Source organism: Primulina tabacum, chromosome 5 (assembly GCF_025594145.1).
Source record: "Primulina tabacum isolate GXHZ01 chromosome 5, ASM2559414v2, whole genome shotgun sequence".
Lineage (NCBI taxonomy): Eukaryota > Viridiplantae > Streptophyta > Magnoliopsida > Lamiales > Gesneriaceae > Primulina > Primulina tabacum.
The window spans coordinates 25,164,606-25,308,784 of NC_134554.1; the positions used below are offsets into that span (position 1 = coordinate 25,164,606).

At 37.1% G+C, this 144,179-nt stretch overlaps 2 protein-coding genes across 2 annotated transcripts; one reads left to right on the forward strand and one right to left on the reverse strand.

Moving 5' to 3' along the window:
• The first annotated feature begins 24,005 nt into the window (after positions 1-24,005).
• On the forward strand, positions 24,006-117,443 carry LOC142547367 (uncharacterized). Its single transcript, XM_075655625.1, is given in 29 exon segments — positions 24,006-24,471; positions 24,795-24,876; positions 25,035-25,110; positions 26,528-26,598; positions 26,666-26,710; positions 26,790-26,890; positions 26,970-27,111; positions 27,429-27,490; positions 27,563-27,636; positions 27,717-27,787; positions 29,280-29,367; positions 29,486-29,558; positions 29,641-29,736; positions 30,253-30,349; positions 31,563-31,656; positions 36,744-36,827; positions 36,901-37,057; positions 37,195-37,385; positions 111,126-111,170; positions 111,369-111,397; positions 111,480-111,601; positions 114,038-114,085; positions 114,554-114,606; positions 114,608-114,679; positions 114,763-115,025; positions 115,027-115,071; positions 115,389-116,283; positions 116,784-116,904; positions 116,980-117,443. Coding segments are annotated over 28 exon segments (3,636 nt in total). The 5' UTR covers positions 24,006-24,071; the 3' UTR covers positions 116,844-116,904; positions 116,980-117,443.
• A 9,466-nt stretch (positions 117,444-126,909) lies between these two features.
• Positions 126,910-127,637, reverse strand: LOC142544291 (uncharacterized). The gene is made up of 2 exons (XM_075651353.1): positions 127,502-127,637; positions 126,910-127,439 (listed from the first exon to the last, which is right to left on the reverse strand). The coding sequence occupies exons 1-2, from the start codon at positions 127,635-127,637 to the stop codon at positions 126,910-126,912; spliced, it is 666 nt and encodes a 221-aa protein (XP_075507468.1).
• Between the last annotated feature and the right edge of the window lie 16,542 nt (positions 127,638-144,179).

The window sequence follows — 144,179 nt, forward strand, 5'->3', positions numbered from 1 at the left end:
AAGTATCTTGTTCTTCAGTTTTCAGTTCTGTTTATTTCTTCATTCGTTTCAATATCTGTTTTGGTTTATCGTTCTTCAATAACAACAGGGTATCTGGTATAGTGCAGCCCATGATCACGAGTGTACCTTAATGCTGCGTTTGGTTTGTCAGATTAAGTATGATAGATTATTTTATCACACATTATCTAATGTTTGGTACGATTTTTATTTAACCAACACAATCCCTCCTATGAATGATTAGGTTGTATTAGGTGCGATTAAATAATACCTCCTTCCCTCCTAGGATTATTTATCCTTCCTCTTATCCCTACCCTCTTTTCAATTTTATCCTTTCTCTTTCACCAACGCCGGACCACCTCCGCCGCGGGACCGCCCTTGAGCCACTGCCGGACGACCACCGGACCACCGTCGGATTACCTCCGTTGCTAGGCCGCCGCCGACCTCCGCCGGCCGTCAGACCACCTCCGGCCGCCGAACGCCGCGGGAATGCTTCCCGACGTCGGCCGCCGCCGATCGTCAGACCCCCGCCGTTGCCGGGCCGCCGCCGGCCGTCGGACCACCTTTGTTGTCGGGCCGTCGCCGGAGTAAAGAAGAAAAAATAAATAAATAGGGCAATTTTGTCATTTCAGCATAAAATTCAAAATTATCTCGTACTTAAAAATCGTACCAAACATAATACTATTTTACATCTTATATTACATTTCTATCACAATCATTTTTTTTATCATTTACATACTAATCATTAGTTTATTTTATCCTCCTACCAACGCAGCCTAAGTATCTTAACAATATGATAATTGCTTTCTAGTGTTCAACTCCTGGATTACTCGTGAATCTACTCAATTTGCTTACTGCATAAGTTATGCCTGGTCTTGTAGAACTCATTAAGTACATCAGACTTCCAATGACTCGAGAGTATTCTAATTGAGACATACTCTCATCTCGATTCTTTGATAGATGCTGACTGGTATCTATCGGGGTTCTAGTCAATGCAGAGTCATCATTATTGAATTTCTCAAGTATTTTGTCAACATAATGTGACTGACTTAGAACTAGCCCTTCTGATGTTCTATGAATTTTAATTCCAAGGATTACATCGGCTAAGCCCAAATTTTTCATGTCAAATCTTGAGTTCAATAACTTCTTGGTGGATTTGATCATCTTATCATTACTACCAATGATAAGTATGTCATCTACGTAAAGACATAAAATGACATATCAATTTTCAGTGTTTTTTATGTATACACATTTGCACATTCACTGAATTTAAATCCACTTTCTATCATGGCTTTAACAAATTTTCCGTGTCATTGCTTTGGTGCTTGTTTTAAGCCATATAGAGATTTCATCAGTTCACAAACCTTTTTTTCTTGCCAAGTCGCAGAAAATCCTTCAGGTTGTTCCATGTAAATTTCCTCTTCTAAACCTTCATTTAGAAAATCTGTCTTTACGTCCATTTGAGATACTTCAAGATTTCGCATGGAGGCAATTGCGAGTATCACACTAATAGAGGTTATTCTCGATACAGGAGAATATGTGTCAAAGTAATCAAGCTCTTCATGTAACATACCGTACTTTTAAACTATTTTAAAATTTGCGGAAAAATAAAAATTTTCTTAAATAAATCGTAATCATCAAATTGCGTTAACAAATATTTGATCATCTAAAATATTTGGAATAAAACAACTACTATCAAAATTTGCAAAAACGGAATGTTTAAACATCGTCAACACTGATGCGACTTTGATTGTTGCACTCCCTAGAGCAGGTTGTCCACAAGTAGTATAATTCGATGAGTCCGAATATCGTATCCACAGGGAAGCTAAGGTAATTACAAGTCCACTACAATCTCTTTTTGTTTTGGTTTTTTCTATTAATTGTTTGAATCTTTAATTGGTGATTTTTTATTGTTCCAAATTTTAATTTAAGTAGTTGAGATTAAAGAATACACTTTTGGTATTTTAATAAAGTTAACATTAATGAACATTATTGAAATACACTTAATAAAATGGTTTCAATATATTAAATAATCATATTTATATTATGTTATATATTATTATCTTATAAGTATATATACCAAAACTTTTAAATGTTGTCAAGTATTTATTGTGCTATATATATATATATTTGTAAACACTAAATCAAGGTTCCCACTTTAAATGGTTGGTAAAACCAAACAAACATTTAAATGGTACCAAGAAATTAATATTATGATATATTCATATGTAATAAATCAAGGCATCCACTTTAAATGATTGGTAATACCAAACTAATATTTAAATGGTTCCAAGAATTTAGTGTAACATATAGCAACAATAAATCAAAACTCCCACTTATAAGTAGGGTATAATAATGCTTAAAAAAATAAATATAACATAAACAATAAATAATGAATAAATAATATAAAACATAGATTCTTACCTTTTAATAACCTTATTATCATGCCAAGAGTTTCACTTTTTCATCTCAACTTTGGGAAGTGAGCTACTCATTATTCAAAGTGTAAAAATTTGAATATGAAATTAACATGCTAATTATATTTAAATGAAGAAATAAAGAAAAAACAAAGAGAGAAATATTATGAACTCAAAGGTTTGTTCATAAAATAAGGGATATCTCAATTCATTACAATGCACCCATATTTATAGCTAAATTTGGGGAGACAACCACAAATAAAATATTATTTTTTTACACATAAGTCTTCATTGATTTTCCAAGAAATTATATTTTAATACATATCACTTTTGAAAATCTTCACATCCGAATTTTCTTTTCCACATAAAACAAAACATGTAGATAATTGAGTTGTTTGAATTGTGGTATTTTTTTTCTACCATTTGACCAAGTAATTTGAGAGATATGATCAAAATGCAAGAGCATGACAAAACTGCCACTTCTTTGGTAACTTTATTTGTTGCTTAATTTGATCCCACTTGTGAGAAGATTTTTATCTCATGCTTGCCACGATGACACGTTTTTGAAGGAAGTGATTTAGTTGTGACTGACACGATAACATGTAAGGCCGGGACTCAGTGGGCGGGTAATGATGTTGCTGATGATCCTCGTCGTCGGGTACCGCAGTTACACATAAATGGATCCATCGACTGACATGATGATACGAAAGTCACTGCTAATGAACGGAATTCAAATTAAGAACATGAACACGTATATGCTGATACGATGATACATGCTATGATTATTATCATGTTTTGACAGGTCACGATAATGTGCTATGATCCTTATCATGATCATGAAAGTATATGTTGGTTATGCTATTTTTCACTGTTGTGTGCTATGTATATGTATTTATTATCACGATACAAGTATGTTGAGTCTTTAGACTCACTAGGCGTGTGTGATGCAGGTGAGTTTGTTGCTGAGGAGACTGGAGGTGCTGAACTCTGAGTAGGCAGCTCTGGTGCGGTGACACGACCCGATGACCATTATTTTTCCGCATATTGATTCATGTGTTTTGAGAGGTGTTACACATTTTTATATGTTGATGATATTATGATTTTTACATGTTTATGCTTACGTTGATTTTGGATGACGTTAGTTATTTTTAAACCGCACTACTTATATTGGAAAATAAATACGATTATTTGAAATGTTAATTTGTAATTGTGAGCTTTAAAAAAAATATTTCCGCACTTTTAAAATGAGTAGATGTTACAGAGATGCCCTGGATTTTTGCAACGATAACAAACATTGGTACCTTGCATACGTTCACCACCATGGAGTTTGCCACATTTAGGACAAGGTAGTCTGTCTTGTTCCTTACGTGGAGGGTGACCCTTGCCACGAGGTTTCTCTGGTCGAGTACCTCTGCTATCGGTCTTTTTGCCTTATCCTGTTCCTTGGCTCTTTTGAAAGTACTGCTGCCTTCGCTGTTGCCTGCCTCTGTCAATGTGTACGAATAGTGGTTTGAGACGATGTTTCTCTTTCCTATACTGTCAAATACTGTAGAGCTCGAATTCAGTACACATATAACCCACGCATTTATTAAATTGTTAAATAATTTAGTTAAGTTGAAAATGATTTTTTCAGAGATGCATAACTTATGAAACTGCATTATTTCAAATTATTATGTTTATGTGGTGCACGTTAAAAGTTTTCTCGATTTTCATGTTTCAGGCGATTATTCGATGCGCGATCAAGGAGAAGAGACAAGTGACGATTTTGGCAATTTTAAAATGTGGTAAATTATTTTTAAGTTTAGATTGGGAGCATTTTAAGTGATTTATAAGTTTTAGTATTTTAAAAGCCTAAATTATTTATTTAAGTGATTTTAGAATTTTAAAACTTTTAAAGTTTTGACACTTGTGTAAGTTATTTTAAATTTAAAGATTTTATTATAATTAAGGTAGGGTTTGTATTTTTAGTTAGCTATTAATTATTAATTAAGCAAAACTTTTCCCCTAATTACTATCAAACTCACGCGCACACACACTTTTACACACACTCACTCACGATATCACACACACGCATTTTATTCCACAATTCAGATTTTTATTTTTAGAACAAAACCTAGGGTTCTTAGAAGGAAGAGCAGTCGCCCCTATTCCCCACGATTTCCAGCAAGTTTTCGTCACTTTCGTTGCAAGAAAATCGTTACACGATCGTCCCGGATCAACCCTCGCTTCCTTCCCGCTTCGGTGTCGTCGTTTCGGTAACGTTAAAGATTTAAAGGCATGTATATTCTATTTTTCCTGCATCGATCTCGTCATATTTTGCATTGTGTTGTTTATTATGCGTAAAAATCCATGTGTGATGTGCAAAGTTTGAGCAGAAAATTGTTGGATCGATTTTTGAAACGTTTTTAGATCTAAAACTCGTAATTTGCTATCATTTGAATTACTGCGATTTTTTGGTCTAGTTTCTGGAAACACTTTTCGCATATGAAACGTATAACTTTTCGATACCTTTGATTTGACAGTAAATTCGAAATATTTGGATAAGAAAGGAGTGAGTTATGATAGTTTTCGTGGGACTGCTCAAACTGCGACTTTTATGAAAATGTATTCTTGACATGTTCTTGAAGTTATTTGTTGCAGGCTTCATTGGGCATCGCCGGGCTTGTGCTACTACATTTAAATATGTTATGGGATGTTTTTAGGTGTTATTTGGTGGTTCGTTTGAGTCAAAATTGGCTTGAGATGTAAAAGAAGTTGTAGAAAACGAAAAGATGTCGAATTACAGGTTATTTTTATATTGAAGTTGCTTGTCGATGCTTGGGGATGTTTGGGGTGTTTGTACGGGTTTGAATCAATGTAATAGCATCCTAAGATGAGTCTCGAGGTGTTGGTTCATGGTCCTTAGGCTTGGATTGAAAGAGTGAATGAATAAGATAGCGAATTTTTGTGAATTTCCATGTCCAGAGGCTACCCAGACCCCGACACGGAGTATGTGTCCTTTTTTCTTCAAATATACAAAATTACAATGCCTACCTGGACCTCTACACGGGGTCCGTGTACCCTCCTTTAAAAAAATTATTATTATTATTTTTAAATATGAATATAAAGTATATGATTTGTTTTGTGGGTATGAATATAAAATATATGATTTGTTTTGGGGTTCTATGTCATGGTTTAATGCGATGATTAAACGAGGTCAAGTCCCGAGTGATTTAGAATGTCATAAGCTATTTATTTACTTCGGTGGCGAGCCTGAGTACCTACGTCTAAGTTATGCAAGATAAGTGTTTGAACTCATGATAGTATGTGCAGCAGTGGCCCCAAGCGATATCCAACGAATCCTTCAACGCCAAGTAAGTATGTTCGACGTGCAAAAGAAAATATTTCAAGTTTTTGAGGTATGCTAAATGTCTTGTGATCAAATTATGTATGGAATTGAAAAGTGGTAAAGCATGACCAGGGACCAATCCACCCGTTAAAGCATGAACGGGGATCTCATGTATGTGGCAGTGGATATTCCCTGTCAGCCCAGTACTGTGGTTTAGTCTGATCAGGCGTATTTATGTATGGGTCACTTGCTTTGAAACATGCCTCTATGCAAAATGATGAAGTTCATGTATGTTCAAGTATGTACGATGCAAGCATGTTTGAGAAAAGTTTTACATTTATGGAACGTCTATGATATGTATGTATGTTCAAGCTTTTATATGCACGTTCAAGTTCAAGTATGTACGTTCTATTTCAAAGTTGCATGTGATTTTAATACGTATTACTTGTTATTTTCAGTTTATACATGCTGAGTCTTTAGACTCACTAGACTTGATCGATGCAGGTGAGGATGAGTTTGAAGAGACGAGAGGTGAGGACCAGCGAGCTGGCTTGGACTGAGCGGGAGGCTAAACCCGAGGACCGCCATATTTTAAGTTTTTATGAAGTGTTCAAAATACTCTGATTTCACGTTTTGATTACAAAGTTTAAACAAGTATTTTTCTTTAGCAACTTTAATTGTGTTTACTCTGTTGCAAATGCTTTTGGTTGGACAGTTCATTTATGATCATAGTTTGAACGTTTATTGGTATTTAAGAAAATTTTTATTTTTTCGCAAATTTTAAAGTAGTTCAGAAGTACGGTACGTTACAGTTGGTATCAGAGCCAGGTTCTCTTGTAAAGGGTTACGCCTACTGCCAGTCGCGAGAAGCTCACGAAGCCACACCTCAAGTCTGTAAGTTTTAAGGTTTTGAATTATTCCATGTATTAAGCATTAAGTTATGATTTCATCATGTCCATGTTTTAAGTCCAAGTTACGTGCATCTTATGATATTAGTATTATGTTCATGCATGTTGGGTTTACGTGTTGGGCGAATTGTTGGAACAGTATGCCTCCTAGACGCATGATTAATCGGGAAGCAAGGGATGAGGACAGAGAGGCTCTAGAGGAGGGGAGAGACGCTCTTCCTACTCTACCGCCAGATATGCAGGCACAGATACTTGCAGGTGACTCAGTTCTTCGCACAGTTTGCGGCGAACCAGGCAGTATTGGACATGGGGGCGAGGCCCAGGCCAGAGGCTATGTACGAAAGGTTTAGGAGGATGAATCCTAAGGAGTTCTCGGGGATACTACTGACCCGATGATAACTGAAGGATGGATTAAGTCCATCGAGGTGATTTTTGCTTTTATGGAGCTGCATGATGCACATAGAGTCATGTGTGCCACATTCCTTCTGGCAGGGGACACCAGACTGTGGTGGGATAGTGCGTCGGTGTCAGTAAACTTGCAAACACTGACGTGGAATGGGTTTAAAGAGGTATTCTACTCAAAGTACTTCACTGAAGAAGTATGATCCAGATTGACTAGGGAGTTCATGACGCTGCGACAGGGAGACAGCAGCGTGGCAGACTTTGTCAGAAAGTTTGAAAGGGGGTGTCACTTTGTGCCCCTAATAGCTAATGATGCCCAAGGGAAGCTGAGGCATTTTATGGACGGTTTGCGACCGATCTTGCGCCGTGATCTGAGGGTTGCTGGTCCTACTACCTATGTCGTTGTCGTATCTAGAGCCTTGGTGGCAGAGCGAGACCAGAGAGACATCGAGGCTGACAGGCAAGGCAAGAGGCCCTATCAGGCACCGCAGCAGTAGCAACAGCGACCTCAGTTCAAGAGGCCATTCCAGGGGCAGCCAGGGAAGAAGCCATTTCAGGGACCATCGAAGGGCAAGGGTTCTGTTCCTCAGCAAAAGGCGCCAGAAACCGGGTGAGCACCCGGTGTGCCCGAAGTGCCACCACCAGCATCCGGGACAGTGTTTATATGGATTGGACAAGTGCTTTAAGTGCGGAGCCAGCGATCACATGTTAAAGGAGTGCCCACAGTGGAGGCAGCCGACCCAGGGAAGAGTGTTCGCCATGCATGCTTAGGAGGCGAACCCAGACACGACATTACTGACCGGTAAAATTTTTTAATTAAGCACAGTATTGTTTTTCCATGCATGTTTCAAATTTTATTTGGGATTCAAATTTTATTTGGGATTATTTGTGTGCTAGTAGTATTTTGGTGACTTGGGTAGATGATTTTCTAGTGTGCTTGAGGATAAGATTAGAATTTTTGGGATATATATTTTTGTGTTGTACCAACGTCTCTCAGGGGATATTTCCATAAAAAGAGTCGCCACGAAGGCCTTGATAGATTCAGGGGCCACCCACTCTTTTATCTCAGAGACGTTCGCCAATCATCTAGACGTCAAGTTTATTGGACTCGACGTGAGCTATTCAGTGACAGTCCCATCAAGGGAAGAATTATCAGCTACTAGTGTGGTCAGAGACATCGATCTGGAACTGCAAGACCACCTGGTGTATGCCGATTTGATTGTGCTACCAATGCCAGAGTTTGATATCATTTTTGGAATGGACTGGCTGACGAAGAATAGAGTTCTTATTGATTTCCAGAAAAGGTCAGTGTTAGTAAGACCTTTGGGTATGGAGCAGTACCTCTTTGAGCCAGCTAGATGGAGGAGTTTCCCTCGCATGATCTCTTGCATGCAGGCGCGGAGACTCATTCACAAAGGGTGTCAGGCTTTCTTGGTCAGTGTTATTTCTGCACGTGACGTACCAACTTCGTCATTAACTGATATGCCAGTAGTCAGAGATTTTCCTGACGTCTTTCCAGATGATGTCACAGGCCTTCCACCAGAGAGAGAGGTGGAGTTTTCAATTGATCTTTTGCCAGGCACCGTGCCAATCTCTAAGGCACCGTACCGGTTAGCTCCAGATGAGATGTTAGAGCTCAAGTAGCAGATTCAGGAGCTCCTAGACAAAGAATTCATCCGCCCTAGTTTCTCGCCATGGGGCGCACCAGTGCTCTTCGTAAAGAAGAAGGATGGGAGCATGAGGCTGTGTATCGATTACCGAGAACTGAACAAGGTAACGATCAAGAATAAATACCCACTTCCAAGGATCGAGGACTTGTTCGATCAGTTGCAGGGAGATACAGTGTTCTCTAAGATAGATCTTTGATCGGGGTATCATCAGCTGAAGGTAAAAGATGCAGATGTTCATAAGACAGTCTTCAGAACCAGGTATGGGCATTACGAGTTCTTAGTGATACCATTCGGACTAACGAATGCTCCAGCAATTTTTATAGACTTGATGAATCGAGTATTTCAGCCCTACCTAGATCAATTCGTCATAGTATTCATTGACGACATCCTTATCTACTCTAAGAGCCATGAGGAACACAGTCAGCACTTGGTTACAATTTTGAAGGTCTTGTAGAGTCGCAAGTTTTTTGCGAGATTCAGTAAGTGTAAATTCTGGTTGGAGAAGGTAGCATTTTGGGTCATATAATATCTAGCAGTGGTATTGAGGTGGATCCAGCTAAGGTAGCAGCAGTCAAGGAATGGGTTGAGCCGAAGAATACGTCAGAGATTCGTAGTTTCCTAGGCCTAGCAGGCTACTACAGGAAATTTATTCAGGGATTTTCTTTGATAGCAGTGCCACTCACTTCATTGACTAAGAAGAATGCTAAATTCGTATGGAGTAATGAATGTCAGAAGAGCTTGGATACTTTGAAGCAAGTTCTTATTTCAGCACCAGTGTTAGCCATGCCATCGGGGCAAGGAGATTTTGTGTTATACACCGATGCATCTAAGCTCGGTTTAGGCGCAGTGTTGATGCAGCATGGTCGGATTATAGCTTATGCTTCCAGGCAGTTGAAGGTGCATGAGAAGAACTACCCAACTCATGATCTTGAGTTAGCTGTCGGTGTCTTTGCGTTGAAGATATGGAGACATTACTTGTACGGCGAGAAATGCCAGATATTCTCTTATCACAAGAGTCTCAAGTATTTCTTTACGCAGAAAGAATTGAATATGAGACAAAGACGGTAGTTGGAGTTGGTAAAAGACTACGATTGTGAAATTAGCTACCATCCAGGGAAAGCTAATGTTGTGGCAGATGCCTTGAGCCGAAATGTTGCAGTCGTAGCACAGCTGTCAGTACAGATATCTCTTCAATCAGAGATTCAGAGATTTGGGTTAGAGGTTTATCATAAGGGCAGAGCTCCTAAGCTGTCTAATCTGACAGTCTAGTCTTGTTTGCTAGACAGAATCCGTGCAGGTCAGTCTTCAGATGAGCAGTTACAGAAATGGAGACTGAAGGATGAGGCCAAGGGCAGTGTACTCTACTCAGTGTCTGATGGTATTGTGAGATACAGAGGTAGAATGTGGGTGCCTAGAGTTGATTCGATCAGAGAGGATATCTTGTCAGAGGCACATGCATCTCCGTATTCCATTCATCCATGAGGTACCAAGATGTACAAAGATTTGCAGATTACGTATTGGTGGCCAGGTATGAAGCGAGATATCCGTCGATTTGTGTCTGAATGTCTCACTTGTCAGCAGGTGAAGGCAGAGCATCAGAGGCCAGCAGAGATGCTTAAGCCACTCCCTGTCCCCGAGTGGAAATGGGAGAATATCACCATGGACTTCGTTGTTGAATTTCCGAGGTCAGTCAAGGGATCCAATGCTATTTGGGTTACAGTGGACCGACTAACTAAGTTGGCACATTTCTTGCCAGTGAAGACGACTTTCTCCATGACGCAGTACGCAGAGCTCTATATCCGGGAGATAGTCCTATTGCACGGAATCCCAGTTTCTATTGTGTCCAACAGGGACTCGAGGTTTACATCGTCCTTTTGGAAGAGTTTGCATGCAACCATGGGGACGAAGCTGCTATTCAACACGGATTTCCACCCTTAGACAGATGGCCAGTCTAAGCGAGTGATTCAGATTTTGGAGGATTTATTGCGAGCCTGTATAATCGATTTCCATGGGACTTGGAAATCTAAGCTACCTCTAGTGGAGTTTACCTACAACAACAATTTCCAATCATCGATTGGTATGGCTCCCTACGAGAAATTGTATGGGAGGAAGTGCAGATCGCCGATTCATTGGGACGAAGTCGGTGAGAGATCAGAACTTGGACCAGAGATTGTTCAGCAGACTGCAGATATGGTGGTCAAGATCCGAGACAGGATGAAGACCGTCCATAGTCGTCAAAAGAGTTATGCTGATAAGAGAAGAAGGGATCTAGAGTTTATCGTAAGTGACCACGTTTTTGTAAAGATAGCACCCATGAAAGGTGTTATGAGATTTGGGAAGAGAGGCAAACTTAGTCCGAGGTTTATTGAACCGTTTGAAATTCTTGACAGAGTTGGGACACTAGCTTATCATGTTGCCCTCCCGCCAAATTTGGCCGAGGTACACATGTGTTCCATGTCTCAATGCTGATGAAGTACCTAGCTAATCCTTCGTATGTTTTGAGCTATGAGCCGTTGCAGCTTGCTCCGGATTTGTCGTATGAGGAAAGACCCGTCCAAATCCTAGACAGATAGGAGCGAAGACTTCGGAACAAGGTGACCAAGTTGGTCAAAGTCCAGTGGCTGAATCAATCCGTGGAGGAAGCCACTTGGGAGACCGAGACAGATATGAGGAACCGCTACCCAGAACTGTTTGGTAAGATTTAATTTCGAGGACGAAATTTATATAAGTGGGGGAGGAACTGTAGAGCCCGAATTTAGTACACGTATAACCCACGCATTTATTAAATTGTTAAATAATTTATTTAAGTTGAAAATGATTTTTTCAGAGATGCATAACTTATGAAACTGCATTATTTCAAATTATTATGTTTATGTGGTGCACGTTAAAAGTTTTCTCGAGTTTCATGTTTCAGGCGATTATTCGATGCGGGATCGAGGAGAAGAGACAAGTGACGATTTTGGCAATTTTAAAATGTGGTAAATTATTTTTAAGTTTAGATTGGGAGCATTTTAAGTGATTTATAAGTTTTAGTATTTTAAAAGCCTAAATTATTTATTTAAGTGATTTTAAAATTTTAAAACTTTTAAAGTTTTGACACTTGTGTAAGTTATTTTAAATTTAGAGATTTTATTATAATTAAGGTAGGGTTAGTATTTTTAGTTAGCTATTAATTATTAATTAAGCAAAACTTTTCCCCTAATTACTATCAAACTCACGCACACACACACTTTTACACACACTCACTCACGATATCACACATACACACATTTTTTCTTCAATTCAGATTTTTATTTTTAGATCAAAACATAGGGTTCTTAGAAGGAAGAGTAGCCGCCCCTATTCTCCACGATTTCCAGCAAGTTTTCGTCACTTTTGTTGCAAGAAAATCGTTACACGATCGTCCCGGATCAACCCTCGCTTCCTTCCCGCTTCGGTGTCGTCGTTTCGGTAACGTTAAAGATTTAAAGGCATCTATATTCTATTTTTACTGTGTCGATCTCGTCATATTATGCGTTGTGTTGTTTATTATGCGTAAAAATCCATGTGTGATGTGCAAAGTTTGAGCAGAAAATTGTTGGATCGATTTTTGAAACATTTTTAGATCTAAAACTCGTAATTTGCTATCATTTGAATTACTGCGATTTTTTGGTCTAGTTTCTGAAAAACCTTTCAACATATGAAACGTAGAAATTTTTGATACCTTCAATTTGACAGTAAATTTCGAAATATTTGGATAAGAAATGAGTGAGTTATGGTCGTTTTCGTGGGACTGCTCAAACTGCGACTCTTATGAAAATGTGTTCTTGACATGTTCTTGAAGTTATTTGTCACAAGCTTCGTTGGGCATTGCCGAGCTTGTGCTACTGCATTTAGATATGTCATGGGATGTTATTTGGTGGTTCGTTTGGGTCGAGATTGGCTTGGGATGTAATAGAAGTCGTAGGAAGCGAAACGATGTCGAATTACGGGTTATTTTTGTGTTGAAGTTGCTTGTCGATGCTTGGAGACGTTTGGGGTGTTTGTACGGGTTTCAATCAATGTAATAGCATCCTAGGATGAGTCTCGAGGTGTTGGTTCATGGTCCTTAGGCTTGGATTGAAAGAGTGAATGAATAAGATAGCGAATTTTCGTTAATTTCCATATCCAGAGGCTACCCGGACCCCGACACGGAGTATGTGTCCTTTTTCCTTCAAAAATACGAAATTTCAGTGCCTACCCGGACCCTTACACAGGGTCCAAGTACCCCCCTTTAAAAAAAATTTATTTTTATTTTTTTTAAATATGAATATAAAGAATATGATTTGTTTTGTGGGTATGAATATAAAATATATGATTTGTTTTGGGGTTCTATGTCATGGTTTAGTACGATGATTAAACGAGGTCAAGTCCCGAGAGATTTAGAATGTCATAAGCTATTTATTTACTTCGGTGGCGAGCCCGAGTACCTACGTCTAAGTTATGCGAGATAAGTGTTTGAACTCATGATAGTATGTGCAGCAGTGGCCCCAAGCGAGATCCAACGAATCCTTCAATGCCAAGTAAGTATGTTCGACGTGCAAAAGAAAATATTTCAAGTTTTTGAGGTATGTTAAATGTCTTGTGACCAAATTATATATGGGATTGGAAAGCGATAAAGCATGACTAGGGACCAATCCACCCCGTTAAAGCATGAAGAATGGGTCTAGATTAGGATTGGAAAGCGGTAAAGCATGACCAGGGACCAATCCGACCAATCCACCCGTTAAAGCATGAACGGGGATCTCATGTATGTGGCAGTGGATATTCCCTGTCAGCCCAGTACTGTGGTTTAGTCCGATCAGGCGTATTTATGTAAGTGTCACTTGCTTTGAAAATGCCTCTACGCAAAATGATGAAGTTCATGTATGTTCAAGTATGTACGATGCAAGCATGTTTAAGAAAAGTTTTACGTTTATGGCACGTCTATGATATGTATGTATGTTCAAGCTTTTATATGAACGTTCAAGTTCAAGTATGTACGTTCTATTTTAAAGTTGCATGTGATTTTATTACGTATTACTTGTTACTTTCAGTTTATACATGCTGAGTCTTTAGACTCACTAGACTTGATCGATGCACGTGAGGATGAGTTTGAAGAGACCAGAGGTGAGGACCAGCGAGCTGGCTTGGACTGAGCGGGAGGCTAAACCCGAGGACCGCCATATTTTAAGTTTTTATGAAGTGTTCAAGATACTCTGATTTCACATTTTGATTACAAAGTTTAAACAAGTATTTTTCTTTAGCAACTTTAATTGTGTTCACTCTGTTGCAAATGCTTTTGGTTGGACAGTTAATTTATGATCACAGTTTGAAATTTTATTGGTATTTAAGAAAATTTTTATTTTTCCGCAAATTTTAAAGTAGTTCAGAAGTACGGTATGTTACAAATACATCAATAGTTCAGTTACTATGTCTATACTAGGTGAAATTTATCATCTACATGTATAACAACCAAGAGATATGAAAACTTACACCCTTAGGAAGTTCTTGTGATGGAGAACTAAATTTTAACTTCAAAATGATAAAGAAGAGGAAGGAAAGAGCTTTTGGGAAGGAAGGGTTCTTATTTCTTTCGTGTTCTTGCTGTGGAAGAAGTGGAGAAACGGTGGGATTTGCTTAAAAAGTCGAAACTTATCTTTTCATATACAATGCGGTGCTCGGGCGGTCGTTTCTTAACGCCCGCGTGCGGAACTCTCGGCCTTCATACAAAAAATATCATATACTGGCGCTCGGGCGGTCATTTTCTACCGCCCGCATGCGAAACTCTCGGGAAAAATACTGAGCTTGCAATATATGGGAGCTCGGGCGGTCATATCTTACCGCTCAGGCGCCAAGCATTATGTCATGCACACTGTTTCATAGAAGATTGCTCAAGAAATGTTTCTTCATTTCATAATCTGAAAACGTGGTAAACATAAAAGTTGTAGCCCTATGTCTTGTCTTGCATCTCCAATTAGTTTCATGTCATTTAGTGGTCTGAGTAGAAAGATATGCTTATTCTCTCAACATGTGTCAGTGAAAGAATGACGATATACACGACACACTTCGGGGCACTTTTGGCTTATCTTCCACAATGATTTGGGCAAAACCCAATACATGAAAGTTGTAGCATTATATCTTAACTTTCTAATGGTTGTAGCCTCACACCATTTTTACAAATATTCAAATCATTATGCTAAAACCCGTACAACTGCCATATTTTCATCTCATTTCCTACCAACTTCCATTACACAACTTTTACCTACACATCTTACTATCACTATTTAGACACATATGCATTCTCAATATACTATTGACAATCTAGAAATCATATTCAATCTTACTATCGATACCTTAATCAACATGTAAAACATAATGAGCTAAATAACTACATAATAAATGACATAAACGCATTATTATCATTTCTACGAGTAACTGGGCATTACATCAACATAATATAGTTCATGTTTATCTATAATCACTTGTTCCGGTCTTCATCAAATGTCAATGAATTTACACCTATCCTATATAACGTATTTTTGTTTTACATGCTATGATTCACCATAATAATGTCAGATAGTGCTCATGTCATGGTGAGAAAGCCTACATGTGCCCTACCTCCTGGAATAATTTACATTTCTCGCTGAAAATAAGTATTCGTCATGATTAATTGAGTATAGAACGTCGTATGGTACTAGTTGGTGTGATTGATGGACCCTCAAGATCTACAAGCTGATTGGTCAAAACACTACTGTAAGGTCCAAAATTAAGACGACGTAATCCAACTGCATGCAAATATAAAATATGAAAAAATGACTAATTAATTGATTTTAATTTCTAATTGATTATGTGACATCATTCTTAAATGTTAAATGGATTTTATTATCATCATGCATAAACTGTATTTTTAAGGAATAATCAAGTTGCGATCGAGGAACGGAGACCAAGGGCTGAAAAACGTAAAATGTTTTTATTTAAATAATTATTTTTAACTGTTTAAAATATGGTTGATGGTTTTTCATATTTTTGAAAATTAGGAGTTTTGAGGTGATTTTATACGCCGGGACGTAAATTTTATCGGTGTTGGTTTTTCAAGAAAATTACAAACTTTTTGGCAACCCAGCTAATGAATTCACAAACTTACTTTAACAAAAACTATTTTAATGTTTTAATTAAATCCTAATCAAGCACTAATAGGCCTAATTGCATTTTTAATGGGCTTAAACTTGTTGAAGGGATTAATTAAGTATTTAAAATACTAAAACCCTTTCCCCCACCCACATAACACACGGCCACACACTTTCACACCATATCAAACTTCTCCCAATACACACGACATCACACACATCATATTTGGAAGAAGAATTTTCGGTTTTTGCAAGGGAAGCATCAAAACCATCGTCTCTTCGCCCCCGTTCTTCGACGTCAACGTTTATTCGTGCGATTAAAACGCAAAGGCACGACATACATCTCCTTTTCTCATCTATCATGTCATAATATCGTTTTAAAATTTTTGTGCATGAAAATCATGAAGTTGCTTTGTTTATTTTCGGATTATTGCACATACATATATCTAATCCATGAATTTTGATCCAAAATCTTGTGCTATTCACGTTAAGGGGCTGCCATGATGTTAGGTATTGGTCAAGTAAAGTTTATGCACGCTCTATAGTCCTAGGGACACACCATACTCACAGAAACCACAACCAAATCAAGTTGGATCGATAGTTGCTGTCATGGAGTTTGGGTTCGGCTTTCTTGTTTAAGGCGATGGCTTGGACTTGGCCTGGGCCAGGGCTCGGCCAGTGTCGGTTATGGGTCAGGAAGAGAGTCCTAGCCAAGCTAGGACTCGCGGTAAGGGCTAGGGAAGGAGTCCTAGCCATGCTAGGACTCCCACCCGAGAAACACGCAGCTTGAGCGTGGGTGGGTGCAGGCGTCCAGGGGCTTGGAGGCTCGGCATGTGGGTCATGGGTTGGGCTAGGGTGTCTCACTAGGGTCCTAATAAGGTGCACAACATGTTAGTTCAGGGGCTGGGGCGTCGGCTAGAACCTAGCAACAAAAAACGGAGAGTCCTTGCATGTGTGAGCTTCTCGGCTGCAGCATGCTTGGAGTGGCTAGCCTCGGTTCAGTGGTTAGGTGTCAGGTCAGTGAGTTCCAAAGGTCCAGTAGGGTGTCTAAGGGTGTTGGTCAGGGTTTGGTTCAACATGGTTCGGCGGTGGCTCGAGAAAATCGAAAGATGGCTCGGTGCTAACCAATAAGGGTCAAGTTAGGGTTTTAATAGCTAAAATAATTGAAAAATGGCTCACGGCGGTCGAGTCGTGGTTAACGAGGGCTAAAATAATATAAAAAAAGACTAAGTTTTGAATTTAGGAATTTTATATTAATGTTTGGGATTTTTCGGGATTAAAACATCGTCAAAACGATTAATCACGAATTAATTAAAAAGCCTAGGTTTTAGGCTAAATAAAATTATGGAAATTTTAATTTAAGCTTAAATGATTATTTGAGACATGTTAGAGTAAATGAATTCAAGAAAAAGTCAAAAACATGAAATTTTACGTCCAGGGGTAAAACGGTCTTTTTACACCTAAAAATTAGTAAACGTCATGGCGATGCTCTAAATGCTGTTTTCATGATATTATGACTATTTGTGAATGTTTACGAAATTTTACATGATGAAATTATGAGTTTTAAATGTCTATTTGATTTTATGATTTAAGGAAAACATTTGAAAGACATGCTGCATGCTTGGTTTCAAAAACAAAAAAGTTATGTTATGCATGATTTTTTATAAAGTAATGAGAATGTAAAACATTGAAGGAAGTGAAGTAATTGTGACTATTGAGGTATGAGGTTTGAGGTAAGAATGGAAATGTCGTGAGGGAAAAGGCCCCAGAGGGAGCTCATTTATGGGAAAAGGCCCTAGAGGGAGCCCGACGATCGTATTTCTATTCGAAAGAGGATATGCCAGGGCCCAGTTGACCTGATGCGAATCCTCGTACGAATGAGAAGCAAACACGATTATCGAAATCGCACCCTCGACTCAATAACAAACAAGGATTGATTTGTTGTCCCGATCTTTTGAAACAAGTAACAGTTTGTGATATTCACCTCTAAGTTATTAAAACTTAGCAACAAATATCAACGATAAAACAATTGAATTTCAAACGAACCTTCAAAGATCTTGTTTTGACAATCCGAGCGAAAAACAATCGACAAACGCCACAAAGATACAATCTTTGATAAGTTTGATTTGTGTTGAACAAAGCAAGATACCTTGCAAATTTGAGAGAAACTCCTCAAAATATTTTTATCAATCTTCAATAATTCGTTTATGGTCTCATACAATCATTATATAATACATAAAAATGAAAAAATAGTGTAAAAAGTCATAAAAAAGTTGTCTGGAAAGTTTGACACGGCAGTACGCGCGGTGGCACGAGAACTCGCGCAGCCACGCGCGATATTCTGCACAAAGGCAGCACGGTGCGCGCGGTGGCGCCACATCTGGCGCTGCCGCGCGCGGCTTCTGGCGCAGCCGCGCGCGGCTTCTGGCGCAGCCGCGCGCGCGGTTCTGCCTGGCGTGCGCGGCCGCGTTGCTTCTGCACATCTGTGCTAGCGCGTGCTGCTGCTTCTGCTTCTGGCAGTTCTGTACATCTGCGCTAGTGCGTGCTGCTGCTTCTGCACATCTGCGCTAGCGCGTGCTGCTGCACTGCTTCTCTCGGGCCATTTTGCACTCATATGCTTAGTTGTTCGGGATTCCTTCATTATATTATTTGTTGAACTCCACCACTTGTTTGGATATGCTTGATTAATCATTATTGAGTTTGACGGTCCGGAATAACGACTTTCTCTAAATCTCCTTCCAATCATTTGCACGCCACGCTCGGTCAGATTCATATCATACTCCCCCCTTCTTCAAAAAGATTTGTCCTCAAATCTTGTCTACCTACACAAAAACGAAGCAAGTTAGTAATAACAAGAAGTGTATTATCAACATGCTTACCTTTAAGCTCAAGATTGTAGACGCTATCATTTACTCGCTTCAGCAGCACTGGAAACCCCAACATCATCGTCGTCTTTGCTATAAACACTTCAATTTCAACATTTAACAAATAAAAATTGACACCAAATGATAAAATATCACTAAGTATCACAAATATCAGATTTCTCCCCTTCTTAGACCTAGTCAACACCAAAATAATATCCATACATGAGTACGACCATAGCTCACTAGGAATAAGATATAACTGACGCACGTCATATGAATATACTCGACATGTCATTTTCCCGTATGCAACGCATGTTTGACATTCACACTCAACACATCGCTTTATATGCAACCAACACACATAATCATGCATTATATCAATGATAAAATAACAACAGTATGCTCTACTAGCAAATAACTCATGCAATGAATTTAGAATGTCAAATTTAATCTCTTTAAACATATATTCATCATGAATAAAAAAATAATCATGTTCATCCTTGCACCTCTCAAAACCATCAAACAAGCATAAATCATGCAAATAGAACACATTAAATGTACTATCCATGTAATCTTTACAATCATCACTAATCAAGTATAAATCACGGAAATAGGACACGTCACATGTACTATCAATGCAATATATTATCTCATCACAAAAATCTAAGTCTAATGTATATAAACCCTTGTAGTAAACAAACTTCATCAACTTTGTAAATCGTGAGACGTCAAAATTCAGAGTAGGTACATGCAATACATTCATGGTCTCAAATTCATAACAATCAAGGAATAAAGGTAAATCTACATCTAACCCCTTAACCACCACATTTGCAACATATTGTCCAAGCTTTGGAAAATGATACATCGAAGAATTAAGATAAAGACGAAAGTCATACCTCATGGTTTTTGCGTTGACAACTAACTTTACATCACCTTTCTTAGTTCCAAATTCATATGGATCATCCCATTGCATTCTCTCACCAATAACACTATCTCGCCTCCTCATCATGACTTCATCGGATTCCTGCAAAGAAGAATTAACATCGCTCGGGATTGAACCGGCTATATCATCACAATGACAATAAACCACTTTGTACAAAGGTACTTTAAAGGGTTTATTCAAAAATACATAAGTCTCAACCTCACTCTTTTTACTCTTTTGGGCCTTTAATTCATTTTTCTTTTCTTTTTCTTTGGCCTCTTTTTCTTTTTCTTTTTCTTTTATTTCATCATTCTCTTCTTTTTTTCTTTCTATGGTCATCTCACTCTTTTGTTCACTCATTCTTTTGACCATATCACATTTTTTTTTCACTCATTTCAAGGAATTTCAATTGATTCTCAAGAACAACATTTGGATTCAATTGAACACATGAAATATTTTTTTCTTCAAATGTTTTGAACAACAAATTTTCTTCTTGCCTACTCTCCTCCTCTTTAATAGACAAATCACACATTTCTTTTTCCCCACCTAATGATTCAGTCCTCACTGTATATTGTTCAACAACATTCATCTCACTAACTAGGGGCATAACATCATCTTCAACTCTATTAATCACCACCTCAAATTCATGTTCTTCTACAACCGCAACTTCATGTTCAAATTCTCCAACAATCTCAACCTCCACTTGAGATTTAAATTCAACCGACGACTCTACTACTGTCAGCTCCTTACGTTGACATTGGCTAATATCATGCCTAAATTTTAAACACCAACAACATATAATATCAAAAGTACTAGAATTTGAGTTTTTACTTGTACCTTGATATTCATATTTGCTAGCTTTACATCTCGACTGCTCCCTTGGACTAGCAATGATTTTCTCTCCCTGGTTGCAATATCCACTACTCTCCTCACATCCCCTATCATCATCTCGATGCAAATACTACGATCTATTCCCTCCAAATCTTCTACGTCGCCTATCCTCATCATGTTGCCTATCATCATCCCGATCCAAATACAACGATCTATTCCCTCCAAATCTTCTACGTCGCCTATCCTCATCATGTTGCCTATCATCATCCCGATCCAAATACAATGATCTATTCCCTCCAAATCTTCTACGTCGCCTATCCTCATCATATTGTCTATCATGTATTTCCTCTTCTTCACTCCGCCTATACCTCTCACGTAGAGGCTTAAACTCCTTCTCCCATATTTTATCCAACCATTCTAACATTGTTTGAAATTGACGATCGTCAACCATTATATCTGCAAGAAAAGGTTAGTATAAAACAATAAAAGATAAGTTTCCTCACCACGAATCCTCACTGATCACTCCAATGGAAATTCACCCGTCTCTTTTTTTTTTTTCACTACAAAATACTCACCGGTCACTCCAAAGAAATAACGCTCGCACTCAAGTGTTTTCACTCAAATTTGATAGTTCTCTCTAAGATGTGCTCAAGCTTTGTACTAACAAGATTCAACTTGTGGACACTTGCAACTGTCTCATTTGGATTGCACAAAACAAAGAACGATAGAATAACACAGATTTGAAAACATAACAAAGGATAACACAGATCTGAAAACAGAAACGATGGAATAACACAGATCTGATAACAGAACGAAATTTATGTTTTTCTTTTCTTATATAGAAAGATTTGACAATAGAAACGAAAAGATAACACAGATCTGAGAACAGAACAGATTTTAAACAGATCTGAAAATAGAAACAAAAGGATAACACAGATCTGATAACAGAACAGATATATATATATATATTTTTATTTTTAGACAGATCTGAAAATAACAACAACAACAATAACTTACTTGAATTCAATGAGCCAAAGCTCTGATACCAAATGATGCGAATCCTCGTACGAATGAGAAGCAAACACGATTATCGAAATCGCACCCTCGACTCAATAACAAACAAGGATCGATTTGTTGTCCCGATTTTTTGAAACAAGTAACGGTTTGTGATATTCACCTCTAAGTTATTAAAATTTAGCAACAAATATCAACGATAAAACAATTGAATTTCAAACGAACCTTCAAAGATCTTGTTTTGACAATCCGAGCGAAAAACAATCGACAAACGCCACAAAGATACAATCTTTGATAAGTTTGATTTGTGTTGAACAAAGCAAGATGCCTTGCAAATTTGAGAGAAACTCCTCAAAATATTTTTATCAATCTTCAATAATTCGTTTATGGTCCCATACAATCATTATATAATACATAAAAATAAAAAAATAGTGTAAAAAGTCATAAAAAAAGTTGTCTAGCAAGTTCGAAACGGCCGCGCGCGATATTCTGCACAAAGGCAGCACGGTGCGCGCGGCTTCTGGCGCGGCCGCGCGCGCGGTTCTGCCTGGCGTGCGCGGGCGCGCTGCTTCTGGCGCCGGCGCGCGCGCTGTTCTGCTCTGTGCTAGCGCGCGCTGCTGCTTCTGCGCATCTGTGCTAGCGCGTGCTGCTGCTTCTGCTTCTGGCGTGCGCACAGTTCTGCACATCTGCGCTAGTGCGTGCTGCTGCTTCTGCACATCTGCGCTGCTTCTCTCGGGCCATTTTGCACTCATATGCTTAGTTGTTCGGGATTTCTTCATTATATTATTTGTTGAACTCCACCACTTGCTTGGATATGCTTGATTAATCATTATTGAGTTTGACGGTCCGGAATAACGACGCTCTCTAAATCTCCTTCCAATCATTTGCACGCCACGCTCGGTCAGATTCATATCATGACCGGTGAGTGTGTTGCTGGTGTCTCCCGCCACTCAGTACTGCGGTTTCATGTAGATGGATCCATCGACTTTTTGAGGTTTGAGGAAAGTTACAATTAATGATCTGAATTCAATAAAAGAAAAAGAAAAATGTTTATGATCATGAAAAATGTTTTATGTCATATCATGTTGAGGATAAAGAAAGGAAAAAGTTAAGGTTTATGTTTGCATGTAATGAAAAAGTTATTTTTACGTAAAAGTATTTTCACTGTTGCATGCGATTTTATACGTATTATTTGTTATAAAGATTATGGTGTGTTGAGTCTTTAGATTCACTAGGTGTGATGGATGCAGGTGAGCTTGAGAGAGGTCTTGATGGATGAATTGATTGGACTGAGGGTGCACACAACCCGAGGACCAGCGCTTCTACTTGTCTGCATTTATGATTCATGATTTACATTAAAGATTTTAAGATTATTTATTTATTCTTTTGAGAAATTTTGATATGTGCTATATTTTTCAAATTTATTGCTTTTTAAGTTTGGTAAACGTTTGACGATTTCATTTTTATGACTATTTCACTTGACTTTTAAAATGCTACTTGGTTGATGTTTTATTTTAATGTGTAAAATATTTTATAAAAAATATTTTTATGTAGTATATGTACATGACCGAAAAAAAAATTTTCTAGTATTTTTTAAGCAATAAAAAGAGTAGACATTTCAACTATATAGGATGATATTTTAAGTCTTGATAGTTATACTAAATCTCGGATTCTTTATACCCTTTTTTCTATATTTTAAACTCTTTAAAAATGAATGTTTCCACGTCTAATATACCCTCATGTTCATACTCGAACTATTGTATTTAGTGATCAAAATATTGCGAAATGTGCTACAAGTCTTAATAGTTATATTTGATCTTGAATTATTTATACCTGATTTTGCATAATTTGAACTTTTCATTTTCAAAAAATGAATGTGTGTACGTACACCCATTGTACTCCTAATTTATAATCCATTTTTTAATACACTGCTCAATTTCTCCACAATTATACTTAATTGTTGATTATTTGTATTTGTTTAATTTAAATTTATACCTTCTTTCCGCGCATTATGTACTACAATAGCATATATAGATACAAAATGAACGTAGATTCAACACATCATCATAAAACCTAAAAAAATCCAATCGTTTTCCATTAGTAAATAATGTAAACTAACATCACAGAACTCCATTACGATAAAAAAAAGAAAAGAAAAGAAAAAATTCAAATTCACATACTACAAACCATATAATTGACATCAATTTTCCCATTGCAACATTAAACTGGACGGAGAATAAACCAAAACAAAAACCGATACAAAATTTTATTGTGTTCTCAAGGACAAAAAACCATGAATTGAGGTTTTGTTCTCCTTCATTGCTTCTTCCCTATATTGTGTCGAAAAATTAAAAATCAAATTCACGACAGTTTACAGCTCCAACTACTACTCTAATTTTTTTTTTGTTTTTTATTAAAAAAAACATATAAATATATATCGAAAAGTGAAAAATCAAATAAAACTTATTCCCGCCAAAGTAAGTTGCACAACTCCCGCTAACCCATGGAGGCCCAATATTCCGGATTAACGCAATGTCCCAAGACCCAAATTTTCTCTTTTACACCACAAACACAGACGCTGGCTGGCGGAAATGGCGGACTCGGCTTCCCCCCAATCCATATCGCCAGCTTCACTAGCAGATGCTGACCCAAAATCCAAATCCATCCCCAATTCGAACACGATCCACGCCGGTGGATTACCGGTGGAGTTCCCTCACCGCCCTTATGGCTCGCAGCTTGCATTCATGAATCGAGTAATTTCGACTCTCGACCGATCACAGAGGGACGGCCACTGCCATGCGTTGCTGGAATCTCCGACCGGCACTGGAAAATCTTTATCGCTCCTTTGTTCCGCTCTTGCGTGGCAGCTGAATCAGAAATCGAAGAATCTTCGGGTTAATTTAATTCATTCGAGCTCCAGGGCTAACCCAGAGGCAGTTACCGACCCTATTAATCATGGAGGCGGCTTCATTCCCGAAACCCAGCCTTCAGGTATTGTTCCACCAAAGCAAAAGGGCTAAACACACATATTCATACCTTTTTTTTACCGTCAATTTATTTACTTTTTTGACCTGGGTTTAAGATGAAAAATAGGGCACATGGTTTTTCTTATGTTTGTTGAGAGGTTAGGATCCATCTTTTCATTTTAGATGGACTCTCTGTTAATTCTGGTGAAAGTTCCATTTGACGAAGCTTTGCCAGATTTCCCATTGCATCTTTAATTTGTTATCATTACGAATATCATTTACTTTCATTATTTTTGCATCTATGTAATAGTAGTCCTGTCTCCTAATGTCTCGGTCTTTCTTTGTTAGGAAACCCTGGAGTACCACCACCACCCGCAACTGGTGCAAAAAAGGAGAAGCCAAAGTTGGCTCCCACAATATTTTATTCCTCGTAAGTCATCACCTTGGTTAACTCTAGAATTTTTTCAATAGAAATAGATAGATTTTGTTGTTCAACAATTTCTGTACAGCATGGGCATTGCCGCATTGGTATGCCCATTTTTTCATCTCAGAAAGAACTGATTTTTAGTCGTGGCTTCATTTTATTAGGAGAACACATGCACAAATCACTCAAGTGATCTGAGAGTACAAGAAAACTTCGTATAGGGTACCAATGGCAGTTTTGGTAGGTTTACTGCAATCAAGCCTTTTTTATGTTCTTTACTATTTCACGGTCGTTTTTAGTATAACATCGCGTCATAGCAAAGGGTCTATGTTCACCTAGTTACAATTTTGATGTTCCGCCACAATAAGGCAAAATTTTCTAATCTAGTTTTATCCCATTTTACCTCGGTGCTTCTCAATAAGCAAAAATATGGCTGGAAACTGTTTTGCTCTAACTTGGGTCACGTGAGCAGTGGATGAATGTATGTTTCTCTTCAGTGTAATAGAATATTTTTTTTTATTTTTTAGGATTTAGACCTTAATCAAAGGTACTTTGGCTAGTGTTTGGCTCGTGAGATGAGACAATGAAAGATGCACAATATATATTATAAATCTATATGGATATCATAATGATTTACAACTGTAATCCTTTATAGAACTTGTGCCAAACATTGAATTACATATAGATGTGTAATCAACTAACACATTTTCTTTCGCTCCAAACCGTGTCTTAGGGAATGAAAACACACCTGTCAGAATAATAATTTGATTCCGGACAGCTAATATTGTTTTTCAATTTGTAGAATCACTGTTTAAATGCACGTGTATGTGATTATGTACTTCTCAAATATAAATCTTAGTATGTTGTCTGCCATAGCTTGGAGTTTAATTTTTTGAGAAGTGTGATTACTTTTGAATGTTGGGTTGGATAATGTCTTTCCAATAAGCATATCCTTGATAACTGAAATAGCTTTACTCAAAATTAGGCATATTTGTGTTCTTTTTCTATAATGTAATTTTAGATAAACTTGATGCCCGAGGGTAGCACACCTGGAAATCAAGCTGCAAAAAGGAAGCATAACAAAACATGTTTAGCACTTGCTCTTCTCCCTGAATGTTCGATATTCATAGGGAAAAACATAATGAACAAAAAGTAAAAAGAGAGACATAAATCATTTAAACATGGGTTGAAATGTTTTTTGTCGGATTTTTGTTGGCATGAGGTCTTTATTTTGAAATTTTTTGTACAGCATTGGATTTATGGATTTTCAAATTGTGTTCATCAAATGTCTGTTGAAATAACATTAGTACAGGGGTTGGTCTCTTTCATGGCGTCCATATCAAATTTTTCTTTGTTAAATAAAAAAATCTGTAATCATATCTAATCACAACTCAAAAATATGCATTAGCTGGCCAGGTATTTTATAACCGCAGTATGAAGCTGGGGGTCCAAAAATAATGTATGGATTCGTTTTTAACAGGTATTACTGATTGAATATTTAGGCAGGGAAGAGGGGTTTAGAGAACCCGAAAATAGTTGAAAGTTTCCTTCTCTCATCTTTCTGGTCTATGTGTTTACAGTATTAGTTCCAGAAGATGCATTACTGGTGTAAAATTGCACTTTTTTTATCTTAATATTTTCTTTTGTTTACTTTCAGGGGTCAAGGAAACACTACTGCACAAACCCGAATCTGCGTGGGGAAGAAAATGTGGAGAACAATGGTTTGCTGTTTTTTCCCTTGAAAAGGAAATTCCTTTTTTGTGTTTCTCTACTAACAACTATGATTTGAATTCAGTAAGTTGCTTCTGAAGAATATAGCAGATGCCTGCCCAGAATTCAAGTAAATTATTTTCTTTTTGCATGAACTTTTATGCCTAAGCAATTTCAGTACCCCTTGCCTAATTTTTGTTCACCATCAGAAACGTGCATAAAGTTAAAGGTCATCCCTCTCTTCAAAAAGGAGGTTGTCATGAGGTTCATGCTATTGAGGATCTTGTCAAAGTCGGACAAGTAGTCAAAGGTCCCTTTTCTAACTTCTCAGTTCTTTGCTTAATCTTGGTGTAAAAACCAACGAGTCGCTGAAGATTTTTTATTTTCAGGTTGTTCATATTTTGCAGCACGATCAATGGCACAAGACGCTGAACTGGTTTTTTGCCCATATAACTATCTTATGAATCCAATCATCCGGGAAGCAATGGAAGTTGATATTGGTGGTAGTGTTATCATTTTTGATGAAGCACACTATGTTAACTTCATCCCTTTCCTCAAAGAATTTTTGCTGATAAATAAATAACTAATTCTATGTTCGTGTTCTTTTCAAAGATTTATGCATGATCAATAGTTGACAAATCACTTCAACGTAGCGTCTGCAAAGTTTTTTAGGACATATGTACGACTTACGAGTTAACATCTTATTTAAATGTTTTGATGTTGTAATGGCTCATTCACGCGAAAAAACAATAAGAGTTTGAATAAATTTCAGCTTCAAGTTTGTAGCATTGAGTTATTATTTGAAATTAGTTATGGGGTCAGTTATCAACTCTAATTTTTTTCTTCAGCAACATAGAAGACATAGCTCGTGATGCTGGCAGTGTTGATCTTGAAGAAGAGGCTTTGCTCCGTAAGTACAAGCCTATACTCTTTTTTTATTCGTTGCCTTTTAAATAATCTCAAACAGTTCGTGTTTTGGAAGATTTGCAGACAGATCTGGGGCAACTGAGCCTCAATGATGCCATGACTTACCGGCCTTTGTTCGAGATGATGGAGGTGCTTGTTTTGATTGTTGAGCTCTCCATTTGCTTCCTTTACTTCATTCCAGTTGTTTGGAAATTCTTTATTTGGTGTAGGACATCTTGAGTTGGATTGATAGGATGAAAAGTACTTTAGTAAAGCATGAATTTCAGCATTATTTCCGTTGGTAAGTCATTTGAAAATTTATTAACCATCTCATTTTGTTGGTGCTGTTGTTGCACGAGTTCATAGCCACTCATGTTGGTACGACATAATAGAAAACTCAAATATTTTGTTATACTTACAATTATATTTTATATTGTATTCTTGGTTAAAAGCCCATGCCCATCAAAGTGTTAAATCTAGCTCACATTAAAGATCCTGAGTTTAAGAAACCATTTACTTCCTTAAATTTAAAAGAAAACTGGTGTGGACTTGGAGTGAGCAAGGATGATGTTCTGAGAACAAGAAAATTTTGAACTTCAATGCTGGTTTCATTTTTTAGCCTTTCCGCAGAGGGAACTTTTGAGGAAAAGCATATGATAGGATCGGTTAAGAGAGTTTAAATATTTAGAATAGAGAGTTGAGTAAACACTTAGGATTTTTTTTTTCATTTTCCAAATATGAAGGAACTGATTCTAAAAATCTTGTTTATCGATATAAATCAGTCAACTGATAAAAACACAGAATTAGACTGAAATATAGATTGAATACTAAGGACTGATATAGTGTAAAACTGACAGTATAACTGAAATGAACACGCAGATTTTTACAGATGTTCGGAGACTTTAAATACTCCTACGTCATCCCTTTTATCACGTGGATAGAATTTTACTAATAGACTTTGATATATTACAACAGATTGTAATAATCCACTTCAGCTGGTCTTACACATTGGCAAACTGAAACTCTTAGTTTAACAACTCTTTTTACATTGATTAACTTAAACGCTCTAATTGGTAGCCTTAAATGCTATTGATAAATACAATGAATTTAGAGCTTGAGTGTGCGATCTGTAAATTGAGAAAATACTCGTGAAAAGTATCGCAATTAATTGAAGATTGTAGCTTGATTGTTTCGTGTGTTTTCACTAGCCTTCTTTACTAGCCTTCTTCAACTGATTCGATCAGCTATATATAGTCTTTGATCTCAACGGTCGTATTGAATGCATTTAATGACCAATATCCGTTGAATCATAGTCTAGTTACTTTATCTGACAGTAGTATGAGATAATCAGACTGTCCTGTTTTGATTCATTTGTTCTGTTTTGGTATGATCTGTCAGTCTGTCTTCTGATACTTCAATTGATGACGTGGCCAACTGATTAAAAGTCAACTGATCAGCCGATCAGTTCAGCTGGACATTTTTAGTTCTAACTGATGTATTATCAGTTATGAATACTTCAGTTGATAAGATTTTTTCAGTTAAGCTCAAATGAAGTCTTCAGTTACGATGACTCAATTGTTCGATCAGTTATATTCTTCAGTTCTCTTACAGATTAATTTGTCAAACTCTGAAACTTATAATATTCCAACAGCATAGCTAGCCTCTAATGGAGCGACTATTCCAAAAATTTCCTCATTTTTTCTGGATATATTTGGTTGCATTTTAAATTGAAACTTCAAATTTATAATCCTTTTTTTTAACTTTTTTTATTTTCCGTAACCAATGTTCGTTAGTTGGACCGGACATAAGGCCTTAAAAGAGCTACATGAAGCCAATATTTCACCGCAGAGCTTCTCAATCTTGGGAGAATGTGCCAAAAAGGTAGTTACCACTTGTTGGTAATATTTGGAGTCTTCGGTTAGTCTACGCTTTACGTTTAATATGGTTGACCATTTATCAATACCTGCTCCCTTCTTAATGATGGTTAATCACTTTTAAGGCTATCAAAGCTGCTTCAGAAGCTGAACCAGACGTTCCTCATTTAAGCGGAATTGCAGTAACTACACTTGAAGGTAAACCACTCATACTTGTATTCTTATACGTGTCTAATGAAGTTAAATTTGTGTTATAATTGGATCTGTGAATATTGCACAGGATTGTTCTCATCGCTCAGTTACTTCTTTGGTGGAAATGGCATTAATGCTTATGACTATGAATTGGCATTGCAACGATATGTGAAGAAAGGTGAAAGTTGGTGATCTACACTAAATTATGATTATTCTACCTAGTAACTTTTGATCAATTTTTCTATTACTCTTACTAATGTTTAACTTAAAATTGCGATTAATCATAAGTTGTTGGGTGATTCCTATTCTTGCATAGTTGGTCAATTTAAGTATTTAACTCAATTGTGTGTAGACGTTCTGAGCTACTTTTCGAGCAGGATGGGACAACGAATGAGTGGAATAAGAATCTTGAGTCCCGGTCTCTTCATATCAAAGAGTCTTTTTGTTATCTCCATCTACATTACATTTCATTATTCATATTTTTTGCTTGTATGCAAAGTTCATTTTTGTTTTTTGAGCAACTATATGATGACCATTAATGTAAGATAGTTTACAAAAGTACCTTATAGAAGCACACCTTATCTTTGTTACACAGTTAGTTCAGGACCTCAGGTGCTTACAGCTAGTTCAGCTGCTTATTCAACTTCAAGTATTCTTCTTTGTGAAAAGCTCATTATGACAAAGTTCATGAACGCTGCAGGTGGCTGGACAGTCACTTTTAGTCTCTGGTGCTTGAATCCTGCCGTCGTTTTCAAAAGCATTGCCAATTTTTCTCAGTCAGTGATTTTGACTTCGGGGTAAATATAGTTATATTCAGTTCCCTGAGGCATTTCTTGTTAAATGTTGATCATTTTCACATATTGAAATAGCAATAAATTGATAGAGTATACCAATTGGTGATGATTGATTGTAGAATCTGTTGCTTACATTGTTGCTTGCGTTTTCTTGAGTGCTCTATAATTTTATTGTGTTCGAATCATGTTTCACAACTTGATCTGAATGAACGTGATCACTGTCAAAGAGAGTGTCTAGTAGCTGTTATCTTAGCTAGGCATTATCATTTTTACTCATTATAATGTACTTATTTGACAATGGTTTTCATATTTTAAGGACTCTGTCACCATTGAACACTTTTTCATCTGAACTTGGTGTTCTGTTTGGCACTTATTTGGTCTCTGGTGCTTGAATCCTGCCGTCGTTTTCAAAAGCATTGCCAATTTTTCTCAGTCAGTGATTTTGACTTCGGGGTAAATATAGTTATATTCAGTTCCCTGAGGCATTTCTTGTTAAATGTTGATCATTTTCACAGATTGAAATAGCAATAAATTGATAGAGTATACCAATTGGTGATGATTGATTGTAGAATCTGTTGCTTACATTGTTGCTTGCGTTTTCTTGAGTGCTCTATAATTTTATTGTGTTCGAATCATGTTTCACAACTTGATCTGAATGAACGTGATCACTGTCAAAGAGAGTGTCTAGTAGCTGTTATCTTAGCTAGGCATTATCATTTTTACTCATTATAATGTACTTATTTGACAATGGTTTTCATATTTTAAGGACTCTGTCACCACTGAACACTTTTTCATCTGAACTTGGTGTTCTGTTTGGCACTTATTTGGTCTCTGGTGCTTGAATCCTGCCGTCGTTTTCAAAAGCATTGCCAATTTTTCTCAGTCAGTGATTTTGACTTCGGGGTAAATATAGTTATATTCAGTTCCCTGAGGCATTTCTTGTTAAATGTTGATCATTTTCACAGATTGAAATAGCAATAAATTGATAGAGTATACCAATTGGTGATGATTGATTGTAGAATCTGTTGCTTACATTGTTGCTTGCGTTTTCTTGAGTGCTCTATAATTTTATTGTGTTCGAATCATGTTTCACAACTTGATCTGAATGAACGTGATCACTGTCAAAGAGAGTGTCTAGTAGCTGTTATCTTAGCTAGGCATTATCATTTTTACTCATTATAATGTACTTATTTGACAATGGTTTTCATATTTTAAGGACTCTGTCACCATTGAACACTTTTTCATCTGAACTTGGTGTTCTGTTTGGCACTTATTTAGAAGCTCCACACATCATTGATGTAGATTCACACGTAAAATAAGATTTTTGTTGTTTTTATATCTTTTGGATGAATTTGTTTCCTATTTGTCCAAACTACCTGAACCGCCTCCTATCCCTTCATTTGACTTGCGAATTTCTTGTACTGGCTGTACTTCCTGAACCTGTTTTCCTTCAACAATCCTGCTTGAGAGTTCGTCCTTCCCTGATAATGTCCTGTAAATGTTATTGTTGCCCCACCCCGCTAGAATTTTCTTTCCATTGATCACTGCTTGAGCATAAGTCTGCCTTTCATACTTCTCATACCCTTTAGTATCAAAAGTTTCAACCTTAATTCTAATCTCTGTATCTGTACCTTGCAACGGAATTATCATCTTCGTGTGAATAAAACCTCCTTCAATTCCTTTAACCTTTATCTTTGCTGCTTCGAGCACACGGAAATGTAAGGTGTCAGCGCTGATGGCCAACAGACCCCCGCATTTCTCACCAGTGATTGTGAATGTTGTCGGCGACCATAGCTCCCACGGTATTCCGAAAATGGATATCCAGCTGTTACAACACTTTTCTACCGTATCCATAGTATTAATTTTTTCTGACCACTCATCGAAAATTAACGTGATTCCAGAATCAAAGAAACCCCTTTTCAACTTAACATAGAAAGAAGCTTCATCCACATTAGAGGGCCACCATAGAGCTTTATTTGCCTGAAACGGAAATAATTCCACTTTTCTGTTTGTTGACTTACTTAGAACTCCTTCGATAGCCTCCCTTGAAGAATTTACTCTGGTTCTGGTGACGATGATTGCTTCTTTTCAATTTTTCTGAACTCGTATCTTGTCACTTGCTTCCGAAGGTGTCGTCGTCCCACTGATACAATTCTTCGCCACTAACAGCTCGTCTTGAAAGGCTTTGAATTGTTTCGAATGAGGATCAGCATAATAAGTGTTACTGTGAGTTGAACGCCTCTGATATCCTCCTGTCATCAACTTATCCAGTATTCTCGATATATTGATCCATCCTTGTGAATTGAAGCCACTCGGTACAATCGTAGTCTGCTTTTTGCCATACTTATTGACTTTGGACAACTCTAGAAATTTTCCACGTTTGTTAGCGATTATCTGGGTAAAAAGAACTGCATTTCTGCCTCTGAATCTCTGAAATACCGAGCTTGCACCAGGTGATTCAATGAGTTCCTTAAGCCTAATACTAAGCCATCGCGCCTCTTCACCTTCGAAATCCATCATGAACGTTGCTTTCCTAGTTCTTTCGGCCCACCATATAGACCGACCATCATTCCCCAACCGCAGCGTGAAGATTTTAAATTCTATCTTAATCGATTCTTCCCATTTCGCTGTCCTGGGTATGGGTATTCCATACCCGCGATTCCTTGAGAAGCTTACAACCATTACAGGAACGGAAATTTTCTGAGACAAGAATGACGATTGGAATTTTGAAATTTGAATTTTTGAAATTTTGAATTTTGAGATTTGAAACTGAGTTGACCAGGTCTGCCGACGGCCGATGGCCTAATTGGGGAATTTTCTGTGTCAATTGAAATGAGTGCAAATGATGATATAACTTGGTGGTTTTCAGCCATCTATGGACCAGTGAAACCAAGAGAGCGAGAACATTTTTGGGATGAGATAGCGGGATTAAAATCAATTTGTGGAGACAATTGGTGTCTAGGAGAAGATTTCAATGTTGTAAGGAATCCGGGAGAAAAATTAAATAGTCAGTCTGTGACTACAAGCATGACATGTTTCGATGTTTTGATAGAAGAATTGGAACTCGTTGATCCGCCGTTGCTAAATGCTAAGTTCACGTGGTCAAACTTTAGAGACATACCGATTTGTTGCCGACTAGACAGATTCCTTTTCTCCGGGGGATGGTCAAACTTGTTCCCAAATTATAGACAAACGGTGCTGCCAAGAATCACTTCGGACCATTGCCCTCTCGTTCTTGATACCTCAAAGATGCGTTGGGGGTCAAGTCCTTTCAGATTTGAAAATGCATGGTTGTCACATAAAGAATTCAAAAAGTTGGTGAGCAGTTGGTGGAACAAGAGGGGAAACCAAGGGTGGGAAGGATACAAGTTCATGCAAAAATTGAAAATGTTAAAATCCGAAATTTGCAAGTGGAACAAAGAAGTGTTTGGGGATGTGGGAGTGAGAATTCAAGAGCTAAGCAATAAGATTAAGCACTTGGACGGGATTGAGGAAGAAGGATTGTGGTCGGAGACGCTAAACAAAGAAAGGAAGGAAGTGAGGTGCGAGTTGGCTGATTTGTCGTTTCAAAATTTTCAAATACATAGCCAGAAAGCAAAAATTAGGTGGCTAAAAGAAGGGGACCAAAATACAAAGTTTTTCCATTCTCTGTTGAATAACAGAAGGAACAAAGCAGTGATTGACAAAGTGGAATCGGATAATGGAACAGTGGTCATGGAGGAAAAACAAATCGAATTTGAGATTATAAAATTTTACAGTAACTTGTTCAAGAATTCTGAAAGTGTCAGGGGGAATTTTGAAGAGGTAGGGATGGAACTCTTAGGATTGGATTGGAGTCCTATACATAGGATAGATGCGGACGAACTGGAAAAACCATTCGACGAGGAAGAGATAAAAAAGGCGGTGTTTGATTGTGACGGTAACAAAGCTCCGGGACCGGATAGGTTCACCATGGCTTTCTTTCAGAAAAATTGGGTGACAATTAGAGAGGATTTGACAAAGGTGTTTGCTGAATTTTTTGAACATGGGATTGTCAATGGAATCACAAACGAAACCTACATATGTCTTATCCCAAAGAGAAAAGATGCGTGACGGATCAACGTTTACAGACCAATTAGTTTGATTACCAGTTTATATAAGATACTTGCTAAGGTCTTGACTACTCGTATGAAGAAAATCGTGGGTGATACCGTGGCGGAAAACCAATGTGCGTTTATTAAAGGAAGACAAATACTGGATTGTTGCCTCATAGCGAATGAAATTGTGGAAGAATTTAGACGGAAAAAAAAGAAGGGATGAGTGCTGAAAATTGATTTGGAAAAGGCATACGACAATGTAGATTGTAATTTTCTAGATTTCGTGTTGCAAAAGAAGGGGTTCGGGGAAAGATGGAGGCGGTGGATAAGAGGATGTGTTTCTAATGTCTCTTTTTCAATATTTATTAATGGTAGACCGTGCGGGAAAATTAAAGGGGAGAGAGGACTGCGACAAGGGGATCCATTATCACCATTTCTTTTCAATTTAGTCGTTGATGTGTTGGGGAGGATGGTGGACAAAGCAAGGACAGCGAAGGAGGTTACAGGATTCGAAGTAGGGAAAGAAAAGATTGAAATCACGCATTTACAGTTCGCGGATGATACCTTGTTCTTTGCAAAATCAAGGAATGATATGTTGGCAATAGTGGACATAATAAAATTGTTTGGAAGAAAATCTAGCTTGAAAATTAATTTGGGCAAAAGTGTGGTCCTGGGATTGAATTGTTTGGAAGAGGAATTAGATGAAATGGCGGTCACTCTTGGGTGCAAAAAAGAGAGGTGGCCTATTAAGTATCTTGGGCTACCGTTGGGAGGTAACCCAACAAAGATGGATTTTTGGGAACCCGTCCTTTCGAAAATGTATAAGAAATTGGCAAATTGGAAGAAGTCCTACCTGTCAAGGGGAGGTCGATTTACGTTGATAAAGGCCGTGATTTGTGCAATGCCATCGTATTTCATGTCAATGTTTAAGGTGCCAATTAAGGTGGCAAATATGATGGAAAAAATGATGAGGGATTTCTTGTGGGATGGTGGCGACGGGGATAATCATTATCATGTGGTAGGATGGAAGCAGGTTTGTAAACCAAAGGATAAAGGTGGCTTGGGATTGGGAAATGTCAGCCTCAGGAATAAGGCCCTTCTTGGTAAATGGTGGTGGAGATGTTCAGTGGAAAGGGAGTCGTTGTGGAAAAAAGTTATTAAAAGCATTTATGGGATTCACGATAACGGGTGGGATTTGGGGTTGGCGGATAAGGAGACGTTTAGAAGTCCTTGGAAGTGTATATCTCGGTCTTATCAGGATTTTCATCAACTAGTGAGGGCGGTGCCAAAACAAGGTAATATAGTTCGTTTCTGGGAGGATGTTTGGGAGGGGGAGTCTTCGTTTTCAATCCGTTTTTCGTCGTTGTTTCGACTTTCTTTGATTACCAATAAACCTATCAGTCAATTTTTTGAAGTCGTTAGTAGTGGGGGTAGTTTCTCTTTTATTTGGGATATCAGATTTAGGAGGGATCTTACTGACGGAGAGTTACTCGAATTCACTGAATTGCTAAGAGTTTTAGAGAGTGTTAGATTGCAGACGGGTCTTGAGGATTTTAGAGTGTGGTTGGGGGATGCGTCAGGGTTGTTCACTGTTAGATCTTTTTATGATTCATTCTTCACTACTCCTATTTTCCACTCTTTCAGCTATTATAACAACATTTGGAAAATTAATGTCCCTCAAAAGATTAGGATTTTCTCGTGGATAGTGGCCTTGGGAAAGTTGCCTACATGCGATTCGGTGCAGCGAAGGTGGAGGGGATGTGTTTTGAGACCGAAGTGGTGCTGTTTATGTAGAAATCATGAAGAAGACCAAGATCATCTATTACTGCATTGCTCCTTTGCACGAGGACTTTGGTTCAGAGTGTTAGAAGAATTGGGAATTCAATGGGTTATTCCACAACAAGCTAAAGACTTATTTCATGTTAATTCGGGTTGCTCGTTAAGCCGACAAAATCAGCAATTTCTGGTCTATGATAGTTCACGGCATGTTTTGGTCAATTTGGTTGGAAAGGAATAGCAGAATTTTCATGGATAAGGAAGAGTCTACAAACAACTATGGGAGAAAATAAAATTTATGGTTGCATCTTGGACGATCAGCTTGGACCAATTCAACCATTTAAGTATATCGGATTTAGTCAGGGATTAGACATTTGTTTGGTCTTGATTTGATCATGTTGATGTTTTGGAAGGTCTCCTTATGTTAGTGGTCTTGTAACTATGTTGCGGAATTCTCATCCGCATAGAATATGTAATCTTTATCGATTTTAATAAAATTAGTTTCCTATCAAAAAAAAAGAAAGTTAACCAGTCGTCTGCCTTAGGTATGGGCAGCTGCAATTTCCCATGGTCCTGGTAATTATCCATTAAATGCAAGTTATAAGACAGCAAATGAATATGCTTTCCAGGTATTATCAATTTTGTATTGATACAAAAAGAGTCATTTCTCAAATTGATGAAAGTTACCATGTTCTTGCAAAGGATGAAGTAGGTGTATCTTTGGAAGAAATATGCAAGGTTGTTCCTGGTGGGTGTCTAGTATTCTTTCCTAGTTACAAGCTGCTGGATAAAGTGAGCACTCGGTGGCAGGAAACTGGTCAATGGTCTCGGTTAAATGCTCAGAAGTCCCTGTTTATTGGTAGATATTTGAATTCCTTCTTAGTGACTTCATTGCTTCGAAATTGGAGTGAATCTTTCGTTTGTACATGGTTTCCATATCTTGATGCTACTTTTATTGGCCCTCCTCACCAATACTTGATTTTGCTTTTTGTTTAGAACCAAGAGGAGGTGGTCAGGATGCTTTGGAGCCTGTTTTAAAGGGTTTCTATAATACTATTCAATGGGGTGCAAAGCAGGTCAACAATAGAAAGATAAGGAGTAAAACATCAGGTCTAAAAAATGGCACTATGATCCATGAAGAAGAAAACAAAGAAGGCGCTGCTTTTCTTGCGGTTTGTCGAGGGAAGGTAATTTATTTCAATTTTTTGTTTACGGACATCAAATGTTGAGGTTACGGTTTTCACAAAAAAAACATGATCATGGAAAAACTGTTATCTTTTATCCTGATTTGTGGTGTTGAATCTACCTTTTGTATGTGTACAATGTCATTTTAAGCAACTAAGTACTAACTGTTTAAGACATATTCAAACCTTTATTCTTTAGTTTATCATTGTTTTAACTTTCCTATGCTTTCTGATGATATTAACAAAAAATCAGAATATACAAGCAAAAGAATACAAAATCAAAAATAATAATCAGATTCTTAATAAAAAATTTAATTTTTTCATGGTTCTGAACAACAGTTCACCACCATATCAGAGCAGATTAGTGGTCATTTTATGAATTTATCTAATCGCATTAGGTTCAGAACAAATAAAAACTTGGAAATATATCATTACTATTTTGTCCCAAAACACTCAGTGCTGCCAAAATATTTCTTGCATTAAACTTTCAGAATACCAGAGTTTCGCTCTTTTCAATCACAAAATACAGAACTTTAAACATAGAATGAAATAGAAAAACCACTTACCAATTGTGAGGCCCGGGGCCGAAGAGGGCGGGGGGTGATTGCCGATGCCATGAGGTTGCACGGACAATGAGCGGCTCCTGATAGGCTTCTAGGTGGAGGGAACATGAATGAACCGATTCCACATCGGAATGAGAGAGATTCCGAGACTGTTCAATGTAATGGACTGTACAGTTGAAGAGGGCTTAAAAGATTTGATATGTACTACTCATATCAAGAAGGTGCATCTTCTTTTCGGTAGCTCATCACATAAGAACTCCGAAGTTAACCGTGCTTGACTTAGGGCAATTCTGGGATAGGTGACCCACTGGAAAGTTTTCTAGGGTGCGTGTGAGTTAGGACATAAGCACGCTGGAAAGACTCGTCTTGGTACAGTGAGGACAGTCGTCGAATCTGGGGCGTTACACTAATAGTGCTATATTGGCTAAAGTGTCTTGAGGTATCTGATTGAGAACAGGAGCAAAAATCCTTGGAAAATCATGTTTACCTTCGTTCAAGCTTCTTGAGCTGGAAGAGCGAGCGGGTAAAGCTTATTCACAAAATTTAAAGAGAGTCCTTTAGTGAATTTTTGTGAGTAGTTTATATAGATATTGAAATTTCAGGTGCATATTAGTTCCCTTTATTGCCAAAACTTGGCTCTTATGTAAGGGGTTTAATTTAATAGATAATGGCAGTTTAATACATGATGACCATTCTGCAATATACATGGATTGGGTTTGTGAAATTGGTCTATTCCACACGATTCCGTTATGATAAGTCGAATGTAATAAGTTTTCAAAGTTGTTAAAGGAATGCTTTAAAGATTAAGGTTTATATGTATTTATTTGTGGAAATCGATCGGCCCCCACTTGCTGAGTGTTTCCAAAATGCTCACTCCTTACATCTCTTCCCAGATAAGACTGAGGAACAAGCTTTGACAGAGGAACAAGCCCAGGAAGCACCAGATGATGTTGTTGCAGGTAACTGTTCTTTATGTGGTTACCCTGCTTATGTATTGATAGATACGGGTGCTTCTCATACATTTATAACTGAACGATTTGCAATGAGTCATGCATTGCTTGTTGAGTCTTTATCTGCTGTATTGTCTGTCTCTTCTCCTTTGGGGACAGGTTTGGTATCAGTGAATTCTGTGAAACATTTTATGCTACAGTATGATGGGCATGAGATTGATTTATATTGTATTGTGCTTGGGTTGTCGGATTTTGATTGTATTATCGATATCGATATGCTGACCAAGTACAGAGCTACCGTTGATTATTTCCATAAGATTGTGAGATTCAGACCTGAGATGGCTGAAGAATGGAAATTTTACAGTAAGGGTTCTAGATCTAGAATTCCTTTGATAACTGCTATGTCTATGACCCGATTATTATAGAAAGGAGCAGAGGGATTCCTTGTATATTAAGTTGACTTACTGAAATCGAGCCCATCATTGGCTAATTTGCCAGTGGTCCATGAGTTTGCTGATGTCTTCCCAGATGAGATTCCGGGTTTGCCTCCGATTCGAGAGATAGATTTCAGCATTGAGTTGGTACCAGGTACAGTTCCGATTTCTAGAGCTCCGTACAGAATGGCACCGATTGAGTTGAAAGAATTGAAAGTTCAGCTGGAAGATTTACTGGCCAAGGGTTACATCAGACCGAGTGTTTCTCCTGGGGTGCTCCAGTACTGTTTGTGAAAAAGAAGGACGGTTCAATGAGACTTTGCATTGACTACCGGCAACTGAACAAGGCTACGGTAAAGAACAAACATCCTTTGCCTCGTATCGATGATTTATTTGACCGGTTACAGGGTTCTTCTATTTATTCGAAGATCGATCTGAGATCTGGATATCATCAGCTGAGAGTAAGAGATTCTGATATTTGGAAGACAGCTTTTAGAACCAGGTATGGCCATTATGAGTTTATTTTCATGCCGTTTGGGTTGACTAATGCTCCAGCTATGTTTATGGGATTTATGAACCCTGTATTTCAGAAATATCCTGATGATTTTGTGATTATATTTATTGATGATATTCTGATTTACTCGAAGAATATGATTGATCATGCTGAGCATTTGAGAACTGTATTGAGAATTCTAAGGGCTGAGAAATTGTATGCCAAGTTTTCGAAATGTGAATTCTGGTTGAAATAGGTTGTATTTTTGGGTCATATTATATCTGGAGATGAAATTTGTGAGGCCCAGGGCCGAAGAGGGCGGGGGGCGATCGCCGGTGCCATCGATTGCACGGACAATGAGCGGCTCCTGGCAGGCTTCTAGGTGGAGAGAACATGAATGAACCGACCCACACAGGAATGAGAGGGATTCCGAGACTGTTCAATGTAATGGACTGTACAGTTGAAGAGGGCTTAAAAAGATTTGATTTGTACTACTCATATCACGAAGGTGCATCTTCTTTTCGGTAGCTCATGACATAAGAACTTCAAAGTTAAGCGTGCTTGACTTGGGGCAATTTTGGGATGGGTGACCTCCTGGGAAGTTTCCTAGGGTGCGTGTGAGTGAGTACATAAGCACGCTGAAAAGTCTCGTCTTGATACATTGAGGACATTCGTCGAATTCGGGGCGTTACAGTTGGTATCAGAGCCGACCTCTCTTAGTACGGTGTGGTTCGGGGACGAACCAAGCGGAAGCTGGTGGGGTGGGCATGTGAGGCCCGGGGCCGAAGAGGGCGGGGGGTGATCGCCGGTGCCATCAGTTGCACGGACAATGAGCGGCTCCTGGCAGGCTTCTAGGTGGAGAGAACATGAATGAACCGACCCACACGGGAATGAGAGGGATTCCGAGACTGTTCAATGTAATGGACTGTACAGTTGAAGAGGGCTAAAAAAGATTTGATTTGTACTACTCATATCAAGAAAGTGCATCTTTTTTTCGGTAGCTCATCACATAAGAACTTCAAAGTTAAGCGTGGTTGACTTGAGACAATTTTGGGATGGGTGACCTCCTAGGAAGTTTCCCAGGGTGCGTGTGAGTGAGGACATAAGCACGCTGGAAAGACTCGTCTTGATACAGTGAGGACAGTCGTCGAATACGGGCCTTTACAAGATTTCTGTTAATCCTAACAAAGTCGAATCCTTGACCAGTTAGCCGAGACCGACTTCTGTGCCAGAGATACGCAGTTTTATGGGTTTAGCAGGCTATTACCGACAATTTATTAAAGATTTTTTGAGTATTGCCAAGCCGATTACTCAGTTGACTCAGAAGAATGCACCATTTGTTTGGTCTAAAGAGTGTGAGTCCAGTTTCCTTGAGTTGAAGAAGAGATTGACCAGTGCTCCGGTGTTGACTATCCCTTCAGGTACTGGTGATTTTGTTGTTTATTGTGACGCTTCTCACAGAGGATTGGTTTGGTTTTGATGCAACGAGGACATGTTATTGCCTATGCCTCGAGACAATTGAAGCCACATGAATCTCGCTACCCAATTCATGATCTTGAATTGGCAGCCATCGTATTTGCACTGAAGATATGGCGACACTACCTATATGGTGAGAAGTTTGAGATTTATTCTGATAACAAGAGTCTGAAATATCTGCTTTCACAGTCCAAGTTGAATATGAGACAACGAAGATGGCTTGATTTGCTTAAAGATTTTGATTGTGAAATCAAGTACTATCCGGGGAAATCGAATGCAGCAGCTGATGCACTGAGTCGAAAGGTATGTTTTTTATCCTTATCGACGATTGGTGTTTCGAATTTGATTGAAGATTGCTGTCTGTCTGGATTAGTATTTAAAAAGATTGTAAACCATTGAGATTATATGCTGTTCGAGTTGAACCAGAGCTGATGTTGAGAATTAAAAAAGCTCAGAAAGTTGATCAGAATGTTCAGAATTCGATATCGATGGTCAGAGCAGGGCATTGATCAGAGTATCAGGTATGTGATGATGTACTGTATGTGAATAATCGTCTTGTTGTGCCAGATGTTTCAGATTTGAAACGACAGATATTGTCAGAAGCACACAGCAGTCGATTCAGTATTCATCCATGTGGCAGAAAGATGTATAATGATCTGAAAAGACAGTTTTGGTGGAAACAGATGAAAGCTGATATTGCTGATATTATATTCAAGTGTCTGAATTGCCAACAGGTAAAAGCGGAAATAAAAAAACCAGGAGGTCTATTACAGAGTTTTTCTATTCCTGAATGGAAATGGGATCACATTTTTATGGATTTTGTGACGAAACTAGCACGATCCTCCCGAGGTTGTGATGCGATTTGGGTTGTGATTGACAGATTGACCAAATTAGCATGCTTTATTCCGTACAAGATGACGTACAGACATGACCAGATGGCAGAGATCTATGTCAGAGAAGTGGTCAGATTGCATGGAGTGCCGAAGTCGATTGTATCAGACCGTGATCCTCGGTTTACTTCACACTTTTGGCACAGTTTGCAGCAAGATCTGGGTACGAAGTTACATCTGAGTACCGCATATCATCCACAGAACGACAGACAGTCAGAGCGGACTATCCAGACACTGGAAGATATGCTGAGAGCTGTAGTGCTAGATTTTGGCACTAGTTGGCAAGATTCCTTGCCACTTTGTGAGTTTTTGTACAACAACAGCTATCAGACGAGTATTGAGATGGCACCATTTGAAGCGTTGTATGGAAAGAAGCGCATATCCCCTCTGTATTGGGATGATATCTCTGAGGTTCCTGAGATTGGACTTGATATGATTCAAGACATGACAGAAAAAGTGAAGCTGATTCTGAAGAGAATGAGAACATCTCAAGACCGACAGGCCAAATATGCCAATGTTAGTCGTCGACTGTTGGTATTTGAGGCAGGAGACAGAGTATTTTTGAAGATTTCTCCTTTCAGAGGTGTTGTCAGATTTGGCAAGAAAGGGAAATTGTTTCCCCGATACATTGGGCCGTATGAGATTCTCGAGAAGATAGGTGATCGTGCCTATCGACTCGCCTTACCGTCTTCTCTATCTGGAATACATGATGTCTTTCATGTATCTTTATTGCAGAAGTATCTCCCAGATGGATCACATTATTCAGCCAGACGAGGCCGAACTTGATGAGACACTGAGTTACTTCGAGAAGCCGATTCAGATTCTTGATCGTAAAGAAAAGCAACTCAGAACAAAGACTATTTTCTTGTGAAAGTTCAGTGGAGTCGTCATGGCATTTAAGAAGCTACCTGGGAGACGGAATCAGATATGAGACAGAAATTCCTGGAGTTATTTCACTGATGTGAGTTTCTTATTTAGTTTCTATTCTCCATTCCTTATTGTATCTGATTTGATATCTGATTTGATTGCCTGTGATTTCGGGGACGAAATCGGATCTTAGGGGGGGAGAAATGTAATGCCCGAGAATTTTGTTATTGTAATCTGAAATGATTTATTGATAATTGATGTCATTATAGACGGAACGGATCAGACCGGGAAAGACGAAAGAAGAAGTGAATTATGTACGAGGACTGAGCCCCTCGCGCATATGCGCGAGGTAGGCAAAGAACCTCGCGCATATGCGCTACCAGGACCGCGCATATGCGCGAGTATGGCAGAGGACCTCGCGCATATGCACCGGGAGATGACGCGCATATGCGCGAGCAGTAGAACACTTGAAGGCCGAGAACAATAGGCCTCGCGCATATGCGCCGAAGGAGGTCGCGCATATGCTTGAGACGTGCAACACCTAGAGTTAGCCACTTGCCCCTAGCCATACATTATATATATATCAACAAGCAATTTTATTCCTCAGAAAGAAAGAAGAAAGAACCGAGCCCTGGAGAAGTTTAAAGTTCTTGAATCTAGAATTTGAGTTGCGGAAAATCCGTCCGTTAGAATTTCAATCCGACTTCAGTATTGTGTTCCAATCGACAAGAGCTTCAACTAGACATAATTTTTCTTATGTTTTGATATGATTCGAAAATATGATAGTGAAGAAATCAGATATGATTCATATATGGTGTTCTTGATATGTTAGACATCGTATAATTGAAATCAGATCGAAGAACGGATAACGTATGAAATTGTTATGATTTTCTGGATGAAATTGATTGAGATTGATATCAGATTTGTATTATTATCGATTATGAGTTGTGGGAATTGATATCTGTTGATTTGTATTGCTGGGTATATTGAGATTCTGCAGTTATGGCGTTGAAACAGAATTAGATTGAATTCTGATTATATCCAGTATTGATTTGAGTGGTATATTGATATTGTACTCCTCGATATTTTCATTTCCAGATTGAGTAATTGGCAGATTCGAATTCAAGACTTCGACAAAACCAGAAACCGACAAAAAAAGGTATAAATCAATGTTAACCGAGAGATCGACTCGAGTCAGATTGGACTTGAGTTTCCCAAAAACCACATACTTTATTTATTGCATTGATGTTTGCAATTTATGAGATTGATATGCTTAGTCTATTGATTTATAGTAGAGCGTGTATTGAGTCATGGGCGGAGATGCCTAGTCATTGGCGGAGATGCCAAGTCTTTGGCGGATATGCCAAGTCTTTGGCGGATATGCCAAGACACTGGATGTTTGATTTATATCGATGTTGCGTAGGAGAAGATCGGCTTCTATTGCGAAGATTCGGTATATTGTAATATCCAGGAACCGGGATCCCTATATTAGAGATGAGTCGAGTCTGAGATGACGAGTTCAGAGTTTAATTACATCTTTATATGGATTTATGTCTTTCAGATTTGATACATGCTATTGACATCTGTTTCATGCTTTTATATCTGTTTATATGATTGCATGTATACATTGTTTATACTGGGATTATATTCTCACCGGAGTTATCCGGCTGTTGTTGTGTTTGTATGTGTGCATGACAACAGGTGGGACATGATCAGGGTCACGAAAAGGATGGGAGATTCAAGATTAGCGTGGAGATCCGGACTTAGAAGTAGATCTGTTTCATCACTTGACATATAGTGACTGAACAGTAGTTTGAAATAAATGTACTTTGTACAGGACTTGTACTTTATTGTTGATATTTATATCAGACTGAGTTCATTATGTTCCGCACTTGTGTATTTAAAAAAAAAATTAGACCTAGATTAATTAACTGATCCTAATAATGATTAAGAAGAAGAATTAGGTTCGGGTCCCCACAAAATTCTTGAGATTATTATGTTTAGTCTATTGAGTTATAGCAAAGCATGTGTTATGAGTCTTTGGCAGAGGTTCCAAGTCACTGGACGTTTGGTTTTTATCGGTGTGCTTAGGAGAAGATCGACTCCTATTGTAGAGATTCGATATAGTGGGCCAAAATCTGAGAATAAGAACGTACCACCACCTAGCTGGGAAGAGTAGGTGGGAGACTTGTTACGTTCTTATTCAAACCAGGATCCCTAGATAAGATTCGAGTCAAAGAGTTAGAGTTAAAGAGTTTGATTTATAGCTTTGTATTGAGTTATGTTTTCGTAGATTACGATACATATTGTATTACAAATGTTATATGCTTTTGTATATGTTTGTATGAAATGCATGTATACATTGTTTATACTGGGAAATATGTTTCTCACCGGAGTTATCCGGCTGTTGTTGTGTTTGTATGTGTGCATGACAACAGGTGGGACGGGATTAGGGTCGAGAAGAGCTTGAAAGATCGAGATTAGAGTGGTGATTTGGGCTTAGAAGTAGAGCTGTTGTTCAACACATGACATGTAGTTGATAAACACTAGTTTGTTATGACTTTATTTTGTACAAGACTTGTACTTGTGATCATGTTGTAGATATGGAACTTGACCTTGTGAATTATATAAAGATGGAACATAACTTGTAGTATTTTGTACACTTGCTTATGAAATGTTCAACTTTAAAAAAAAAATTCGACCTAGTTTATTTAATTGATCCATTTAATCCCAATGATGATTGATAAGATGGAGTTAGCGTCCAGGTTCCCACAATTTGTACGGAAAGAAATGCCAGATATTTACTGATCACAAGAGTCTCAAGTATTTTTTCACGCAGAAAGAGCTGAATATTAGACAAAAACGGTGGTTGGAGTTAGTGAAAGACTACGATTGTTAAATTAACTACCATCTAGGGAAAGATAATGTTGTGACAGACGCTTTGAGAAATAAAATTGCAGTCGTAGCACAGTTGTCAGCGCAGAGATCTCTTCATTCAGAGATTCAGAGGTTTGTTTTAGAGGTGTATCCTAAGGGCAGAGCTCCTAAGTTGTCTAATCTGACAGTGCAGTCTTCATTACTAGACCAAATCCGTAGAGGTCAGCCTTCGGATGAGCACTTACAGAAATGGAGACTGAAGGATGAATTCAAGGACAGTGTGCTCTACACGATATCTGATGGTATTATGAGATACAAAGGCAGGATGTGGGTGCCTAGTGTTGATTCGATCAGAGTGGATATTCTATAAGAGGCACATGCATCTCCGTATTCCATCCATCCATGAGGTACCTAGAAGTACAAGGATTTGCAGATCCTGTATTGGTGGCCAGGTATTAAGCGAGACATCCGTCGATTTGTGTATGAATGCCTTATTTATCAGCAAGTGAAAGCGGAGAATCAAAGGCCAGCCGAAAATCTTAAGGCGCTCCATATCCCCGAGTGGAAATGGGAGAACATCACCATGGATTTGGTTGTGGGGTTGTCGAGGTCAGTCAGAGGATCCAACGCAATTTGGGTTATAGTGGACCGACTTACTAAATCAACGCCTTTCTTACCGGTGAAGACGACTTTCTCCATGACTCAGCATGCATAACTCTATAACAGGGAGATAGTCCAACTGCACGGGATCCCAGTTTCTATTGTGTCTGACAGGGACCCGAGGTTTACATCGTCCTTTTGGGAGAGTTTAAATGCAGCCATGGGGACGAAGTTGCTATTCAGTACTGCATTTCACCCTCAGACATATGGCCAGTCTGAGCGAGAGTTTCAGATTTTGGAGGACTTGTTGAGAGCTTTTGTGATCGATATGGGAAGAAGTGTAGATCGCCGATTCATTGGGATGAATTCGGTGAGAGATCAGAACTTGGTCAATAGATTATTCAGCAGACTGCAGATGTGGTGGTCAAGATTCGAGACAGAATGAATACCGCACAGAGTTGTCAAAAGAGTTATGCTGACAAGAGGAGAAGAGATATTAAGTTTGCCGTAGTTGACCACGTTTTTGTGAAGATAACACCTATGAAGGGTGTTATGAGGTTTGGGAAGAGAGGCAAGCTCAGTCCGAGATTTATTGTACCTTTGGAGATACTTGACAGAGTTGGGACTCTAGCCTATCGTGTAGCCCTACCGTCGAATCTAGCAGGGGTACACAACGTGTTCCACGTGTCGATGCTGAGGAAGTATCTAGTTAACCCTTCGCATGTCTTTAGTTTCAAGCCATTGTAGTTGGCTCCAGATCAATCGTATGAGGAAAGACCAGTTCAAATCCTAGACAGGCAAGAGCGGAAGCTTCGGAGCAAGGTGACCAAGTTGGTCAAGGTCCGGTGGTTGAATCAATCAGCGGATGAGGCCACTTGGGAGGCCGAGGCAGATATGAGGAATCGTTACCCGGAACTGTTTGGTAAGACTTAATTTCGGGGACGAAATTTATTTAAGTTGTGGAGGAATTGTAGAGCCTAAAATCAGTACTCGTAAAATCCATGCATTTATTTAAATTATCAAACTATTTAATTAATTTTTAAAATTTTTTTAGTGATGTATGATTTATGAAATGACATTATTTTAAATTAAGTATGTTTATGTGATGTACGTTAAAATATTTTCTTGAATTTCATGTTCCAGGCGATTATTTGATGCGGGATCGAGGAAAAGAGACCTTCGACGATTTTGCCAATTTTAAAATGTGGTATTTTATTTTAAGTCAAGAAAATGGCATTTTAAATGATTTATTTAGTTTTAGCATTTAACAAGCATAATTTAATTATTAGGTGATTTTATGATTTTAAAAATTTTAAAGTTTAACAATTGTGCATTTTATTTTAAATTAAGAGATTTTAGAAAAGTTAGTAGGCGATTAGCAGTTTTATTAGCATTTTAATTAGAAGCTTAATTGTGTAATTAAGCAAAAATTTGGTCCCCTAATTATCAAAACACACGCACACACACTTAACCACACACACTTTTCGGCCATCACACACTCACACTTCATTCCATTCCATTTCATTTTTTCTTGAGAGCAAAAGTTAGGGTTCTTGGTGTTATAGCAGCAGCCGCCCCTTCCCCTTCAATTTTCCAGCAATTCTCGTCCACTTTTCTTCAAGAAAATCGTGCCACATTCGTCCCAAATCAACCCTTGCACCTTCCTCGCTTCGGTATCGCCGTTTCAGAATTTTAAAGATCAAATGCATGTATAGTCTATTTTTTCTACACTGATCTCGTTATATTATGTGTTGTGATGTTTATTATGCTTAAAAATCCATGTATGTTGTGAAAAGTATGAGAAAAAACGTTTGAAATGATTTTTGGATAAAAAAATTTAGATCTGAAAACGTGTCTGCTGGCATTTCGATTTATGAGAAAAATCGGTTGATTTTCTAGAAATGTTTTCAACATATAAAACGTAGTAATTTTTAATACCTTCTATTTGACATTAAATTTGCAATTTTTGTATAAGCGACGTGTGAGTTATTAGCCTTTTCGTTGGACTGCTCAAACTGCAATTTTATGAAAATTGCGTTTTTGACGTGTTCGTGAAATTTATTGATTTAGGCTTCGTTGGGGACCTTGGATGATTGCTGCTACGTTTAGGTATATTAAGTATGATGTGGGTTTTATTTTCGGTGCTTCGCTTCGTGTATATAGGCAATTGGTTTCATTAGAAGTCGTAGAAAAGGCTTTGGTGTCAAAATGTCGTATTCATGAGTTGTGTTCCATTGCATGTCGTGCTTAGTTGTTTTGGGGCATTTGTGTGAGTTGAATCATTGTCATAGTGTCCTAGGAGGCGTCTTGAAGTGTTGGTTCGAGTCGATTGGGTGTGGCATAGTGTTTACATCAAATTTTGTTCTTTGAGGTCGAGTTTGCACAAAGTCAGTGCCGCAGCGCTCACCAGGAGCGCCGCCACGCCCGTCCTAAGCGCAGCGCTGTCCAGTGCCTAGGAACTCGTCCATGACTTTTTAAACCACTATTTTTAGGTTCATGTATTCCATGTTTGGGAAATGTTCACACTTCATATAGAGATTGTTTTGGGGTTCAATGTCATTATTTAGTACGATGATTAAGCGAGGACAAGTACCGAGTGATTTAAAACGTCATAAGTAAATCGTCATTTCGTGTGGTGAGCATGACTATTACGTCTAAGCAATGAAAAAATTAAGTGAATGTAATCATGTTAGTATGTGCAGCAGTGGCCCCAAGTGTAAGGCCCGACAATTTTATCCTATTAATCTGAAATGATTTGGGGATAATTGATATGAATATAGACGGAAAGAATCGGACCGGACAAGACGAGATAATGCATGAAAATGGGCGAGGAACAGTAGCCCTCGCGCATATGCGCGGCACAGATGCGCGCATGTGCGCGACATGGGCAGAGGACCTCGTGCATATGCGCGAAGTGAGTCGCGCATATGCGCGAGCCTGTACAAGCGAAAGATCCTTCGCGAGGACAGAACACCTCGCGCATATGAGCGAGGAGGGGCGCGCATATGCGCGAGGCAAGTATTTGGGGTGATTGCCGAGACAGTAAGTCTCGCGCATATGCACGAGCAGGTGTATTCAGGAATGCCGAGTCCAGAGAGTTGGGCGCATATGCGCGGAAAGGTGTCGCGCATATGCGCCAGCAGTTGGGAAGACACGCGCCGAGACTTAAGGTCTTGCGCATATGCGCCGGTTGATGTCGCGCATATGCGCGAGACGTGTTGCGTGAAGAATGTGCCATTTGCCTTGCTGCATGCACGATATATATATATATATATGTAACATTCCTCTTCAGACAAGAGAAACGAAGGGAGAAACGAAGAAAGAGAAGATTCAGAGAAGCTCCGAAAATCCTTACGCCTTTTGGGAGAAATCCGTCTATCCGATTTTGAATCCGACTTCAGTACTATGTTCCTATCGACGTAGACTACAACTGGACGTAAGTTTTGCTACGTTTTAATATGTTTTGGAATTATGGTATTGTCAGAATCTGATATGATTCATATATGATGTTCTTGGCATGTTAGACATCGTATAATCGAAACCGGACTGAAGAACAAATACCATATGAAATTGTTATGATTTTTAGAGTTAAGTTGAGTAAGAATTGATATCAAGATTGAGTGATTATCGAGTATAAGATGTTAGAATTGATATCTGACTGATATGATATGGCTGGATATATTGAGATTATGATGTTATGCCGTTGAACCATAATTTGATTGAATTCTGATTATATCCAGTATTGATTGAGTGGTGTATTGATACGTACCCTCGATATTGTTATTGTCAGATTGAGTATTGACAGGCTTTGAGTTCGAGACTTCGACAGAGTCAGAGTATCAGAAAGAAAGGTATAAATTAATGTTGAGTTGGGATTGCACAAATCGAGTGAGGTTTGACTCGAGTCTCCCTAAATCACATACTTAGTTATTACATTGATATTTGTAATTGATAAGATTGATGTTTGTAGTCTATTGATTTATAGCCACTACATGTATTGACTACTGATACGCTAGTCATCGACTGATTCGCCTAGTTACTGTATGCATGTATTGACTGCTGATTCGCCAAGTCACCGACTGATTCGTCTGGTTATTGGCTGATTCGTCTAGTTATCGACTGATTCGTCTAAACTTTGGCTGATTCGCTTAATTACTGACTGATTCGTCTAATTATTGGCCGATTCGCTTAATCCTTGACTGATTCGTCAATTCTGTGGCTGTTTCGCCCAGACACTGGATATATGAATTATATCGATGCCGTTTAGGGTTGATTCATTCCTATCGACTGAGATTCGATATAATTATCAATATCCAGACATTGGGATCCCTATGTTAGAGTTGAGTCGAGTCTGAGACGACGCGTTGTTTGAGTCAAGTCTGATGCGACTAGTTGATTTACAGTTTTGATATCATACATGTTTGTTGATTGGCTGCATGTGAATGATATTTGCTATATGCTTTTGTATATGTTTTTATATGATTGCATGTTTACATTGTTTATACTGGGATCTATTCTCACCGGAGTTATCCGGCTGTTGTCTTGTTTTGTATGTGTGCATGACAACAGGTAGGACAGGTTCAGGGTTGAGAAGATGAAGAGAGATCGTGATTAGAGTGGAGGCTCCGGACTTGGATTAGAGATAGGGTTGGACACTTGATATTAGCTGTTAAACCTTAATTGAATAAATGTATGTGGTACAGGACTTGTACTTTTATACTGAGATGTATATACGTTTTATGTCACTACGTTCCGCATTTTAAAAAAAAAATTTAGACCCTGCTTTATAATTGATTAATTAGTCCCAATGATGATTAAGAACATGATTAGCGTCCGGGGTCCCCACAACAGGTGGTATCAGAGCGATAGATCCTTTAGACTGAGATTGAAGAGAATGAGTGGGGTAGATTGAGTTTTTCTTTCCTTGCATGTGATTGCTAGCATGAGATTTATTTTAATGTTGATTGACATTGTGTATCCTAGCATGAGATTATGTTTTACTGTTTAGAAATACATGTGTACCTGATTATCTGATTTGAATTGGTATTATGTATTATTGAGTATGAATCAGATCTGATTCATGATCAGCAGTAAGATGATCCAAGAAAGAATGGAACAGGTTTGTAGTATTTGGGTTACTAATGGTTTTGGTAATCAGATGTACCTCCTCGAAGAATTCCAGAAAGGGGTAGTACTTCGACTGATCAGATAGATGTATCAGAAACTCCGATAGAAATATAGTTGAAGAGGTTTCAGGTATTTCAGCCGCCGATCCTGAGTTGTACCGAGATGTCTGAAGATTGTGAAAACTGGTTTGATGACATAGAAATACTGTTTGATTTATGTGATTATTCAGATGAGCAGAGAATTAAACTGATATTCCACCAGTTACGAGAGACTGCCAGAAGTTGGTGGATTACAAGTAAAAGAATGCTAGAACAGAGAGGTACAGTGATTTCGTGAGAAATATTCAGAACTGAATTTTATCGAATATTTTTCTCAGTTTCGTACCGGGAGGACAAAAGAGCAGAATTTGAGAATTTGAAACAAGGCCAACTGAATATTTAAGAATATGTTGCTAAATTATCTACTTTACTGCGTTTTGTTCATCAGATAGCTGGGAATGATGAAGCTGTAGCTGAGCAGTTCATCAAAGGATTGAATTCGGAGATAGTTGCATTGATAAATATGCAGCGACCTTACCATTTTGCTGATACTTTGAGTAGGGCAAAGAGAGCTGAGGTGAGTTTGATTCGACAACGAGAAGGGTTAGATGTGATTCAACTCCCGACACAGCAACTCCTTCTCAGATTTGATAAAGGCAGTACGAGTGGAAAGCAAGATTTGCTGAAAGCTCGAAAGAAACAGTTGAAGAAGTTGGGAAGTGGACCGAGTGGTTCATCCAGCTCCAGTGGTTCCAACCCAAGTTATACTGGAGTGTTGAAAAATATTTTTATTGAATGATTAATTTAAATTAATTAATATAAGGTGTTTTAAGTGTATTTTTCAAGAAATGGACTTGGTTGGGTATTTTTACCCGCCTGAACATATTTTTACCCGGTACGTGAATTTTATCGAATCGGGTGACTTTTTGAGGGCTCGAGAAATATTTTCAAAAACTGACCAAAACGAAATATTTTTCGAAAGTGTGTTTGGGCTTGATGGGCTTATTTTTTATGTTTAATGAGCTCTGAACCATTTTAATCCATTTAAACTTTTAATTTGGGCCCATTACTAACTTAATTATTATTTAAACTAAACCTTAAACCTAATTCTAATCATTTGCCGCCCACTTCACAATTCCAGCAGCCATTCCCACGTTAGTTACCGCAGCTCCTCTCATCTTTTCGTCATATAAGTCTCGGCCAAGCCTTGTCCCTTAAAAAAAAATCCTTTCCCCTCCTCCGGTGCTTGCCCGACGCGCGTCTCTTCGAGTTTTCAAGCATCTATACATCAAGGCACGCTATGTACCTCCTTTCTCATCATTTACACCATGATATATGCTGTTATTTTTCGTTGGTCTTTCATGAAGCATCATATTGTGAAAGTTTTGACATGAACTTGCATTTAATTGGTGTGCAACTCACGTTTTCCTATCCTTGTGCAAGGGGCTGCCTAAACTTGGTGTTAATGGGTTGTTTAGGACAGGAGTGAATGAGAAATACTGATGGAAGTCGAACATGGGTGGGTTTGAGGAAGAAGCATGAGGGCCAACCTAGTTTAGCGTGAATGGTAGGTGTTGGAGGCTAGATCGGGCAAGAGGGAAGGAATCGGCTGCAAGGGGTCAAACCGAGCCATGGTCCAGCCCCTAAGGGGCCTGAGGCGTGGTTCATGCTGGTCCATCCGCTGCTGGTCACGCTCGAGTAGCCAACCGTAGCACAAGGAGGGGCAACTAGGTTAGAGGTGGGCGTGGTTTCGAGTGTACCGCTCGGGGTTGGCTTCATGGGTAGTAGGGTTAGCTAGGGTCGGTCAAGGAGAGCCCCCTGGGTTCGAGCAAGGTCCTAACATAGCTGGTTAGGTGCTGGTCCGAGTGGCTAAGGGTAGGGCCGTAGTTATGCTTGGAAAAAATTCGGTTAAGTTTCGGTTTGATTCGGGTTAAAACCGGACCCCGGTCCAAGTTTTAAAACGAATCGATTAAGTTTTGAAACGGGCTCGGGTTTACGTCTAAGGAATGCTTATAATTATGTTTTGAGATGTTTTAAGGAGTTTGGTAAACCTCGGGTCGAAATTTAGAGGTCCAGGGGTAATACGGTCGTTTTGGGTTTCTGGGCAAAATGGTCATTTTGCACCCGCGGTTAGTTTTTGGTCCAGGCAGCGCTCTGAACACAAGTTTACCATGTTTTTAAATGTTTATGTATCACGTATATGATTTTTATGAAATTATGAAAATACGTTGCATGCTTGATTTTAAAGAAAAGTTACATATCTGCATGTTTTTATTAAGTGGCGAATATGATGATGTTTATGAAGGATGTGAATTGGTTGTGACTGATGATGTATATGTATACGATGACATGAGATATGATGAGCTGAGGCCAAGGCTCAGTGGACGGGTAATGCTGTCGGTGATGTCCCCACCGCTCGATACTGCGGTTATATTAGATGGATCAATCGAATAGAGCTGATACGAAAGTCACAACTAATGAACTGAATTCAATTAAAGAAAATGTATACGTATATGATGATATGATGAGACATGTTTTGACAGGTTATGCTATTATTTGACATGTTTACGTTTATGCTTTTAAGATCATGAAATGTATATTGATTACAGTATTTTTCACTGTTGCATGTTATGTATATGTAGTTGCTATTAACGTTACAGGTGTTTTGAGTCTTTAGACTCACTAGGTGTGAATGATGCAGGTAAGCATTTTGATCAGGAGACTGGAGGTGATGATGACTGAAGGGGCGGAGCTGGTGGCGCACGTTAACCCGAGGACCTTGTATTCTTCCGCAATATTATGATTTTATGGGAACACATTTAAACTGTTTTTAGTTGATTGATGAATTTATTTTGTTGAGGGTTTTTGATAGATTTTTATATGTTAGACATTTTATATTTTTAAACGGTAAATTGTTTAGGTTGGTTACTCTTTTCATAAATTTTAACTGTAGTTATTTTATTCAGCAGTGGGATGATTTTACAAAATGTATGTTTTCGAATTTTATAGTTTTATATGGGGCATGGTTTCGGCCATTGCATTTAAAAAAAATGTTCAGTAGAATTTTAAAACGAGTAAACGTTTCCCAAACAATATTCAATTTTGAAGGTGTCTAAATAATTAATCTCATATGTCTGAGTAAATCATTTCGCTACCGACCGTGCCTTGTATCTTTCTAAGGATCCATCTAACCTATATTTCACAGTAAATACCCATTTACAGTCCACGATAGTCTTCACTTTTGGTAGATATACTTGCTCTCGTGTAGCATTTTTTTCCAAGGCTTTCATCTCCTCGAGTATAGATTCTTCCCACATATGAACTTCTAGAGCTTCATGAACACTTTTAGGGATGATCACGCTGGACAGTTTTTAGATAAACGGTACGAGGGTGATAAATTTTTATGTGAGAGAAATTTGACGAAGGATGTTTCATGAAAGATCTAACATTTTTCCTGAGGGCAATAGAGAGATCAAGATCATCAGCATTACCAGGTACAGTGTTATTAGGAATAGTGAAAATCTCATTGTGAATTTTTTGATCCAACCTCTAAGTAGATGCTTGGTCATGCTTTGGGATGATGTCTCCTCGTTTTTTTGCTAGTTGCTACTTTGAGTAGACAAGACCTTTTAACCTCGTGTCGGTTGTATTTGTTTCCTTCATAATATGAGTTTCCAAAGTTTGTGTAGGAAAATCAAATTCAATTGCAAAAACAGAAGTTGTTATCCCATATTTCTAACAGTGTTCCCTCTGAAGATGGGAATCGGTGTAATAGGAGGTTCCTTCAAAGAATGTAACATCCATAGACACAAAATTTTTTTTGAAATTGGGTCGAAGCATTTATAACATTTTTTATTAAGAGGGTATCCCATTAAAATACATTTATGTGCCCGAGGATCCAGTTTCGAAAGCAACTGATCATGATCGTGATCATGAACAAAGGTGACACTATAAAAAATCTTAAAAGAAATATATGATGTTCCTTGATTTGTTAACAGGAAAATGATCACAGATGGAAATTCTTATGTTCGTATTATTTTCCTATAACATGCAGCTTAGACAATCAAACACAAACAACATACAAGACTAATAACATTATGTTTCGACTAGCTGGTCTCTAGAGTCATGCTTGATGTCAGTTGGCTCTATCGGGAACCACTGGAGATAGAAGAACTGCTGCCAGACTTCTTAAACTGTCTTCCTCTAGCTTTCAGATAATCTTTTTTCCCGCTGCTGCTGCCACTCTCAAATCTGGGAGGGGGTTGCTGGGGTCTCGGTGCTGGAGGAACATACGAAGCTCCTTTCTGTTTCATCAGATCCGCTTCTGCTCCTTTTGCTCTGTTCAGGGCATCAGCAAAGTTATTCGGTCGCCCTGTGTTCACCAATGTAAAAATCTCAGGATTCAGCCCATTAATGAACTGATCAGCAACAGCTTCGTCATTCTCGGCCACATGTGGAGCAAAACGCAACAAGGTAGAGAACTTGGCCACATACTCTTCTGTCCTTGAGTTGTTTGAGGGGTGTTCGAATCTTGGCTGTCCTAGGGACTATAGCCATGGTTAGAACCCTTCCTTATCATGTCTAGGACGTGACCAAATTGTCTTTTCAAAGCTTGTTTCATGGATCCCTCGGATTTTTACAGAAACTTGACAAGTGCTCTTCGGTTTTAAAAATCTGATTTTGGTGTGAGTAACTTTCGGTTTTGAGATGTTGGATGAATTTTGTTTGGCTCCTATCCCGTAGACATGGTTCATACAACACTCCATCATGTCTAGATCGAGCCATGGTTGATCAAATGGCCATTGGAACGACCCAAGACAGTAAAACAAGTCCATACATCACACGACACAGCAGGTTGCATTCTCGGCTAGCACGTTGCATTGTCCTAGGTGTTGGCTCGGTTTGTGGTTTGATTTTAGCCCTTAGCCACGGTCCAAACCATGCATTAGGATGCTGGTAAGAGTCTCTGGTTGGTGGTTCAAGCCCACGGACATTTCTTTCAGAGTTTCACCCCGAAATAGCAACATAGCTGCTGCTGCAATTTCATTCTTTGACAGCAACTGTGAGTCCGGTTCAGAAAGCTTGTGTGAGTCCTTGGTTGTATTTTAGCCTATGGCCTTGGACTGGGCACTACCTTAATGAGTTAGAAAAGTCGTGTTTTTGGCCGTTTGTGATTTGGTCTAGTTTAGAGGTCGTACGAGAATTTACGGTGAAAGGTGCCAAAATGATTCTCGAAAGAGTGTTTTATGTTTTTGTGTTCCATTCACCTATTTTCGTGTTTTACAGTCCTTGTGCATATTTTTCAGTATGTTTGGGGTATTTTTAATCATGGTTAAACGTTGGTTTAATGTTGGTTCGGGTTGGTACAATACCATGATTAAAAATCAAGTGGTTAGTCCTAGTAATCTCATTTTTGGTTCTATTGTTGAGTTTTGGTTCTATTGTCAAGTTGGAGTCAAGATAATATTATTTGCATGTGTCACATATTAGAGTTAAGTCACAGCAATCCTGGGAGTGATCCAACTCATCCGGTAAAAATTACGTTATAATTATATTACGTGCATAAAAATATAAAATGTTTATTTTTGAGATATATGCTATATGTCTTGTGGCCACCTTATGTTTATGGGTTTGGAAGTCGGTAGGCGCAACCGAGGACCTCTCCACCCTGTGACTTACGACCGGTTTACGATTATGTATGGGTACGGATATCCAGTCCAAGGGCTGTGGTGATCTCTACCGCCCAGTATACTGTGGTTTAGTCTGTGTCAGAGAAGTGGTCAGATTGCATGGTGTGCCAAAGTCCATCGTATCAGATCGTGATCCTCGATTTACTTCACACTTTTGGCAAAGTTTGCAACAAGCTCTAGGTACGAAATTACATTTGAGTACTACATATCATCCTCAGATGGACGGACAGTCAGAGAGGACTATCCAGACATTAGAGGATATTCTTAGAGCTGTAGTGCTAGACTTTGGCACTAGTTGGCAAGATTCTTTGCCACTTTGTGAATTTTCGTACAACAACAACTATAAGACGAGTATAGAGATGGCTCCGTTTGAAGCGTTGTACGGCAAGAAATACAAATCCCCTCTTTATTGGGATGAAATATCTGAGGTACCTGAACTTGGGCCTGATATGATTCTAGATATGACTGAGAAAGTGAAGCTGATTCAGCAGAGAATGAAGACAGCTCAAGACAGATAGGCCAAATATGCAGATATTCGATGTCGACCGTTAGAATTTAAGCAGGGAGACAGAGTATTTCTGAAGATTTCTCTTTTCAGAGGCATTGTCAGATTTGGAAAGAAAGGAAAATTATCTCCACGCTATATTGGTCCGTATGAGATTCTTGAGAAGATAGGTACTCGTGCCTATCGATTCGCTATTCCTCCTTCTCTATCGGGTATACATGATGTCTTTCATGTGTCTATGCTGCGGAAATATCTTCCTGATGCTTCTCACGTTCTTCAGCCAGACGAGGCCGAACTTGATGAAAATTTTAGTTATTTTGAGAAACCGATCCAAATTCTATATCATAACGAAAAGCAGCTCAGAACAAAGACTATTCCGCTTATGAAAGTTCAGTGGAGTCGTCATGGCATTGAAGAAGCTACCTGGGAAACTGAATCAGATATGAGACATAAATTTCCCGAGTTATTTCATTGATGTGAGTTTTCTTATTTAGCTTCTGTATATCTCCATCTTGTATGTGATTTGATTGCCTGTGATTTTGGGGACGAACTCAGATCTTAGATGGGGAGAATTGTAATGCCCGAGATTTTATTCTATTAATATGATATTATTGATTATGAATTGATGTAATTTTAGAAAGACCACTCCGAGGCACGATTTGAGATATCATGTGATATTGAATTGTGCGAGGACAGAAGGTCTCGCGCATTTGCGCGAAACGAGCCACGCATATGCGCGAGCAAGGCAGAATACCTCGCGCATATTCGGGAGAAGAGGTGCACATATGCGCGAGCATGTAAAATGAAGAAGTTCCGAGACAGTAGGCCTCGCGCATATGCGCGAGGACAGGGCGCGCATATGCACGAGCAGAAGAATTCATGAATGCCGAGACCAGTAGGTCTCGCGCATATGCGCTGGTGATGGTCACGCATATGCACAAGACGTGCTGTATAAAGAGATGAGCCACATGTCTTTGGGCATGCATTGTATATATAATAAGTCTTCCTTTCCCTCATAACCTCTAGCAGAAAGAAGAACCGAGATTCCCATGGCCACCTCTTTAAGTTTTTTTTATATAGTACAATTGTGATTTTGTACAAGATCCAACCGTCTGATTTTCGATCCGAGTTTAGTACTTTGTTTCTCTCGTCAAAGACTTCAACGGACGCAAGTTTTACTACTTTCTTTTATGATTTGAAAATATGATATTGAAGGAATCATGATATGATTGATATTGTCTGTTCCTGATATTGTTGTAATTGTATAATCGAAATCAGATTGAAAAACAAACACCGTATGAAATTGTTATCATTTTCAGATTATATTTGATTGTGTACAAATTTGGTATTGGAATTTTATTTATCGATCGATTATGAGTTGTGATTTGTATCTGTGGATATTTTATTGCTGGGTATATCGAGATTGTGCCATTATGCTGTCGAAAGTTGATTTGATTGAGAATTCTTGTGTTGGGTTGTATATTGATATTGTACTCCTCAATAATGTCATTGCCAGATTGAGTGTTGACAGCTTCGAATTCAAGACTTCGACTTTGTCATATCGATAAAATAAAGGTATAAATCAATGTTATACCGGGAAGATACGACTCGAGTTAGAGATAGCTTGAGTTTCCCAAAACCACATACTTTGTTGTATTGCTTTGATATTTGCGATTCCTGAGATAGATATGCTTAGTCTATAGATTTATAGCAAAGCATGTATTGAGTCTTTGGCAGATGTGCCATGTCTTTTGTAGAGGTGCCAAGTCACTGGACATTTGGTTTATATCGATGTTGCTTAGGAGTAGATCGACTCCTATTTGGTAAGTTCCCTATATAAGAGCCGAGTCAGAGATTAAGAGTCAAAGAGTTTGATTTACAGTTTTATATCGATTCATGTCTTTCAAATTATGATACATGTTATTGATAACTGTTCTATGCTATTATATATGTTTATATGAAATGAATGTATAGGTTGTTTATTCTGGGAATACATTTCTCACCGGAGTTATCCGGCTGTTGTTGTGTTTATATGTGTGCATGACAACAGGTGGGACATGATCAGGGTCGAGAAGAGGATGAGAGATTGAGTTTAGAGTGGAGATTCGGACCCAGAAGTAGAGTTGACTTTCATCACTTGATATGTAGTCGATGAACAGTAATTTGTTATGATTTTCTTTTGTACTAGGCTTGTACTATGGATCTTGTTGTAGATGTTTAACTTGATCTTGTGATGTGAATGAGATGGGACCTATTTTGTTATAGAAAATGGTACACTTGTTTATAAGGTGTTCAACATTGAAAAAAAAAATTTTTATGACCCAATTTAATTAATTGATCCATTTACTCCTAATGATGATTAAAAAGAATGAATTAGCGTCCGGGTCCCCACAATAGACAAAGGCATAAGGTTAATACTTTCACTAAAATAACTCAAATCTATATGAAAAACAACATTGCCAATCATGCAAGGAATAGAGAAACTCTCTGGATCTTTTAGTTTCGGTGGGATCTTTTTTTTGCACCATTGCAGAGCAATTTTCAGTTAAGTTTACCATCATATGGTCTTTCAACTTCCTCTTATTTGCTAAGATGTCCTTCAGAAATTTAGCATAACTAGGCATTTGCATAAAAGCATCAACAAAAGGAATATTAATGTGCAATTTATTAAATACTTCAAGTAACTTACCAAATTGCGCATCAATTTTAGTTTTTTCATTGCAACCGGAAAATGCGGAGGAATAACAATTCTAGATTGTGCAGTGGTGCAGGTGTAGAGTTTGAAGATTTACCCTTGGGTGTTTCTACCTGCTCCTCTTGCGAGTGGCTTTTTGTGTCCTCCTTTAACTTTAAAGTTTTCCCACTCCTTAACTCAATGACATTCCCTTGCTCTTTAGAATTAGTCTCGGTGTTGCTTGGCAAGGTGCCCGGATATCTGCTCGAATTATCTTGGCCATCTGTTCTATCCGAGTTTCCAAGCCTTTGAGTGCTGCATCTTCATTTTGTAGTCTAGTTTCTGTTGTAGACATAAATTGATTCATCATATGTTCTAAATTATATTTATCCTCTCCATGCTTGGATCTATACATCAGTTGCTTCCCATATTGTTGGCCTCCTTGTGGGTGACCCTAATTTTTTTGACCACCCCATGAGAAATTTGGGTGCTGCCTCCATCCAGCATTAAATGTGTTGGAATATGGGTCATTCCTAGGACGGTTCTGAGTCCCCACATGGTTCACGGGTGCCTCATTTATCACATAATTAGTATTCCTTGTCTGGAAATCCTCCGTTAAGTGCTCACCTCCACAAACATCGAAGAAAAACTCCTGCAGTCTCATGGTCGTACCACCAACATTCATATAATCTATTTTCCTACTCAAAGCCTCTAATTGTGCAGAAACCGCAGAAAAATCACTTACCTGGTGAACTACTGCACTCCTTTGATTGTTCCTCTCAGATTGAGAATGATAAATGCCGGTATCCATCTCCTCTAACAATTCATATCTTTCTTCGGCGGTTTTTCTAAACAAATTTCCATAGGCAGTAGCATCTATCATAGTACAATTGGAAGTGAGCAAGCCATAATAAAAAGTTTGAACTACTAACCCAAGAGGCAGTTCGTGATGTGGACATCTCCTCCGTAAATCTCTGTAGCGCTCACATGCCTCATATAAGGACTCTTGCTCGAATTGGGCGAAGGTAGTGATGTCTGCCCACAACTTCATGGGCATAGAGGGAAGGAAGTATTTGATGAGAAATGTTCTTGCCATGTCCTCCCAAGTAGTGATGGAACCTACATGCAAAAAGTTTAACCAGACTTTAGCTTTTTCACGTAAAGAGAAAGTGAAAGGATCGGTTAGAAGAATGAAAAGTGTTTAGAAGGGGAGGGGGGGTTGAATAAACACTTCACGAATTTTAAATTCTCTTCGAAGATTTGGATTCAGTTCGGTTACAAACTGACTCTAGGTATCACGTCGGTCAATGACAATCAGTTAAACTGAAGAAAACAGTTGCGGAATATGAACTGACTGAAAGATAAAATATCTAACTGAAATATAATAACTGAAGTAAAGAACACAATTGTTTCTGGATGTTCGGAGACTTGAATAACTCCTACGCCACCCCTTCTATCACGAAGATAGGATATCCACTAAAAGACTTTGATCAAATACAAGACTTGTACTGACCCACTTCAGTTTGGACTTAACACTGCCAAAACAGAAACTCTTAGTTACAAACACTTTTAGAGTCCTTGACTGAACTTAGCACAACTTAAAAGAATTAGCAGATATTACAAAGTGCTATTAAGCTCAAATGTATAGCCTGAATGCTACTGATGTAACAAGTAAGCGAGAGCTTTCGATATTTGAATGCAAGTAAAGAATTTTGCAGCGTAACAGCAAGCTTCAAAGAGATTGGAATTTCGTTGTAGGTTCATTTTTTTCTTTTTTTCAGCTGCTCTCTTCAATTATTTATAAGCTTCCATTTCAACGGTAACATTAACTGCTGTTTGAATATTATATCCGTTGATATGCCACGTCGTTATTCTTCTGAGAATCGTACTCTGTGACCTCTGAAATGCGGCGTCCCACTAATAGTTGCAGACTGTAGTGGTACTATCTGTCGGTTGTTAATGACGTGTTCAACTGAATTAATCAGCTGCTGGGCAATAAACTGGTGAGGAGTATAACTGAGTTGCGTTTCAGTTGCGTAGATCAGTTTATTATATTAAGTTGGTTCGCATAATTAGTTGGCAATTTGTCAAACGCCGTAATTTTGATTCCAACAATTTCCCCCTTTAAGGTGTTTGACAAAATTAAGCACAAAATAACTGAACAACTGAACTCATCGTAGATAATATAAAATTTTGATATAGAATTGAGTAACTGACAATGACTCAAAGACTGCTCTTCTTTTGTTGATCTAGCAGCTCTTTAATCTCTTCCCCCTTTTTGTCAAATAAACCCATCTGAAGAGATAATTTCCGAACATCGATTGATAAGAGATTGACAGAAGAGGATATGTTAGAGACGGCAGAGAGCATTGTGGTTTGCAACGAGTCTATTTTGCTTGTTACAAGAGTCTCCAGATTTTCAACGCATTTGTTGATAACGTCTTGAGTGATGGAGAGACTCTGAGCCAAACCTTTGTTCTTTTTAATCGCGTTCACTGACTGAGAAAGAGAGGTTAAGGCTTCTTGAATTGCTTTCAGTTTCTCTGAGTTGAATGCTTCAGAATGTTCTAGCTTCAGAGAATGTTCTAGTTGAGTATGCTGAATTTTGTACAAATCATTAATCACTCTCTGTATATTATGCTGAATGTCCTGAATCTCTTCAAGAGCAAACTCAAGATCCTTGGCAGAGTGAGGATTTGGCTGATCTGACGCTCCAGTTTCCTGAGAGAGTCGATCAAAAACCACCATGGTTCTTTCAGATATCATTGTTGCAGCAATAGTCGATTCTGGAACATCTGTTTCAGTTACTTCCGCTTGGACCAGAGGAGGTGAAGGCTGAAGTTGATTAGCATTTGAGCTTTCCTGCTGAATGTGACAGTTTGCAGGGTCTTCAACTAGAGGGTCATGAACTGATGCTTCTGCCTGATGATCACCTGAAATACGAGCTAACACAACAGTTGGAGGATTTTCAGAAGTAGTCAATAGATCCTCCAGATTCTCAGTAATGTGGTGATCTGGTGATTGAACAGACATCATAGCTTGATCATTTGGTCCAGAAATGACAGCTTGAACTGGCTCGTCAGTTAAGATGGGATTCTCTTCAGCTGCTTGATCAGCGGAGTGATCAACTGACAAGGGCTCATTTGTGGAAGTTTCTAGAACCACTGATTGAATAATTTCATCAATATGAGCTAGTGTCAATTCAGCTTCTGAATACATCTTGGGATCATCAATAGGAGGTGATGACAAGAGTGAAGGTTGAGCAATTGAAGATGAGGAGACATCTGCTTTCTGAGAAAGGGTAGCAGTAGTGTCCTTATCAGGCTCTCCAGCTGATTGTTCAGCTAGATCTTCAGTCACAATTTCTTGAGAAAATTCTGGGATGATTAGTTCTTGATCCATTTCCCACAGTTTAATTTCTGCTTGTAGTCCAATTAAATCTGCTTCTAGTTGAGCATAGACTGCTTTATCATTGAATGCAGTTGGACTTGTGGGATTGAAATTTTGCCGAAACTCAGTAACAATCTGCTTCAACTTTTTTTCTCTTGAAAGATCAAAGAAATACCTCTTCCTCTGCAAAGCTTGATAAATTGAAGAAGCTTTGACCATCTTCAGCACTACTCTTTCTAGAGCAATAAATATTTTCAGCTTAGACTTTTTGTTGAGCTCCTTGGCAAAAACCCAAACTCTGAAATTTACCCATTCTTCAAAAACTTGGAGCTTCTCTTCAGCAAATTTATTGACCTCTTGCCAAATTAGATCAATGTGAGTTTGAATGGCATTCGAAGGTCTGGGCTCTTCTTGTATTTTACCTTTGCACTTGGAGTCAGTCAAAATATGAGGAATGGTTAATCCAAACGTAGTTGCATCAATCTTTTCTCTGAGCACAACCCCTGTTGGTCTGACAAATGGTAAAGGGGAGTAAGGAGAAATACTAATAAGTGGAGCTTTTACTCCAGCAAGTCTGGTTTTATCACTAGATGTAGTGATTATACTCTTTGGAGGAATGGTGAACAAGGGTAACTGATCCTCAGTTGAGGACTCAGTTGGAATTGCCTTCAATGGAACAGCCTGGATTGGCTGTTGAGCTCCTGATTTCATCACCTTATCAGTTGGTATGACTTCAACTGTAGCAGTAGGTTTGGTTTTCAGTGTCCGTGGTTTCTTGGCAATTGGAGGAGACGGGGTCTTCTCTACATTAGAATCACTGATAAGCAGTTTGCGCTTTGAAGTCTTCTTCTGTGGTAGAGTCTTGGCAATCTTAACCGATTTGGGATCATCCTGCTGCGTCCCAATCTCTATTTTGATCTTAACAAATTTTTCAGGAGAGATGTCCAACTTAGTTTTTGGTGGCAAAATATTCTTGGCATTGAACACCTTGAATTTAGATAATCTCTCGGAATCATAAGTTACTAACCCTTTGACTTTAATCAAATAGCTCAGCTGTATTGCAAAACCTTTTGACTACTTGGTGGAAGAGAGCATATTCTTCAAGATGTTGAAAAGGAGGTGCTTCCAGTTGAGTCTTTGTCCAGCCATGATGACAGTAATGGCTTGAAATTTCTCCAAAGTTAAAGCAGCAAAGGATCCTGCCTTTGCCAATAGTCCCTTTGCTACAATGTCGGCCAGTAACTGAACCTCATGCTTCAGCTCCTTCTTTGGATCGGAAACTTTGATTTTCCGTCCATCAGCAGAAAGTAAGGTTTGCATATCTTCGACATCAGATGCTTTGACATCAGCAAGTTGTGCTAACCCATCAGAAGGCAGCAAAAATAATTCTCCAAGAGAATCTTCAGAGATGGTCAACAGGTGATTGTTGACAGTAGAGATGATGTTTCCATCAGAGTTGATAAATCCATTTGAGTAGAAATCGTGAAGTTCCTTTGGATAGATTTCTTGAGAGAATTGCCCTAAGAAAGTTTTCAACCCTGCTGATTCAAGCTTCAGAAAAACATTCTTCACATCGGCTTCTCCGATTGATAGGGCTGACTCAAAATTGATAGCCATAGCGTTCAATAAGTGTGCAGGAATTTGATTTGCCATTTCTGAGATTTAGAAAACCTGAAGTTTCACAAGACACAAGCTCAAAGTGTATGAGTTTTCTCTTGAAAGGTGATGTACGCGTAAGAAGAAACTGAAGTTCAGCGGGGAAAGGTACTTATGTACGTGACTATTCAAATTCTGGACACGTGTTAGTCCATTGAAAATTTTGAATGAAAACATGTGTACGTGTGATGTAAGCGTGTGTACAAATTAAACGGTTAATATGCGTCCACGTTTTAAGATAAAATTCATCATGAGATAGCAGACAGTCATGTCACTTGATTTGGAATATCATATGGTTAATTAGATAGCTTATATGAGAAGATTAATGAAATACCCAACTGAACGATTAGTTGTAAGACCGAGTCCTTTCAGTTGAGAGTTGACTTACATTTGTCTTCTCAGCTAACCTCTTAAAACCAATATTCCCCCTTAATAGATGCATATAAAAAAATTATAAGCAAGATTACTGATAAAGATTAACTGAAAAAAATTAAGATAAATCAATTAATCCAAGTATATTGCGAAAATGAGAAAATTAGTCTCAGCCAATGGTTTGGTGAAGATATCAGCTGCTTGCTGATCAGTTGAAACATATTCCAGTCTGATGTCCTTCTTCAAGGCATGATCTCTGATGAAGTGATACCTGACATCTATGTGCTTGGTCCTGGAGTGAAGAACTGGATTGTAGGTAATAGCAATCGTGCTTGTATTGTCACAAAATATGGGTGATTCTTTTGCGTCAATTCCATAATCTCTCAATTGTTGCTGAACCCAGAGCAGTTGAGCACAGCAGCTTCCAGCAGCAAGGTATTCTGCCTCAGTTGTGGAAGTTGCTATGGATGTTTTCTTCTTGTTGAACCAAGAGATCAGTTTGTCTCCTAGAAACTGACATGATCCACTTGTACTTTTACGATCAAGCTTACATCATATTAAACCTCTGTAAAGCGTCGTCTCAACTGATATTCCCCCTTGATCTGTGTCCAGTTTTACTGATGAACTCATGGGAGTATTTGCACCTGAACACGATTCCATGCCAAACTTCTTCAGTAATTCCTTTGTATATTTAGTTTGACTAATGAAAGTACCCGACTCCATTTGCTTCACTTGTAATCCAAGAAAGAATGTCAGTTCACCCATCATGCTCATTTCAAATTTCTCCTGCATCAACTTAGCAAATTTCTCGCATAATTTGGGGTTAGTTGACCCAAAAATGATATCATCAACATAAATTTGAACGAGTAGAATATGATCATTCTTAGAGAATTTGAACAAAGTCTTGTCAACTGATCCAACAGAAAAATCGTGATCAGTTAGAAATTTTGAAAGAGTGTCATACCAAGCTCTTGGAGCTTGCTTAAGACCATATAAGGCTTTGTTCAAATGGTAGACATGATCAGGAAGGTGATGATTGATAAAACCTGGAGGTTGTTCAACGTAGACTTCTTCCTGCAACTGGCCATTCAGAAATGCACTCTTTACGTCCATCTGGTAGACTTTGAAGTTTTTGAATGCAGCATAGACAAGGAATATTCTGATTGCCTCCAGTCTTTCAACTGGTGCATATGTCTCATCGTAGTGAATTCCTTCTTCTTGCCTATAACCTTGTGCTACTAGCCTTGCTTTGTTGCGCACAATTGAACCATCTTCGTTCAGTTTGTTCCTAAAAACCCATTTTGTACCTATAACAGTTTTTGAAACTGGTCTTGGAACTAGGTTCCAGACATTGTTATGGATAAACTGATTTAGTTCTTCTTACATTGCATTTATCCAGTTTGGATCAGCAAGAGCTTCTTCAGCTTTCTATGGTTCTAGTTGTGATACAAAAGCTGAGTGAATGAATAGATTGAGCATCTGATTTCTTGTTCTCACTGGATCAGATGGATTACCTATCACCAATTCTGGAGGATGTGATTTCTTTCATCTGAGTTTAGCGTTTATTGCTTTTGTGGGCAACTGAATGTTTTCAGTTTCAGTTGGAGCGGTTTCAGTTGGTAACTGAATATCATTTGTTTGCTCTATCAACTGATCGTTAGGAACAGCTTCTGGTTCAGCTGGTTGATTTAATACTTCTGGTTCAGGTGTTTGGAGGTTGTTTTGATTGATATGATTGTCTTCTTCATCATCATCCTCCAAACTAATATCTGTAAATCTATCCACTAGCTCAACTGGATCAGTTGGCTTATCAGTTAGTACAGTTTCTTCAAAAACAACATGGATAGATTCTTCAACATTCAAAGAGTTTTTATTAAAAAATCTATAGGCTTTGCTCACCGAAGAATATCCAAGAAATATTCCCTCTGCAGATTTAGCATCAAAAGTTTTTAAATTATTTTTGCCATTGTCAAGAATGAAGCATCTGCAGCCGAATATTTTGAAATATGAAATCACACTTTTTCTTCCATGCCAGATCTCATAAGGTGTTTTCATATGATTCTTATTAATCATTGATCTGTTCTGAGTATAACACGCAGTGTTTACTGCCTCTGCCCAAAATCTTTGAGAAATACCCGAATCAGCAAGCATTGTTCTAGCAGCTTCTTTAAGGGTTCAATTTCTCCTCTCAGCTACACCATTTTGCTGAGGAGTTCTAGCTTCTGAGAGCTCATGTTTAATTCCAGTATTTTCTAAACAATTTGAAAGAATTTGATTGAAGAATTTAGTTCCTCGATCGGATCTGATTCTATCAATACCAACTATTTTTTAATTTAATAATCTTTTGAAAAGCTTGATTAGTTGTGTAGCAGTTTGGTCTTTTGTCTTGAGAAAAATAACCCAAGTAAATCTTGAAAAATCATCTACAACCACCAAGGTGTATTTCATTCCCCCTAAGCTCATGACTGGTATTGGACCAAATAGATCCATGTGCAACAGCTCTAAGCATCGGGAGGAGGATTTACGGCCCTTGTTTTTAAAAGAATATTTTACTTGTTTACCAAACTGACATGCTGGACAAATTTTGTCTTTGATAAAATCCATTTTGGGCAAACCAGTGACAAGATCGTGGTTACTCAGATATGCAATAGATTTGAAATTCAGGTGATTTAATCTCTTATGCCACAACCAGTTTTGAGAAAATTTTGAAGCAACTAAACATACTGGTGCATAAGGTTGATCATTCCAACTAACTTTGTATGTATTTCCACACCGTTTGCCAGTTAGGATGATCTCATTATTCGAGCATTTGACTGAACAAGAATGTTTGTCAAACTGAACTGAGAATCCATTATCGCATAATTGACTGATGCTAATCAGATTATACTTGAGATTCTCAACTAATAAAATATCATTAATGATAAAGTTACCATGGATTAACTTACCCTTACCCACAGTTTTACCTTTGGAATTATCTCCAAAACTGATGTTTGGTCCAGTGTACTTAACCAGTGGAGATAACAAGTTTGACTCTCCTGTCATGTTTCGTGAGCATCCACTATCCAAGTACCATATTGATTCAATGCTTGTACCTGTTACCTGCAATCACACACAAGATAAGATTTTGGTACCCTTTTCTATTTGGGTCAAAAATTGATTAGTCCTTTAGGAATCCAGACTTGGATCAGTCTAACTGACCGTCCGATTGCTGTATTCCAGATGGTCTTTCCCGATCTGTGTGTGCTTTGTGTATAGTGTGCAGAAGATACAACATGTGATTTGTCCTTTTTCAACTGATTGTTCAGCCAGTATCTTTTCTGAACTGGCTTTCTTTTATAGTAATTGGAGTAGCCATTTGAATAATTTTTGCTAAAGCTTTTTGGTGGCTGACTACGTGAATCAGTTACCACTTTTGGGCTATAACCAATACCACATATTTTGCCCTTGTTCATACTTTCAGTTGGCTGTTCAACCAGTTTACTTGGCTCCGGTTGTTCTTGTACCATAACTGATTTGACAAAGTGAATGTATTTCCCTTTATTCATATTCAGTTTTGGTCGAGTATCTTTGGGAGACATTTCACCTTGGTTACTGAACCCTAAACCAGTTTTACCAGTAACTGATTTCTGTGAGTTCTGTATATCAGTCAATGCAACAGATGATTTGTTCCAAGCCTGAATAAGCTCAGTTTGCTTTGATTTCTCAAGAATTAACTTTTGAATCATTAATTGATCCTTGCTTCTTTCAGTATTGAGTTAAGAAATCTCCTTTTTCAGACTCAACATATCAACTGATTCATCAGTTTTAGTCTTATTGTCTATAGGATCAGTTTGCTTTGCTCTAGCCTTTTCAAATGATAAGGCAAGCTTATGATACTCACTAACCATATCATGCAGAGTTGAAATAAGTTCTTCTCTGGTAAAATCAGTTGAGCTAAAGTCAAATACCTGTTGACTGCTGGACTCCAGTTCTGTATCACCAGCCATCAAACATTTCACTTCCTCTTCATTGTCACTAGAACTGCATGAAGTTTCTGGTTCTGACCCCTCGCTGTCAGTTTCTGCCCATTTTGATTTGCTCTCTTCAGCCAAGAGCACTTCATGCTTCTTCTTAGAGAACTTCTTATTATCCTTGGATCTCTTTTTGTGCTCATATGGTTTCTTTCTTCTTTCAGTTGAGCCTTGACTGTCTTTCTTTGGTTTGGTACAGTTAGCAATGAAGTGACTTGGTTTGCCACAGTTGTAGCAAGCGTTTGATTCTTCCTTGGAATTGCTTCTTTGATATTTATTCGGAAAATTTCCTTGATTTTTCCTCATAAATCTTCCGAATTTTTTGATGAACAATGACATGGCATCATTGCTTAGTTGATCAGCAGCTTTTTCAACTGAACCAGTTGGTTCTGTTCTTACAGCAGCTAAGGCAGTCGTGGCTGCTGGAGTAGAAGATTCTCCTTCTCTAGTTTGCAGCTCAAACTCGTAAGCTTTCAAATCAGCAAATAGATCATGAAGCTGAACTTTGTTCAGATCCTTGGATTCCCTCATTGCTATGGTCTTCATGTCCCACTCCTTGGGAAGACCTCTGATTAGTTTCAATGCAACTTCTTTGTTTGTGTACACTTTTCCAAGTGCATTTAATTCATTGATGATGTAGCTGGTTCTTTCATCATATTCATGCATCGTTTCACCAACTCTCATTTTGATATTGTCAAACTTCTGAACAGCAACAAAAAGTTTGTTTTCTTTGGTTTGTTCGTTCCCTTCGCAAAGCTGGATCAGCTTCTCTCAAATTTTTTGGCTGTCTTGCACATTTAGATTTTGCTGAAGGTTACTTTATCCGGCGTCTTGTATAGTATGTCCTTTGCCACATTATCCAAATTGGCTTTTCTTTTATCCTCTGTCGTCCATTCTTCTCTGGGTTTTTCAATGCGATGAGGTGCCCCATCAGTAATGGCAACAGCTGTGTTGGCTTTCAAAATCTTCATGGGTCCGTCAGTTATAACGTACCACATATCATCATTTTGTGCAGCTAAGTGAGCCTGCATTCTTATTTTCCAGTCATCAAAATCCTCTCTAGAAAACATTGGAATCTTGTAAAAAGAAGACATACTGAACAGTTTGAGTAAGATATTCTGAGACGAAATACAACTGCTCTGATATCACTTGAAAGGATCGGTTAGAAGGATGAAAAGTGTTTAGAAGGGGGGGTTGAATAAACACTTCACGAATTTTAAATTCTCTTCGAAGATTTGGATTCAGTTATGTTACAAACTGACTCTAGGTATCACGTCGGTCAATGACAATCAGTTAAACTGAAGAAAACAGTTGCGGAATATGAACTGACTGAAAGATAGAATATCTAACTGAAATATAATAACTGAAGTAAAGAATACAATTGTTTCTGAATGTTCGGAGACTTGAATAACTCCTACGTCACCCCTTCTATCACGAAGATAGGATATCCACTAAAAGACTTTGATCAAATACAAGACTTGTACTGACCCACTTCAGTTTGGACTTAACACTGCCAAAACAGAAACTCTTAGTTACAAACACTTTTAGAGTCCTTAACTGAACTTAGCACAACTTAAAAGAATTAGCAGATATTACAAAGTGCTATTAAGCTCAAATGTATAGCCTGAATGCTACTGATATAACAAGTAAGCGAGAGCTTTCGATATTTGAATGCAAGTAAAGAATTTTGCAGCGTAACAGCAAGCTTCAAAGAGATTTGAATTTCGTTATAGGTTCATTTTTTTCTTTTTTTCAGCTGCACTCTTCAACTATTTATAAGCTTCCATTTCAACGGTAACATTAACTGCTGTTTGAATATTATATCCGTTGATATGCCACGTCGTTATTCTTCTTACAACCGTACTCTGTGACCTTTGAAATGCGACGTCCCACTAATAGTTGCAGAATGTAGTGGTACTATCTGTCGGTTTTTAATGACGTGTTCAGCTGAATTAATCAGCTGCTGGGCAATAAACTGGTGAGGAGAATAACTGAGTTGCATTTCAGTTGCGTAGATCAGTTTATTATATTCAGTTGGTTCGCATAATCAAATGGCAATTTGTCAAATGCCGTAATTTTGATTCCAACAGAAAGGAAAAAAACACAATCTAACAGCATCATAAAAAACTCCATTGAATTTAGAAGTATTGTAAATTTCAATAGAGTCTGCAATGTGAGTGTTTGGGTCATCTAGCGCAGTTCCTCCAAATTAGACAATATTCTGAATCATCTGAATGATAACTGGATTGATCCCAAACTGGTTTTTTCCCTGATGGTTGGTCGCACTATGCTCGGATTTGCTCCATCAAGCGAAGGTTGTGCATACTCCAACATGGGTATACGCCTTGACTCCTTGACACGTAGGCCTTCATGATGCTCTTCTTCACGCTCGTTCCTGTTCATCATGTCTTTAAGCCTCTATTGTTGTCTTTGCCTGCGGAGAGTTCTTTCAATCTTGAGATTGAATACCTCAAGTTCAGTTTTAGAGACTTTGGCATGTACCAAGGTGTCAACTCAAAAAAAAAATAATGAATGCTAAAGTAAATAACTGAAAATAAAATTGTGGATTAACAGTCATTGGCACCAGCGCCAAAAACTTGATCAAGAAAAACTTTCAAAGTAAAATCCTTGGTAGAAATTAATAACATTACAGCTCGAAATAATCGCAAGTGCATGATATCAAGTAATAATATAGTGTATAAATGCACGAGTATCGTTCCTCTAGATACTGTATTTTGCAACTGTTATTTCAAGTTATTAAACCTTTAGCAACGATAATTCAGATGATTGTTTACTACTTCTGAAACGTTTGCCTTTCTTATTTCTCAAAAAGTACTATAATTTTTTTTAAAAAAACCTAACATGAAATGCCCGAACCTTTACCAACACATGAAAATATTTTTATTAAATATTTTTCCCAATTTAAAATAAAACATCAACCAACTAGTATTTAAAAATCATGAAATCATCAAATGTTTTACCCAACCTAATAAGCAATAAACGTGAAAATATCATTCTCTCAAAAACCACTTAAAGCATAAATAAATAGTCTTAAAAATCTTTTAATTTAAATCGTAATCATAAATCGTAAGTGCGGAAAAGTAGAAGCGCTGGTCCTCGGGTTGTGTGCACCTTCAGTCCAGTCAGGTCAACCATCAAGACCTCCCTCAAACTCACATGCATCCATCACACCTAGTGAGTCTAAAGACTCCACACACTATAATCTTGATAACAATTAATACGTATAAAATCACATGCAACAGTAAATACTTGTACTTAAAATATCGTTTTAATGAAGATGCATAAACTTTAAACATAACCATTTTCATAAACATTTTCATAATGCATAACTTACCCTCAACCTTTATCCTTTTCCTCATTCATAACATGTATCCTCTTATTATGATCATAAACATTTTTCTTTTTTATTGAATTCAGATTGTTAATTGTGACTTTTCTCAATCCTCAAAAAGTCGATGGATCCATCTACATGTAACCACAGTACTGAGCGGTGGGGTCATCAGCGACGATTTCTCGTCAAGTGAGCCTTGGCCTATCCTCATCGAATGGAAATACGATCGTCGGGCTCCCTCTAGGGACTTCTCCCATGAATGGGCTCCCTCTTGGGCCTTTTCCCGCACGATATTCCCACTCTTATCCTCTTATCCTCAATAGTCACAATTACATCACTTCCTTCAACGTTTTACCTTTTCATCTCTTTATAAAAATCATGCATTTAATATATTTTTCTTTTGAAAACAAGCATGCAACATATCTTTTAACTTTATCATTTCACCATTACTTCCATGAATAAAATCAGAAAATTCAATAAACCTTTAAAATAAGTATTTTAGCATATAAAAATACTTAAACATTTAAAATAATCATAATAGAATGTAAAACAGCATTCAGAGCACTGCCATGACGTTTACTCATTTTTATGTGTAAAAGAACCCTTTTACCCCTGGACGTAAAATTTAACGTTTTTGACCTTTTCATGATTTCATTGACTCTAAAATGTCCCAATTAATTATTTAATCCTAAGTTAAAATTCTCATAATTTTATTTAGCTTATATACTAGACTTTTTAATTAATATTTAATTAATCATTTTTGCGGCGTTTTAATCCCGAAAAATCCCACACTTTATAATAAAATTCCTAACTTTAAAACTTAGACTTTAAATAATTATTTGGCCCTCGTGAACCATGACTCAACCCCCGTGAACCGTGCTTCGAATTAATTTCCCAAAGAACCAAACCCTAAACCTACGTTTGAGTCACCAACGAGCCATGTTGGTTTTTCACCGAGCCACGCCGGACCATCACGAGCCAACCTCTCCCCAACCCACTTAGGAACCGACTGGACCCTAGATAATGCATAGGATCCGACCAAGACTAAAAAAAAACGAGACTTCTTCCCATGCATGTTGCGGCCGAGAGTCCCTAACCACAAGGACTCCAAGTTGCGCGCCTAGGACCTAACAAATGACTCAGCCCCTAAACCAACCTCTAGTGCATCTCGCTAGGACCCTAAAGACTCGCCCTAGCCCAGCCTCTGAGCCCCGGACCGAGCCCACCTCCCTGCACAAGCTGCGCAACCTGCGCGCTGCACAAGACTCTCGGGTAAGAGTCCTAGTTGAGTAGGACTCCTCCCAGCCCTCACGACTCGAGCCCTATCGTGGTTAAGACTCCACGCTCGACTGAACCAGCCCATGGTTGATCCCTAGCCCCAAGCCGCGACCCAACTAGCCCTTTAAGCAAGAAAACCGAACCCCATGACCCCATGACAGCAATATCAATTCCAGCTTGATTCTTTTGTGGTTTCCGTGAGCATGGTGTGTGTCTAGGACTCTAAATCATGCAAAATGTTTACTTGATCATAACTTAACATCATGGAAGCCCCTTCACATGTGTAGAGCATGATTTTGGATCAAAATTCATAAGTTTAAGACATGTACGAGTAGTATTTCGAAATTAATAATATGAACGGCATGCTCTTCATACTAACGATGTTTAAAACGATAATACAATGTGATAGACGAGAAAAGGAGATGTATGGCATGCCTTTGGGTTTATACGCACGAGAAATAGTTGGCGATTGAAGAACTGCGACGAAGAGACGATGGCTTTGATGCTTCCCTTGAATTTCCGAAATTTCACTTCAAAATATTGAGTGTGTGCCGTGTGAATTTCTTGGGGAGGTTTAGAAGAGAATTTCATATTATTGGGTGTGAGTATGAAGTGTTAAGGGTAGGGTTTAACACATTAAATACTTTAAAAATCCTTTAAACAAGCTTAGGCACATTAAGAAAGTAATTAGGCCCATTAGTGCTTTAATTAAAGTACAAAAATAATTTTGTTTAAATAAGTTTGTGAATTTAATAGCCTTGTTGCCAAAAATTTCGTATTTATGTTGAAAAACCAACACCGATAAAATTTACGTCCCGACGTATAAAATCACCTCAAACTCCTTATTTTCAAAAATATGAAAAAGCATCAATCATATTCTAAATAATAAAAGACAATTATTTAATAAAAACATTATTCTTATTTTTCAGCCCTCGGTCTCCGTTCCTCGATCGCCACTTAAATAGAAATTTCGTCCTCGAAATTAGAACTTACCGAATAGCTCTGGATAGCGACTCTTCAAGTACCTCTCGGTTTCCCAAGTAGCTTCTTCTTCCGAGTGATTCAGCCACTTGACCTTGACCATTGGAATGATTTGGTTTCCAAATCTTCTTTCTTGCCTTGCCAAGATTTGGACAGGTCTTTCTTCATATGTCATATTTGGAGTTAATTGAAGTAGTTCATAATTTAGCACAAGTGATGGATTTGACATGTACTTTCGCAGCATCGAAATATGAAACACATTGTGAACTCCAGAAAGCATCGGTGGCAACGCCCCTCTATAAGCTAGTGTCCCAATCCCCTCCAATATCTCAAACGCACCAATAAATCTTGGAATAAGGTTGTCCTTCTTGCCAAAGTGCATAACACCTTTCATAAGTGCTATTTTCAAAAATACATGGTCGCCTACTGCAAAATCTAATTCTCTTCGTCTTTTATCAGCATAATTCTTTTGTTGGCTTTGTGGAGTCTTCAATCTATCACGAATTTTGACTACAAACTCGGCAGTCTCTTCAATCACATCCGGACCAATCTCTCTTCTTTCACCAACATCGTCCCAATGAATAGGAGACCTGTATTTCCTTCCATAAAGTGCCTCAAAAGGAGCCATCCTTATTGATGATTGATAGATATTATTGTAGGTGAACTCCACTAGAGGTAATTTTGGTTCCCAACTGCCTTGGAAATAAATAACGCATGCTCGCAGTAGATCTTCCAAAATTTGAATAACTCTTTCGGACTGACCATGGGTTTGAGGATGGAATGTTGTACTGAATAATAACTTGTTCCCCATCGCTGCATGAAGACTCTTCCAAAATGATGACGTGAATCTCGAGTCTCTGTCAGATACAATAGATACAGGAATTCCATGCATCCGAACTATCTCTCGAATGTATAACTCTGCATATTGAATCATGGTGAAGGTCGTCTTGATAGGTAGAAAATGCACTGATTTCGTAAGACGATCCACTATCACCCATATAGCATTGAATTCCTTAATAGTCTTCGACAATCCCACTACAAAATCCATCGTAATATTCTCCCACTTCCACTCGGGAATAGGGAGTGGCTTATGTTTTCCCACTGGTCTTTGATGCTCTGCTTTGACTTACTGACAAGTCAAACACTCAGATACAAACCTCAGAATATCTCTCTTCATCCTTGTACATTTTCGTGCTTCCCGGATGAATGGAATACGGCGTGTCATGAGCTTCCTTCATAATAAGATCTCTCAAAGAATCGTCACTAGGAACCCATAAACGATCTCGATAATGAACTATACCATACACCTCGGAATATAACTTTCGGCCCTTTGCTTCATCTCTAGCTCTCCATTTTTGCAATTGCTCATCAGTAGACTGCCCGTCACAAATTTTGTCTCTTAAAGTTGATTGTACTGATAATGTGGCAAGATTAGGGGCCTCGCTCCTAGCATACACTGTAAGCTCAAACCGCTGTATCTCGGACTGCAACGGTCTTTGAAGTGATAGATGAATGATAACTATGGCTTTTTGACTCAATGCGTTAGCCACAACATTAGCTTTCCCCGGATGATAGCTAATCTCACAGTCGTAGTCCTTTACTAATTCAAGCGATCTTCGCTGTCTCATATTCAATTCCTTTTGGGTGAAAAAGTATTTTAAACTTTTATGATCGGTGAATATTTTTCACTTCTCCCCATATAAGTAGTGTATCCAAATCTTCAATGTAAAAACTACCGCTGCAAACTAAAGATCATGAGTAGGGTAGTTTTTCTCGTGGCTTTTCAAATGTCTCGACGCTTAGGCTATAACTCGGTCATTTTGCATCAGAATTGCGCCCAACCAAAGTTTAGAAGCGTCGGTATACAAAACATACTCTCTGTGCCCAGATGGCATAGATAACACTGGTGCTGAAATCAAGGCTTGCTTTAACTTATTAAAACTGTCTTGACACTCGGGTCCCCATACAAACTTTGCATTCTTCTTTGTCAAGGCGGTCATGGGTACCGCTATAGATGAGAACCCCTGAATGAACTTGCGATAATAGCCAGCTAGTCCCAAGAAACTGCGAATCTCGGTAAAACTCTTTGGTACTGGCCACTCCTTTACTGCCTCAACTTTACTTGGATCAACTTCAACGCCATCACTAGAAATGATGTGGCCTAAGAATGCCACTCTATCAAACCAAATCTCACACTTGCTGAATTTTGCATAAAACTTCCTATCTTGCAGAACTTGGAGTGTTGTCCTCAAATGACGACTATGATCTTCCTTACTCTTAGAATAGATCAAAATATCATCAATGAAGACTATAATAAACTGATTCAGATACGGCTTGAAATACGCGATTCATGAGATCCATGAAGATCTCTGGCGCAATGGTCAACTCAAATGGCATGACCATAAACTCGTAGTGCCCATATCTAGTACGAAACGCCGTTGTGAACATCAGACTCCTTCACCTTCAATTGATGGTATCTCGAACGAAGATCAATTTTTGAGAATATCGATGCTCCTTGCAACTGATCAAATAAATATTCGATTCTTGGCAGTGGATACTTATTCTTGATAGTGACCCTATTAAGCTCTCGATAATCAATGCAAAGACGCAAACTACCATATTTCTTTTTCACAAATAATACCGGTGCGCCCCATGGGGAATAACTAGGGCGAATAAAACCCTTGTCTAGCAATTCTTGGATTTGATCTTTTAGTTCTTTCATTTCAGCAGGTGCTAGACGATAAGGTGCTTTGGATATAGGTAATGTGTCCGGCATTAGATCAATAGAGAATTCAACCTCACGATCGAATGGAATGCCAGAAACATCCTCGGGAAATACGCTAGGAAAATCTCTGACAACAACATCCTCCAATTTCTGACTGATAGGATCATGTGCGGTAATGACACATGCTAGAAAAGCTTGGCATCCACGTTTAATAAGCTTCCTCGCACATAGACAAGAGATGACGTGCGGCATTTGTTTGTTTCTCACTGTTGCGACTTTGATTGTTGCACTCCCAAGAGCAGGTTGTCAACAAGTAGTATAATTCGGTGAGTCCGAATATCGTATCCACAGGGAAGCTAAGGTAATTACAAGTCCACTACAATGTCTTTTTGTTTTTATTTTTGTTTTTGTTTTTTTTAATGGTTTGAATCTTTAATTGGTAATTTTTAATTGTTCAAATTTTAATTTAAGTAGTTGAGATTAAAGGATCCACTCTTGGTATTTTAATAAAGTTAACATTAATAAACATTATTGAAATCCACTTAATAAATTGGTTCCAATATATATTAAATAATCATATTTTTATTATGTTATATATTATTATCTTATAAATATATAATATATACCAAAAACTTGTAAATGTTGTGAAGTATTTATTGTGCTATATATATATTTGTAAACACTAAATCAAGGTTCCCACTTTAAATGGTTGGTAAAACCAAACAAACATTTAAATGGTACCAAGAAATTAATATTATGATATTAATATATAATAAATCAAAGCATCCAATTTAAATGGTTGGTAATAAAAACTAACATTTAAATGGTTCTAAGACATTAATATTATGATATAATCATATAATAAATCAAGGTATCCACTTTAAATGGTTGGTCAAACCAAACAAACATTTAAATGGTACCACGAAATTAATATTATGATATATTCATATATAATAAATCAAGGCATCCACTTTAAATGGTTGGTAACACCAAACTAACATTTAAATGGTTCCAAGAATTTAGTGTAACATATAGCAACAATAAATCAAAACTCCCACTTATAATAGGGTATAATAATACTTAAAGAAATAAATATAACATAAACAATAAATAATGATTAAATAATATAAAACATAGATTCTTACCTTTTAATAACCTTATTATCATGCCAAGAGTTTCACCTTTCATCTCAACTTTGGGAAGTTAGCTACTCGTTATTCAAAGTGTAAAACTTTGAATATGAATTTAACATGCTAATTATATTTAAATGAAGAAATGAAGGAAAAACAAAGAGAGAAATATTATGAACTCAAAGGTTTGTTCATAAAATGAGGGATATCTCAATACATTACAATGCACCCCTATTTATAGCCAAGTTTGGGGAGACAACCACAAATAAAATATTATTTTTTACACATAAGTCTTCATTGGTGTTCCAAGAAATTAATATTTTAATACACATCACTTTTGAAAATCTTCCCCTCCGAATTTTCTTCTCCACATAAAAGCAAACATGTAGATATCTGAGTTGTTTGAATTGTGGTATTTTTTTTAACCATTTGACCAAGTAATTTGAGAGATATGGTCAAAATACTTATAGCATGCTAAAACTGCCACTTCTTTGGTAACTTTAATTGTTGCTTAATTTGATCCCATTGTGAGAAGATTTTTATCTCATGCTTGCCATCAATATTTTAGATATTAACATCAACTTTCTACAGGTCCAAGAATCATCTTAAGCCCATTTGCAACGCCAAGTTTATTTTTGTTTTATCGAACCTGTAAAAAATAGTAAAAACTTATAATTACACAACAACTTATATTTTATACAATTTATTATAAAACATATATTATTTAAACATTTAATAAAACAAAAACTATATATTTATATTATAAAACATTTAATTAATATACAATTTTTTTATCTTTATCACACTCCCCAACCAGCTTATTGCTAGTCCCTTGCAATTTAAGCGTTAATAGCAACACAAAACATATTGATTAATTTAAATAGATATGTAATCAGAACTATCAATTTGAAAACTGTCAAAGTTATATCAAGATCATTATAATTATAATTTATGAAATAATCTGAACTGATCAATTCAAAGCTTATTTTCAGGTAGTTAAATGTACATGGCCTTCAGAAATTCCTAGTAAGAGTCTCAACTCCATATTCTCACAGGTTAATAAGTGTTTCAATTTATGGAAATGATTTCTCTCATGGAGTTGGAATACAGATAAATGCTCAGGAAAATGGTTTACAGAATGCAGACAGACAAACGAGCCAAACTAATCAAAAGATAGGAAATCCATTGATTTAAAATCTAGTTGTTCTTATTATATATTTTTTTCCTGATTTTTTTTTTTACATCATGGAATCAGACTAAGTTTATGCTTCTTGACCACATATTTATTTAATTTGTACAATGTATTTCTCTCTTTTTTTCTTTTTTTTTCTTTTTTTATTTGTATTTTTATGAGAGATAAATGGGTCGCAGCATATAACTTAGAAATTACATAAATCTTCAACATCTTTCTTTTTTTTTTTTTTTTTTCAGGAAATATCAATTTTTTTTTTCAAAATAAGAACACAAGATCTAAACAATAGATAGCCCCTCTGATGATCAATAATGGCTCGCAAGCTGTTTTCTCAATCCTCTCCACTCACTCACAAAATATGTGTGAGTTTAAAAATTTTAGGCACTCTTATCAGGTATATCTTGGGCCATATACTTTAATAACTGATTTTATCACAATGGTTAATCATTCAAAAAGATTTCATAAATCATATTTTTATAGTGATCAAAACATTAAAAAAATTGACTTTTTTTTCAAATAAAATTTTAAACATCCTTAGATAGATTATTAAAATTTCTAATCTAAACCTTTGAAACATGTAAGGTATGATATTTTTGCAAAAATTACTAAGATACAAACAATAAACATTTTTTAATTTTAAAATAAATTTTTTTTAAAATTTTTAAGTTTGTTCTCCTCCCAATCAGAATATGACATTGTCCCTAATGTCAAAATAACTATTAATAAAGAGTACATAATGAAAGAGATATCACCTGGAATTTTATTGAAGATAACAAACTGAAACAAATGCAAACCAATCCACGATTTTTGAATCAATGATCCAACTTTCTTTTCTTACTGCTTGATTGCGACCAATTGATATTTTTTATCATCGGATCAGGCTTATGAACAAAATCTTCCAAATCATCAATTAATTGGTCGGCAGTCGAAGCACATATGGCTCATCCGTAGTGAATTTTTTGAAATGAAATTCTGTTCCACGGCTTTATCAAGAAATGTCAACAAACTGTCATAATAATTATTGATATTCAACAAGCCCACAGGTTTATTATGGATATTAAGTTGTGCCTAAGAAACATTGTGAAAAATTTCTTCTAATATACCAAAACCACCTGGTAGTGCGATAAAAGCATCAGAATTTTCAATTATTTTGGTGATTCTTTCATACATAGAAGAAACATTTAATTCCTTTCCAATTGTAACACCTGTAATATTTCCTTCAGCTAAAGCTGTAGAAATAATACCTAAAACCTGACTAACTCCAAGATGAGCAGATGTTGAAACAGATCTCATTAACCCAATATTACCTCCCCCATATACCAAGTGAATTTTTCTCTCAGCCAATATCTTTCCAAGTTTATTCGCTTCTTCTACAAATACTTCATTTTTTCCAGAACTCGACCCACAAAATACACAAATATTTTTCAATGTTTGTGTAGAGGATCCAACCATGTTTTTAATTTCTTTTTGGTCTGCGAAAATAGAGAGAAAGATGAGAGATTTTATAGGGGTAATATGTTATCATGACAAAACTATGGGTCATAGCTATAAGTAGAATAAACAGTAAAAATAATAATGACACACATGCATATAAACAGTAGTGTGATTGTGGCTCACAATTTTCCTCTGGTTTTACATCCAGAAACGACTTCAACGCCTTCTATGAGTCGAGGATATGCTTCCCATCCAATTTTCTTATAAATTGGCAAACCGGGTCTTTTTTAGTCGGATTCCCAAGACTATGACGCTCATCTTGAAATTGTTTCCATAAACGGAGAAGTTCAATATGCACATGTCCACTAGAATGCGTCTCAAGAGTCAATAAGATGTTATCTAAAGACTCCTTACTCAGCCCATTTGTGGGACCCGGACGCTAATCATCATCTTAATCATCTTTGGGATTTAATTATCAATTAAGATAAACAGGGTCTAAATTTTTTTCTTTAGAATGCGGAAGGTAATGGAATCAATCTATTATACATCTCAGTATAAAAGTACAATAATGTACAACAATTATTCAAACTAGTCTAAGGTTCAACTACTAAATTTCAATTATTAAACCAAGTCGACAATAAGTCCGGAATCACCACTCTAACTCATCTTCTCTCATCATCTTCTTGACCCCGATCCTGTCCCACCTATTGTCATGCACACATACAAAACAAGACAACAGCCGGATACTCCGGTGAGAATAAATCCCAGTATAAAACATGTATACATGCATATACACAATATAAATCATAAAGCATATTATCATGCATAAAATTCATAAGAATAGGTTTCATAGTCTAGGAAACCCAATCAAAATAAGCATGCAGTAACAATGGATTCCATAATCTCTGAAATCAAAATCAAATAAGCATGCAACTCAATTCAATTCATATCTTGACTCGACTCGACTCTAACTCTAGGGATCCCGGTGTGAATAAGATGTCACTGTCTGTCACCCACCCTCCCAATCGGGGTAACTGTACGTCTTATTCCTAGACTTCGGTCATGTCTGTATCGAATGTCTACAATCGGAGTGAATCTGATCCGAAGCGTCGATACCACCGAACATCTAGTTTGGCAAGTCTGCCAATGACTCTCCTATGTCAAATGCTTGAATATAAATCTATAAACAAGGCATCGTCATATCAAGAGATTTGAATATAATTCTATAAACAAATCAATTATATCAAAAGGTAAACAACAACCCTAGTATGTGATTTTGTTGGGCAACTTAAATTGAATCTCATTTGAGTTGTGTCTTCCCCAAAACAAAACATGAATTATACCTCTCTCTTCTCGGTCTGACGAAGACGAAGTCTTGTATTCCAGTCTGTCCATAACTAGTCTGGCAATGACAATCGTATAAATACAATATCAGTATATAATTCAATTCAAGACCTGTTCTGATCAATACTCAAATCGGTATATAATCTGATCCATATCTGAACAAGATACAATCTAATTCATATCAATGATATCATGATACAATCAAAATCATTACTGAATCTGATCAATATCAATCTACTGATGTTTCGACGGCATAACAATAAAGTCACGATAAACCCGTCTATCTCAACATCACAGATATAATACAAGAATTCATAATCAGTATCAGTACAACTCATAATCTGAATAATAACACAACTCTGATATAAAATCTCAACTAAATCAACTCTGAAATTCATAACAATTTAATAAACAGTCTATTCTTTAATCTGACTTCAGTTATACCATGTCTACTGTAGCAGAAACATCATATCTGATTCATATTCAATTCTGACAATATCATAAATTCAAATCATGTCTAAACGTAACGAAACTTACGTCCAGTTGTAGCCTGCGTCTATAGGAACAGAGCACTGAAGTCGAATTCAAAAACAGACGGACGGATTTCTCACAAAAGGCGTAAGAATATTTCAATTCTTTTTTTTTTGCACTTCCCTCGGCTCTTTCCTTCATTCTCCCGAATTGCATGTAGGTATATATATCTATATACATGTTTCTTAGGTAGGAGGCAAGTGGCTTAATTTTCATACTGCACGTCGCACCGCGGGTGCGCTCACTTTCGCACCGCGGGTGCGCTCCATGTATTGATATACATCAACTTTTCCGAAAGCTTCGACCGCGTGTTCGCTCAGTCCTGTAACGCGGGTGCGCTGACCTCATTGGTACAACACCGCGGGTGCGGTCTGTCTAGCACCGCGGGTGCGGTGTCAGTTCCGTAATTAATCTCCAACTCTCTGTCCATCAACCGCGGGTGCGGTCTTGTTCGTAGCGCGGGTGCGCTCTTGCTACTGTAATTCTTCCACAATTCATGAGCTCAACCGCGGGTGCGGTCCTTTCCTTTCCGCGGGTGCGGTCTATATTTCATGCACCACTTCATAATCTCATTTAGTGCTTCTCATTACATGTCATGAATACTCATATCTTCCGAATATCACATCAATGAAGACTAATAAATCTCGAGCCTTACATTTCTCCCCCTCTAAGAAATGATTTCGTCCTCGAAATCACAATTAATCAATTCAGATATATCAGAAGAAATGTATACAGAGTTTAAATCAAAACTCATCTCAATGAATCCATTCTGAAATCTTAATATCATGCCAAGTTCTGTCTTTCAGATAGTCTCTTTGAGGCCCTGTGTAACGCCCCGAAAATTTTAAGGTCCACGCAAACCATGTGCATGCGATTATTAAATTCTCTTGTATTTTAATTAAATAATTTAATTGCATTAATTAATTATGTGGTGCATTTTTACATGTTTAAAATATATTTTTTCTACATGGTTGCATTAAAATGGTATTTTGAAGGAATGTTCAAGTGACGATCGAGGAATGGGGACCGATGGCTGTAAATGTAAAATGTTTTTGTTAAATAATTATTTTTAATTATTTAAAATAAAGTTGATGGTTTTTCATATTTTTGAAAATAGGGGGTTTAGAGGTGATTTTATACGCCGGGACGTAAATTTTATCGGTGTTGGCTTTTCAACTAAAATGCGAACTTTTTGGCAACCCGGCTATTTAATTCATAAACTTTTTACCAAAACTTTACTAATATATTTTATTTAATTCTAATTAAAAGACTAATGGGCTTAATTGTGGCTTGATAGGCCTAAAGCCTAGTTAGTAACTTAATTAGAGTTTATTTGAGATTAAAACACCTAAAACCCTAAACCTTGCACACAAAACAATCGGCCACTTTTATTTTCTGAAAAATATTCTCTCCCAACTCCACCTATCTCACGGCACACACCAAAACAAGCAAAAGGGAAGTTTTGAAATTGAAGGAAAATTCACCCAAGGTTTCTCGTCGCCGTTCTTCGCTTCGTCAACGGATATTCGTGCGTTAAAAACGCAAAGGCATGCCATATTCTCCTTTTACTCATCATTCACACCATAGTATTTTATTTAATTGAATTTGCATGAAAAACAAGTGCATCATGAAACAATTTTCGTTTTTGTGGCATATGTCAATTTTAAAGCTTGTATTTTCATCCAAAATCATGTTTAATATGATATAAAGGGGCTGCCATGATTAGGATAGGGTTGAGGGTTGATTTTACATGTTTTAGAGAGTCCCAATTTACCCCAATAGGCTGCAAACGTGAATAAGGACAAGCTGGATGCCATCGGGTAGCATGGGGTTTGAGGGTTATGGACTTGGATGCTTGGCTTGGCTTTGGTTGGGACCAGGGCTAGGCTAGGGTCTGTTATGGGTCAAGGGAAGAGTCCTAGCCATGCTAGGACTCGAGACAAGAGGCTGGGAAGGAGTCCTAGCAAGCTAGGACTCCAACCCGTAAGTGGCAAGGGAAGCAGCGCAGGTTTTGCTGCTGGTGCAGGGAAGAGGGGGGCTCGGCCAGAGGGTCTGGGCTAGGCTAGGTTAGGTCCTTAGGGTCCTAGGAGGGTGCTTGAGGGGATGGTTCAGGGGTTGGCTCGAGGGTTAGAGGCATAGCATCGGAAAACGTGAGAGAGGCATGCACCTTGAGGGCAGCTTGTGTGCGCGCAGGTTGCTGTCCTTGATTTAGAAATTTCGTGTGCAGGGTCCAGGGGCTAGGTTGGTCTGGGCTTGGTCTGGGCGTGGTCCAGGGAAGGTTAGGGTCGTGAGGGGGCAAGTGGTTGAGGGCTGGGAGAAGTCCTAGGCTAGTTAGGAGTCATATGGGTCATGGGAGTCTCACACACAAATCGTGCAGAAATATGGGGCGAGTTTCAGAAGGGTTTTGGGTGGGCCAAGGCTGGTTTTTCGGGCTGGGCTTACACAGTAGGGTCCCTAGGTGGGTTGGCTAGGTTTTGGCTCAAGGCGGCTCGGGCGTGGCTCGAGTAAATTAGGAGATGGCTCGGTGTGTTCGTCGAAGGGTCAAAAACGAGACTAATTAAGCCAAAATTGATTCCATGGGTCCACGGGGGTGGCTCATGACTTGGAAGGGTAGAATAAATCATAAAAAGGTTATGTTTAAAATTTAAGATCAAAATATTGAGTTTTGGATTTATTCGGAATTTAATCGCCGCACGAAACGCTAATTAACGGGTTAATTGAAACGCCTAGTTTTAAGCTTAATAAAATTATGAAAAATTAGGGTTTAAGCTTAAATAATTATTAGAAGCCTAAGTTTTAATTTGGGAATTTTATATTAAGGTTTGGTTTAATTCGAGATTAAAATGCATTAATACGTCACATTTAAAGATTTATTTAAAAGTCCTCGTTTTAGGCTAAATAAAAATATGAGAAAATTCAAGTAGGCTTAAATAATTATTTGGGACATGTTAGAACCAATGGAATTAAGAAAATATCAAAACCGAGGACCAGCGCTACTACTTTTTCCGCATTATGACTTTTGACTCATGCTTTATGATTAAAGATTTTTAAGATTATTTATTTATGCTTTTGAGAGATTTTTGAGAGGTTTAGTATGGGCTTTACTTTTCAAATTATTGCTTTTTAGGTTTAGTAAAATGTTTGACGATTTTATGCTTTAAAATATTTTCCTTTGGATTTTTAAATAGCAGTTGGATGGTTCTTTTTAAAATGATGTCAAAATATTTTATGGTTCGGCCGATGCTAAGTGAGGATAAAAAAAAAAAAAAAAAATTCTAGTACTTTTAAAGCAATAAAAAAGGCAGGACGTTTCAGTTGGTATCAGAGCAAAGGTCCTGTAAAGGGTTGTGCCACCATCAGCGCCGGGAAGATCAGTCGTCAAGCCTCAAACTTGTAAGTTTACATGCTTTATATGATTTTATGATGTTACATGCATAAGTAAATGAATTATATGTTCACGTCACATGTTTAATAACTTCATGATAATGTATGACTTACATGCTTTAGAATTTTTATACGTGATACGATATGAAATAAGAAAAAATTATTTTATTTTAACGCATGTTGGCTTCGTGGTGGAATTGGACTATGTTGATTTTGGGTTTTAGTATTGACGTTCTATTTTTGGGCCATAAGTTAATCGTGAATATTTTGAATGCTTTGGGACACATAGATTTTCTAAGGAAATATTTATGATTCGTGGTTATTAGTTGAATTAATTTTTGGGAATTAGACATAAGGAATAATTATTCGAGGATTACAACGACTTTGGGAATAAGAAAATAGATAAATTGGGATTTTAAGTTGATGAAAAGTAAGATTGGTTATAGAAATTTATTTTTTGGGTAAATAAGTTTAAGTTTATTGAAATTATGTCATGGGAAAACTGTAGAAGAAAATTAAGAATACCGAGAATTTATGGGTTAACTGTAGGATTTTTGAAATTAAGGACCAATTAAGATAATTTTTGAGGAAATTAAGAATTGCTTTTGTAATTATTACGGAATTTGGGGACTAGTTTTAGCAATAAGCGAGAATTGAATGGGTTAAATGATAATAATTTTGAGGATTTAGACTTTTAAGAATATTTTGAACCTTGGGATATCTTGGATATAGTGTTATAAGGAATTTTAATCAGGGGTTTTTAAGGATGAATCGATATTAGGTTAGAAAAATCTAAGCGTTAGCGGATGCGTTTGGGATTTTAAGATTGAAATTTGATAAGTTGATTAATATTTTGGGTATAAAATAAGGAAAATAATATACGATAAGCATGATTATCCATCTTTTAATATTGGGAATTGTAAGCAAAATTGAAATTCGAGGTTATAATAGTAATAGCATTAAGTGATTATGGGTCTTTTTAAGTTGCGATTTGAAAATAAGGATTTAGAAGGAAAATTTAATTGGGATCAAGAAGACGTAAGGACATTCTAGAACTTAAGTTTGATCAGAGTAGCGCAGCGGAAGCGTGGATTTTTTTTTGGATATTAGAATTAAGCATAAACTTTGGGTTATCTAGGATAAGCAAATTTCGAGGACGAAATTCAATTTAAGGGGGGAAGATTGTAACGCCCCGAAAATTTTAAGGTCCACGCAAACCATGTGCATGCGATTATTAAATTCTCTTGTATTTTAATTAAATAATTTAATTGCATTAATTAATTATGTGGTGCATTTTTACATGTTTAAAATATATTTTTCTACATGGTTGCATTAAAATGGTATTTTTAAGGAATGTTCAAGTGACGATCGAGGAATGGGGACCGAGGGCTGTAAATGTAAAATGTTTTTGTTAAATAATTATTTTTAATTATTTAAAATAAAGTTGATGGTTTTTCATATTTTTGAAAATAGGGGGTTTAGAGGTGATTTTATACGCCGGGACGTAAATTTTATCGGTGTTGGCTTTTCAACTAAAATGCGAACTTTTTGGCAACCCGGCTATTTAATTCATAAACTTTTTACCAAAACTTTACTAATATATTTTATTTAATTCTAATTAAAAGACTAATGGGCTTAATTGTGGCTTGATAGGCCTAAAGCCTAGTTAGTAACTTAATTAGAGTTTATTTGAGATTAAAACACCTAAAACCCTAAACCTTGCACACAAAACAATCGGCCACTTTTATTTTCTGAAAAATATTCTCTCCCAACTCCACCTATCTCACGGCACACACCAAAACAAGCAAAAGGGAAGTTTTGAAATTGAAGGAAAATTCACCCAAGGTTTCTCGTCGCCGTTCTTCGCTTCGTCAACGGATATTCGTGCGTTAAAAACGCAAAGGCACGCCATATTCTCCTTTTACTCATCATTCACACCATAGTATTTTATTTAATTGAATTTGCATGAAAAACAAGTGCATCATGAAACAATTTTCGTTTTTGTGGCATATGTCAATTTTAAAGCTTGTATTTTCATCCAAAATCATGTTTAATATGATATAAAGGGGCTGCCATGATTAGGATAGGGTTGAGGGTTGATTTTACATGTTTTAGAGAGTCCCAATTTACCCCAATAGGCTGCAAACGTGAATAAGGACAAGCTGGATGCCATCGGGTAGCATGGGGTTTGAGGGTTATGGACTTGGATGCTTGGCTTGGCTTTGGTTGGGAGCCAGGGCTAGGCTAGGGTCTGTTATGGGTCAAGGGAAGAGTCCTAGCCATGCTAGGACTCGAGACAAGAGGCTGGGAAGGAGTCCTAGCAAGCTAGGACTCCAACCCGTAAGTGGCAAGGGAAGCAGCGCAGGTTTTGCTGCTGGTGCAGGGAAGAGGGGGGCTCGGCCAGAGGGTCTGGGCTAGGCTAGGTTAGGTCCTTAGGGTCCTAGGAGGGTGCTTGAGGGGATGGTTCAGGGGTTGGCTCGAGGGTTAGAGGCATAGCATCGGAAAACGTGAGAGAGGCATGCACCTTGAGGGCAGCTTGTGTGCGCGCAGGTTGCTGTCCTTGATTTAGAAATTTCGTGTGCAGGGTCCAGGGGCTAGGTTGGTCTGGGCTTGGTCTGGGCGTGGTCCAGGGAAGGTTAGGGTCGTGAGGGGGCAAGTGGTTGAGGGCTGGGAGAAGTCCTAGGCTAGTTAGGAGTCATATGGGTCATGGGAGTCTCACACACAAATCGTGCAGAAATATGGGGCGAGTTTCAGAAGGGTTTTGGGTGGGCCAAGGCTGGTTTTTCGGGCTGGGCTTACACAGTAGGGTCCCTAGGTGGGTTGGCTAGGTTTTGGCTCAAGGCGGCTCGGGCGTGGCTCGAGTAAATTAGGAGATGGCTCGGTGTGTTCGTCGAAGGGTCAAAAACGAGACTAATTAAGCCAAAATTGATTCCATGGGTCCACGGGGGTGGCTCATGACTTGGAAGGGTAGAATAAATCATAAAAAGGTTATGTTTAAAATTTAAGATCAAAATATTGAGTTTTGGATTTATTCGGAATTTAATCGCCGCACGAAACGCTAATTAACGGGTTAATTGAAACGCCTAGTTTTAAGCTTAATAAAATTATGAAAAATTAGGGTTTAAGCTTAAATAATTATTAGAAGCCTAAGTTTTAATTTGGGAATTTTATATTAAGGTTTGGTTTAATTCGAGATTAAAATGCATTAATACGTCACATTTAAAGATTTATTTAAAAGTCCTCGTTTTAGGCTAAATAAAAGTATGAGAAAATTCAAGTAGGCTTAAATAATTATTTGGGACATGTTAGAACCAATGGAATTAAGAAAATGTCAAAACCGAGGACCAGCGCTTCTACTTTTTCCGCATTATGACTTTTGACTCATGCTTTATGATTAAAGATTTTTAAGATTATTTATTTATGCTTTTGAGAGATTTTTGAGAGGTTTAGTATGGGCTTTACTTTTCAAATTATTGCTTTTTAGGTTTAGTAAAATGTTTGACGATTTTATGCTTTAAAATATTTTCCTTTGGATTTTTAAATAGCAGTTGGATGGTTATTTTTAAAATGATGTCAAAATATTTTATGGTTCGGCCGATGCTAAGTGAGGATAAAAAAAAAAAAAAAAAAATTCTAGTACTTTTAAAGCAATAAAAAAGGCAGGACGTTTCAGTTGGTATCAGAGCAAAGGTCCTGTAAAGGGTTGTGCCACCATCAGCGCCGGGAAGATCAGTCGTCAAGCCTCAAACTTGTAAGTTTACATGCTTTATATGATTTTATGATGTTACATGCATAAGTAAATGAATTATATGTTCACGTCACATGTTTAATAGCTTCATGATAATGTATGACTTACATGCTTTAGAATTTTTATACGTGATACGATATGAAATAAGAAAAAATTATTTTATTTTAACGCATGTTGGCTTCGTGGTGGAATTGGACTATGTTGATTTTGGGTTTTAGTATTGACGTTCTATTTTTGGGCCATAAGTTAATCGTGAATATTTTGAATGCTTTGGGACACATAGATTTTCTAAGGAAATATTTATGATTCGTGGTTATTAGTTGAATTAATTTTTGGGAATTAGACATAAGGAATAATTATTCGAGGATTACAACGACTTTGGGAATAAGAAAATAGATAAATTGGGATTTTAAGTTGATGAAAAGTAAGATTGGTTATAGAAATTTATTTTTTGGGTAAATAAGTTTAAGTTTATTGAAATTATGTCATGGGAAAACTGTAGAAGAAAATTAAGAATACCGAGAATTTATGGGTTAACTGTAGGATTTTTGAAATTAAGGACCAATTAAGATAATTTTTGAGGAAATTAAGAATTGCTTTTGTAATTATTACGGAATTTGGGGACTAGTTTTAGCAATAAGCGAGAATTGAATGGGTTAAATGATAATAATTTTGAGGATTTAGACTTTTAAGAATATTTTGAACCTTGGGATATCTTGGATATAGTGTTATAAGGAATTTTAATCAGGGGTTTTTAAGGATGAATCGATATTAGGTTAGAAAAATCTAAGCGTTAGCGGATGCGTTTGGGATTTTAAGATTGAAATTTGATAAGTTGATTAATATTTTGGGTATAAAATAAGGAAAATAATATACGATAAGCATGATTATCCATCTTTTAATATTGGGAATTGTAAGCAAAATTGAAATTCGAGGTTATAATAGTAATAGCATTAAGTGATTATGGGTCTTTTTAAGTTGCGATTTGAAAATAAGGATTTAGAAGGAAAATTTAATTGGGATCAAGAAGACGTAAGGACATTCTAGAACTTAAGTTTGATCAGAGTAGCGCAGCGGAAGCGTGGATTTTTTTTTGGATATTAGAATTAAGCATAAACTTTGGGTTATCTAGGATAAGCAAATTTCGAGGACGAAATTCAATTTAAGGGGGGAAGATTGTAACGCCCCGAAAATTTTAAGGTCCACGCAAACCATGTGCATGCGATTATTAAATTCTCTTGTATTTTAATTAAATAATTTAATTGCATTAATTAATTATGTGGTGCATTTTTACATGTTTAAAATATATTTTTCTACATGGTTGCATTAAAATGGTATTTTTAAGGAATGTTCAAGTGACGATCGAGGAATGGGGACCGAGGGCTGTAAATGTAAAATGTTTTTGTTAAATAATTATTTTTAATTATTTAAAATAAAGTTGATGGTTTTTCATATTTTTGAAAATAGGGGGTTTAGAGGTGATTTTATACGCCGGGACGTAAATTTTATCGGTGTTGGCTTTTCAACTAAAATGCGAACTTTTTGGCAACCCGGCTATTTAATTCATAAACTTTTTACCAAAACTTTACTAATATATTTTATTTAATTCTAATTAAAAGACTAATGGGCTTAATTGTGGCTTGATAGGCCTAAAGCCTAGTTAGTAACTTAATTAGAGTTTATTTGAGATTAAAACACCTAAAACCCTAAACCTTGCACACAAAACAATCGGCCACTTTTATTTTCTGAAAAATATTCTCTCCCAACTCCACCTATCTCACGGCACACACCAAAACAAGCAAAAGGGAAGTTTTGAAATTGAAGGAAAATTCACCCAAGGTTTCTCGTCGCCGTTCTTCGCTTCGTCAACGGATATTCGTGCGTTAAAAACGCAAAGGCACGCCATATTCTCCTTTTACTCATCATTCACACCATAGTATTTTATTTAATTGAATTTGCATGAAAAACAAGTGCATCATGAAACAATTTTCGTTTTTGTGGCATATGTCAATTTTAAAGCTTGTATTTTCATCCAAAATCATGTTTAATATGATATAAAGGGGCTGCCATGATTAGGATAGGGTTGAGGGTTGATTTTACATGTTTTAGAGAGTCCCAATTTACCCCAATAGGCTGCAAACGTGAATAAGGACAAGCTGGATGCCATCGGGTAGCATGGGGTTTGAGGGTTATGGACTTGGATGCTTGGCTTGGCTTTGGTTGGGAACAGGGCTAGGCTAGGGTCTGTTATGGGTCAAGGGAAGAGTCCTAGCCATGCTAGGACTCGAGACAAGAGGCTGGGAAGGAGTCCTAGCAAGCTAGGACTCCAACCCGTAAGTGGCAAGGGAAGCAGCGCAGGTTTTGCTGCTGGTGCAGGGAAGAGGGGGGCTCGGCCAGAGGGTCTGGGCTAGGCTAGGTTAGGTCCTTAGGGTCCTAGGAGGGTGCTTGAGGGGATGGTTCAGGGGTTGGCTCGAGGGTTAGAGGCATAGCATCGGAAAACGTGAGAGAGGCATGCACCTTGAGGGCAGCTTGTGTGCGCGCAGGTTGCTGTCCTTGATTTAGAAATTTCGTGTGCAGGGTCCAGGGGCTAGGTTGGTCTGGGCTTGGTCTGGGCGTGGTCCAGGGAAGGTTAGGGTCGTGAGGGGGCAAGTGGTTGAGGGCTGGGAGAAGTCCTAGGCTAGTTAGGAGTCATATGGGTCATGGGAGTCTCACACACAAATCGTGCAGAAATATGGGGCGAGTTTCAGAAGGGTTTTGGGTGGGCCAAGGCTGGTTTTTCGGGCTGGGCTTACACAGTAGGGTCCCTAGGTGGGTTGGCTAGGTTTTGGCTCAAGGCGGCTCGGGCGTGGCTCGAGTAAATTAGGAGATGGCTCGGTGTGTTCGTCGAAGGGTCAAAAACGAGACTAATTAAGCCAAAATTGATTCCATGGGTCCACGGGGGTGGCTCATAACTTGGAAGGGTAGAATAAATCATAAAAAGGTTATGTTTAAAATTTAAGATCAAAATATTGAGTTTTGGATTTATTCGGAATTTAATCGCCGCACGAAACGCTAATTAACGGGTTAATTGAAACGCCTAGTTTTAAGCTTAATAAAATTATGAAAAATTAGGGTTTAAGCTTAAATAATTATTAGAAGCCTAAGTTTTAATTTGGGAATTTTATATTAAGGTTTGGTTTAATTCGAGATTAAAATGCATTAATACGTCACATTTAAAGATTTATTTAAAAGTCCTCGTTTTAGGCTAAATAAAAGTATGAGAAAATTCAAGTAGGCTTAAATAATTATTTGGGACATGTTAGAACCAATGGAATTAAGAAAATGTCAAAACCGAGGACCAGCGCTTCTACTTTTTCCGCATTATGACTTTTGACTCATGCTTTATGATTAAAGATTTTTAAGATTATTTATTTATGCTTTTGAGAGATTTTTGAGAGGTTTAGTATGGGCTTTACTTTTCAAATTATTGCTTTTTAGGTTTAGTAAAATGTTTGACGATTTTATGCTTTAAAATATTTTCCTTTGGATTTTTAAATAGCAGTTGGATGGTTATTTTTAAAATGATGTCAAAATATTTTATGGTTCGGCCGATGCTAAGTGAGGATAAAAAAAAAAAAAAAATTTCTAGTACTTTTAAAGCAATAAAAAAGGCAGGACGTTTCACCCTGTCACTTACTGTATTTTCAATAATAGAATAGTCTTCATTCTGAAATATCTTTCTTGTACGGATCTGTGATTCTAAATTGGAATAATAATTCAAGAGCATAATATCATAATACCCTTCGAAATAACTCTGACAGAATCAATCTCAACATCCTGTCTATACAACATCCGTATATATCAATCAACGGCTCATACCAAATCAATATCATCAGCTGTTATCAAATATGTTTATCCCAGTCAAGAATATATTCAATCTTCGGCCCCAAATACCAATCGTCATCATTCAACGTTGGCGTATTCAGTCTGTCTGGTCTGAGCTATCTTCATTTTCTTCTGAATTAGCTACATTTTCTTTGTCCTATCTCTGACTGTATCAGCTTCTATCTCAGGTATCTCCGAGATATTATTCTTATAGCAAAGAAATCTGCAGTACTTACTGTACAATGTCTCATTTGCGGCTATTTCAATGCTCGTTTGATAGCTATCATTATACAATAATTCATATAGTGACAATATGTCATGTCAACTGGTGTTAGCATGCAGCACTGCCACTCCCTGGATATCTCTCAATATCCGGATAGTACACTCTGTCTATCTGTCAGTTGGTGGATAATATATGAATGAGTTCATGGTATATTCTGCCACAATTACAAACTCAATCAAAATCACAATCTGATATAGTCTAGTTCTACATTCTGATCAATCTGACCATTTCCTTGACATCGATCTTTGTCATCTGGTCATGTTTGTACGTCATCTTGTACAAACTAATAGATATAGATTGAACAATCTGTCAATCACAATCATATCATATCACAATCTGGAAAGTATTGCAGTAATTTCATTACGAATTTCATCGAAATATACTCCCCATGTCTAGTCAAGAATATACAAATTCTGTAATAAATCTTCTGATCTCTATCTTCCTATCTTCATTTATTGGCGGTTCAGACATTTCAGTACAATTCTGCCAACATTTCAGCATAAATTCTGCCATAACTGATTTAATATGTCTATATCAAAACTCTCTGTTCGAATTATCATATACTTTCTGTTACCTGAACGACTACTGAATCCATTTCTGTGCGCTTCTGACCCTATCTGTCATTTCCAATTCGAACTATTTGGTATAAACAATCAGTTAATAATATAAATTAAAGAAAAATACCTACCTGGTACTCGGTTCTGATTGTCGATATCAAATTCTGTTGTACAATTCTGAAACATTTGACATCACAAGATAATCATTCTCATACCGTACAATCACATATCTGTCACTCTGATCGATGCTCTATTCTGATTATTGAAATTAAGCTCTGAACATTCTGATTATATTTCTGATCTACTGAAGTTCCCGAATTCAACTCTTATTCGGATTGAATAATCTATATCAAACACTGACTCAGAATAACAGTACTATCAAATCAGATTCATAATATCAATAATCTATACTGATCTAGTGAGTTTAGTAAACTCATAAAACTGCAATTTCTGGCAATACTGTCAATTCTGCCTAATCAATCACATCTTCATATCGCTCAGATCAACTGCTATATATCATCTACATCATGATATGCCCCAAACAATACAATCTGTATCAAATACTGTGTTAGAACAATAACAATACTCAAGCAGATACAAAACAACAATCGTATAAGAAAATCTGTCAATTCAGACTAAAATAAATTTCTGACATTTCTGACATTTCTGCTCTGTCTGATATTGGTATTATTCTTATCTACTGATCATAATCTCAACTGTGTCAAAATCAATAGGTATACTAACTTCAGATATCGCATATTCCGATTATATTTCTGTTTCAAGCAGGATTCATATCTGAATAATTTCGGTATACAATAATCACAGTTCTCAGAGTATTCAATACAATCTTCAGATATTCGATTCAATCACTCAGATGCTGTAAGTATATCAAGCTATCATAGATACAACAAGCATGAAATCATCAGAATATCTCTGAACATACTGAAATATGCCAAAGAGAAACATTAAATCAGATGTAACTCCTGGTCGGTACTCTTCTACTGATCTTTCAATTCTTTCACTTCATTCAGTGACATTCTGCACATTCAATATCATTCTGTACTGAATTCTAATAAAACAAACAGTACCTGGTCTCCATTCAATTCTGAAATCTATCTGTCGGATATAAAACAAATCTTAAATCTTATCTGGGCCAACATCAGCCAACTCGTACATCACTGGCAAATCTGCCAATGCTAGACTCGATTTCAGTATGTCTACTGAATACATAAGGATGCCATCTCCTCCTTTTTGTAATAATCGAGTCCCTAGACAACACAAATATCAAAGGAATTCTGAATCTAGAATCCTTACCGTGAAATCTCTACTCATCAGCCATACCTGGTCTGAATCTTATACTCTCCTGACAAGAATCTATAATAATTCTGTACTTGTTCAGCATATTAATATCAATAATGCGGTCAACTCAGAAATACAAGCACATCATAATCTAACTCGACCTCATTCTCATCTTACTGTAGTATACAATATTTCACAGAAATCTCTGATATCAATCTTTCTTTTTCAACAAATAAGGGAATCAATACTACAGTACAATCAGACTCAACAGGTACAACATATCTCAATGCAACTCAGTCAAAGGTAATAATAGGGAATGCATTAGTATATATCAATACATATGCAATATAATCATAAAAATAGTACCTGCCACTCTACCATCAGGTGTGTCCGGTGTCTGTTCCTCGGTCTTCTGCTCCCTAAAATCTCCGGGAACTTCTCTGAGGACAAACTCTAGCAAGGTGTCCTGGTTGTCTACAAATATGGCAACTACCAGTCACTCCCTGGCATTGCTCTGTGGAATGTCTCCCTCCGCAAGTTCTGCAATATACTCCAGTATGACTCGGGCTGGAACTACTGGAGCTAGACGAACCACTCAGTCCGCTCCCTAACTTCTTAAACTGTTTCTTTCGAGCTTTCAGCAAATCTTGCTTTCCACTCGTGCTGCCACGATCAAATCGGAGAGGGGATTGCTGTGTCTGGGGTTGCATCACACACACCCTTTTTAGTTGTCTAATCAAACTCGCCTCCGCTCTCTTTGCTTTACTAAAGGCATCAGCAAAATGATAAGGTCGCTGCATATTCATCAATGCAACTATCTCCGAGTTCAATTCTCTGATGAACTGATCCGCTACAGCTTCATCATTCCCAATTACCTGAGGAGCAAAACGCAGTAGAGTAGAGAATTTCGCAACATATTCTTCAATATTCAGTTGGCCTTGTCTCAAATTCTCAAATTCTGCTTTCTTGTCATCCCGGTACGAAACTGAGAAAAATCTTCGATAAAATTCTGTTCTGAATATTTCCCACGAAATCACTGTACCTCTCTGTTCTAGCATTCTTTTACTTGTAATCCACCAACTTCTGGCAGTCTCTCGTAACTAGTGGAATATCAGTTTAATTCTCTGCTCATCTGAATAATCAAGTAAATCAAACAGTATTTCTATGTCATCAAACCAGTTCTCACAATCTTCAGACGTCTCGGCCCCACTCAGAATCGGCGGCTGAAATAACTGAAATTCTTCCAACTGTATTTCCATCTGAGTTTCTGATACATCTATCTGTTCAGTCGAAGCACTACTCCTTTCTGGAATTCTCCGTGGGGGTCTATCTGCTTATCAAACCATTAGTACTCAAATACTACAAATCTGTTCCAATCTTTCTCTGATCATCTTACTGCTGATCATGAATCAGATCTGATTCATACTCAATAATACATATTACCAATTCAAATCAGATAATTAGATAACATGTATTTCAAAGCAGTAAGGCATACTGTCATGCTAGCACACACAATGTAAGTCAACATTAAAATAAATCTCATGCTAGCAATCACATGCAAGGAAAGAAAACTCACTCTACCCCGCTCATTCTCTTCTATCTCAGTCTAAAGGATCTATCGCTCTGATACCACCTGTTGTGGGGACCCGGACGCTAATCATCATCTTAATCATCTTTGGGATTTAATTATTCAATTAAGATAAACAGGGTCTAAATTTTTTCTTTAGAATGCGGAAGGTAATGGAATCAATCTATTATACATCTCAGTATAAAAGTACAATAATGTACAACAATTATTCAAACTAGTCTAAGGTTCAACTACTAAATTTCAAGTATTAAACCAAGTCGACAATAAGTCCGGAATCACCACTCTAACTCATCTTCTTGACCCCGATCCTGTCCCACCTGTTGTCATGCACACATACAAAACAAGACAACAGCCGGATACTCTGGTGAGAATAAATCCCAGTATAAAACATGTATACATGCATATACACAATATAAATCATAAAGCATATTATCATGCATAAAATTCATAAGAATAGGTTTCATAGTCTAGGAAACCCAATCAAAATAAGCATGCAGTAACAATGGATTCCATAATCTCTGAAATCAAAATCAAATAAGCATGCAACTCAATTCAATTCATATCTTGACTCGACTCGACTCTAACTCTAGGGATCCCGGTGTGAATAAGACGTCACTGTCTGTCACCTACCCTCCCAATCGGGGTAACTGTACGTCTTATTCCTAGACTTCGGTCATGTCTGTATCGAATGTTTAGAATCGGAGTGAATCTGATACGAAGCGTCGATACCACCGAACATCTAGTTTGGCAAGTCTGCCAATGACTCTCCTATGTCAAATGCTTGAATATAAATCTATAAACAAGGCATCGTCATATCAAGAGATTTGAATATAATTCTATAAACAAATCAATTATATCAAAAGGTAAACAACAACCCTAGTATGTGATTTTGTTGGGCAACTCAAATTGAATCTCATTTGAGTTGTGTCTTCCCCAAAACAAAACATGAATTATACCTCTCTCTTCTCGGTCTGACGAAGACGAAGTCTTGTATTCCAATCTGTCCATAACTAGTCTGGCAATGACAATCGTATAAATACAATATCAGTATATAATTCAATTCAAGACATGTTCTGATCAATACTCAAATCGGTATATAATCTGATCCATATCTGAACAAGATACAATCTAATTCATATCAATGATATCATGATACAATCAAAATCATTACTGAATCTGATCAATATCAATCTACTGATGTTTCGACGGCATAACAATACAGTCACGATAAACCCGTCTATCTCAACATCACAGATATAATAAAAGAATTCATAATCAGTATCAGTACAACTCATAATCTGAATAATAACACAACTCTGATATAAAATCTCAACTAAATCAACTCAGAAATTCATAACAATTTCATAAACAGTCTATTCTTTAATCTGACTTCAGTTATACCATGTCTACTGTAGCAGAAACATCATATCTGATTCATATTCAATTCTGACAATATCATAAATTCAAATCATGTCTAAACATAACGAAACTTACGTCCAGTTGTAGCCTGCGTCTATAGGAACACAGTACTGAAGTCGAATTCAAAAACAGACGGACAGATTTCTCACAAAAGGCGTAAGAATATTTCAATTCTTTTTTTTTGCACTTCCCTCGGCTCTTTCCTTCATTCTCCTGAATTGCATGTAGGTATATATATCTATATACACGTTTCTTAGGTAGAATGAATCCAAGAATTGCTAGACAAGGGTTTTATTCCCCCTAGTCACTCTCTGTGGGGCGTACCGGTATTATTTGTGAAGAAAAAAGATGGTAGCATGTGACTCTGTTTTGATTAACGCGAGCTGAATAGAGTCACTATCAAGAATAAGTATCCTCTGCCAAGAATTGAAGATTTATTTGATCAAATTTAAGGGGCATCGATATTCTCAAAGATTGATCTTCGTTCTGGATACCATCAGTTGAAAGTGAAAGAGTCCGCTGTTCACAAGACATCGTTCCAGACTAGATATGGGCAATACGAGTTTATGGTCATGCCATAGCTTCCAACACCACTCCTTGCTCAAAATGGACTCCTTTCTTCAAAATTAGGTCTACCACTAACAAGGTAGATCCACTCTAATTTTGCACTAGAAAAATTATAGCATTATTCTTTGAGAAGTGTGTGCTTTCATCAACAAGTGAAGAAGCAAAAATGGAGAGAAATCATGAAGGAATTTCGGCCATCACACTTGCTTGGAGAGAAGGGAGAGTTTCTCTTGGTTGGACAAAAAGTTGTTGTGTATTCCAAAGGCATGCAATGCCTTGAATGTTGAAAAAGTTGTCTCCACCCTTTCACCTCCCATGGATGCAATTCAATTTGAGCTTGTAATAATTACAAGGCCCATGAACTTTAATTTAATTGTCTAAAACAAATTTGAGACCAATTAAACCTTACTTGATTTTACTCAAGCCCACTAGTTGAATAATTATTTCTAATTGGGCTCTACAAGGTCCAATGTTGTTTAATTAATTCAACACTTGAATTAATTTAATTACTTGGACTCTACTAGGCCCACTAGTGTTTAATTAATTCAACACTTTAATTAATTTAATTTTGCCTATAATAATGTTTACGAAAATCGCAATTTTCAAATACATTATTTGTTTGGCCAACTTTTAATTTAGGTACACTTTCTCAAATTAAAAGTTACATTCTCTTTATAGAAGTCATACTTCTATTTTTATTTATGCTTATAAACTGCTTTATAAGCCGTTCAACACATTGAACTATATTACTTCTCAACAGGATCTAAAAAGTTAGCACTTGTGTGACCCTCAATGGTTCAATGATACAACTAGCCGTGGGTTCACATCTCAATGTGATTCGGGACTAAACATGTCCTTATATGAGCATACCTCATTTGCTCCATTCTTACTTATCAACTCCTTGATAATATGAACGTAAGAACTCAAGTCTGATATTACCCAACCAATCATGTTAAACGCCTAGCAGCATCGCTTACATGATTCCCTCGTTATCAAATGATAGTGCCTGCAAGAACCAATCTATTATGGTTAGCGTACAGTACGGTCCCTTTAACTCATATATCCCGAACGATTCGACAACTATTGGTATATCGAGAGCTGTCAAAGAATCGATACTATGAGTCATGTCGTAGTTGCATCGATGGTGTAATCTATGAAACCCCTTTCATAATTATCACCATACTCTGATCCGAGATTTCATACAACATATACATGTGATCAATAAGATATCCATTCCCGAAGGTAAGCGGTGAATCCCCGACTACAATGCATCGACTTCTATGTGTTTCGACAAAACACCCAACCTTGCCACCTGATGACCCCATGAGAGTTAGTAAACAAGTCAAAGTGCAATGCTAGCACATAGAGTCTCAATATTATCTTGGGTCATAAGGACTAATGGTGTACAACCATAAACTAGGACGTTTCTACTCGATAAGTGAGAAACACTTGGAAAGTCCTTTATGGAGGGTTGTTCAGTGCACTCTACCAGGAGCACTTATCTGCATGCTCGGACATCACAATGTCTCCTACCAATGAAACATGGTACTCATATCGCAGATACTAGTCTCAAACTCGAGCGGCCTATATCCTTCTTAGCGGTGGCTGAATCGACTAGGAACTGTTTAGAATATACAGTATTACAAATATGAGTTTCATGATACTCATCATATGAGCATCTCATATTCTTTCTACTATTTGTATATTTAAGTACTTTAGCTATGCAACTAGCATGAGTATACAGATAAAGATGTGACAAAACAATGATTTCAAATATTATTAAAATAAAGATTGTTTATACATAGAGTTTCATTGTGAACACTCGGCCAACACTTGGCTCGACGGTCACCTACTCTAACACTTTCAAAGTTTGCAATGAAAAAATTTCAAAGGAAAAGCAGTTACAACAATCAATTACAATGAGATCCAAATTTATCTAAGCCAATATTTTGAGATTACAGAGAATTTTAATGTTCATGATTTGTGGAAAGTAAATTCTAAACTTTATCTAGTGTTAGCTGTAATTGCAAGAGATGTGCTACCCATTCAAAGTTCAAGTGTTGCTTCTGAATCAACATTTTCAATATGTGGAAAGATCATTAGTGAACAAAGAATTAATTTTAATCCAGAAACACTTTCCATGCTAACATGCCTACGAGATTGGTTTGCAGCAAAAAAAAAAGGAATAAGACCGCTGGAGCGATCGACGAATTTCAAAGCTCAAGCTCCGACGAAGATCCAGAGTATTCAAAATATATTTTAATAAATCATGATGAATTTTAGATTTTCAATTCTCAAAATAAATGTTTAAGTTATTTTGTTATAGTTTTTTATGTAATCACAATTATTTGCAATCAAAATACTAAATAAAAAATTGTCCATTAATATTACTAATTTTAATTGTATAGTAAAATAATAAATTAGTGTTTGGAACCGGTTCGACCCGAACCGGAACCGATTTAATGACAGTCGAACCGGTCTTGGGTTTGAATTGGTTCCATGTATTTCAACTTGGAACCGGAACCGGTTTCTAACTGGTTTAGACCGGTTCCGAGCACACCGGATCCAGAACCGGTAGGAATCGGTCTGAAATCGTTTTGATGGAACAGATAAGAATGCCTGGCGCCACCCACTTGGTTGGGCTCGAAAATCCTCAAAAAACACGTTTTTACACTGTTCAATCAGTCACACAAAAATGATCATAACTTACTCGTTTCTTCTCCGAAAATTACGAATTTACTGTCAAACCGAAGATATCAAAAAGTAATACGTTTTATTTTTTGAAAGTTTTTCCGGAAAATCGACCAAAAATTTACAGGATTCGAAATAACAGCAGATTCAGTTTTTGAGATCTAAAAGTCATTACAAAATCGTTTCAAACATTTTTGCTCAAATTTTGCATAACATAAACGGATTTTTACACACAATATACATCAAATTATTTACTATGACAAGATCGAATCAAATATGAGATAACTATTATCAAACGATTCAGAGCAAGAGCAAATAAAAAAAAAACACACAACGAATCAGAACAAACACAACACTGTTACTCTTCTCATTTTCTATGGTAAAATTGTCCCCAATATGTTAGTCCTCTAAGGGGGAGGCCAGAACACGATTTTATACCCACCGATCTAACAAGCTAGAAAATAAATGTCCCTCGAGAGTGTACTGCCACACTCGATCCACTCAAGCGTCAGTGCCTCCTCGTATCATCAAATCCTGCAACATTCAAACCTAGTGAGCCTAATGACTCAGCACGTTCTAAACATTAGTAGCAAATAATACATATACAATCACATGCAATAAAATCATACTTTTAATAAAAATAGATTTTAAGCATAAATAAATCGTGTATCGTAAAATCATAGAATCGTAAAATCATTTAATTGTAAAGCTTTGCATCATTTATCCTTTTGGGTGAAGTTTGATCCTTGAAAGTGACTAGACTTTTATCTTCTGTTCGACTGATCAGACTTCAGCTCAACATGGCCCATGGGGGCGGGAACTAGTCTCCTCCGTTGAAATACGATCGTCGGACTCCCTCTGGGCCTTTTCCCTTAAACGAGTTCCCTCTGGGGGCTTTTCCATCATGACATCCCCACAAAATTGTAAATTCACCGTTCCTTCTTAAAACAGATCCCCCACATATCATATATCCTCTGTCAATCAATTCACATCCCTCAAAATATTTTTCATTTTTCTTTTAAAAGCACAAAATATCACAATTTTCCAAAAATAACATTTAATAGTAAAAATCGTACAACTTTACCATAAATCATAAAATATCATATTTTCATCCCTCAAAATATTTTTCATTTTTCTTTTAAAAGCACAAAATATCACAATTTTCCAAAAATAACATTTAATAGTAAAAATCGTACAACTTTACCATAAATCATAAAATATCATATTTTCATCAAAATCTTCATTTTAAATCATTTAACAAGCGTTATTCCCCTTCGGTACGTTGCCAAGCTTATACATATTACGTTGGCGTAAAATGATCGTTTTCCCCATAGACGTAATAATTCTTGATTTTGACTTTTTCTTAATTTTAATGACATGGGCTTATCCCAAATAATTATTTAGGCTTAAATATAATTTTTCATAATTTTATTTAGCTTAAATTTGAGGCTTTCTATTTAATTCTTTAATTAATAATTCGTGAGGCGTTTAATTCCCGAATTAATTCAGACTTTAATATTTTCTTTCCAAACTCTAAACATAGATTTTTATTACTAAAACTAATTTTATGAGCTATAAACCACACCCATGGACCCATGGTTCGAATTGAGGATACATTTGAGATGTACACTGTAAAGGATAAATTTCTCACACACAATCACTCACACATATACAAGAGAGTTGAACTTCAAATATTAGTTGAGTGAGTCTTTACACAAAGACGTAAAACATTGAGTCTTTGCATATGACATTAAACAATATGCTGATTGTGAGGTGTTTCCTTCAATCTTGAGTGCTAGGAGTTCTAGTTGGGTGCTGCCCTTCCGGAGTGGGTTTGTACGAAGAGTTGTATAAATCAAAGTCTTCTAGTGAATCCTTCTCAAGAGGAAGAAGGGGTGTCGTAGGAGAATTTGAAGTCTCTGAACATCCATAAACAAATTCGTGTCTATTTATTTATTGTATTTAGTTATCATTTTCATAGTTTTAAATATGCATTGTAGAAGCATTTTATGTTTTCTTCAAATACCAAAATATTGCATACAAGTGTTTGATAAAAATGCTTCAAACAAAATATTTTTCCTTATTCAACTTGCATATATTTTAAATGCTTTACAAAATATTTAATCAGTTTTTACGAAAGATTATTTTGAGTGTTTTCCGCTTGGTTTGAATAGCAAACTCGATTTAATTCATCGGTGTTCAATATTTCAAGAACCAAGCTATTGTAGCTCAACGATTAACCCCCCAATCGATCTCAACAATTGGTATCAGAGCGGGTTGTTCTTGAAAGAACATTGAAACTGATTTTGATGTTTAAAATTCGAAATTTTAGATTTTTTAAATATGTACATGCAAAACTGACTTTTTGTACAGCTTGCAGCGAGTGTAGGAAAAATGACATATCACTTTGCTCGAGTGTCCAAACGACAAACCGCTTTTTGCGTTGCAAACTAGACTCGTAGAGGATGACAGCGGTATAAAGTGTCCAGCCTACTTATGCTCGAGAAAAATCATTTTATTCGTTGAAGATAGAGCATATCTGCTGCGGTAGAAAATAGTCAAGTTAGTAAATAAATCCTATTAGGTTCAATATTTAATTAAAGCTTAAATTAAAATATGTTAACAAGTGGGGATAAATTAATCTAGGTATAATATAGTCAAGAAATTAACTTGTAGATTGTCTACCTTCAAGAGCCATGTTGTTTACAACTTGGTTGGAGCCAAAAACATCAATCCTTGTGATTGATATGTATATTTCTTTACCACACTATGTATGACATATTTTGTGTTATGCATTTGCTACACACTATAGTGGTTGAGGTGCTCGGTTTTGCTAAGAAAAATAATTTTTAAAACTTCCGTTGCGCATTCGGGCACCTTAAAACGATCCCTTTCAAGTGGTATCAAGAGCTATGGTTACAATTTTAGTGTAGCAAATACATGATATTATATTGAGGTCGATTTCTAACCGCATGATTTGATTTCTTGCAACAAATCGAAGGCCGGATTTTTGGCAACTTTGGGCAGCTCGGGCTGCACGTGGGGCTGCCCAAACAGCTCCTTCAAAAAAAAATTTGGTGTGTGCAAGTTGACCGGAATCCGGCGACGGAGCTCCGGCGACGGCGATGACGACTAGGGTTTCCAAAAGTATTTTGGAATATCAAAGTGTCATGGGCCTTGAAGTTGTTGGGTCATTAGATGGTTAACACAATTTGTAAATTTAAATAGGCCAAAATATTTTTGGTGAAAAATGATTTTTTGGGCCCTTAACTTTAAATCCACAAAAGTTGTACATATTATCTCATAAAATAAATAATAGAAGTTGAACTTTAATTATTTATAGTAAATGGTGATTTACAAGAAATTCTGTTATAAATAAATTAATTATAAAGTAGACAAAGGAGTTTGTATACTTTGTTAATTTAGTTTATAATCGTGACGGTTAGTGATTGGATCAAGATATATAATATTGGATCAATTAATTATTGTGATAATTAATTGATGGTGTATGATATGTGATATTATGCATGAAGGATGATCAAAAGCCCAACCCCAATTTGCTAGGTGTATGCTAGGATATTTTATGTTGAATGATTGTAATAATTATCAATTTATAAGTGGGCTTGATTTATGGCCCGTTCCCACCCCATTAGATGTATCCCTATTTGCCATGAATATTTATTTGTAAATATTAGTATAGTGGAAGATAAAGATTGGAAGATGGTGGCCTTGATGATTATGAAGATCGAAGACATGTAAATATTGAAAGATTATGTAAAAGTTGCATTTGCATCCCATGCATTTCCCTAGGATTGGACCTAGGCCCGTGCTTAGCTCACACGGGCCATTAGTATTGGGGCAGTTGATCATCCTTGTTTTGTGGGATGACAGACTAACATACACCAATTTATACTAATATAAACTTAAAGTAGTAAAGAATGGTACCCAGTTGATACATGTATATATATATTAAAGATTAGTGGGAAAATTGATCTATCTATCTCACACACATCCAGACCTCAATACAATTCTCAAATGCTCAACATGATCAATCATATTCTTGGAATAAATCAGAATATCATCAATAAAGATAATCACAAAATCATCAAGATACTTCTGAAATATACGGTTCATCAAACTCATAAATACAGTGCTAGACAGACCGCACCCGCGGTGTTGTAAAGTATAAATCTTGGAGAAGATGAAACATATCCGGTGGTAATTTCTTCTAAACTAGCAAGTGATCAAGAAGGTAAATTAGTTGATATGCTTAAAAGACATAAAAATGCAATTGGTTGGACACTAAAAGATCTCAAGGGCATTAATCCACTAATTTGCACTCACAAAATTCACTTAGAAGAAAATGCAAAAACATCTCAACAACCACAAAGGAGATTAAATCCACACATGAAAGATGTTGTGAAAACTAAAGTTCTCAAACTACTTGATGTTGGGATTATCTACCATATTTCTGATAGTAAGTGGGTAAGCCCAACACAAGTAGTTCCAAAAAAATCTTGCATCACAGTGATAAAAAATGAAAAAGGTGAATTGTTAACAAGTCGAGTCCCCTCTAGTTGGCGGATGTGTATTGATTATAGAAAATTAAATGACGCCACTAGAAAAAATGATTTTCCATTATCATTTTTGGATCAAATTTTAGAAAGAGTAGCAGGTCATCCATACTATTGTTTTCTTGATGGATATTCAGGTTATTATCAAATTCCCATTGCACTCGAAGATCAAGATAAAACTATATTCACATGTCCTTTTGGAACATTTGCATTTAGAAGGATGCCATTTTGATTATGCAATGCCCCAGCAACATTTCAAAGACGTATGCTAAGCAACATTCCTCATTTGAAAATTGTTTGGAAATTTTCATGGATGATTTAACTGTCTTTGGGAATACATTTGATAATTGTTTTGAAAATTTGGAAAAAGTTTTAAAAAGATGCGAGGAAAAAGGTCTTATTTTAAATTAGGAAAAATGTCATTACATGATTATTTCTGGAATTGTTTTGGGACATGTCGTGTCATCTCATGGAATTGAAGTTGATAAAGCAAAAGTTGATGTCATTGCCAATTTACCCCCTCCAAAAACCATTAAAGAAATTCGCTCATTTTTGGGACATGCTGGATTTTATAGGAGGTTTATAAAGGACTTTAGTTTAATCTCTAAACCCATTTGTAACCTCTTAACAAAAGACACTGCATTTGAGTGGACTCAAGAATGTCAAAATGCTTTTGATAAAATCATTCGACATTTGACATCGGCTCCTATCATGCAACCTCCTGATTGGTCTTTACCATTTGAAATCATGTGCGATGCGAGTGATTATGCAGTTGGTGCAGTATTGGGTCAAAGAAGAAACGGTAAGCCTTATGTGATATATTATGCAAGTAGAACTTTAAACAATGCTCAAATGAATTACTCCACAACTGAAAAAGAACTACTTACTGTAATATTTGCATTAGATAAATTTCGTTCTTATTTGATTGGATCAACGACTATTGTGTTTACTGATCATTCTGCTATTAGATATTTGTTGACCAAACAGGATGCAAAGACACGACTGATACGATGGATTTTGTTGCTCCAAGAATTTGACATTGCGATCAAAGATAAAAAAAAAACCGAGAATGTCGTAGCCGATCATTTATCGAGACTAGTAACAGGATCATCTTGTGAAATGACACCAATTAACGATAATTTTCCTGATGAACATCTATTTTCAGTTACTACTACACCTTGGTTTGCTAACATAGTAAATTTTCTTGTGACAGGAAAAATGCCACAGCAATGGAGTTCCCAAGATAAAAGAAAATTTTTGAATGAGGTAAAAAACTTTTATTGGGATGATCCGTATCTGTTCAAGTATTGTCCAGATCAAATTTTTCGACGTTGCATACCCGACAATGAGGTATGTAGTGTCATTAAATTTTGTCATTCAGAAGCATGCGGAGGACATTTTTCTTCAAAGAAAACGGCTCCAAAAATCTTGCAGTATGGATTTTATTGGCCGACTTTGTTTAAAGGCACCCACGAAATCTGCAAGATCTGTGAAAATTGTCAAAAATTGGGTACGATTTCAAAAAGAAACATGATGCCTTTGAATCCTATTATTGAAATTGAAATCTTTGACTGTTGGGGAATTGATTTTATGGGACCTTTTTCACCGTCGTTTGGATACTTGTATATTTTAGTTGCAGTTGATTATGTTTCCAAATGGATAGAGACAATTCCATGTCGAACAAATGATCATAAAATCGTCATCAAATTTTTGAAAGAAAATATTTTTAGTAGATTTGGAATTCCTCGAGCCATGATAAGTGATGGGGGAACTCACTTTGTTAATAAATTGTAAGGCCCGGGGCCGAAGAGGGCGGGGGGTGATCGCTGGTGCCATCAGTTGCACGGACAATGAGCGGCTCCTGGCAGGCTTCTAGGTGGAGGGAACATGAATGAACCGACCCACACGGGAAAGAGAGGGATTTCGAGACTGTTCAATGTAATGGACTGTAGAGTTGAAGAGGGCTTAAAAGATTTGATTTGTACTACTCATATCACGAAGGTGCATCTTCTTTACGGTAGCTCATCACATAAGAACTCCAATTGCTTTCACAGCTAGCATGGTTAGTCAGTTCATGCACACTCCATACGTATAACATCTCGCGGCTATGTATCGGATTCTTCGTTACTTAAAAGTTCACCATGAAAAGGAGAGGAAAACCATGTACAAATGCTAATTGGGTAGGATCAATTACTGACATAAAATCTGCATCTGGATATTGTACGTCCTTGTAGGGTAATATTGTATTTAGGAAAAACAAAAAACAAAAGGTGGTTGTTAGAAGTAGCGCGAGGCCAAATTCAGAGCAATCACTCGGTAAATATGTGAGATTATGTGGTTAATAAGGTTTTTGAAGCTATTAAAAACCGGTGATTTTACCAGTAAAGTTGTACTGTGACAACAAATCAGCCATCAGCATTGCTCATAATTCTGTTTTGCACGACAGAACAAAGAACACATAGATTGATAAGCACTTTATGAAAGAGAAAATTGAAGAAGGGATAATTTGTTTTCCATTTGTGCCAAGCACACAACAGTCTTGCAGATATTCTGACCAAAGGATTGCTAAGACAACCTTTTGAGGATCAAGTCAGCAAGTTGGTATGACAAACATCTTTGCACCAACTGGGGGGGGGGGGGGGGGTGCTTAATAAATCAAGGAAGATTATGATCTCATGATTCAAAAGATTGACTGATTTAAATCCAATAATACATGAGATTGTACTTTTTCCTTTTATTGTGTTATTTCCTCCTTATAAGTTTGTTACGTTGTATGAAGGAGAACAACATTGTTCTTCTAACCATGTTAATGAACTTTAGACCTAAATTATTATCGCCGTCCGGAAGAAAGAACTATAGGAGAGAAAATATTTTATCGATCTATATTGAGTGGATTGATTTACAGAAATTTTAAAGAGTTTATGTCTACTTAATTTCCCTAATATAAGGAAAAAAACTGATATCAATCTAATAAGCAACAAAAAATTAATACTAAGATAAAAGACTATCTTAACTACTAATTATTTAAAATAAATATATACTATATTAATATTCAACAAGATTTATTTCATTATACTTGTTCAAAACTTCGAAACATCTACCTGAGACCCTGAGGGGCATATGCTCCTCATGAATTATGCGCATCTACATATGTTGACCTGAACTTTACATTGAGCATTGATCTTTGCAGGTATCAGAAGGGATAGACTTTTCAGATGATAATGCTCGAGCTGTTGTATCCTTCCGTATATCTTCTGTAATAAGACTGTTTACCTTACTAATTGAACATTATCTTGGGCCTGCATGCAAGTTTTTCATTTTAGATTCTGAATAACAGATTTGCGAAACTTGTTATTTAGAAGGATAAAATATATTTTGTTTCAATCAAATCGAAATGATTTTTTCTATCAATGTTATGCTTTAACCACCTCAGGTGATTGTTGGGATACCCTTTCCAAACTCGTAAGAAGATTTCCCTTTTCTACACTTAATTACTATTGAGTTGCTTTGATCCTTTGAGTAATTCTTGATCATTGACTGCCAGTTATGACAGTAAAGTTGCACAAAAGAAGAAGTTCAACGATACATATGAGTTGTCAAAAAACCTCTTAAAGGGGAATGAGTGGTACTGTCAGCAAGCCTTCAGGGCTCTTAATCAAGCTACAGGTACTTGTTATTGGATATAATGATTTGCCAAAATTTTTATGAGTTTTTCATCGATTATCAGCATAATTTATCTTACTATCAAGTCAATATACTTGTATAGTTGCTAATTTCAATGTATGCATGTCTTTTAATGTTAAGTTACTTCCAACTTCTGCTTTCTCCATATAAATCACATTTATTTTCATAAAATTCAATTATATAAAAGAATATTGGTTACTTTGTTTTTGCCTTCAAATTTTTCCAATTAGTCAAGCTTCATTCCAATTCCCTCCCCGAGTTTTTTCCTCATACTGCTGTGTTATTCAACTTTAACATGATTTTGGTTATTTTCTAGTTTCTACTCTCTTCAACTTTTCCCTGTCCTTTTCACTTTTATACATTTGGATTGGAAAAAGTGTGTAATCTTATATTGTTGATAATTTTATTGCATTACCGGTAAAACACGTGAAAGATGAAAAATTTGACATCTTGTACCTCCTGAAATCTTGAATGATAGGGTTAGAATCAATCTTGATATACCGATCAAGATCTCGATTTTATAATGTGAGCATAAATTAATTTGGGATTTCTCATTTTCTAACTTTGTAAATCGTTCTAATATTAATCATGCTTAAACTTTACTACACACCAAATCTAAAAATAAGCCTCGTTGTCGGAAAAATGGCTAATACCAAACAATAAACGGAGTAGAACTAAGAATATACAAATGAAATGCTTAATGAAAAATTCGAATAATAATTATTCGGAAGAAATTCATGTACATTGAATCTGCAAATCTTAGTCAAGAAGTTTGCTGAGACAATGTAGTTAGAACAAATCTGAATGATGGAATCAGTAGTCTTAAAACGACTCATGCTGGAACTGAACACAAATTTTCTCCAAGTCATCCCCGATTCTCACTTTTTGGAGTTCTGATTTCTGGAGTACTAACCTCTGGAGCTCCTGAATCATACATGTTTTCTCGACTTTTCATTTGACACTTTCGGGGCAAATGTTGAGTGTGTAACTCAATGAACATCAGTATCATACAATAAATAATAACGGAAACATTCTTAGAATATACCATTGAAAGTATAGGCATACAAAAAATAAACCGAATATAATTGAAGTATGAATAGAAATGAAACAGAACATGCACATTTATATCGCAAGGAACATATCATGAATATTAATCTCAGACCATACTCATTAAAATGGTGCTTGGTGAATATTGACCATTCTGTCATTCGTCGTAGATCTTATTCGCTTGTTTAACCTCATAGGCCACAAATGTGAAAGGTGGAATTAATCCCATTGTTTATGTTCATAACAAGCTTTTTTAACCGATCATTGGGGCTCAGAATATTCTCTGTCACATGTTTGACTCTTCTTCAAGTTACATTAATTTTTAATATTTTTAAAGAGATTGAAAATAGTTCAACACTCAAAAACTTGAAACATCACAGAAAGGACTTCGCTACAGTGAAAGAACCATCACTGTTAGCATAATAATTTTTATTTTTGAAGAATTATTTTTACAGGCTTGCTTCCAAAATTTTAGTAAAAACTAATGGTTGCAAATATTTCTTTAAATGCCTAGAATCTTGATCATTTGCCTGTTGCTATAGTGAATACATAAAATTTAATCAAATTTTTTTACTCTGTACGTTGATCTTACATTAATGTTAAATTATTACTGATGGCTTATCGGAAATTAATGGATTTACATTGATTGAAACTATGGGAATCTCGTTAATGTCCCAGTTCATGCATTGCTTGCTGATAATTAGCTACGCTGATGTAGAGTAGCATGTGCGTCGGTGAGTGCAATTATTGTGTAGAGTTGCCGAACTCTGCTACCTTTCCTTGCTGGTTATCATGTCTTCTGATTAACCTCGCCTTAGCTGCTTGGCAACCTACTGATCATCCTTCACTCTATTGCGTGATTAAATTTTTGGAGTTTGTTTGGGCCGACTCAGCTCGGATAGTCTTAATGTTAAATTCTATGTTGAATCATCACTGAAATGTCAAGTTTCCGAAATCTTGTCTTGTAGACATCGTTAAGATTGTTGCTTAGCTCCCAAATGCACATTATTGAGCGATGGACTGCTTTCTGCGGTCTGCCAACCCTCAGCATAATACTTTACTGACCGCTTAACACTTGTAAATTCGTAATCTTCTGACTGCTACTATCCAAAGAGTCCAACTCGTACATAACTTAGCCTTTCTATGCCCTCACAAAAACCATCATTAATGCTAAAAAAACCCATCACTACAGTAATCAATGGGTTTAGTCACTTCTGATTTATACATTAGTTTCTCATAACTCTCAAGGCCCTATATCTACTTTGTTGCTACTGCCTGCAATAATTTTTTGGAATGAAGAATGCTTTTGATGCTAATTGTTATGAACTACGTTACCGAACCATGTAAATAGTTTCTTATATCTTTTTGCAGGTCGCTGCATACGGCACAGATTTGATTATGGAGCTATCATCTACTTAGGTACTTGTGATCAAACTTCTACATTAATGATAAGCTACCAATATGCTGAGTATTACCTTTACATGAAAGATACCCTCAAACTTGTGCTTTTTTCATTTGAAATCTTTTTCTGATGCTGGGGGGTGCTGGAATTGGATAGTCAAGCATGCCTATCCATTCAATCAATGAAAAGTAAATATTTAGTTGGTATCTCAAGGTGCTTTTGTTGCATTATTGCATCTGTTTTGAGATCAAATAATTGGATTTGTTATTTGTTTGCAAGCAAAATAATTCCCTTGATTTTTTTTGTATATAATAGTACGAAGTTTACAAAAGTTGTCAGTCTTTAAAAAATTGCATTTTTTGTCAGAAGATGTCCTAGTGGTCCTTTAACATATTTTAAAGTTTAGGTAAGTCTTCACCTATGTACATTGGCTTTTATTTAGTGTTCTTAAAATTTTAGCACAATATTGTTCAACTTGAATGCAGATGAGCGTTTCCACAGAGATAGAAATAGAGCAAACATTTCAAAGTGGCTGCTGTGATTCAATTGAGCTATACAATTGCTTTGAAGAATCGATTAGCAGTTTGAAATCTTTTTTTAGAAATGTGAAGGTAGGGAGGGGGGAAACAAATATTCATATATTTATCCCGTAAGCCAAATATTTGACTGATGCCACTGATTTTTCTGAATGCAGGATCGCATTGCGAATTCATCACAAAATTCTGCTATCGCTTGTGAAAACATTATCACAGCTGATGAGAAAAAGGGGACAAGAAAGAAGAGTCATAAAGTGATCAAATCTAGTAATTATCAACAAGTGGAATCAAATGATTTTTCTGAAAATAAAGAAGCTGCTAGGTTTACCCACCCATCATTTCCCGTGGAGAAACATAGTACACTGTCTACTCAAACTAGAAGTGAAGTAATCGTGATAACGGATGAAAAGGAGTCTGGTGTTCGAAGAATATATTGACCTAGATTCTGATACTGCCACGGATTCAAGGTAACTTTCAGACTTCAATTTGTGAAAGTGGATTTGATCCTCTTTTGATATTTTAAAAGGCTAAGATGGAAACTTGTTTTTAACTTTATTGAATTCAGGCCAAACTTTTTTTTACTTTGATCTCAGCTATACATTCAGTGAACAACTCAACCACTGTTTAAGATCTTCTCTGTTTGACTATGATTTTAGCAGAAGTTGGCAGTATTTTAGGTGTACTATTAACTATGAACCTCGTTAGTCATCTTAATGATGCAATCCTCTTGTATGCTTAATTGTTGTACTCTTTTTTAACTACCATTAAAATACTCACTGTGCAGGTGGTCTGTTACTTCTTCAGTTGCACCGTGCCCAGATGATTATGGTCTTACTCTTATTCAAGAAACACCCTGGGTGAATGCCCCTAGCCTTGTAAAAACTCTGCAGTTGTCCTCCAAGCATGAATGCTCAAGTCCCAGAGCTGGCCATGGCTCCATGGTGCTTCCGGAGCCATCTTCATTTCAACCAACCTCTATTCAGAGTTCATGTGCTGGTCCTACTAAAGAACTTGTCACTTCTCCTGAGACTAAAGCAAACAACAACATAAAACCTGAAGTTGAATCACCCTGGAGTGTTAATTCTTATGGTTGGAAAAGGAGAAAGTTAACAGATCTTGTTAGGGCATTTAATACTCCGTCTTCCCCAATTCCTGATGGTTTTAGTTCTTTGGCAAGTTCAGTAACTACAGATGCGAACCACAGCACTGATGAATTGATTCATTCAGAAAATAAATTTGACAGAGATAAATCTTTTCTATCATCAAGTCTTAACAGTTTTGTTGGATCATACACCTCATCTAACCTTAATATGAACCAGAGTCTACAAATATTCTGCTTGATCTGCAGAAATCCACTCGGTCTGCCAGAAAACAATTTGGGTGTTACGTGTTCACTCATTTCATCGTTGAAAGGTTATTTGACTTCCCTATGGAAAAAGCCTTTTGAAGCTGTAGCTGCAGGTGCATCAAGTGTGGATGTCTTGATATCAGATGCATCATCAATTGACAAGCGTCTCTGCGGAACAGCTAGAGAAGGTGTATCAGGACAAGGAATTTGGTGCAAAGAAGATGGTTGTGTGTACGATTCTATATTTTGTCCTTTCTGCATTCACCCCAACAATTGTCTTGGGGTTCTGGTTGTGGCAACTGATGCATCAAATATCGAGTTTCAAAACAAGGTCCATTTTCATTTTATGTTCATATATGAAGAGCTTTGGCTTTTGTAACTGCTTCAACACCATCACTTTTGCTTGGTTCTGTACTTGCATATATTGTTCTATCGCAATCACTTGGAGGTAAAGAAATTTGAAGCAACACAAGAAAGGGCAATTTTTCTCTGTTGTATTATATTTACATGAGATAGCAAGCAATTTGACAAAATCTGGGTGTCAAGAAATATAAAAATATAAATGTAGAAGTGGAACTATAGATGTGTAATAATAGCTGGTGTATAAGACTAGTGTTTAGAGAATGAAAATAAGTGAAGGAATTTGTCAAGCTGTTATGCGCACAGAGGATAGAGAAATTGAAACGGACGCCAAGGCTGAGGCTTCTTTTTCTGGATCATAGTTTACAATTTTTAAGGTTTTTGTTGCATCAGAAGCGCTCTCCCATCTTCTACCTTTTAGCTATATCGAACCATTAATTTTGTAGATGCTAACAAGATGGCTAATTCCAGGCTTTATCTCCTCCTGACAAGTTGATCAACGGTAAAAAAGACTGGACTCATTCCAATTGAGAACTTCACATATATTTCCCCAACTCAAGATTCAGGAGGTTGGAGGCATACAAGATCACGTGTAAGAACACAATCTTTAGTCCTAGTACCACTTTTTGTCATGTTAGTGGTTATATTTAATTCTGTAATCTTGCAGATGAGGCTGCAAAATAAATCTTAGCAGCCATACAAATCCTTTATTCGGTGATGAACTGATGGCACAGATCCTACACTCTCTCGGTGTTGCAGTATTTTGCTCTTCTTTTGGCACAAGTAGCAAACAGGCTACCCAGTTTGATACTTCCTGTAAAGTTTGCTTGCTGCAATGGATTCCATCACAGCCATTTCATCGGAACTTCTGAAAATGTTCTTGATTGGCACAATGCTTCCTCCTATTGGAAATGAATCAGGGGATAGCCTTCTGGTGTAAAGCCTTCTACCCTCCCGATCTTCCCTTGGCTCGATATCAGATATTGATTGATCCCTATGTTCATGAAGCTGATTACATGCTAATGGTGAGATTTTATTTGGGAGTGTATTTTGATATCATTATATCCTATTCAGTTATATAACATTTGTAATCGGTTTTCTCTGAACTTATCTAATTCATTCTAAAATATAAATCACAATAAAGATTTTCATGTATCTAAAAATTAAGTAAATATTTTATTGTGTTAACAGTTGGGCTCGAATGCACCGTACAAACAAAAACAAATCGTTAATTTCTAATTTTCGTTCACAACATGATGAACTAAGCTCCGTTGGCGTTATTCTTACATGCTTGGAAGCCCTGCCTTGGCAAAATGTGCCTTTTATTATTATTATTATTATTATTAGTGTAAGGAACATATACTGTGTATAAAATATAAAAACAATTTGGATTTAAAATTATTTTTGTGAATTTGAATTTAATAATAAATTTTGTTTCTATGTTAGGATAATGATATAGTAGTAAGAAAATGGGTAAATTGGAAATAAATTCCCAGATCTAAATCTAACTTTATTCTTAGATAAAATTACTTCAGACATATAAATTATTATTAGGTAATCAAATGTTTGAGGAGGAGAATTTTCTAAAATAACATGAATCCAAAACCCAGGTTCGAAATTAATTAGTTGCAGGATTTATTCCAAAATTTTGTAATATTTAAAACAAGAAATTCTAATCAAGGTTAGATATCAAGAAAATAGGAGAACTTATCAGAGTTTTAAGGTAAATTTATAATTCAAAATAATAGGTTCCTAAAAATAGTACTATATTCCTCTAAACATTCCGGAGATCTTAGAGAAATTCAAAAGACAACATAGAATTATGGCAATATGTTACATTATGTACTACAAAATGTGGAGAAAATATTTGAAACCCAGAAAAAAATTCTTGAAATATTAAAGGATATTCAAATAAGAATTCAAAACTTAAAATATCAACCAAGTTTTAATAAAAGGACTTCACGAATCCTTATTACACCAAAGAGAGAAGACCAAAGTGATGCCAAAACCTTTAACTGAAGAAGAAAAAATGATCAATATGATAAATAGTCTCAGAAAAGAAATTAATCTGATGACAACTTTAGAAAGGATTTGTCTCGAGGATTGACCGGCTAATTCGGTTGGGAATAAATCTAGCAAGCGGACTAGGTCAAGTTATAGTAAATGGACGATGAGTCCAAGTATCGATCCCACATAGACTATTATTTAAGTACTAAGATTTAAAATATTCAATTTAATCTAGGCAACAATAACAAGTAATTTGGAGATAATTTAAACTAATTAAATTAAACTAAATTATGCTAAATTAATAACTAAGATCAAATTTGCAGAAATGGTGGAACTTGGAGATTTTCAATTTCAATAAAATGACCGAGAACAAACAACGGTACCAAACTTTGATTATTGCCACGTATTGGAATTATTCAATTAAGGATTATTCAACGTCACAATGCAATTCCCTAATTCAACTATAAATCTATTTTCTAGACTTTATAATCCTATTTTCATTCAACAGTCCAATTATTTCTAATTGATTTTAATTAAACAAAAACGCATTTATCAATGATGGAACCACGGCTGTCGCCTAAAATTGCACGTTGAAATCAAATACTATTTCTAGTCGGTTTAACCGTGTGTTGATTAATATTTTTGAAGCTAAATTCAACCTATTCTCTTTCGAGTCAAGATCAAACAACAAACATACAAATAATTGGCCAAATTAAATGCAAGCAATTTACGCAAACATTAATCAATAACATAAAATAAATTCATAAATAAATTAATCCAATAAATGAACAAATTCAATAGTTTGGCCCTATCGTGGTCCCGATCACAAGAAAAACTACTCCATAAATTCAAAACTATAAGAAAATCTAATATTCGAATTCATGAATAAAAATAAGAAAATAAAAGAGGGGAAAATCTCAGCGATGATGCGCGAATCTTGCTTGTGAAGTGCATTTCCCTCTCGTTTTCTCCAAGCTCTAGCCGTCGCTTCCAAATTTCAAAAAGTGTTCCCCAATATCTTAGGTTTCCCTCTTTTATATTTTTCTTCCAAAAAGCCCAGCCAAACAAGTTATTTTCGAGCCCAACATTAATATCTTCCAAAAATTTCCAAAAATCTGCGCCAAATCTTAAGCTGATATCAAAGGGCACGGACCTACGTGTATACCTCAGGGTCAAGGTCCGTGCCTCTTCGCTGTAAAATTCTGTCCAGGAAACCATGGACACAGACCCAGTGTAAGGATCCGGAGTGGAGTCCGTGTAGGCTCTGTAATTTTCATTCTCGGAAGATAATTGACACGGACCCCGGGTATAGGTCCGGAGTGGGGTCCGTGTAGACTCTGTAATTTTCTTCTTTTGGCTTCTATCACGCGGATCCTTACAGGGGTCCGTGTAGGGGTCTGTGTCAGCTTTTTGTGCTACTTCCTATTTTTTCGGGTATTTCTGACATGGCATTGCGAAGCTTGACTTTCTATCCATTTCGTTGGCGTTTATCGCTTTTTGGTCAAACCTGCAAATAGCAATAATAAAACGAATTAAGCGCAAAACTCGGAATAAAAACGTCAAATAAGCACGAATACGACAAAATAAAGTCCCTAAAATGCCATAGAAGTCGTGCTTATCAACTCCCCCATACTTAACCTTTGTTCGTCCTCGAACAAATCAGATATGAAATATCTTAGATTCAGAACTCAAGTAATACAATCAAAACTTCTCAATTTGTCAAATTCTATCACCCCCGGTCAAAAGGTCATGCTTCGAATATCACAAAATTTGTTTTCATCGCAATTTAAGATTCAAACATTACCCAGTAAAGATCAATAGAATGAGATGTGTGTAGTGTGCAAGTCAGAACTCACACTCATCAACAACTACTTGGTTTCAGGATCACTTATATTCATTTATTTCTGAAACGCCCCATATGCTTGACTTTCATACCCCTCTCTACTAAATGTTGAACGATCATGACTTGGTTAATAGGTCTTTTCAAGCTTATAACGTAAGGCCAAGGTTCACAGCTACAATAAAAGGCATGAGAATCAAAAGTGAGAGAAAATAAACATATTCATTCATGCAGCGCATTCATTCAACCTTTAACTCGTCACCAATTATTGTATTTTTATCATCTTTAGAGCTATATCATCTCCTTTCTATTTTATTGTCCTCCAACTTTCACCCACATATTTTTCGGGTGTCTTCAATACCACACACTTTACACCATTTTCTTCTCTCTCTCTTTTTTTTTCTTTCCATTTTTTTCATAATGGTTCATCAACTCCTTCAAACATGTTTTTTCAACTCATTGGAGAATCTTGAATATTTCAACGTGTACAGAAGGTTTAATTCTCTCAAACATAGGTAGAAAAAGTGTATAGGCTAAAATTCAGGTGGTTGATGTGGGACATTGAATGAATTACGAATGAGGTCTAATTGTGTGTCATTGACACGCACCATTCGATTTTTACAGGCTCAAGAAGGGTTATTAGAGACAATAAATGATGTATCAGGTAAGCTTGAAAGGCTCAAACGGTCCAAAGATCGTCTAAATCATCCTTAAGTCACCATCGTTTGCATTTTCGCTTCGAGGGCTAATCAGATGAGTCCTAGGTTGTTTTTTTTATAGAGTACCTTGCACCAATTCACCATCAATGATCAAAAGTCTGACTACGTGCATGGAATGAAATGTCAATACAAAACTGGTTCATGTCTGACTCTCTCCTTGAAACTACGACTCCTTTCATTCAATACTAGTCATGAAACGATTTCTCGGGTGATCCAAAATCTAACAAAATAATCCGGTTATCATGTAAAACAAGAGTTATTTCTCTAGATATAGTCGCATCCTACGTGAAAATGTTGTTAAGTGTTGTGCAACGATGTGTAACAAAACTGGCCCACCCCCACACTTTGAAATCGACACTGCCCTCAGTGTAAAGCGATGAAAAATGAAAATTAGCAAGACAATTAAAGCAAAAACACTTCCCTGGAAAAATGTCGAGTAAGTGGCGAACATGTGGTAGAAATCATCAACTCCTGAAATAACGACATCGAATACCCAAAGAAACGTAAAAAGAATAGGAAAGGCACACAAGCACATGAATAAACCAAAAGAGGATAAGAATAAAGAATAAAATTGTCCAAATACAAGAAAGTAATGTACTCACTGAATAAGTCCCATAAAATCAACATCAAAATATGAACGAAATGATCAAAATGAGAAAACTAATAAGATCCGCCACAAGTCCTAAAACAATCAAGCTAAACTACTCGTCGTCGGGACCCACATCCAAATCCTCAAAGCCATCCAGGTTGGATCTGTCAAAAGGTGGCGCATAGATATCATCTGAATAGGACTGCGTCCTGGCAAGGTGCTCGAGTCGAGCCAATCAGGGTGCGCAAGTCATCCATGCAGTCAAATATGGCCGAGAAGACCTAACGAGTACCTCTCGGGGGCAAACCAACTGGAGGTGCTATTCAGGCATCCAGTGCCTCTTCTTCCGCCACTCGATCTTCCCAAACTCGCTCATCGGCTGTAGGGGGAGGCACTGGTGGGTCACGGAGATGGGGACTGATATGGCGACTCCCGGGGTCACGATACCAAGCACCCCACCGAAAAATAAAATACATGCCCTGCATGGCCTGGGGTGTGAGCATCTGTGTAGAGGTGGGAAGGAAGGAAGTCTCACCAGTGAGGTCGACATCGTGGACCGCCAAAATCCGGGAGATGATGATAGGAAAGGGGGCATATGGCGTCTTATTCTTGGTGGGATTAGTATGAGCAACCGAACGCATATGAGAGATCATGATCGAAGCCACCAGAATTGCAGGAATGGCCCCCAATCCATTCAACATCTTGTCGATGATATACAAATCCATATGGCGGACATCATTGTTCAGGGCCTTCCTCGGAATGATGTTCGCTCCCGTGAAGTAACAGATAAGGCGATCAAGCAGCGTGAGGGACGTCGGAAGGACGTTGGAGCGGGAATCGATTTGGGATAGTAAATAATGTAGACGGCTTCGTGCCTGAGGGATCTAGATGTGATGTATGACAGGAAAATATCTAACTGATTGAAAACCACCGGAGGCCCGTCATTGGGAACATTCAATATAGCGGCTAGAGCTCCGCTGGTTAACTCAATCGTGACCCTTTTGACGTAAGTGCGAATATATTGCATCCCAGTCTTGTCCTTGTCCTCGAAATTCGCATAAAACTACCAGACCAACTCAGGGTAATAGGGGCCGGTGATATCCAGGAGGAGTCCCCAACTGAATTTATCAAATTCCGCCCTAAGTGGCACCTCGTGATTGATCCATGGATGAATTGAACGTTCGACAATCACGGAGTTGTCATTAAGCGCTGAGCACCACTCAAAATTTTCTCGGCTAGTAAATCGAGAGGCATCAAATGCTAGCCTGACGGAACTAGAAGAGGAGGAGACACCGCCTCGTGCACGCTTCCTAGTCAGTTTTCGAGGAGGCATTCCGACTCAATCAAATAGACCCAAACACACCAACCAATCTCAGTCACAACAACCCTGTCAATTTCTGACAAGTAGATCGAACTTATTAATGAGCTTATCCCAACGCACCGATAATAAACCAACATCCAATGTGAATCAATCGATAGGCAATATGCTCAAACAACAAATTATCCCGAAAACAGAACTAATAGTGGTAACAAATCAACCCATGAACAATCAAAGTCCATCAACCAAACAACTGACAAAAAACACCCAATCAATAACCAAAATAACAGGCAATAACCATATGGATGTCACAAAATCACCAATGATGATAATCAGATATGGGAATGAAGGTGTAGCCACACTTACCGGAAAGAAAATGGGAGGGTAGTGCACAGTGGTGGAAGGCGTTCCGGTGGTGAGGTCGAGAAGCAGAGACGTGGAGGCGGGAGGCGGCGATGATGGAACACGGTGGTGGTTGGCTTTGAAGATGTTGTAGGAGAAGGGATTTTAATTAGGGATTTAAGGATTTTGGGAGGCGGAACTCGGGATATTTATTCTGAATCTGTCAAAAATAGGAGACACGGACCCTGTAGTAGGGTCCGTTTAGAGGTCCGGGTATATGCGTGAAAAGAGAAATTCTGGAAGTGGTGAACACGGACCCCGTGTAGGGGTCCGGGAACTGGTGCGTGTAGACTCTGGAAATCGGCAGGTTGGAAATACTGTGACACGGACCTTGTGTAGGGGGTTGGATACGGGTCCGTCGAGACACTGGGAAAAGGAAGTCTCAAGATTGAAGAACACGGACCCCGTGAGGTCCGTCTAATTGTCCGGACGTCATTTTTTTAAGAGTACCCTACACACACTTCGAACCAGACACATACTTTGACGCCAAGAATTAACAATTCTATGAATCTTCATATCAAAATTGAAACTCGATCAAGCACGCAAGATACAAGAATTGTACAGAAACTTACCTAGCCTATTTGACGTTCTCAGTCCACTGGTCACAATAGAATCCCCCCACACTTGAGAAATCCCACCGCTAGTGAATAACCTACATGCACCACCACTCACTGAGATTAGCTCAAGAGATATGCATAAAACAAACTGAAATAAAACTAAATTAAAGATGAAAGAAAAATAAGACTAAATAGTGGGTTGCCTCCCAGCAAGCGCAAAATTTATAGTCTATAGCCCGACTGCATTCCCTTATTCAATTTGGATCCTGCAAATCCACGGTGGTCGGCTCATCGGGCATAATACCACCATGATAAACCTTCAGCCTATGCCCATTCACCTTGAATGCTCTAGTTGCTTCACTAGTGATCTCCACTGTCCCGTAAGGGAAAACTTGTGTGATGGTGTATGGTCCTGACCACTGTGAACGCAACTTGCCTGGCATCAACTTCAGTCGAGAATTGTATAATAGTACTAGTTGTCCCACCACAAATTCTCGATGGACGATGTTCTGATCATGCCGGTGTTTGGTTTTTTCCTTGTAAAGCTTGGCGTTCTCATAAGCATCCAACCTAAACTCATCCAATTCATTCAATTGCAGCACTCTCTCGTCACCTGTGACTTTAGCATCAAAATTCAAGAATTTGATAGCCCAATAAGCCCTATGTTCAAGTTCTACGGGCAGGTGACACGACTTCCCATACAATAATCTAAAAAGAGAAATGCCAATGGGGGTTTAAAAAGCAGTGCGGTAAGCCCAAAGTGCATCGTCGAGTTTTCTAGACCATTCTTTCCTTGAAGCACCGACAGTTTTCTCAAGAATGCGTTTAAGTTCTCTGTTCGATATCTTGACTTATCCACTAGTTTGAGGATGATAGGGTGTGACCACCTTATGTCGGACCCCATACTTAGCCAACTGATTGTCAAATTGACGATTACAAAATGAGTACCCCCATCGCTAATAATGACTCTAGGGGTGCCAAAACGTGATAAAATATTTTTCTTGAGAAATTGAACGACAACCCTAATCATTAGTTTTGCATGCAAGTGCCTCTACCCACTTAGACACGTAATCTACAGCCACCAGAATATACTTTTTCCCAAAAGAAACTGGGAACGTACCTATGAAATCTATACCCCACACATCAAATATCTCACACACCAAAATACTATTGAGAGGCAATTCATGTCTCCTAGAGATATTACCTGTGCGCTGACAATTTGGACATTTTGTAACATATTCATGCGCATCCTTAAACAGCGTAGACCAATAAAAACAAGACTGGAGGACTTTTGACGCAGTTCTAGTTTCCCCAAAATGGCCTCCGGCCGGACCAGCATGACAATGACACAAAATTTCACTTACCTCTTCCTGGGGAACACATCTACGGATTATACCGTCTGCACATATTCTAAACAAATAAGGATCTTCCCACAAATAATATTTCAAATATGAGAAAAATTTATTCTTTTGCTGACTAAGTAAAGTGGGGAGGAATGAACTTACTAGACAGATAATTAACAAAATCGGCATACCACTGTAAATTGTTGACCTCAAAAAGTTGTGCATCCGGGAAATCATCGCGAATAATTTCAATGTCTTGACTTGGATTCTCCAAACGCGAGATATGGTCTGCAACTTGGTTCTCTGTCGCCTTCCTACTTGATTATCTCCAAGTCAAATTCCTGCAACAGAAGAACCCAGTGAATCAGCCTTGGTTTTGCATCTTTTTTGGCCATCAAATATTTCAAGGCTGAATGGTCAGTGTGCACTACAACTTTGCTCCCTATCAAATATGATCTAAATTTATCCGGAGCAAAAACCACAGCAATAAGCTCATTCTTTGTAGTGGCATAGTTCAGCTGGGCAGCTGACAGTGTCATACTAGCATAGTGGATGACATGGATGCATTTCTCCCCTCTTTCGCCCCAGAACTGCCCCTAGAGCTGTGTCACTTGCATCACACATCACCTCAAATGCTGACCCCCAATCAGGCGCTATCATCACAGGTGTGGTGATCAATTTCTCCTTCAAAACCTAAAATGCCTGCACACACTCATCGAAAAAATCAAAGCGCATATCTTTTATCAGCAAATTGGTTAGTGAAATCTTTTATAAAGCGTCTATAGAACCCTGCATGTCATAGAAAACTACGCACTCCTTTGATGTTTGTTGGGGCTGGGAATTTCTCAATCACTTCAATTTTGGCCTTATCAACTTCAATCCCTGTTTCTGAAATTTTGTGCATCAACACAATTCCCTCTCTCACCATGAAATGACATTTTTCCCAGTTTAAAACCAAATCTGACTCCCCACATCTCTCCAATACTTTAGACATGTTAATCAAAAAAGTATCAAATGAAGAGCCAAAGACAGAAAAATTATCCATGAATATTTCAATAAAATCCTCAATCATGTCGTGAAAAATTGCCATCATGCATCGCTGGAAAGTTGCTGGTTCATTACATAGACCGAATGAAATTCGTTTATATGCAAATGTCTCGTAAGGACAGATAAATGTGGTTTTCTCCTGATCTTCAGGGTCAATGGGAATTTTCATATAACCCGAATAACCATCCAGGAAACAGTAGAAAGAATTTCCAGCTAACCTTTCCAACATTTGATCAATAAAAGGGAGGGGAAGTGGTCTTTATGGGTGGCATCATTAAGTTTTCTATAATCAATTCAAACACGCCACCCTGTAACAGTTCTGGTAGGAATTAACTCATTGTTCTCATTCCTTACGACAGTGTTCCCACCCTTCTTCAGAACAACTTGTACTGGACTTACCCACCTACTATCAGAAATCGGGTAAATAATACATGCGTCCAGTAGCTTTATCACCTCTTTATTGACCGGACGTATTTGAGGTTGGGTAGATGTCTTGTGGTCGGCCTCCATCAGAATTTTGTGCATGCACATGGATGAACTGATCCCCTTGATATCTGCAATACTCCTACCTATATCTTTTATATTTTTCTCAGAACTCGCAACAACTTTTCTTCTTCTGTCTCTGTCAAAGTAGAGGAAACTATCACTGGCAGTTTATCGTTATCAAGCATAAATAGATATTTCAAGTGCGAAGGAAGATGTTTCATCTATAGGATTGTGGCTTCTTCAATGGATGATTTTAAATGGTCTTGGGACATGCCCAAGCTCCCCAATTCTAGAGTTTACTGTTTTTGAAATCGGTCTTCCTGCTTCCAGATAATGAATACATTCGTCCAGCTCTTGACTTCCCTAATTCTTGCGTGCATGAATGGGTCAAACAAACCACCAAAGGATCCTCACACATTAATCCCTGCAAACCACACTCAACGAACTCGTCAGTAGCATCAATTCTAAAACAATCAGATGTATCATTGGGATATTTGATGGACTGAAAAACATTGAATATCACACTCTCATCATTCAGTCTTAAAACTAGCTCACCCTTATGCACATCTATCAAGGCCCTTCCGGTGGCTAAGAATGGTCTCCCTAAAATAAGAGGAATCTCTCGATCCTCTTCCATGTCTAACACAACAAAATCAACCGGAAAAATGAACTTATCAACTTTTACCAACACATTCTCTACAACTCCCCTTGGATATTTAATTGATCTATTAGCCAATTGTAGAGAAATTATAGTTGGCTTCACTTCACCTATTTTCAGCTTCTCAAAGCATGAGTATGGCATCAAGTTAATGCTTGCACCTAGGTCACATAAAGCTTTACTAAAAACAAAGTTCCTATGGTACAAGAAATAGAGAAGCTACCTGGGTCCTTAGCTTTTGGAGGCAATTTATTTTGTAAAATTGTAGAACATTCCTTTGAAAGCTTCACTGTCTCAAAATCCACCAGTTTCCTCTTGTTTGATAGAATCTCCTTAAGAAATTTTGCATAGGAGGGCATTTGAGCTAAAGCCTCTGCAAACGGGATATTTATGTGCAGCTTTTTGAAAATCTCCAGGAATTTTGAAAATTGAGTATCCAGTTGCAGTTACTTTGCTCTTTAGGGAAACGGGGGTGAATTTATATCTATAGTGGGGTTCGAGTTTAGAGACTTAACTTTCTACTTTGCGTCCTCGGACCTTTGCTTGGATGACCCATTTTCTTTCACATCATCTTCAACATCAACTACTTCTTGCTTCATGGGAGATGTCACCATGACTGCATTGACACCCTTCGGATTCTTTTCCGTGTCACTAGGTAGTGAACCCGGAGCTCGTGTAGCCATTTGTGTCGCCAACTGCCCTAGTTGAGTCTCTACCCTTTGCATCATGGCATCATGATTTTGCCATCTCATCTCATTCCTGGCTATGTACTTGGCGAGCATATTCTCAAGATTTGACTTGCTATCTTGTGGCTTGAAACCGGGTGGCATAGAAGGTCCAGTACCTTGCGGAGTTTTAGGTGGTTACTGAGGAGGCTTTTGTTGTGTAGGATGTTGCGGAGGATTGAAATATGGTTTCTCAACAGGATTTTCTAATGGCCTCCACCCAAAATTCGGATGATTCCTCCAGCCCGGGTTATATGAGAATCTGTATGGACTATATTGTTGCCGACCTTGGTTTCCCACATAATTCACCGAGTCCCCTCCAAAGCACTGTATTCCCTCACAAGACATATCTGGCATTAATTGCATGTCACTATATGATCCACCAACTATCTCAGTGTTCCCTTGAATTTGATTTACTGGCTTGACTGGTATTGATCTATTTGCTTGTAACTGCGTCATCTGATGTGTCAATCCATCAAGCTTTTCTATGATTGCTGTCAAAGCATCCATCTCAAGGAATCCGAATTTTTTCTTCCTTCTCTTGTCTTGCCAGCCTACATTGCTTTCTGCCATATTAGATATGATTTCAAGCGTTGCGGTTGGTGTTTTCCTATATAAGCTATCGTTCGCTGCTGCATCAAGCATAGATCTCACATATGGATCCACCCCATAGTAGAACGTCTCAACCTGCTGGCCTATCGAGAATCCATGTCTCGGGCACACTCTCAACATCTTCTTAAACCTTGCCCATGCTGAATTCAATGATTCCCCATCTCTCTATCTAAACGATGTGATTTCATTTCGCAATTGTGTAATCTTAGTTGGGGGAAAGTACATGTACATTAAAACCTCGACTAATCCATCCCATGTAGTGATGGAACCAGCTGGAAGGTCTCGAAGCCACTCCATAGCTTCTCCTTGCAGGGAGAATGGGAATAGTCTGAGTCGAATGGCATCAGTACTCACCCCATTGCACTTGATTGTATCACAGATCGATACAAAATTCTCCAGATGTGCATTGGGATCTTCAGAGGGTGATCCTCCGAATTTGACTTGGAGTTGAATCATCTGGATGACGGTCGACTTAAGTTCGAATGTATTCGCTTGAATTGTAGGGCGGACAATACTAGAGCCATAACCTCCAAACACTGGTCGATGAAGCTCCATCAAAGTACGATCATCCTCTTCTCCGACCATGTCTTCAAATTCTGGTTTAAGGTCTATTTCAGATTCCTCTTCAGATTTGAATTCAAGAGCCAAGTTGTGGTTCCTTCGAGCTCTACATGATGCGGCGGAGAGTAATCTCTAGATCGAGTGACACTAGATTTTTGAAGCCTTGAGCACAGCTCATATAACACGAGCTAGAACTCCTGCAATCAAATGCACAATTCAAGCTCCTAAAGATTGTAAAAATCTGAAACAAATTAATTAAAATACCAAAGATTTAAAAATAATACTAAAAAAAACTAAGAATAATTACCTAGTCTCAAATAAATAATTTGTCCTAATATTAAACAGATAGTCCCCGGCAACGGCTCCAAAAACATGATCGGTTAATTCGGATGTGAATAAATCTAGCAAGCAGACTAGGTCAAGATATAGTAAATGGACAATGAGTCCAAGTATCGATCTCACAAAGACTATTATTTAATTTTTAAGATTTAAATTATTCAATTTAATATAGGCAACAATAACAAGTGATTTGGAGATAATTTAAACTAATTAAATTAAATTAATTATGCTAAATTAATAACTAAAATCAAATTTGCAGAACATGGTGGAACTTGGAGATTTTCAATTTCAATAAAATGACCGAGCACACACAACAGTAGGAAACTTTGATTATTGCCACGTATTGGAATTATTCAATTAAGGATTATTCAACGTCACAATGCAATTCCTTAATTCAAAAATAAATCTATTTCTAGACTTTATAATCCTATTTTCATTCAACAGTCCAAATATTTATAATTGAATTTAATTAAACAAAAACGCATTTATCAATTATGGAACCACTGATGTCGCCTAAAATTGCACATTGAAATCGAATACTATTTCTAGTCGGTTTAACCGTGTGTTGATTAATATTTTTGAAGCTAAATTCAACCTATTCTCTTTCGAGTCAAGATCAAACAACAAACATGCAAATAATTGACAAAATTAGATGCAAGCAATTTATTCAAACATTAATCAATAACATAAAATAAATTCATAAATCAATTAATCCAATAAATGAACAAATTCAATAGTTTGGCACTATCGTGGTCTCGATCAAATCTAATATTCGAATTCATGAATAAAAATAAGAAAATAAAAGAGGAGAAAATCTAAGCGATGATGTGCGAATCTTGCTTGTGAAGTGTGTTTCCCTCTCGTTTTCTCCAAGCTCTAGCCGCCGCTTCCAAATGTCAAAAAGTGTCCCCCAATATCTTAGGTTTTCCTTTTTTTATATTTTTCTTCTAAAAAGCTCAGCCAAACTTGTTATTTTCGAGCCCAAAATTAATATCTTCCAAAAATTTCCAAAAATCTACGCCAAATCTTAAGCTGATATCAAAGGGCACGGACCATGTGTATACCTCAGGGTCAAGATCAGGGTCTGTGCCTCTTCGCTGTAAAATTCTGTCCGGGAAACCATGGAAACGGACCCCGTGTAGGGGTTTGTGTCAGCTCTTTGTTCTACTTCCTATTTTTCAGGGTGTTTTTGACATGGCATTGCGAAGCTTGACTTTCTTTCCCTTTCGTTGGCGTTTATCACTTTTTGGTCAAACCTGCAAATAGCAATAATAAAACGAATTAAGCACAAAACTCGGAATAAAACGCGAGATAAGCACGAATACGAAAAAATAAATTCCCTAAAATGCTATAGAATTCGCGCTTATCAAGGATCTCCAAGGACCTTGCAGAATCTTTTGCAAATCTCAAGCTTGTCGATCTATAGATGAACACAACTGGAGGTGAACCATCCACCATAACATGGTCATCTGCTCAGGAACCACCAAGAGAAAGTGTGAGATCTCAGAATATAAATATGAGATAATCCCAACTTGACTTTCACACTGGTGGAGAATCACACTCAGCGGGAACAAGGTCAAGGATAAGTCAAATTCCTTGGCACCAAACACGCTATGAGAAATCTGCTTTAGATACTATACATCCTTATGGGGTTATGCTTAACCTAGATGTATTAGACTTAAAAAATCGAGAAGATCTCATATATGATTGGACATCCGCTATGAGAATCGCAGCAGGCACATTTGATCTTCACAGAGAAGGATTCATTAAACTTTTAGAAATAAGTCTTACGAGATTAGTTAAAATTTCTTGGGATATGAATTCGGTAGAAACCAAAGAGTAAGTCCTCGCCGGAGAATCTCTTAACAAGATAGCCGGAAGAATGGCTACCTTTTTAGAGCACAATTTATCTGGTAGACTATTTTAATAGTCAAGATACAGGAAGAAAAAGAAATACACTCAAGCTTTGTATAGTCTTGAATTACATGACATATGTTTAGTAGATGAATATTAATGTTATTCACTAAATATAGATGGAATTCAGGGGTCGAAGAAAATATAGCAATGCAAGTTTTCTTCGCCAAAATTCCAAGTCCCTAGAGAGAAATGTTAATAAGGAAATATGTGTCTGGCAATCCAGATACGTTGGCACGAAGAGCCTCTTTTCTCAAAGGAAATTTGGAAAAATGGTGTCATATGACAGCATTACAAAAGAATTACAAACGATTAAGGTGTATTAACAAACACATTCCTTTGTTGTAACAAAAAAGATCTTCCAACTATTATTGGAAGTAACCACAAATGCATAAGAAGAAAAGTTTTAAAATTCATCCTTATGCCAGAAGTGGAAGAAATTCTTGGAAATCAAGAACAGTATGGTCCAGATAAAAGGCCAGATCTTACAAATCTGGGCAAAGGAGCGGACCATTAAGAAGTAGAACATCATCCCAAGCATCAAGTACATCTCGAAGTATGAGAAGAACACCTACGAAGAAAAATTTCAGAAAAGCTCACACCCGAGCTAATGAAAGTTTTAAGGATTGTAATTGCTAGACATGTGGAGCAAGATATCATTTCTCAACCAACTGTCCAGAAAATGAAAAAAAAAAAAGAAATTAAATGCTTCGATCCAACCCCGGATATTGAAAAAGCAGTTTATTATCAGGATCTTATTCAAGTATACCGGTTTGATGATATTGCCTCAGACGAAAGTATATACGAAGAAGTAGAAGTCTTAAGTCGGGAATAATTTGATGGAACAGAATTGGAATCTGACTAAAGACGAGGCGTTTCAACACGGAACACATGAAAATTTGTTTGGTTTCTTTATTCAGACAACAATATCCCATAACATGGTCCAAAAGATCATGAGAGAAAACCCTAGTCTTCAGAGATATCAAGGATTCTGAGCAGGACAGGTAGAAAAATTCTTAGGAAATCTTGGCCTAAGAAACAAAAAGCATCATCTAATCTATAAAGTTTCCATAAAGGAAATGACAATTCCAATGGAACTTACAAGAAATAGAATGGAGATGCAGTTAATTCCTTCCGAAGAAATTAAAGAGGAATTAAAAAAACTAAAGATAAAAGTAGCACGAACAATGTCCTTGATTCATATTAGAGTAATCCAGATTATGATAAATGCTACTTTTACAAGAAAGAATAGGTTCACCTATTGATATCGTTATATGCGATAAACGAAAGGGGAACCTTCAAGATTTAGTATTGAGAACGATATCAGGAAATCTCTGTGCATGAAAGATTTTAGGAGTAATTTATCCAAGAATTGACTACAACCTGGCGGATCGAGATTTCAGCCGAGCTTTGAAAGATTTTAGGAGTAATTTATCCAAGAATTGCCTACAACCTGGCGGATCGAGATTTCAGCCGAGCTTTGACATTACTTCAGAACTTCTAAGAAAAAAGGCTGATGAAGAGGGTAATAGACCGTATTCTATTACATATCAGATTTCATATGCTCTATCTAATATACATCATTCATAATTTTTTATTAGAAATGAGTTCATTGAAATATCTGAGATATTCGTAAAAGTTGCTCAAGCAATTTATCCAGAAAAAGTTGAGTTTCCATTATTATAGGAAACAGATATCCAAATACAAGACAAACCGATTCTACAAAGGAATCAAAGTCTTAGATTTGAATCAAGAAGACTACCGTTTCAAGGAAAAGGAATTACAAGCTATAGGTGGGGAAAACACCTGTGCAAGAAACCCAACATGCACTAAAAAGATTTCCGACAATAGGAAATCTTAGATGTCCAGAACGGTGGAATGAAGTAGAATTAATATTTGATGTTACGAAACAAATGAATCAATATTCCTGTAATACCATATACTATTTAGAACAACCTATGATAGAAACTTATCAGGGAATGATCAACATCGGAGAAATGTAAGTTCATATGAAAAGAATTCCAAGAAAAGAACCAGATCGATTGGTTCTTGGGCTAGAGTTTCTCGAGGAACATAAAACTTGGAAATTTCTAGAACATGGAATGAAGTTTATGGTTGAGGATAGAATGTGGAAATACAATGACCACAAGCTTATTCTCGATATACATTCCAGTAGGGATGTTATACAAACAATATAAGGAAAAATATTTTGCTACTTATATTAACTCAGGCGCTGGAATCTGTATAACAAAAAGAGAAGTTTTTCCAAATGATTTGTAAAAAGAATTACCTAAAATTTCTGGAAGAGATTTCTCTAAAGGTATATTAATATTATGTAAAAGGATTAAGATGAAAAAAAATATTAATCGAAGGTGTTGGACAAACACCGTGGTATAAGGTAAAAACACCATCGATTTATTTTCATGATACAAGAGCTGACATTCTGTTAGGAAATAATTTCATACAAGTGTTTAAGTCCTACGCACAAGAAAACGAGACTAGAAAATTAGTGTTCACAACACCATATGATCACAAAGTTATATTCCAGATACTAAGAGAGACATTTTACAGAAAATTGTCAATCAAGTTTCGCAGCAAGTGAAGTGATGAAGGAAAATTCTGAACCCAAAAATGAAAGATTCTAGATGGTTTGGAGAAACAATGCTCCAATTAAGAGCAGATAAGAAGCTCCAACCTGAAGAAATAGAATTTCTCAAGATAGATCTACAACAGAATGATGTAGATTTTGAATTAAAGGTTTCATTAGAAGATGTCAAGAAGAGAAAAGTTACAATCAAGATCCCTTGGCATGGTGGGATAAAAATCAACTCAAAGATTGCCTTAAAATCAAGGAAGAAAAAGAGTATGAATTTGTCCGATGCAAGCCTATCTCGATGAACATAGTTTATCAAAGGGATATGCAGATTATAATCAAGGAACATCTGGACCTTGGTTTGATCAAAGCAGGAATTTCACCATACAACAGTTAGGTTTCCTTGTAATAAATCACGGTGACATAAAAATGAACAAACCAAGATTAGTTATTAATTATCAAGAAATTAATAACATCTTGGAATTTGACGGGTATGAAATATCTAGCAGAGAACATCTAATTAGTTACATACGCAACGTTAAGATATTCTTTAAATTTGATAGTAAGTCTGTATTTTATTAGATTCAGATACACGAAAAAAGCAAGAAATTCACAGATTTCTTCACACCATAAGGACATTATATTTGGGAAGTTTTACGAATGAGATTGACTAATTCATCCCAAATACGATCACTTTTCCTCGGGAATACCAAAAGATAAAGATTTCTCAACAAAAGAAAGTAGGCATGTGACTTGCCCACTATCAAAAAAACTTGGACCCAAATACACCTATAAATAAAACGTAAATGGGAACAGAAAACCACATAAGATTAAAACGAAGTTTGGAACCAAAGAAAATGTATTTTACATATTTTAAGGTTTTCAAAAGAAGTATCAAGGTAATAAAAAATCAGCTGAAGATTTTGAAAGATCTCTATAAACAATTAAAAGAAGCAGGGAATGAGATCTCAGCAGATATGATACATACACATATCTACTGGTTATGCCAAGAGATAAAGATGGAAGAACAAGCTATTTCTATATTAATAATCTAGAAAAAGAAAACTCAAAAAAAGAAGAGGGACCACTCAACCACCCACTCGACCCACTCAACCACCCACTCGACCCACTCAAGAGATAATGCAAACGACAGCTAGAAGGCAATAAAGAAAAGTTAAGGCAAGAATTTGAAGTCTTTGAAGTCTGGAATTCAAATGCCTAAGGGGCTTCTATAAATACCAAGACAGAAAGAAGATGAAGGCATCATTCAACCTCTTCATTTTCTTTCAAATAGATTGTAATATTTTTCCTTTCTAGTTTATGTGTATTTTAATTTCGGCTACTATAAGTAGCTAAACAAATTCCTACTCCTCTACAGGAGGTTACTATGTAATAATAATTTGTTATGTTTGAATAAAAAGACAAAGGCTTTTGCCCATCTCATGTATTATTATCAAATTGAACAACTTTACTATACACCCTGAGGTAAGAAATGAAACAGAGTTGTGCTAGGTGCTGTTGAAGGACTTCACGACAGGAACCATCTGTTGCGACTGCGTGGTTAGGCTATGAGGAGCAGTCTATAAAACCCAGTGGATATAACCCAACTACACTCCGGTCAAAGAGGTAAACTATTCAATTTATTATACGGAAGCATGATGGGTCATTTATAAAAATCAATCATTTGAACATGGTATATAGGTTGAAAACCTTGCGTAGATGCATGTTTTTAGGCTATATGCCTTTTAAAAATAGGCTCGATAGATAAAACAATGTCACATATCATAATTTGAAAATTAAGGATATTTTTAGAAACTTTAAAAAATTGGGGAGTTAGAACAAAGATTTGAAGGGATGGGGAGTAAAAAGAAAGTTGAGTAATGAGATGGAGATTTATTGTAAAGTTGTCCTGAGAAAATTTTGGTAGTTTTCGAGTGAACAAATTTTTTTTTCCATTTTAGTTTATTAAATATAATGGAAAAATGTTAAGTGTAAATTAGTTTGAACACAAAATGAATAACAAAAATATATGCTCCAAATATTTGTGGTCTTGTGGTCCAAATCATCAATCAAATATCTCACTACTCAATTATCTCACATTTCAGCTCACCAACTAAATATTCATGGGGCTCAATTTCACTTTAGTAATATCTTTTTTCATTTAAATAAAATCATTTACACTTTTCTAATAAACTAAGAAAAAAGATGTGTGACACACATTTAAAAACTTATTTTGGCAGAATGAATTATTCAAGTGAATTAATGTCATGTATATTTTTTTAGTTTCGACGATAATATGACAAATATCTTTGTACATGAAACAATCTTTTTATCTTATTTTTACTTATCTTATAACTTGATATTTTTATTTTTTGTTATTTTTATCTATTATTTTCTCATGGTACGAAACAATCTTTCTATCTTCGTTTTTTGGGGCGATTGTAATTTTCTTGATATCAATAATTCATATATCTTTTTTCCAAAGATATATCTTCATCATCTTCATATTAGATCTCTTTTTTTTTTTGTTCTATTATCATTCTGGGGTTGGATCATGTCATCTTGTTTAAATATTTTGGCTTTTTGAAAATACACAATGATTTATTAATAGCTTTAGTAATAATAAATAAGATTTATTCATGAATTTCATTAATTTTGTCAACTTTGAAAAAGAAATTATTTCAATATTTCCTACTTATAGAGTAATGTCCTTCATTTTTTAATCTCAAATAATTGTTCCAAGTTTCACCTCGTAATTGTTGCATATTTTTCATTTCATATAAATTGTAATGTCCCGAAAATTTGAAGGTCCACGTAAACCATATGCATGCAAGTTATTAAGTTCTTTTTGTATTTTATTAAATTATTTTAATGCATTAAATGCATGTTTATTTCATGAATATGTGTTTTAATTCATGATTTATTAAAGTTTCATGTATTATGATCTTAAGTTGTATTTCGCGCTCGAACGAGGAACGAAGATCGAGAATATTAAGGAAAAATGTCTTTATGGGCCTTGGTTGGGTATTTCTACCCGCCGGGTCATATTTTTAGCCGGTACGTAAATTTTAACGATTCGGATGACTTTTTGTGGGCTCGGGCAATAATTTCTAAAACGTATTAAAACAAAACATTTTTCGGGAGTGTAATTGGCTTGATGGGTTTATTTTATAGTATAATGGGCCTAAAATCATTTTATACCCTTTATTTTAATTAAGGACCCGTTTACACCTTTTATTATTATTTAACTACATAATTAACAAATCCTAAACCTATTTTTTTAACCTTGGCCGCCCCCTCCCTCACACGTTCAGCAGCAGCAGCAGCTCTTCCCATCTTCCTTCAGCAGCCATCTCAAATTCTTCTAAGGTTTTTCAAGAAAATTTCCTTCCCGCTCCTCCAATGCTTTCCTGACGCATATTCCTTCAATTTTGTGAGCATACACTGATCAAGGCACGCCTCATGTCTTTCTTTTCTCATCATTCACTCCATATGTAGGCTGTTATGTGTGCGTGCTCTTAGGGGTTAAAGGTCTTGCATGCTTTGGTGTTTATGCATCGATTTTCATGAATTTGTGCATACTATATTATGCAAACTTACAGTTTTCATGTATGATGGTGTAAGGGGCTGCCGTCTTGGGTGTCTAGGAAGCTGTTATGGTCGAGGATATTGGTGGCAAGGGGCTGGAGTTATGGCTTGGTCGAGTGGAAGGAGTAGATATTGGAGACACGTACGGTTAGGTCCTGTACTGTCCCAGCCAAGGAGCCGACCCTTTTGGTCTGTGACGGGGCTTGGGGAAAGCTGGATTTTGCTGGTCGTGACCCTTAAGCGGTTTGAGGGCCTTGGAGCATGGTTAGTCTCGGGTGGTTCGAAGGTGGAGTAGTTTGAGTTGTGGCGCACTTCCGTGAGCTTCGGGGCTTAGGGCATGGTTGTGTCGGCCCACGGAGAGGTAATTAGTCTTGCCTTGGTCCTAGGACTGGTTGGGTTCGAGGCTGGTCCAAACCAGTAGAGCCTAGGGTCGATAAGATGCAAGTTTAGGGTATTAGGGTTTGAAGGCTTGTTGGTGCATTAAAATACCAGCAACCTTTAGTCATGAATTTGTGGGTCTTATGCAGGTCTAAAATGAGATGTTTAAGGGCTGGTCATGTAGATTTAAGTCACGGTTTAAGTTGGGAAAGATTTGGTTAAGTTTCGGGTCAATTCGGGATAAAACCGGGACTCCGGTCCAAGTTTTAAAACGAATTGTTTAAGTTTTGTAATGGGCTCGAGTTTATTCTTAAGGAATGCTTATAAATATGTTTTGGGATGTTTTAAGGAGTTTGGTAAACTTCGGATCAAAATTTAGAGGTCCAATGGTGAAACAGTCATTTTGGGTTTCCAAGGACAAAATGATCATTTTGCACCCGGGTGAGTTTTTAGTCCTGGCAGCGCCCCATGCCCAAATTTATCATGCTTTTAAATGTTTATGCATCATGAATATGATTTTTTATGAAATTATGAAAATTACTTTTCATGCTTGATTTTAAGAAAAATGTACGTATGTGCATGATTTTTATATTTGACGAAAATGATGATGTTTTGAAGGATTTGAATTAGTTGTGACTAACGATGTATATGTAAATACTTAAGATGTATATGTAAATGCTGATGATGAGTCATAGGTACAGTGGATGGATAATACTGTCGCTGATGTTCGACAGCCACCGGGTACCACGGTTTTATGTAGATGGATCCATTGTATAATGATGAATGATGATACGAAAATCACAACTAAGGATCTGAATTCGATTAAAGTTAATGTTTATGAATATGATGATACGATGAGATGTTTTGACACACATGCTTTTATGATATGGTTACATCATGCTTTTAGGTTCATGAAATTTATGTAGATTACAGTACTTTTCACTGTTGCATGTTATGTATATGTACTTGCTATTAACGTTACAACTGTGTTGAGTCTTTAGACTCACTAGGTGTGAATGATGCAGGTGGGTATGTTGATCAGGAGATTGGAAGTGATGATTACTGAACGGGCGGAGTTGGTGGCGGAAATTAACCCGTGGACCTTGTATTCTTCCGCAAATATATGATTTTATGGGAACACATTTAAACATCTTTTTAAATGGTTGATGGTTTTATGTATTGATTGTTTTGACATGCTTTAATATGCTTGACGTCTTATATTTTTAAACGGTAATTGTTTAGGTTAGTTGATATTTTCATATTTTTGACTGTAGTTATTTTATTCAGTAGTGAGTTGATTTTACAAAATGCTGATTAGAATTTTATGTACTTATGTAGGCATGGTTTTGGTATGTCATTTAAAAAAAAATTTGTTCCGTAGAATTTTAAAATGAGCAGACGTTTCAGTTGGTATTAGAGCAATGGTCATGTATAGGTTTGTGCCACCGTCAGCTTCTGCAGCTCAGTCTTCAAGTCTCAAGTCTGTAAGTTTAAAGGTTTTAAATGTTCTGAAAGTTTTATGACATCAACTGCATGTTTACATGATATACGTTTTACAGTACATGTTTATCTGTCGTTATGTTTTGAGATTATATGCTTTAAAATTTTTATGCATGTTTACGACATGAAATGAGAAATTATATGATTTTCATGCATGATGGCTTTGTGGTGGAATTGGACATGATTAAGAATTTGGCTATTGGGCGTTAGGAAAAGTTGAAAATGATTAGACTATACTGGTTTTTGGTTAATAAGTGTTGGGTGCAATAATTGTCCTTGCTTGGTAGAGCGATCGAACCGTGGTGCTTGAGCTGCTGTGCGGTTTAAAAGATTTGAGTTGCACTATTAATACTAGCTATAGCTTTTGGTAAAGAGGCAAACGCTCGGTCCTACAATTGGTATTAGAGCCAAGGTCACTGGTTCGATTCTCATTGATTGCAAGGAGTGCAATTATTGAGAGTGAGATTGTTGGGTGCAATAATAGTCCTTGCTTGGTAGAACGATCGAACCGTGGTGCTTGAGCTGTTTTGCTGTTTAAAAGATTTGAGTCGCACCATTACCACTAGCTATAGCTTTTGTTAAAAAGCGGTAAGCACTCGGTCCTACTAGTAAGTACTGATGTTCTACTCTTTGGGTCGTAAGTTAGTAATGAAGATTATGAATGCTTTTGGGACTTGTTGATTTTCTAAGAAATTACTGATGGTTCGTCGTTACTAGTTGAGTTAATTCTTCAGGATTGCATATGAAGAATAATGATTCGAAGACTACGACGATCTTTAGAAGTATAAAAAAACATAGAATTGATTTAGGATGCATGCACTACCTAGTTGGATTTAAGGATTGAATTGCATGAATTGAGAATTTGAAGGACCTAATTGTAATAACCAATAATTTGAGGACCTAAGTGAAAAAAATAAAAAAAATATTCTAAGGGACTATTTTCGAATTTTCTGAATTTTTGGGATCAAATTCTGAGTTTCGAGAATTTTAAGGTTTAATGGGGCTGAAATTGAAAATGTTATAGGGGACAAAAATGCAAATTTCGAAGAGTTAGAGGGCAAAAAATATAATTTTCGAGAACAATAAGGGCCAAATTGCATATTTCTGAATTTTTGAGGATTAAGTTCGAAAATTTTAATGAACAATTGGGTTAAATCAGTAATTTTTCGATGTTATGGGAATTGATTTTGGTTTTAATATGCTTAAAATTATTGAATTTTATGTTACGATGAAACTATAGAATGAAATTGAGAACGCCAAGAACTTGTGGGTAATTGTGGAATTTTTGTAATTTAAGACCAATTGGATAATTTTTGAGGAAATTAACAATTAAATTTGCAATTGATAAGAAATTGGAGGACTAGTTTAGCAATAAGAGAGAATTGAATGGTTTAAATCATAGGAATTTTGATGATTTATGCTTGAAGGAATATTTAGAACCTTGAAATATTTAGTTAATGTTATAAGGAATGGTAATCAAGGACATTGTAGGATGAATCAATCTCGGGCTTAAAAATTTAAGCGTTAGTGAATTAATGTTCTTGCAAATTAAGAATTTAAAGTGATGACAATTTAAGGTAAAATTGTTCAGCTAGTTAAGTGATAAGGGTATACATTGAGTCAACAAATTTTGGGAACTTAAGTTTGATGTGTCATAAGTCATATTCTTAACAGTTAGGATTGTACCTTTGTTGTAATTTAATTTTTCTTGAAAGTTGGGTATGATTGATGGTTATATTACTTCTTAGACGCATGTAAGAATTGAGGTAGTCACCTTGTCTTGAGGAATTTTTGCAAGTCATTGTGAAATTTGGGAATAAGTGAATATGTGTGTTGAAATTATGTTATCCTAAACTATTTGGGTTCTGTAAGTTATAATTTCAAATTTATGAGATATGTGTTCATATAGAAATTTTTGGTAAAATAAAAACAAAAGGGACTTAGTTGTGTTCAACATAGGTTGTCAATGAACGAATATTAAGATATTTATCGAGTAAGAAATCTGAAATCTTGATATGAGAATTCTAGAACTTTATGGGTTATAAGTTAAGTTGATTTATTAGAGTTAGTCTAAGGCTACCATGGGATAACTTATTAAGTTTTATACGCTATTACTATTTAAGAATTAATGATACGTAAGAATGCGACATTTGTTTCAAGGAGGAAAGTCCAAGAGTCTTAGGCCTCAACTATATATAATTGGAAAGGAAATAGTTTAAACATGTAATTGGAGCTTGAAGGGCTTTAATATAAAGATAGAAGATCGATGTTGTATAATTGGATTTTATGGATTAATGTTACTCGAGGTTTAAGATTTGCAACAATTTTACATCCGAGATGTACTTGTAAATAGTAAGTTACGTAAGTTTGGTGCCGCAAGATAAATATTCGATTCAAAGAACTTAAGCTAATATTTTTATGGGGTTGAGATAATGTATAAATTTTAAGTGTATTACCAAAGATAGAAGTCGATCAGTAATTTTTGGTGCTAATGTTTCTTAGGTTGAACTGCATAAATGCTAATGCAATAGGTTGATAACATTATGGGCATATTATAAGAAAAGTAAGGTGCGATAAGTTTGGACATCCATCTGTAGTAGGAGGAATCGCTTGATAAGTCAAATTCGAGGTCATAGTAGAACAGAGCTAAGTCACCCTAAGTCGTTTTAAGTTACGATTCGCAATCGAGTATTTTGGCAGGCAATTTAATTAAAATTGAGAAAACATAAGAACGGCCTAGCACTTATTCTATCAGAGCATAGCAGCGAAAGAGAGGATTTTTGGGATACTAGAATTAAGAGTCTAAGCTTTTTGATTATCGAGGATAAGCGGATTTCGGGGACGAAATCCAATTTAAGGTAGAATAGATTGTAACGTCCCGAAAATTTGAAGGTCCGCGTAAACTACATGCATGCAAGTTATTAAATTCCTTTTGTATTTTATTAAATTGTTTTAATGCATTATATGCATGTTTATTTCATGAATATGTATTTTAATTCATGGGTTATTAAAGTTTCATGCATTAGGATTTTAAGTTGTATTTCGCGCTTCGAACGAGGAACAGATACGAGGAATATTCAGGAAAAATATGTTTATGGAGTAATTTTTTTTAATTAATTAATATGAGGTGTTTTTTAGTATGATTTTTGAAAATGGTCCTTGGTTGGGTATTTATACTTGTCGGGTAATATTTTTAGCCGATACTCAAATTTTAACGATTCAGGGGACTTTTTGAGGGCTGGGCAATAATTTCTAAAATGTATCAAAACGAAACATTTTTCGGGAGTGTAATTGGCCTTGATGGGTTTGTTTTATAGTATAATGGGCCTAAAACCATTTTATCCCTTTTATTTTAATTAAGGACCCATTTACACATTTGATTATGATTTAACTACATAATTAACAAACCCTAAACCTATTTTTTTAATCTTGGCCGCCCCCTCCCTCACACGTTCAGCAACAACAGCATCTCTTCCCATCTTCCTTCAGTAGCCATCTCAAATTCTTCTAAGGTTTTTCAAGAAAATTTCCTTCCCGTTCCTCCAGTGCTTCCCCGACGCGCATTCCTTCAAGATTGTGAGCATACACTCATCAAGGCACACCTCACGTCTTTCTTTTCTCATCATTCACTCCATATGCAGGTTGTTCTGTGTGCGTTCTCTTAAGGGTTAAAGGTCTTGCATGGTTTGTTGTTTATGTATCGGTTTTCATGAATTTGTGCATACTATATTATGCAAACTTACGTTTTCATGCATGCTGGTATAAGGGGCTTCTGTCTTGTGTGGCTAGGAAGATGTTATGGTCGAGGATATTGGTGGCAAGGGGCTGGAGTTATGGCTTGGTTGAGTGGAAGGAGTAGCTAGTGGAGATGCGTACGGTTAGGGCTTGTATTGGAATAGATCGGGGATGTGGCATGTACAACCGTGCGTGGCTCGATCCCAGCCAAGGTGCTGACCCTTTTGGGTCTGTGACAGGGCTGGGGGAAAGCTGGAAGTTGCTGGTCGTGACCCTTAAGCGATTCGAGGGGCTTCGGAGCATGGTTTGTCTCGGGTGGTTCGATGGTGGAGTAGTTTTAGTTATGGCGCACGTCCTGCGAGCTTGGGGACTTAGGGCATGGTTGGGTTTGTCCAGGGAGAGAACCTCGGCCTGTTCTTGGTTCCTAGGATGGTCGGGTTCGAGGTTGGTACAATCCGGTAGAACCTAGGGTCGATAAGATGCAAGTTTAGGGTATTAGGGTTTGAAGGCTTGTTGGTGCATTAAAATTCCAGCAACCTTTAGTCATGAATTCGTGGGTCTAATGTGGTTTAAAACGATAAGTTTAAGGGCTGGTCAGGCAGGTTTAAGTCACGCTTTAAGTTGGGAATGATTTGGTTTCGGGATAAAATCGAGACTCCGGTCCATGTTTTAAAACGAATTGTTTAAGTTTTGTAACGGGTTCGAGTTTATGCTTAAGGAATGCTTGTAATTATATTTTGGGATGTTTTAAGGAGTTTGGTAAACTTCGAATCGATATTTAGAGGTCCAGGGGTAAGAATCATTTTGGGTTTCCAGGGGCAAAATGGTCATTTTGCACCCGTGGTGAGTTGTTATTCCTGGCAGCACCCCGAGCACAAATTTATCATGTTTTTAAATGTTTATGCATCATGAATATGATTTTTATGAAATTATGAAATTACGTTGCATGCTTGATT

Coding starts and splice junctions, on each gene's coding strand:
- LOC142544291 (XM_075651353.1), bottom strand. CDS start 127,637: ATGCCCTCCTATGCAAAATTTCTTAAGGAGATTCTATCAAACAAGAGG. Junction 127,440..127,501: donor TCCAAAAGCTAAGGACCCAG/GTAGCTTCTCTA, acceptor TATGTGACCTAG/GTGCAAGCATTAACTTGATG.